Source organism: Entelurus aequoreus, linkage group LG14 (genome assembly GCF_033978785.1).
Source record: "Entelurus aequoreus isolate RoL-2023_Sb linkage group LG14, RoL_Eaeq_v1.1, whole genome shotgun sequence".
Lineage (NCBI taxonomy): Eukaryota > Metazoa > Chordata > Actinopteri > Syngnathiformes > Syngnathidae > Entelurus > Entelurus aequoreus.
In genome coordinates, this window is record NC_084744.1 from 17,690,370 (window position 1) to 17,808,907 (window position 118,538).

General features: G+C 38.2%; 3 protein-coding genes across 5 annotated transcripts; 2 read left to right on the forward strand and 1 right to left on the reverse strand.

The window, feature by feature from the left end:
• Positions 1–2,900: 2,900 nt before the first annotated feature.
• On the forward strand, positions 2,901–84,975 carry tbl1x (transducin beta like 1 X-linked). Its single transcript, XM_062069115.1, has 15 exons — positions 2,901–3,215; positions 64,940–65,044; positions 70,056–70,201; positions 70,483–70,702; positions 72,314–72,446; positions 72,567–72,708; positions 72,791–72,854; positions 72,932–73,029; positions 75,331–75,391; positions 75,482–75,603; positions 75,694–75,768; positions 77,449–77,576; positions 77,865–78,030; positions 78,118–78,219; positions 83,682–84,975. The coding sequence occupies exons 2-15, from the start codon at positions 64,987–64,989 to the stop codon at positions 83,706–83,708; spliced, it is 1,542 nt and encodes a 513-aa protein (XP_061925099.1). The 5' UTR covers positions 2,901–3,215; positions 64,940–64,986; the 3' UTR covers positions 83,709–84,975.
• A 1,748-nt stretch (positions 84,976–86,723) lies between these two features.
• gpr143 (G protein-coupled receptor 143) lies at positions 86,724–115,214 on the reverse strand. Of its 2 annotated transcripts, XM_062069116.1 has the most exons (11): positions 115,105–115,214; positions 111,449–111,578; positions 107,384–107,680; positions 104,118–104,227; positions 103,951–104,045; positions 99,106–99,198; positions 98,911–99,020; positions 98,739–98,847; positions 98,554–98,671; positions 91,903–92,152; positions 86,724–87,071 (listed from the first exon to the last, which is right to left on the reverse strand). In XM_062069116.1, exons 3-11 carry the CDS (start codon positions 107,637–107,639, stop codon positions 86,968–86,970), a joined length of 1,245 nt encoding a protein of 414 aa, XP_061925100.1. In that variant the 5' UTR covers positions 107,640–107,680; positions 111,449–111,578; positions 115,105–115,214; the 3' UTR covers positions 86,724–86,967. The 2 variants fall into 2 exon arrangements, with proteins under 2 accessions (XP_061925100.1, XP_061925101.1); XM_062069117.1 differs by lacking the exons at positions 111,449–111,578; positions 115,105–115,214 and having other exon boundaries at positions 107,384–107,961.
• On the forward strand, positions 111,512–117,377 carry LOC133664473 (ankyrin repeat and SOCS box protein 9-like). 2 transcript variants are annotated; one of them, XM_062069118.1, is made up of 7 exons: positions 111,512–111,780; positions 111,851–111,930; positions 113,188–113,295; positions 113,462–113,612; positions 113,714–113,848; positions 115,069–115,260; positions 115,340–117,377. In XM_062069118.1, exons 1-7 carry the CDS (start codon positions 111,702–111,704, stop codon positions 115,498–115,500), a joined length of 906 nt encoding a protein of 301 aa, XP_061925102.1. In that variant the 5' UTR covers positions 111,512–111,701; the 3' UTR covers positions 115,501–117,377. The 2 variants fall into 2 exon arrangements, with proteins under 2 accessions (XP_061925102.1, XP_061925103.1); XM_062069119.1 differs by having other exon boundaries at positions 115,360–117,377.
• The last annotated feature ends 1,161 nt before the right edge of the window (positions 117,378–118,538 follow it).

Below are 118,538 nucleotides of genomic sequence, written 5' to 3' on the forward strand. Positions count from 1 at the left end.
GTCTATTTATTTTACTTACCGTATTTTCTGGACTATAAGGCGCACTTAAATGTATTTATTTTTCTCAAAACTCGACAGTGCGCCTTTTAACCCGGTGCGCCTAATGTAAGGAATACGTTTGGTTGAGCTTACCCACCTCGAAACTATTTTATTTGGTACATGGTGTAATGATAAGTGTGACCAGTAGATGACAGTCAAGCATAAGTGATAAGTGTAGGCTGCACTATGATGGCAATATGTCTCAAGTAAACAATACCAACATTTGAAATGTTCCATTAAAAATATAGTACATTACACACAGCGCTCAAAAGTCTATCAAAATGTTTTAGTACGACTTTGGTAAGCTATGAAGCCGCACCGCTTGAAGGATTGTCTTTGCATTAAACATACGAGTATTATTATGGTGTGTGTGTGTATAAGGTAAGACATATTATCTGGCGTTTTGATTCGCAATATTATGCAAAAGCAACTTTTCTTACCTTCTGGTACCTGCAGATCTGTATTTTGGGATCTGCAGGGGATATTATACGGGGATATTAATGACAACCGGCATATGAAATGTTCATATCGTGACAATAACAAAAACACACAAAAATAAGCGAACATTTAGAGAAAGTTCTAAAGATATGTTTTAACATATTTACTTAGCTTTTCATGTCACAATTGTGCGCCATCATTTACACCCTGGACAAGTCAAACAATACTGGCCTTCTAGCTTAAAACATACTGAACTGACTTATTGTTTGATGAAGGGCAAATATTACAGCTGGGAAAGACTACACGATACGATATGCATCACGATACATGAGTCACGAAACGATACTGCCATATGAAGATATATTAAATGATAAATGATAAATGGGTTATACTTGTATAGCGCTTTTCTACCTTCAAGGTACTCAAAGCGCTTTGACAGTATTTCCACATTCACCCATTCACACACACATTCACACACTGATGGCGGGAGCTGCCATGCAAGGCGCTAACCAGCAGCCATCAGGGGCAAGGGTGAAGTGTCTTGCCCAAGGACACAACGGACGTGACTAGGAAGGTAGAAGGTGGGAATTGAACCCCAGTAACCAGCAACACTCCGATTGCTGGCACAGCCACTTTGCGATATTCAACATCGGGGTCCCCAAACCTTTTGACTCGGGGGGCCACATTGGGTTAAAACAATTTGGCCACTGGCCAGGCTGTGTGTATATATATATATATATATATATATATATATATATATATATATATATATATATATATATATATATATATATATATATATATATATATATATATATATATATATATACAGCCATCGCTGCTGCCCACTGCTCCCCTCACCTCCCAGGGGGTGATCAAGGGTGATGGGTCAAATGCAGAGAATAATTTCGCCACACCTAGTGTGTGTGGCAATCATTGGCACTTTAACATTAATATATATATATATATATATATATATATATATATATATATATATATATATATATAAAAATACATATACACATATATACATATACATATATATACACACATAAACATACATACATACATATATATATATATATATATATATATATATATATATATATATATATATATATATATATATATATATATATATATATATATATATATATATACATATATATATATATTCCTCACGCACTAATGGACTGAAAGAGCGCGCACTTTCCCGCACACTCGCCCGATGTCACGTTATCGATGGGAAAATGCATTTTTAGACAATAGGATTTGCCTGAGCAACTAGGAGACACCGAGAGTAACAAGCGGTAGAAAATGATTTTAAAAAAATAATAATAATTTTAAAAAAAAAATAATAATAATTAAAAAAAAAATATATATATATATATATATATATATATATATATATATATATATATATATATATATATATATATATATATATATATATATATATATATATATATATATATATACACATTTTTATTTTTTTTACCTGGGACTTCCTGTGGGCCATAGTTTGGGAACCCCTGTTCTACATGGTTGACTGATACATTTAAAATGCACCTTAACATCCAAGTTGTATATATGTACACAAGAGGACAGTAATAATGTATTTTGAATTGTATTGTATTATGAATTTTCTGAAATTCTTAGTTTTCCCTACTACCACAACACACATGTCCCATTATAATTCTTAGTCCGTCTGCATTTCTCAACCAAAACTCCTCATTGAAGAAATGTTGGCTAGTGACATTCCAACACACCCCATTGCAACTGCACCGGAATATGCTCGTACAAAAACACTGTACGAGAGGGGAAAAAAGGGCTAAATCCGTTGCGCATCTAGTGTGGTGTTTACGGTAGGCAAAGGAATGTGTCACACTAGTGTAGAGCCGTAATGATGTCAACTTGTTATTTACTTTCCAAATGTGAATGACTGGGCAAGGCGAAAGGAGAATTCATCAAGCAGCGGGGTTGACTCGGCAGGCGAAAAAGAGAGCCACGAGTTGGGGGAGGGGAAGCTGCCTTCATCAGGCCTTGCTAACATGGCTCGACTGTAATAGCCCTGTATCACAACAGACACAAAACACCGACATTTTTGAAGCACTGTATGTCACCAACCTTTACAATTTCTTTACGGCGTCGGTTTAGGGGTGCTTCAGAGCAAATTGTTTCTAAAGACAACCAACGAAGAGAGTCAAAACATGGCCGCCGAAGGTGGGCAAGGAGAGGTCCAAAATGGCAGGCGTCAATAATGACCTCGTGTTACTATATGTTACTTATTTATAAATATATAGATATGTATGTGTGTGTGTACAATATTCAGGTTTAAGGTCAGTCAGCAGCAGGATCTTCCCATCCCCCACCTTCTCTAGCGCGCTCTCTCTCTCTCCACGTTGTATTCGAAGGTCTCTCCACCACTGGCGTTCTACTGTCCTCAGTCAACGGTGAACTCCTCCATAGTAGCCTGCAGTCAGCGGCACACCAACTCGGCGCTTATTATTATTATTATTATTTCCCCATTCCCCCGCCCCCTTTCTCCTCTCTTCCAACTTTACACAGAGGGCCGGCGATTATACTCACAGCAAAGGTCGGAATTTTTTTGAAATATGACGCTGGGTAAAATGGGAGGAAAGTCGTCGCTAGCTTGCTGAAGTTGGAGGATCTCCTTGTGGAAGCGGCGGTGGCGGACACCACCAGTTCACTCTCATATTTTACCCCCCCCAAAAAAGGTAAAGTTCCCTCTTTTACTTAACATTTACCGTTATTTATTGCGAGGGACAAACGCTCATTATGCGGGTAAACGTGTGTGTTTGTGTAAGGGGGGCTACCGGCTCATAGCCCCATTGACTCCACACGTGTGTTCAAATTCCTGTCTGTCCCCTTTTAATTACCCATATATAAACCTTTATTAGTCATATTTACATCTCGGATTCTCACGGAGAAGTGTACACTCTTATTTATGATCACTTCTCTGGCACACAAACAAGTTTTAAGAGCTTGTTTTAAGTTTTTCCTACATAAACTTTTAAGCACATAAGCTTAAAAACAATACTATCCCAATCCACTGTGCTGAATCAGGGCTAGTTTTAGTACTTGTGATTATATTTGGAATATAATGAATGTTTATATTGCCATGCAGACTTTAGGAAGCAGTTGGATGGGGGAGGGGAAGTACATTCAACTGTACTATAGATAACTATTCATGTTATTGTATGTATATACTATATATATATATAATTAAATGAAATAGTATACCCTTAACTGTATGTAAATACCAAAATATGGGCTCCCATATAAATCTATTTTCCACCATGTACTTGTAAACTTCATTTCATACTACTGCATATATACAACTACAGTAATACCTTGTGTGGTGCTATGGCAGTACAGGACAATATACATATTCCACTATAAACCAATAGGACGTAAGTCCAATTTGACCTCATGGTTAATGTACTTTGTTTACCAATAACAGTCACTAATAACTGGAATATTTAAAACCGCCAAAAGTGGACCTTTTAACCACCGATCAGAAATCTATTGTCTTTTCCTGAATTGTATTCAATACATACAATGCAATCACACAATTAGAACCATTGTGTAATTTAGGAGCTTTTTATAAGGAGCTTTTTTGCCAAAAAAGTAACAGTATCTACACTAGCTTCCAAACAAAGCCCCCACCAAGCTTACTAGTGCTATTTTAGTAGTTTAATTACATTTGGAATGAGACAAATGTTTATATTGCCATGCAGACTTTAGGAAGCAATTGGATGGGGGAGGGGAAGTAAATTCAACTGTACTATACCAATAACAGTCACTAATAACTGTAATATTTAAAACCGCCAAAAGTGGACCTTCAATCACCGATCTGAAATCTACTGTTTTTTTCCCAAATTGTATTCAAAACATACAATGCAATCACACAATTATCACCATTGTGTGATTTAGGAGCTTTTTTTAAAAGTTTATTTTTGCCAAAAAAGTAACAGTATCTACACTAGCTTCCAAACAAGCCCCCACCAAGCTTGCGTAGTGCTATTTTAGTAGTTTAATTACATTTGGAATGAGACAAATGTTTATATTGCCATGCAGACTTTAGGAATTAGTACTTGTGATTATATTTGGAATATAATGAATGTTTATATTGCCATGCAAACTTGTAGGAAGCAGTTGGATGGGGGAGGGGAAGTACATTCAACTGAACTATAGATAACTATTGATGTCTGTATATGGGTGAGGGCCGACATCCGGGCAACTGAGCTACATACGGGTTCTTCGAGCCATAGCAACCAGACTGGCGTTGAAAACAAACCGTTGCCATTACTCTTTAACCTGTCGACCTACGCTGGTTAAACCCGTCATTCTGCCTCCAAAATGCCGAAAAACTGTGTTGTTTTTGTTTGTGCTAACCACAACTGGAAACAGGGAAAACAAAGGTTGTATTTTGTTCTGCCAAAGCGTGATAAAAGCCCACAGAGACGAGACAAATGGCTCGCAGCTTTACACTGGGAAAACGAGGACGGTTCTCACTGGAGTCCCCCAAAGTCCCGGGTCGTGTGTTCGGATCACTTCGTTTCTGGTAAATATAAGGAACAAAAATCCACCTTCTTAACCACAACTTGGCTATACGTCCGTGCTAATGTTGTACTTGTTGAATTTGTACCTTATAACGTTCGACAGCTGAAGTTGTTGTTGTACAAAAATAACATGCGGTATATACTATATAGTCTATAGCCTAGCTAGCTATTTTCGAAAACCGGACAACGAGAGGATACCAAAGGCAGCGTTAAGATGGACACCACCGGGAAAACGTAAGCCAGGGCGGCCAAAGAACAGTTGGCGAAGAACAGTTGAAGGGGAGCTGAAAGAGATGAAGCTTACATGGGGCGAGGCACAGAGACTAGCACAGCAGCGAGATGAATGGCGTCGAGTCGTCGAAGCCTTATTTCCCATCCGGGAAGAAGAGGATTAAGTTAAGTGAGTAAGTAAGTAATAATTTTCATGTTGCCATTCAATACATGTAGCCCTCAAATATCTCAATATTTTATACACTAACACTTGATCTTGTTGTTGATAACTTCCGCGTCTCTTTCTTAGTAGCGCGCAGGCTAAGCTAACTAGCAAGCTAAGCTAAGCCTGAGAAGCTTTAAAGTTCACTGAGACGAGTCTGACGCAAATAATACATTTTCGTTTTTTCACACGATATGCGAATAAGTAAAATGCGTAAATGAAGGGTTTAACGCCGACTTCCAAGCCACAACGCTCGTTAAATGCTTTTTCTGTCAATGCTGTGTTCGCTGTGAGCTGGTTTGTTTTCAACGAATTCCCGGTTGCTAGGGGATTGGTAGGCGGAAGTGACGTAGGTCCGCCCTCACCCATACTCTATATATAATTACATGAAATATTACACCCTTAACTGTATGTAAATACCAAAATATGGGCTCCCACATTAATGTATTTTCCACCAACACAGAGGAGTGGATCTACTTGTTAACTGCATTTCATATTTCTGCATATATACAACTACAGCAATACCTTCTGTGGTGCTATGGCAGTACAGTACAATACATATTCCACTATGAACCAATAGGACGTAAGTTCAATTTGACTTCATGGTTAATGTACTTTGTTTACCAATAACAGTCACTAATAACTAGAATATTTAAAACCGCCAAAAGTGGACCTTTTAACCACCAATCAGAAATCTACTGTCTTGTCCTAAATTGTATTCAAGACATACAATGCAATCACACAGAACCATTGTGTAATTTAGGAGCTTTTTATAAAAGGTTATTTTTGCCAAAAAAAGTAACAGTATCTACACTACCTTCCAAACACAGCCCCCACCAAGCTTACGTAGTGCTATTTTAGTAGTTTGATTACATTTGAAATGAGACAAATGTTTATATTGCCATGCAGACTTTAGGAAGCAGTTGAGTGGGGGAAGGGAAGCACAGTCAACTGTACTATAGGTGACAGTTGATGTTACTGTATAGATATCTAATGTTATACCCCTGAACTGACTGTATGTAAACACAACAGTTGAACCATTTCAACAAAATAAACACTAGTATGTCGTTTTCGGTTGGTATATCTCATTTACACTGACACGTAGGAACAGATCGTTATCTGTATTTCATATTTAAAAGATCTAATATGCTCAGATATGATTACTTTTGTGTCATTGCAAAGCAGAATGAGCGTCATTCCAATCTAACCAATAGTTTGGATTTATTTACCTCTCACTGAATAGTTAGTGTATTTTGTATACATGTAAAACGTTCACTGAAGGTTACTGAAGTTGCGTTCAGGCCTTACAGCACAATAATAATGAAAATTGCTTGACTCGGATAGAACCATGGAAATTACGTGATTCTGGTTAAGATCTTTTTTTAAATGTATATATCTAGGTTATTTTGACAACAAGCAACTAAGTGCTGCGCAATAAGATAAACTAGTGCTTTAGTAATTTAATTACATTTGTAGTATGGGAAGTGTTTGTATTGCAATGCAGACATTAAAAAGCAGTTAAGTGGGGGGAGGACGAGTCGCCAGTTGTCTGTTTTTACCAAACTGTTCATTTTACTGTATATACAGTATATCTAATGTCACACTGGTGTGACTATGTAATCACACCAGAGGTACCGGTTTCAAAAACATTAACACAATTATGTGGGCTTCTACATATGAACCAGTTTCTCTTGTTCAGCAACACGAAGGAGTAGTTATTTTTGTAATCTGTATTTAATAGCTACATTATCTAGTATGCATTGGACTAGGCTTGGGCCGATATTCCGTAAATCAATTAACAGAACGATAAATGAAGATGAAGTCAGTATCTATTCCAGCGTCGATAACCGCCATATAATATGCATGCGTTGTTATGGGTTACAAGTAGGGGTGTAACGGTACACAAAAATTTCGGTTCGGTACGTACCTCGGTTTAGAGGTCACGGTTCGGTTAATTTTCTGTACAGTAAGAAAACAACAAAATATACAATTTTTGGTTATTTATTTACCAAATTTGTAAACAATGGCTTTTTCCTTTTAACATTGGGAACACTATAATAATTCTGCCCACGTTAATCAACATTAAACTGCCTCAAGTTGTTGCTCAGATTAAATAAAATGACAAAACTTTTCTTCTACATATAAAAAGTGCAACAATAAACAGTTTCAAGTCAACTCATCATGCTTAATTTATTACAGCATTTGGGAAGCCTGTAGTTGATTTTTATTATGTAAATGTTATATTTTTATCAACATGTGATAGCAGGGACCCTGCCATTCAAAACTAGGCTGCTCCATTACTAATGATTAATGTAACTATAGCTGAACAAATAGTACACTAGCAATAGGAGAGACTATTCATCCCTGAACACCATGGAGTTCATGTAGGCTTTTTGATGCAGTTATATTATAGACAGAAAATCGTCATTTAACATAATGTCCTTTTTTGCTGCTTCAACACAGCTCAATCAACACAGAAAAAGGTCAAGTGAAATAACAGACAGACAGGGCTTTGCTGTCCGTAACACACACGCACACACACACACCGCAAAATGAGCTAACGTTGCGCTAAAAGCGACTTAGCCATCACCTCAAGCCAGGACTGCGAGCGAGCTGAAGCTGCCGTTTATGTTTCTTGAACGTCAACGGGCTCATAGTGATGTTACTAGTAGTTGACTGGGAGGTGTTTATTATAATTTGGGGAGAGTCCGCTGCCTGATGCTTACCTGCTAAACGCTAAGCACTGACTACATGCGCTCTGAATACGCACTGCTGATTGGCTTTTACCGCTCTGAATACGCACTGCTGATTGGCTGTTACTGCTCTGTTTGTGACCAATCAGATGGTTGTGTGGGTGGGACAATGCTGGGTGCTGTGTAGAGCACTGACAGAGACAGGCAGAAGGAAGCGGAGCAGCTTGTTAAGACTTTAGCTTAGGAGGCTACTTTATATGTTTGTGTGGAAACTCGTTCGGTACACCTCCGAACCGAACCCCCCGTACCGAAACGGTTCAATACAAATACACGTACCGTTACACCCCTAGTTACAAGATAAGTCAGTCTTTTGCATTTGTTTCATCAGCTGTGGGCTTGTGTACTGCATGCATTAACAGCAAAAATGATAACTGCTGTGCTGTAAAGTATTACAGTATTAAATTAAAATGATCAAAAAACCTTTATTGATAACCACACTTTGATAAAATTATGGACCGACTAGTGTTAGCTTGCTAGCTAGCTTAAATGCTAACATGAAAACAAGCGACATTAACGTATTCTCCCCTTAAAAAACATCATACCCCAATCTAAACTTATATAAACACACTGCTGTCTAAACAACTAAGATACAGTATTTACAATAAACAGAAAGGCTTTGTGCTGTCTTTGCACAAAGTGATCGATATATACGAGTGTCACGTTGAAACAGATGGGCACGGACATCTGTTCAACAGGAAGTGAACTCACGTGACATCATATAAACCGGAAGTGAAAATAACTGATCACCCTATTGGCATTTATTTAAAAAAAACATTCCAAAATATTTACAAATTAAAATGGAAGAAGATAAACATATTTAAACGCACAAATAAAAATATATGGTTAATATTTCCTCTGCCAAGAAAGTATATTGTGTGGCTATTTATTTTAGTATTTAAAATAAAACGCAACTTGGTTAAAATATTTTAGTGTGTATAAGTACTTTTTGAGCAAATTCAACAATACTCTGATATTAATCATGACCGTGGTTATTTTGGTGACAATAACTTTATTTAACCATTTTCTTGATTGTTTTGGTTGTGTATATTTGAGGGTCCCCCTCAACATCAACATAACCTATTTTATTGCTTTTGATTTGTATTTAAGTGCAAAGTTTTGCTGACAAGAGTATATTTTATTTTTTATAGTTTGTTTGATTTATTTAACATGGATATTTAAACATTTACATTCCAATTACAATGTTAAAATATATGAGAAATACAAGTTTATTGCATTTGAAAGGATATACTTTTCATTATTAATATGTATTATTTCATCAGTGGTTAATTTGGTCTCAAAATAATGTTGACAGTAATACCGTTTATCGGCAATAATTTGTAAAGTCAGTATATCGTACACCGAAGGTTTTTATCAGCCTAGGCCTACATGATAAACCAACGGCACTGAGATGTTACAGGACAACATATTCTAGTACACCAATAGTTTGGATTCACACAACCAAATACAATCATATTTGACTTTTTGATTTAATGGTTAATTTTTTGTTTGTTTACCAGTAACAGTCCTTAGCGGATAAGTAGTCCATCCAAAGCCCAGTGGTTCTGGTGACCGTTTAACTACTTATCCGAAACCTGCTGTCTAACTGTATTCAAGCCGTACAATGCATCAAAAGCATGGAAATTATGTGACTGTGGTTTCCTACCACTGGCCTACTTTCCTAACTTTTAGACTACTTTTGCCACCTAAGTTGAGCATTTGATGTGACCCTATAATTGCAGTAATTTTAAGAAACGGTTTTAGTGCCAGTCATTAAACTGAACAATAGTATTTTATGACCTCTTTCCAATTGCTTTAATGTCCCCATTCACTAAATATGTCAGTGTGTACACTGAAAGTCATTAATGCCTCTCTTTGAGATGGTCATTTCTTGACTGAAAAGGGTAGACTTGGAATTGTTTTGGTTGATGTTTTTCTTTGGATGAAGTTACATTAGTAAGTCCCAAACCTGGGTTTTAGATTATTGTTATTACCTGATTTCAATGACATGAAGAATTACATAAAATGATATGCTAAGTCCTTATTCATCCATTCGATGGACTGTAGCCTCTTCCCATTTAGCTAAGCCATTCAAACATAGCAAGATGGACTTTGAGCCAATGCACCTAAGAGACAGCAGCAAATCTATATTTCATTTTAAAAGACTGCATGTTCTAAACAGAAACATATCCTGTGCAAAAGTAGGCCAAGGAAGTCCCTGAGAAAGCCAGTTGACGACCCTCTGCTGCTGTAACGCCTGAATCAAGCTGTCCAAATATTTTTGTTGCAGTATTTACTCATGATAGGCCATAGGGGTGAGGGGAGGCGGCGTGTCCAGTCTCTCCCTCCAAAAGAGACATGCAATGCGCATGGGCCTCCAGCCAACTGGCAGAGCCTGCGGTTGCTCTGAAATAACGTCCATACAAGTACTGGCCAGTTTGAGACTATAATTATTATTTATTTACACTTATTTTGGATTTACTGTGCTTGTTGTTTATTGTTTTAGACTAGTCTGTTACCTGGGGTATGTTCTGTTTCAAATAAATGTAAATACAAATCACAGTAGGAAGCAGTTGAGGTTAGTGAGATGGAGAGATCCAGGCTTTGTGGTGACAACTTTAGAAGGTTGGAAACTGACTTTTGTTTTTGATCAACTGTTCCACCCTTGTTGCAACGTGTAGACAAAAGAATATACTGTGTTTCGCTTCCTCTATCAGACAGTATTGTTCATACACTAACCTTTGAGAATGCACTTTTATTAGGATGTAACGATAAACGTTCAGTGTGTCAAGTAAATGTAAGTTTTCAGCCTTGCTGGTAGGCATGAACAATTTCCCCAGCGTTTTTTTTTTAGCTATCTGATAAACAGCTCAAGCTACTGAGGAAATACAGTAGATAGTTTTTTTCTAGGACATACTCACAAGGGTTTCCCCCAGCTTGCCAATGTAGTTGTGCTGGTAGGTGTGACTAGGGGCGTGGTCAATATGACATCATTGTATAATTTTGCATAGTCAGTAGTGATGCATATATATATATATATGTATTTAAATCCCCAAAAATGTTCTGTGTACATTTAAAACAAATCTTTGTTATTATTAAGTAATACTACAATTTACAATTCGGGTAGGAGTGCCTTACTGTATGTGCGCGAGCCTCTGATACGCGTGAGTGGAACTGAAATGCTTGAATGTTCTGGATGAGTGGAGTGTGTGGATGTTGGAACGGTTCGAATCGGTTGAGAAATGTTTTGCGTTTGATATATCGGAAGAGTATTTGTGGGTGGATGGTTGAAAGGTTAGACTCGGGTTTAAAAAATGCGAACAATTTTGAGAATTTAGGGCATTGTATAACTATGAACACGTCCATTCATTTAAATTGGAATTTCCTAGAAATTTAGGAATTACAGGAAAAACAGGATTTTTTGAAAATATAGATAATACCACAATTGTCCTAGATGATATGAATGGGTTGGTGTTGGAATTTTTTAAAAAGGCTGAAAAATGTTGACGTAGTAACAATTTGAATTTTAATCTGTATTTTGGACTTCATTGAAATTCGGGAAAACCGCAAATTTTTACGGGAAAAAAAGATAACCTTTGCTGTCCTAATTAAGCAGAATGTTTTGAAGGTGGAATGGTCAAAAACGGTTGAAAAATGTAAACTGTGAAAACTTTCCAGGAAGAGGTAAAATAGGGTTTAAGTCCTATTTTTTGTCAAAGGTGAGATAAGTGTGTGGATGGTGGAATTGTTCTAATCAGTTGAGAAATGTGGGAATTGTGCAAGTTCAAAAAATGGCCCATTCATTTCAATGGGAAAAATGTCCTGTAAAACTGGGAATTCTGGGTAATGTTGGATATATTTTTTAAATGTTTTGGGAGCTCACGATTTGCGGTCGGGGTGAACGTTTTGATACTGGAACGGTTCCGATCGGATGAATACTTTGGGCTGTGGAGCGCGTAACATTTTTTGGGCGGAATAATAATAAATAGATTATTTTTTTGGTGTAAAATACTATGTGTGAATGCTTGTGCAGTCAATAACTTTTTTTTTCACAAAAAATGCGATTTACGATTTTTTTCAAATGTTCCCCCCTACTTTTTAAAGAAACATGACTACAAATGACAGAGATAATTCTAAATAATTTGTTAGTTTGTTTGATCAAAAACTAATAGATTGCGGCGTGCAGTCATTTCTTCCACGCCTATTGCCGTAAAACCAAAGTACTGACAACGCTTTTCTTTGGAACAAACGTCTCGCTCTCGTTAGCATTAGCCATATTTTGTTACAGTAGGTGTTCCGCTAAGGAAGTAAGGGGACGACGCAAGCTATGGAAGCTTCTAAGGGACAAAAAGTATGCAACCAACTCAAATATGTTAATACAATGGATATATCGCACATGCCGGTTGTCGTTAATTCATTGCTAAAGGAGCGATTGCATTAATAAGACCCTTACATACTCAGGCGGAATGTAGTCTGCAAAGGTTTGTTCGTACTCAAAGCGGACATTTGCCAGGCCTGTGTGTGCGAAGCTCAAATTCCACTCGTGTCACCCAAAACACTGCCTGGTGTATGTTTTTCACATTGACCCTTATTACATGTGACACCAATCTGAATTTTTTACCAAAGCATATTATGTTTTCAACAACTCACCTGTGAGACAAACTCGACACAGTTGATGTGCCTCGTCAAACTGGCTGCAACATTTTACCTGGAGTACTACTTGCTAATTGGCCTGGGACGATATTTGATAAGTCAATTAACCGAAAAATTTAAATTAAGTCGGTAAGTTTTCCAGCGTCGATAAATCGCCATGTGCGTGCTTCAAGAGCATTTACGCTTTTCGTCGCTTTCAGCAGCTACGCCCGTTTGTGCCATGGCGGAATGAAAGGAAGATTGTGAATTATCTTGTCCTCGTTAAGTGTTTTTGACTCTTTGTGTGGCGAAGCCGCTGGCCCGCTAGCAACACACAGTGCAACTAGTTAACATGTAGCAGTTAACATGGACAAAATTATCACAAAACCAAATGCCACCGCACCAGTGTGGGAATATTTCAATTTAAACCTTTGGAACAAGATGAGCCTATCAACACCAAGGAGTCAGTTTGCAGAATGTGCGTGAATACAACAAACTTGCACGCCAAATTGAAACAAAAGCTTCTGATAGTCCACACTCACTTCGCGTTTGGTGAACAAGCCAGGTCAGTGTAAACATAACAGCCCAAAATAGTTCGCGCTCATAGAAAGTGTGGTTAAAAATCAATCGCCAAAGACATGCTGCTATTTAATACTGTTGAAAGCTAGCATTTCTAAAAGTGGTGCAAACTTTTGACAGACATTTGTCATGTTGTCATGTCGGTGTGCCTCACTCGGAATCTGCCAGACTAAAGTTTTTTTTTTTTTTTTTTTTAATACTGTAGTGTTTATATTTTTACTCTGCACTTTTGTTTAAAAAGGTCGTAACTTGATTGTCAGTTAAGTAATGTAAGTAACTCTACCTCTGCCTACATGTTCAATATTGAAGTGCAACTTTGCCAATACTTTAGGTGGCCATTTTATTTATTGTTTTGGTTGTGTATATTTTCATTATTTTTCATTTTCCTTTATTTAACCAGGTTAAAAAACTAATTGAGATTACAATCTCTTTTGCAAAAGTGAAGTGGCCAAAAGGGCAGCAAAAACAGGTTTCACAAATAAATACATCTACAACAAAAACAGGAGCAGTCACACACTATTGTTAAAAGTAGGGATGTCCGATAATGGCTTTTTGCCGATATCCGATATGCCGATATTGTCCAACTCTTTAATTACCGATACCGATATCAACCGATACCGATATCAACCGATATATACAGTCGTGGAATTAACACATTATTATGCCTAATTTGGACAACCAGGTATGGTGAAGATAAGGTACTTTTTTAAAAAATTAATCAAATAAAATAAGATAAATAAATTAAAAACCTTTTCTTGAATAAAAAAGAAAGTAAAACAATATAAAAACAGTTACATAGAAACTAGTAATTAATGAAAATTTGTAAAATTAACTGTTAAAGGTTAGTATTATTAGTGGACCAGCAGCACACACAATCATGTGTGCTTACGGATTGTATCCCTTGCAGACTGTATTGATATATATTGATATATAATGTAGGAACCAGAATATTAATAACAGAAAGAAACAACCCTTTTGTGTGAATGAGTGTGAATGGGGGAGGGAGTTTTTTTGAGTTGGTGCACTAATTGTAAGTGTATCTTGTGTTTTTTATGTGGATTTAATAAAAAAAAATAAAAAAAACACAGATACTGATAATAAAAAAAACAATACCGATAATTTCCGATATTACATTTTAACGCATTTATCGGCCGATAATATCGGCAGACCGATATTATCGGACATCTCTAGTTAAAAGTACAAATAACTTGCAACATAAACATAAAAAACATGGCCTGAAATTCCCCCAACGTGATCAGTTCAGGTAGCCTTAGATACTTTTGTAATTCATTCCATGACCATGGAACAGCAAATCTGAAGGCTTTTCTTTTTTTACTGAGGATTTTGTTTGCTCTAAGAACCAACACGCCAAGGATGTCCTGTGACCTTAAACTGTAGCGACTCGATTCGTTACACATAAAACAACATAAATAGGGGGAACCAGACTAAGAAGTGATTTATATATAAAAACCGTCCATTAAGAAAAAATTTGCGGATTTATAAAGATGGACGCAGCATCTGACACATTATCACAGAGATTATTTACGTTGATGGAAAACATTACAGACCTAATATGGAACCCCTATTTGAGGAAACTATTCCACAGTCATCAGAGTCTGCTTCGCCCACAGTACGCTGAAGTGAGCGCCTTTTCAGTGTGCTATGGGTTTTAAAATTTGGATAATTTGGAGACTTTATATATGATGTGGATAATGAATTGTCGGTTATCATTAAAAACCTGTAGAAGCAATCCCATCATATCCCCCTATCCTAAAGTACCGTATTTTCGGACTATAAGTCGCAGTTTTTTTCATAGTTTGGCCGTGGGTGCGACGTATACGTGTGAAATTATTAACACATTATTGTAAAATATCAAATAATATTATTTATGTCATTCGCGTGAGCGACGAAGCAAATGGCAGCCATCGTCACACACACGTCAACAATCGTCACTCACACGCCAACCAATAAGAATTCGGCGGGGGCGGGTCATGGCAGAAGTGCATTGTGGGTTTTGGAATGCTAACTGCTATATGCTATACGCTACTGCCGGAGCTATTAAAATGGATTACATCAACGTTGGCGGTAACTTATAAACACTGAGAAGGACTGAACTAAAATGGCACCGAAAAGGAAACCATATACTGCAGATTACAAGCTGGACGTAGTGAAATATGCAGCAGAAAACGGCGATCGAGCAGCAGAAAGAATGGACGCTAGCGCCGCATACCAGGAGCGACACAGAGGAGGAAGATTTGATGTTATTTAGCGATCGGGAGTGACAGATTGTTTGGTAAACGTACAACATGTTCTATATGTTATAGTTATTTTAATGACTCTTACCATAATATGTTACGTTAACATACCAGGCACGTTCTCAGTTGGTTATTTGTGCGTCATATGGCGTACACTTATTCAGCCTGTTGTTCACATATACAAATATGCAAAAAAATAGAGAGATGTGCTGTGTATCATTCACAATGCAGACAAACAATTTGTTTGCGGCGGATTGATAACACACAGCTCAGTAGCCCTCTGCTACTTTACTGTGAGCTGGCTTCAATGTTCTGCTGCTACCGCATCATCGTGTCTCGGCTTGTCAAAGTTATTGTAGATTTTCATAATGCCTCTCATCTGGATAATAGGAGGATTTGGCCATAAATCTAGAAGTTGTTCATCTGTGACATTCAATTTATACACAACCGAAGACAGTGTCTGCAGGAATACTTTTCCTTGTCAACCCTTCGTGTGGCTCATGATTAATTATTCACCTAAGCGGGAAGATATGGTCATCGAAGTAAGAACAGACATTGTACAGTGAGCTATCGTTTTATTATGTTTGTAGTTTGTATTTCTTGTTTAGCACTTAGCAATATTCCTACATGTTTCCTAATGTTTCACTAAAGCAGGATCTGTTTAGCAGAACTTGTAAAACTTGTAGCTCATCCTCCTAATATTTAGGATCAACAATATAAGTTTCCGGATCATAATTTTTCCCAAAGTAATCATTGTTGGCTCTCACAAAGTCTGCATGATTTGCATTGTTGTTGGTGGGGAAGGGATCTACGGTTCCTACCTCTATGTCACGCAATGACGTGTCTGTCTAGCTCATTATCTCTCAAAATGGCTCTGGAATCTCTGTGAGATTGATACGATTTTGATCATATATATTTACTCGCAAACTTTGAGTCTTTCTGTGTAATACATCTGATATTAATATAGAAGGAACTTGTTTTTCCATTCTACTGGTACTTTAAAATGCCGCTACATTGCACATGTGTAGGATAAGCGTGCCACGCTTGGGAGCTGGTTAGTGCGCTTACACAAGGCAAGTGTCCATTAGTGAGTACGACTTTCGTGGCCTTGAGTAGGTACTTACGAATCTAGCACAATGCAGTTTCTCATCTTGTCGAACTAATAGTTGTATGGCCTTTGATGTGTATATGTGAATGTAAAAACAAACCGTACAGTGTTATCAGCTAATGCCCACACTGTTTACATAGAAATGGTAATAAAAGATCTACTTCGAGACCTGTTCCCAATGTTTACAGATACCAAAACATAATTGTCACGGCCAAATTTAAAAGTTGTTTTCAATCTCTTTTCTGCGGAATGCAGTCCCTGAATCTATCTGCAAGAAGTCTGTGAGGTGGTAATTAACATGAAACTAACCGTAAAGGTCAGATCATGTATTTGATTCCAAGTTTGTTTTCAAGTAAGAGCAGTTAAGTGATACAAGAGGAGATTTATAAGAGGCGGAAAGATTTGTGGACGAAGGAATGAGTTGAGTAAGCTGAAATGTAACTGTGGCAAAGAGATGGTGTGCTTTTGTACAACATGTAATCAACAGTATCGTGTAGTGTATTCTGCAGCATGTAGAATGCCACGAAGAGGTATTTCTGGAACCTGAATCGCTAGATTCAGGTCCAAGTAGAAGATGTATAAATCAGCAATTTGAGCTCAGTTGATGTTTGGATTAGATTTTACGGTAGCATTGTGGTAAATAGTCCTACACCATATATTTTCAGTGTTGGGAGTTATTTGAATTGGAACAAACAAGCAACTGCCTTGAACTTATTGTTGAAAATGGACATATGTTAAAAGAAAATAGTGTTTCTTCTCAAGCCAAGGCTTAATAAAGTTGCTGTGGCTTTGGCGCCACACCCCAGCTAAGACAATCACATTATGTCATCGGCGCAACGCCAAAACGTCAACGACCGAACAAACGTTGCAGAGAGAACCCAGCCCAAGGACAGGCCCATGAAGGACTCCAAAATGGAGCGCTGACTCATGATTACTGAAACAATCACTTAAATATGTATTAGTAAAGTAAGAATTGGACCATTTATGAGTTTAAAGCAGGGATGCCAAGACAGTTATGCGAGCTATTAAGTAAATTGGCACGGTTGATTGCTGGAGAGGCAGAAGTTACTGTAAATGGAGTGGTACAATACAAGGGAGTAGCTGCTAATGGAAAGAAGGCGTGGATGCAAATCAAGTAGTAGTAGTTTAGAATTTTGTGGGGACTGTACCAGGGAATTATGGTTGGGAATGTCCATGACCATGTGTATTGTAGTCCCTCTAGGATTTGCGCCATTTCACGCCAATTCAAACAATACCTCGCAAATGATGTGCGACCTCCAATGCCTGCAACATCCCCGCATCCCAATCAGCATAATTTTCTGCAAATGTGTTTCTGAGCGGCGCTCAAACGCACTCTTCAAATATCTAATCAAAACTTACCTTTGTTTCTTGTGTCGACGAAACAGGAACAGCAACCTGTTATGATACATGTAGAGCGGGAATTTTTTAAATCGTGAAAACATATAAATGTAATGTATTGTAGACCTCAAAAGAAGTTATACAAAGGCCGATGCTATTTCTAACTTTTATTGCCAATCTTATGATAACAAACAACACAATTCCAACCGTTTTTAACCCCCGTGCAAACACTGTCGTATCCGTGGTTCCCTAGATATGCAACATTTCGTCTTTTTCCGCCAACCCGTTTTCAGGCACGGATAGTATGCTTGTGATCATGGGAAAGATGAACATAAAATCAAAACCACACAAATATAAAACATTACCACTAGCAGGTTGTTACAATATGAATGGATATATAATTGCAAGAAAATGCATGTGAACCCTTTGGGATTACTTGGATTTCTGCATAAATTGGTGATAAATTGTCTTCTGCTCTTCATCAAAGTCACAACAATAGACAAACACAGTCTGCTTAAACTAATACCGCACAAAAAATATAGGTTTTCATCTTTTTATTGAACACAACATGTAAACATTCACAGTGCATTGTGGAAAAAGTATGTGAACCCTTGGAGTTAATAACTGGTTGACCTTCCTTTGGCAGCAATAACGTCAACCTAAGTTTCCTGTATTTGCGATCAGACCTGCACAACAGTCAGGAGGAATTTTGGACCATTCCTCTTCACAAAACTGTTTCAGTGCAGCAATATTCTTGGGATGTCTGGTGTGAATCGCTCTCTTGAGGTCATGCCACAGCATCTCAATCGGGTTGAGGTCAGGACTCTGACTGGGCCACTTCAGAAGGCGTATATTCTTCTGTTGAAGCCATTCTGTTGTTGATTTACTTCTATGCTTGGGGTCGTTGTCCTGTTTCATTACCCATCTTCTGTTAAACTTCAGTCGGCGGACAGATGGTCTTAAGTTTTCCTGCAAAATGTCTCGATAAACTTGGCAAAGCAGCCCCAAAACATGATGCCACCTCCACCATATTTCACTGTTGGAACTTGGGATGAGGTTTTGATGTTTCCTCCACACATAGCATTGTGTGTTCCTTCCAAACAACTCAAATTTGGCTTCATCTGTCCACAGAATATTTTGCTAGTAGTGCTGTGGAACATTCAGGTGCTCTTTTTCAAACTTCAAACGTGCAGCAATGTTTTCTTAAACAGCAGTGGCTTCTTCCGTGGTGTCCTCCCATGAACTCCATTCTTGTTCAATGTTTTACGTATTGTAGATTCAGCAACAATAATGTCAGCATGTTCCAGAGATTTCTGTAAGTCTTTAGCAGACAATCTAGGATTCTTCTTAGCCTCACTGAGCATTCTGCGCTGTGCTCTCACAGTCATCTTTACAGGTCGACCACGCCTTGTGAGAGTAGCAACAGTGCTGAACTTTCACCATTTGTAGACAGTCTGTCTTACCATGGACATCAAGGCTTTTAGAGATACTTTTGTAATCCTTTTCAGCTTTATGCAAGTTAACAATCCTTGATCATAGATCTTTTGTAAACTCTTTTGTGCAAGGCATGGTTCACATCAGGCAGTGCTTGTTGAGAACAATACACTTATCACAGGTGTTTGTTTTTTATGGGGACCGGGCAGCTTTAACCAACATATATGATCTGGTCACATTGATAAGACTCCATGTTGTCTAAGTCCTGGCTCCCATCAGCTCTTGGAGAAATCATTAGCCTAGGGGTTTACATACTTTTTCCACCCTGCACTGTGAATGTTTACATGTTGTGTTCAATAAAAAGATGAAAACCTATAATTTTTTGTGCGGTATTAGTTTAAAGGCCTACTGAAACCCACTAATACCGACCACGCAGTCTGATAGTTTATATATCAATGATGAAATCTTAACATTGCAACACATGCCAATACGGCAATACGGGTTAGATTAGTAAAGTGCAATTTTAAATTTCCCGCAAAATATTCTGCTGAAAATGTCTCTGTATGATGACGTTTGCGCGTGACGTCACGGATTGTGCGGACATATTGGGACACCATTGTGGCCAGCTATTAAGTCGTCTGTTTTCATCGCAAAATTCCACAGTATTCTGGACATCTGTGTTGGTGAATCTTTTGCAATTTGTTTAATGAACAATGGAGACAGCAAAGAAGAAAGCTGTAGGTGGGAAGCGGTGTATTAGTGGCCGGCTGGACTCTTACCAGGAGGACTTTGAGTTGGATAGCAGACGCGCTACCGTGAGTACGCACCTTTGGCTTCCAAACATTTGATCGCTTGACCGTACGTGCGTGCCGCTATGTGCATGTCACATACGTACTTTTGGGGAAATATATGTGCTGTATGAACTTTGCGGAGGTGAACGGTACTTTGGGCTGTTGGATTGAGTGTGTTGTGCGGGTGTTTGAGTTGTATTGGCGGGTTATATGGACGGGAGGGGGGAGGTGTTTGTTATGCGGATTAATTTGTGGCATATTAAATTTAAGCCTAGTTGTGTTGTGGCTAATAGAGTATATATATGTCTTGTGTTTATTTACTGTTTTAGTCATTCTCAGCTGAATATCAGGTCCCACCCGCCTCTCACAGCATCTTCCCTATCTGAATCGCTTCCACTGCCCTCTAATCCTTCACTCTCACTTTCCTCATCCACAAATCTTTCATCCTCGCTCAAATTAATGGGGAAATCGTCGCTTTCTCGGTCCGAATCGCTCTCGCTGCTGGTGGCCATGAGTGTAAACAATGTGCAGATGTGAGGAGCTCCACAACCTGTGACGTCATGCTACTTCCGGTACAGGCAAGGCTTTTTTATCAGCGACCAAAAGTTGCGAACTTTATCGTCGATGTTCTCTACTAAATCCTTTCAGCAAAAATATGGCAATATCGCGAAATGATCAAGTATGACACATAGAATGGACCTTCTATCCCCGTTTAAGAAAATGTCATTTCAGTAGGCCTTTAAACAGACTGTCTATTGTTGTGGCTTTGATGAAGACCAAAACACATGTTATGACCAATTTATGCAGAAATCCAAGTAACACACACACACACACACACACACACACACACACACACACACACACACACACACACACACACACACACACACACACACACACACACACACACACACACACACACACACACACACACACACACACACACACACACACACACACACACACACACACACTGTATCTTGCTTTGGTGCCCTAAAATTCGAGGCCTGTATATACAGTGGGGCAAAAAAGTATTTAGTCAGCCACCCATTGATTGTCAATGGGTGGCTGACTAAATACTTTTTTGCCCCACTGTATATATATGTATATATATATTTGTGTGTATATATGTATGTATATATGTATATATATATATTAGGAGTGTAACGGTACGTGTATTTGTATTGAACCGTTTCGATACGGGGGTTTCGGTTCGGTTCGGAGGTGTACCGAACGAGTACACATGCTAGCAGCGACCGGGCTAGGACAACATGTAAAAGCCAGAGCTGGAAGACCCTCCTGCCTCGTTAAGATCTCCCGTTTGGGAACACTTTGGCTGTGCGATAAAACAATGGAGGACGGAGGTTTGCCGACACTGTTCAGCAGCTGCTTCTGACAACACGTCAAACATGTGTTGCACCTTTCCTGCTTCCGGCTCCCAGACCGTAGTCGAGGAGCGCAGGGGAGACACTCCTCCAGGGCCGATGTATTCTCGGGGGCAACACCCTTCACTCTACCCGGCAGTGGGTCTCCACAGCTCCGGACTCCAGGGTAAATGACGAGTCCGGCGATTAGTTGCAAATCGTGGCTTTATTGAGGTCTTGCACACAGCCAATCCAACAAAACACTAGCCACTCCCTGCACTCAGGCTACCACTCCCTCACCTCGCTCGCCCACACACTCACCTCACATGCTCTCACATATTAAAGGGCCACACACACACATACGCTACTCTCATAACACATGCTAACCCATTTGAAGCGTCACCACCGTATTCAAGCAGCCTCTCGTCAGCGAGTCAGGCAGGGCTAAAGCAATAACAAATGTTTTTATAGCAGCAGATCCACTTCTATGGTGGAAGAACAATGAGCCCATATATCCTCTTACTGCCAAGTTAGCCAGGCTGGGGGGGTGGGGAAGAAAAGTTATTCTGAGGCTGAGTTGACTTGAAACTAGTAAAAATATAAAATTTACATAATAAAAATCAACTACAGGCTTCCCAAATGCTGTAATAAATTAAGCATGATGAGTTGACTTGAAACTGTTTAATGTTGCACTTTTTATATGTAGAAGAAAAGTTTTGTCATTTTATTTAATCTGAGCAACAACTTGAGGCAGTTTAATGTTGATTAACGTGGACCCCGACTTAAACAAGTTGAAAAACATATTGGGGTGTTACCATTTAGTGGTCAATTGTACGGAATATGTACTGTACTGTGCAATCTACTAATAAAAGTCTCAATCAATCAATCAATCAAAAAAAGCACTTTATATGTAGAAAAGTTTTGTTAAGAAACCATTCTGAGCCTTATCTTATTTAGTTTTTATTTTATATATGTTGACCACATTAACCCTGGCAATGGACCCTGTGTGTATATGTATGTTATGCCATTGTTTACAAATTTGGTAAATAAATAACCAAACAATTTATATTTTGTTGTTTTCATACTTACCGTTACACCCCTAGTATATATATATATATATATATATATATATATATATATATATATATATATATATATATATATATATATATATATATATATATATATATATATATATATATATATATATATATATATACACACACTACCGTTCAAAAGTTTGGGGTCACCCAAACAATTTTGGGGAATAGCCTTCTTTTCTAAGAACAAGAATAGACTGTTGATTTTCAGATGAGAGTTATCTTTTTCTGGCCATTTTGAGCATTTAATTGACCCCACAAATGTGATGCTCCAGAAACTCAATCTGCTCAAAGGAAGGTCAGTTTTGTAGCTTCTGTAACGAGCTAAACTGTTTTCAGATGTGTGAACATGATTGCAGAAGGGTTTTCTAATCATCAATTAGCCTTCTGAGCCAATGAGCAAACACATTGTACCATTAGAACACTGGAGTGATAGTTGCTGGAAATGGGCCTCTATACACCTATGTAGATATGGCACCAAAAACCAGACATTTGCAGCTAGAATAGTCATTTACCACATTAGCAATGTATAGAGTGTATTTCTTTAAAGTTAAGACTAGTTTAAAGTTATCTTCGTTGAAAAGTACAGTGCTTTTCCTTAAAAAATAAGGACATTTCAGTGTGACCCCAAACTTTTGAACGGTAGTATATATATTTATATATGTATATATATATATATATATATATATATATATATATATATATATATATATATATACAGTGGGGCAAAAAAGTATTTAGTCAGCCACCGATTGTGCAAGTTCTCCCACTTAAAATGATGACAGAGATCTGTAATTTTCATCATAGGTACACTTCAACTGTGAGAGTTAGAATGTAAAAAAAAATCTAGGAATTCACATTGTAGGAATTTTAAAGAATTTATTTGTAAGTTATGGTGGAAAATAAGTATTTGGTCACTTCAAACAAGGAAGATCTCTGGCTCTCACAGACCTGTAACTTCTTCTTTAAGAAGCTCTTCTGTCCTACACTTGTTACCTGTATTAATGGCACCTGTTTGAACTCGTTATCTGTATAAAAGACACCTGCCCACAGCCTCAAACAGTCAGACTACAAACTCCACTATAGCCAAGACCAAAGAGCTGTCGAGGGACACCAGGAAAACAATTGTAGACCTGCACCAGGCTGTGAAGAGTGAATCTACAATAGGCAAGCAGCTTGGTGTGAAAAAAATCAATCAATCAATCAATGTTTATTTATATAGCCCTAAATCACAAGTGTCTCAAAGGGCTGTAAAAAAGTATTTAGTCAGCCACCCATTGACAATCAATGGGTGGCTGACTAAATACTTTTTTGCCCCACTGTATATATATATATATATATATATATATATATATATATATATATATATATATATATATATATATATATATATATATATACATAGTTGTATCCATCTTTAATCAATCAATGTTTACTTATATAGCCCTAAATCACAAGTGTCTCAAAGGGCTGCACAAGCCACAACTATATTCTAAATGTGTGTTTTGACTCCTGTCTAGCACATTGTGAAACTTATTGTCTTTTAAACATACATTTAAAAACAAATCTGTTATTATTATTTAGAGATATATCTTTAAATCGTTTTGCTTTATTTGCAATTGTTGTTGCTTTTTGTACCTTGTCCTTTGAGAATTTTTCAAATGTCGTTCTAGAGACCTTTTAATAACTTTTTTTGGTTAAAAACTACTAGCAACAAATCTAATCCTCTTTGTGTTGTTTTTGTTTGTTTGTAGATAAAAAAATGTTTTTGTTCCTGGCTTAATAATTGAACTTGTTTTATGTGTTGGTACACATTATTTTACAGTACCTCAAATTCAAACTGCACTTTAATGTATTTTCTTTCAATATAAGATACAAAATTTGAGTTTTAAATAATCCACATTGTGGGTCACCGCTTGCGGTTTGCCAAAGCACTGGTGAGAAGCACTGATGAATGCAAGTAATTAAAGACTACTAATATTAATTTAACATTTGAAAGTGTTTAGTAAATGTCAACTACAAATAAACGTCTTATACTATTCACTAAGGCTGAAACGATGCGTCGACGTCATCGGTTACGTAAATACGTCGACGCCGCTTTTGTGCGTCGACGCGTCGCATATTTACGTCACACTACCGTCAGCAAAGCAGACGGTGCGAGCGAGGGGGAAAAAATCACGCCAAAAGTCGTCAAAAGTGTGGGAGTATTTCAATACACGGCCTAATAATGTTGTTGAATGCACACTGTGTCGAGCGGAAATGGCCTATCATAGCAGCACAACGGCTATGAATGAACATTTGAAAAGAAAACCATCAACCATCAACTAGTCAATCGTCCGCGTGAGCATACGTTGTCATCATTACACAAAAACATGAATGTGTCATTTGTATCTGCTAGGGGTGTAACGGTACGTGTTTTGTATTGAACCGTTTCGGTACAGGGCTTTCGGTTCGGTACGGGGGTGTACTGAACGAGTTTCTAAGCTAAAGCTAAAGTCTTAACAAGCTGCTTTGCTCCTTCTGCTTCTGTCTCAGCACGCAGCATTGTCCCACCCACACAACCATCTGATTGGTACACACGAAGCATTATCAGCCAATCAGCAGTGCGTATTCAGAGCGTTACCAGCCAATCAGCAGTGTGTATTCAGAGCGCATGTAGTCAGCGCTTCAGCGTCGAGCAGATAGGTGTTTAGCAGGTGAGCATCAGGCAGCGGACTCTCCCCAAATGATAATAAACACCTCCCAGTCAACTACTAGTAACATCACTATGAGCCCGTTGACCTTCTATAAACTTAAACGGCAGCTCAGCTCACTCACAGTCCTGGCTTGAGGGGAAGGCTAATTACCTCTCAGTTCCAGCCACATCGACCCCTTCTGAGCGCCTATTTTCAACTGCTGGGAATATTGTAAACAAGAAAAGAACCAGCCTCCCCCCTTTCTTCATTACAACTGTTAGTCACTCACTGGAATGAGTAGAATTGGTTATTGTGTACTGTGTTGGACTGGATGTTTATTTTGCACATTTTAAAAGCAATACTTAATGTTTAGTGCTCCAGAATATTTAGATTGGCACTTTTTTGTATTGGATGTCTATCTTTATTTTTGCACATTTTAGCAAATAAGCAATACTTTCACTTTTGTTGAAATGTTTACACTGTTGTTACAGAATATTTCGTTTTGCACTTTTTTGTATTGGATGTTTATCTTTATTTTTGCACATTTTAAAGCAAAATAAGCAATACTTTTACTTTTGAAATGCTTATACTATTGCAGAATATTAAGATTTGCACCGGATGTTTACTTTTATATTTGCACATTAAAAAGCAAATAAGATACTTTTAATTTTGTTAAATGTTAAAAGTTTTAAATGTTTACATTGTTACAGAATATTTTGTCATGTTGTTGTCAATGTTGACTGAGTGGCCATACTTCTTTTTTTTTTGTAAATAAAAGCCATGCCTTTTGAAAAAACTGGCCTACATTTATTTTTTCATCTTCATTTTAAATAAAAAAATAATCGGTAAAAGGAAAAATAATCTATAGATTAATCGGAAAAAAATTATCTATAGATTAACCGATTAATCGAAAAAAATAATCTATAGACTAATCGATAGAAAAATAATCGTTAGCTGCAGCCTTACTATTCACTACACTAATTATACTTTGTTTACTGCAGAATGTCTGTGATGACAAGCAAAAAAACAAATAACTTTGAGAGGGAAAAAAACAAAACGTGCCGAAAAATAAATTTACACAATATGTGTATGTTAATGTGTTATGATGGCAGTTTTCCCATTGTCTGTGAACACATCGTGTCGGCGGAGAATGAAGGAATGTTGTTGTGTGTTTCGAAGTGAAGCACGGAAGCAGACGTGTGTGCACGGAGGAAATACTTGTTGGAATTGGGCTCGTTATCATAAAGTTGGCAATAAAAGCTAAAAAGAAAGTCAGACTATATTTGTTTTCTCCTGGGCACATTATATTACTTAATTTTGTTAAGTGTGGCGGCTAATATGAAGCCGTACATTAAAGAGAAACCCTAAATGTAGTTAAACCGGATGTATAGCGTAGTGCTTTTATTTTGAAGCCGTAAAAGTGTGTGATTGTTTTGAGACAGTGTCTTGACATGTTTTTGAGGTCGGATCGACTGTTTGCAATAAAAAAAAAAGTCTCCTTTCGACATCCTGCCGACCGTCTTTCATTTCTGCTGAGCAAAATCAGTCACAGTAACAATTTAATTATGTTATCACTGCACCTTAATTGTCATCTGAACACAGATGTGAAGCAACACCCACCTCCTCCAATGCGCGCAGCAAGTGTTTGCTGCAGGGATGTTGCCTCTTCTCACAGCGAAAACTAGTCCTTTCTTGTCGGGAGAACTACTTGCCATGGCCTTGAACCTGATATTTCCATAAGGTAGACTTTCTTTTGCCCATTTCTGCTCGCTTGTGGCTTATCAGTAGCAAGTGAACTGCAGCCAAGTTCCCCCACTATGGCATGGGCCGAGTGTCAAAAAGGAAGTGTTAGCGTTTATCTCTCGATAAAACAATTACCGTATTTTTCGGAGTATAAGTCGCTCCGGATTATAAGTCGCACCGGTCTAAAATGCATACTAAAGAAAGGAAAAAACAAGTCGCACTGGAGTATAAGTCACATTTTTGGGAGAAATTTATTTGATAAAACCCAACACCAAGAATAGACATTTGAAAGGCAATTTAAGATAAATAAAGAATAGTGAACAACAGGCTGAATAAGTGTACGTTATATGACGCATAAATAACCAACTGAGAACGTGCCTGGTATGTTAACGTAACATATTATGGTAAGAGTCATTCAAATAACTATAACATATAGAACATGCTATACGTTTACCAAACAATCTGTCACTCCTAATTGCTAAATCCCATGAAATCTTATACGTCTAGTCCAGTGGTTCTTAACCTTGTTGGAGATACCGAACCCCACCAGTTTCATATGCGCATTCACCAAACCCTTCTTTAGTAAAAAAAAAAATATTTTTTTTCAAATTCTAGACAAAGTTATGTTTTTTACTGGTGCACAAAATGAACCGTGCATCAACATCCACTTGTTCAAAGAACAAAACCAACACAGTGCATGAACTCACAACATGCAAATGAGTCTGACTTCTGCTGTTGCCGTATCCATAAAGCCGATAGGGAGAAGTTTTTATTTACACGATGAGTCGGTTGTGTCTTGACTTCCGTGGCGGAGGCTCCGTCGAACCCCTGAGGCCGACTCACCGAACCGCTAGGGTTCGATCGAACCCAGGTTAAGAACCACTGGTCTAGTCTCTTACGTGAATGAGCTAAATAATATTATTTTATATTTTACAGTAATGTGTTAATAATTTTACACATAAGTCGCTCATGAGTGTAAGTCACACCCCCGGCCAAACTATGAAAAAAACTGTGACTTATGGTCCGAAAAATACAGTAGTGGCATTATTGAAGTGTATAGTTAACATGATATCGTGTTAACTATGACAGCCCTAGAAAAAAATAATCGTGAGCATTTTCTTTTGCCATATCGTCCATCCCTAAAACTTGATAAATGCTTAAAGTTGTTAAGTGTTTTACGGCTAGATAACCCATGTTGAGAGTACGATTATTTTTCTTGTAAGCCGTAACGCAAAGCAGTTTTCGTTCATTTACTTCATTAATGTTAGGTTCATACTACCTGACGCTTGTGCGTGGGCATAGATGGAGCTTTCTACTCGCTAACTGCAGTGAAAGCCACTGGCTGTTGAATTTAGAACTACTCTTCAGCCACCCAGCCGCTATACTACTGTAATTCAGTCCACACTTTCGACGCAGAGAGGAGCTATCACTAGCTACTACGCTAAGTCTCTATCAGAAGTTGACAACATACACAGATGAGATTAGTGATAAAGTTGCTACAAGGAGAGATATATGTTCTCAAGCAAATTGGTGTATGTGTAAATCAGGCTGTAGTCACTCAATAAAAGCCAAATGCAGTCGCTGACTACAGATGGGGGAAATAATAGATTTTTAGATGCATCGCAATTCGGACATGGAAGATTATCGAATCGATTAGTAAACGTCAATAATCGATTTATTTGTTGTAAATAAAGTAATGCAGACAGCTGTAAAATTTGGCTGACTGCAGCAAGCCATCTACCCGACCGATCTGACCAGCTCCTTTTATTATAAGGCACTTATAGTCCAGTTTTGCACACATTTTCATTAGTTTAATAAATGTGGTAATTCATTTAACTGTTTGTTATTCCAAATGAATTATTTTATAGTTGCAAGTGATAAACGCTTATTTGGTGAAACGAAAAGAAATGTAAAACTGCATCAATATACATAAATTAAAAATGCAGCAATATTACATTTGTAATCGAATTGTGTGGTGGCCGAAGATTCCCACCTCTATCGCTGACAAAGCATTGTATCACTCGGAAGTCGAGAAGTCTGCCCCGCGCGCCATATTTTTTTCCAGGTTTGATGCGCAACGCATCATAGTGTGGCAGAAAGGTCTCCATAAACACACAGAGAGTGGGGGTGAGCTTAAAAGGACACCCTGTGCTTCACCTGTCAGGCGCAGAGAAGAGCAAACGGTTGTAACAAGGGCCCATCAAAAGATACCGTATGGTGGTATTTTCTCAAATATATACACCTGTCTATAATATACCCGTAGTAACTATAACACCGGAATATCGCGCAGCCCAAATGTGTGTGTGTGTATATATACATATATATATATAAATAAAAGAGAGCCTATGTCACAGTTTAAACAGATGTATTAACAGGTCATATGCAAAACAAAATTAAGTTTGGCAGATTCTGAGTGAAGAACACTGGCACATGGCAACATGACAGCACTTTTTAAAAAAATGCTTGTTTTATAATAGTATTAAATGGCAGCCTGTCTTTGGCGATGTATTTTTAACCACACTTTCGGTGAGCTCACACAGGGGCGCCGCTAGGGATTTTGGGCCCCATGAAAAGAATCTTTACAGGGCCCCCTGTATTATAATTTCATCATCATTAGGGGCCTCTCTGGGCCCCCCTCCATCATGGGCCCCTAGAATCTGTCTCCTTTACCCCCCCTTTTCAGCGCCCCTTAGCTCACATAATTTTGCACTGTTTTGTTTCCAACACTGACCTGGCTTGTTCACCAAACGCAAAGTGAGTGGGGACTGTCGAGTTGTCGTGTTCCAAGTGGGTGTTGTTGTAGTCTCGCACATTCCGAAATCTGGCTTCTCAGTGTTGATGGGCTCATTTTGTTCCAAAGGTTTAACGTAAATATTCCCACATCGGTGTGGTGGCATTTTGGTTTTGTTATCATTTTGTCCATGTTAGCTGCTACATGCTAACAAGTTGCACTATGTGATGCTAGCCGGCCAGCACCCTGTGTCAGTGCATAGAGTCAAAGACACTTCATGAAGACAGGATAATTCACCCCCTTCTTTTCATTTTCCTATGGCACAAATGCGCATAGTCGCTAAAAGTGACAAAAAGCATGAATGCTTTTGAAGAATGCACATGGCGATTTATTGGCGCTGGAAAACTTTTCGACTTTAATTTTAATTTCTCGTCATTTAATTGACTTATCGAATATCGGCCCAGGCCTAGTTAAATGTGTTAAAAACATACCACTTATACACTTTTTTGCTACATTTCATTATTCGTTATACTTTTCTCATCACATTTATTATTAATTTTGTCCAGGATTAAGCTGTTGACTACGCCCAGTCAGAGCCATATTCCGTGTAACTGATGCATTCACTTTTCAATTCAATTGATTAATTCCAAGTCAATGAAACACTCATGAAATGCGACAAAAATCACAATTTCCCCTTCAAATATTTATGAAAATGATGTGACTGTATTGAATCGTGACATATTATGTGTCATGAGATTAGTTTATTTATTACGTTACAAGGAACACTTAAAACAATACAAATTCATAATATCATAAGTAATTCAATGTTATTGAAAGCCTTGAAATATTGCAACTTTTGCCTCAACTTTCTTTAAAAATCTTCTACAAATTCATACCGTTAGGGCCGAAATAATCAAAAAAGCCTGCAAAATCGTGAAGGGACTGATATTGAGATGCAATGGGGTTACTGTTGTGAAACCAATATCTTCATGGTAGTTTGTAACCTGTTGAAGTACACAGCAAGATGTGACAATGTTTTATGCACAAGAGCTTTATGTATGAGCATTTCGGTAAATCCATCAGCATGCACTCAATAAAATAATATCAAGCTTGTTGATGTATTAGCTGAATTGAACCCCCTCACAGAAAATGGTAGAGCGATGTGCACATTGACTGTGTGCAGCTTCCTGTGTATTTGAAGATCTTTTACCGGACCATGTTACTTGATTTTTGAAAGTTTTTATTGTTTTTTTGTGTTGTAATCTGACTCAGTTACTAGTCATTATTCATGTTGTGTTGTTGTGGCTGGCATGGGACCCTGCATCCAGCAGCCACTACAGCGGCGCCATCTTAGGGAAAACAAGGCTCCACTAGTATAGAAAAATGTATATATTGTTTGTGAGTTTACAGTTATGAGTAGAGGTGGGGGATTCAGAATTATCAACGTTCTAATTGTGATGCAGCGGATAAATGATATATTTTCCCACCTCTAATTATGAGTTTGAAAAAACACAGAATCTTGGTAATTTGTATGTGTTTGTTTCCCAAATGACTTGTAGTATTGCAAGCCATTTAGTGGCTGTGCACCTCATGACCGAGGCGAGAGCGTGAATAATTCTTAGCAGATGACTCTTAAAAACTGTGCTTTATGTTTGACACTTCTGATCTCAGATCATCATTTCCTGTGCAACATTTGACACTTGGTGCTCCGGAGGGATTGGAGGTCGTGTTGCGTTGGATATCGTGACAATGGAGGTTTAATGTTGGTGGTTTTTCGTATTTTTTTAACCAAGTCCTGAATTGCAGATTTGCTTTTAACATTTGCGTGTGTAGTTTTAATTGTCCCTTGGAACAAATTGCTTTGTTTTCATTAGCAGAGCTAGTCTCTGACTTAACAATGACCAGGAATGTTGCACCTCAGTTATGCCTCAGTGCTGACGCTGAAAGGTGTGACAGAATTTTATGCTGCCGTAACCATTGGTCACAGGGCTGGATCAATGTCTGCATGAAAGGGGACACCCAAAATAGAACAGGATTAGAGCAGTTCATTCTCAACACAGACAGAGTTGTCAAAGATCCTTTCTGGAATGTTAGAGTAATTAACGCACTGGGCGGCATTATGTAGGCAATAATAGTTTTTCTGTTAACAAGTGGGTGTCACAATGTTGGATAAGGCAGTATTACACAGGCTTCTTGTTCTCTTTTTAAAAGCCATTGAATATATTCACCACTCTTATTTTCCTTTTAATCCGTAATGACTGTTTACCGGCTACAGGCCATCCAGCTCCACATGCAGATGAAGGATGTACATTTCAAACAGCAAATAACATGGTCTGAGACAAACTTAAAGCACAACACCTGTAATATTTATGGTCTAGGGAAATCTGTGTTTTTTTTCTTAAAGTATTTTAAGTCCATTCATCCATCCATTTTCTACCGCTTATTCCCTTCGGGGTCGCGGGGGCGCTGGAGCCTATCTCAGCTACAATCGGGCGGAAGGCGGGGTACACCCTGGACAAGTCGCCACCTCATCGCAGGTATTTTAAGTCAAAGCACAATAATTTTATAATATACATTTTAGTAGTCTAACGATTTGTTTAACTTTGATTCGATATTTGTGATTGCCGATTGTTTTAGTAAGATACGATCCGAAACGATTCAGTGAGTTGGAATCGATTCAGTAACTTTTAGCAAAAACAAATCAACTTGTGTGACTGTGAAATAATTACTGGATACTGAACACTGCAGGTGAAGTTTCCTATATTCCTGTTATTTCTTTTAAGGGAATTAAGTATAAATTCAGTGTGTGAATGTGGAAATAGTATCAAAGCGCTTTGAGTACCTTGAAGGTAGAAAAGCGCTATACAAGTATTAAAGATTAAAGATTAAAGTACCAATGATTGTCACACACACTAGATGTGGTGAAATGTGTCCTCTGCATTTGTCCCATCCCCTTGGGGAGCTTTTATAACCCATAAACCATGTATGCCCCTTCATCTCTGTTGATGGTGTTGGCCCCTCGTTTCCTCATTTCCATAGCCTCCTTGATCCATCTCTTGTATTTCTTTGTTTCTGATTAAAGGATTTCATTTGGCTGCCAGTTGCAAGTTGTTGTGTTCCGAAAGTCGGTGTGTTGCAGTAACAACTTGCTCCGCTATCACTTCCGTAGTGTCGGTTGCGTTTTTTTGCGGCTTAAAGTTGTGTTGCGGCTTTATAATATTGTGTTGTGGCTTTTGCAATCATGCGGTTGCTGAAAGTTTTTGTGTTGTAATTTATGATATTGTCTTGTGGCGTTTGTATTTGTTAGGGTCTTTCTTGACCACCGTAGGTATCCGCCATTTTGGTTTTGATGATGTCACAGACGAACAAATAGACTTAACGCTCTTCTTATTAAAAGTGCTAAACTTCATATGAAGCCCGTCTTTCCTAAATCCAATGTTTTCCTTTTATCTAGTATCGATAAAATGGATCGATACCTATTTTACGGGAAGCAAGATTTATATACTTGAAATTTAGGAATATAAATCGATCTACGATATATTGATTAGTCGTTACACCCCTAATAAATTTACCAATGAGTGCTTTAAGTACAAAGTGCTTATGTAAGGTACTTTTTTGAAACCTATATTTTGTCAGCGCAGTCAGACATGATGTTACTGTTATTGTGAAGGCTGGAAGTGCTGTTCTTAAGGGTGCTTGACAGCTGCTATGTTTTTGAGTGTCAAAACGACTTGAGGCTGTTTTGAAATAAAGATTTTCTCTAAAGGTTCGGCTGCCGTCCTGTCTTGTACATTAAACTTGCACGGGTGGTCTCGTCCACAACAACACAAGCAGATGAGATGTGTTGCGGGAGCATTGCTTGTCCTGGCTAGCATTAGCTTCTTTTTCCTGCATCGATTCACATGGCATAATATTGATTATCACACTTCCCCACCCCTGGTAGGCGCAGCCGCAGTCACTCTGTCTACACTCTGTCACTCTGGCTAAAAATAAGCCATCCGGGGGTAAACAAAAGAAAGTGAGGGATTTATTACCATTATTTTATCACCGTATTCTTTACGATAATGCAATGCAACGTAAACATCTGACTGAAGAAAAATTCCCTATGCTTGCGTTGTTTTTGGCTTTATGAACCGTTTGAATTGTGAAATGGATAAATGTTTATTCAGAGTTCCTCGAGGGGTAATCAAGAATGGCGAAAGAGTGCAATATTTAATAAAAAAAAGACTACTAAAGTACCACAAACTCAAGGGAGCAGAGCTGAAGAATGCACGAGTGTGCAGGGACCACTCCGTTAAAGGTTTGTTTGATGTACTTTTAACATTTAGTGTTGCACATTTCAGTATTATCTTGATATTATTTGTATTTTTTAAGACACATTTTTGCTACGAGTGTTTTGTTAAGCACCAACTCGGCAAGTCTAAATAAAATAAATCAAATCTGAGCAAAACCTAAAAGAGTTAAGCTTTTACCAATCATAAATTAGGCTTTCAGCACATACACAATGTTGACATCTATAGTTATATATTTTGATGAAGATGGGGAAAAACATGCATACTCATAAACGGTGCGTGCAACAGCAAGGGCAGGCAACAGACATGGCAGTCGACACAAAGTTAAATCATGAATTGCAACCTTACCCGAGCTAAAATGATGCATGATTCATCTGGGAGAATCTTGATACCAATTTCCTTGACCCAGCCACACACAAAGATGTTGTAGATCTCCATGCTTTTCCAAGTTTCCATCCGTTTTGTCGTGTAGAAGGATGTCTGGAGCACAAGATAGTTCGATATGTTTGGGAACATATGAATAATCCATCACTCAACAAATCTTTTTTTTTTGATAAAGTATAGGGATCTATTCCATTGCATAGTTGGATTTTTTGCTCCGGTCTGGTTTTTGCAGGAATATATAGGCCTCTTTTGTTCTCAGAAAGTGTGCGCGCTGCTTGCTGAACAACAGCCATCTTAGCTTGAATGACCACCACTGGTTTCCAATTCCGGGAAAAAATCACTTGTTGGAACACAAGCCCTATTATGCAAAATAGAGGTGGGGGAAATAATTGAATTTTAGATGCATCGCAATTCGGACATGGACGATTATAAAATTGATTATTAAACGTTGATAATCGATTTATTTATTGTAAATAAAGTAATGCAGACAGTTCTAAGATTTGGCTGACTGCAACGAGCCACCTCACTGAGAGATCCAACCAGCCCTTTTATTGTAGGGCACTTATGTTCCAGTTTTGCACACATTTCCATTAATTTAGGAAATGTGGGAATTAATTTAACTGTTTCCTATTACAAATGCACGGTTATTTAAAAGTGGCAAGTGATGAACCCTTATTTAGTGAAATGAAAAGAAGTGTAAAACTTAGGGGTGTAACGGTACGTGTTTTGTATTGAACCGTTTCGGTAAGGGGGTTTCGGTTCGGTACGGGGGTGTACCGAACGAGTTTCTAAGCTAAAGTCTTAACAAGCTGCTTTGCTTCTTCTGCCTCTGTCTCAGCACCCAGCATTGTCCAACCCACACAACCATCTGATTGGTACACAAAAAGCGGTAACAGCCAATCAGCAGTGCGTATTCAGAGCCCATGTAGTCAGTGCTTCAGCGTGGAGCAGATAGGTGTTTAGCAGGTAAGCATCAGGCAGCGTACTCTCCCCAAATTAAAATAAACACCTCCCAGTCAACTACTAGTAACATCACTATGAGCCCGTTGACGTTCTAGAAACTTAAACTGCAGCTCAGCTCGCTCGCAGTCCTGGCTTGAGGTGAAGGCTAATTAGCTTTTAGCGTAACTTTAGCTCATTTTGCGGTGTGTGTGCGTGTGCGTGTGCGTGTGTGCGTGCATATAGTTACATTAACCATTAGGAATAGAGCAGCCTAATTTTGAATGCAGGGTCCCTGCTATCACATGTTGATAAAAATATAACATTTACATAATAAAAATCAACTACAGGCTTCCCAAATGCTGTAATAAATTAAGCATGATGAGTTGACTTGAAACTGTTTAATGTTGCACTTTTTATATGTAGAAGAAAAGTTTTGTCATTTTATTTAATCTGAGCAACAACTTGAGGCAGTTTAATGTTGATTAACGTGGGCAGAATTATTATAGTGTTCCCAATGTTAAAAGGATAAAGCCATTGTTTACACATTTGGTAAATAAATAGCCAAAAAATGTATGTTTTGTTGTTTTCTTACTGTACCGAAAATGAACCGAACCGTGACCTCTGAACCGAGGTACGTACCGAACCAAAATTTTTGTGTACCGTTACACCCCTAGTAAAACTACATCATTATACATAAATTAAAAATCGATTATTGATGCATGTTTAATCGAATCGTAGCTCCTGAATTGAATCGTAATAGAATCGTGAGGTGCTCAAAGATTCCCACCTCTAATGCAAAACCAACTGTTGTGTATTTGGGATTTGCATACGTCCCGAAAATTTAAAATCAAACCGCGGAGATATTTATAAAACAATCTCGCCTTATTAATCTTTTCTCTGAACAAGCCGTTTGGAATTTAATCTGTCCGGTGACGTTTTCTGACCTGTGACGTCAACGAATTATCCATGTAAATTATAAATTTATCCAAAGGCATTTGTGCACGTCCGCCATTGTAGTCTCGACGGTGTAGTTGATAAGCTCCTTCTTTTTTGCTGTCTTCTTGTTGTGGAGCAGACTGGCTAGTACATGGACATGCAATGTCTGCTGTTGCCATTTCTAATACAAAGTAGCGTATAGTTTAATCTGTCAGTAGACTCGTTATGGAAGTGCTAACAACTACAACAAAGATGGTGGGAAAAAAACACGGTTGAAGTGGAGCCATGTGAATAAGAGCCCACAAAATGGCGCATCCTAAAAAGACGGTTAGAAAGCGGCTTGAAAACGGTTTGTAAAACATAATCTCTGCAAAATTTGGAGCAAATAACCACAAGAAAGGGTTTTAAATGTAGAAAATAAATCATAATATGACCCTTTTAATTAAATTTGTAGTGATGTAATGTTGAAATACAAGTACATCTTCACTTGCAACTCCTTTCTTATTACAAAATTGCCCTTTTAAGACTTAGACAAGTTTAAACTGTCCAAAGTTATTGGTGAAAATATAAAACTAAGTATACATTTTGTAACCAATTTGAGGCATTTGTTTTTCTTTTCTTTTATCAAAGCACAAAGAATATAGACACCGCGAAGAATGGAGATGATCAGTATTACCAAGTAAAATCTACAATTGTATTTTATAATAGACGCAAGCATTATCTTCTCTGATATAAATACTTACTGTATATACTTAATACCTAAATGCAACGAGGGGCCAATCTTTACTGATGCGCGGTACAAATGCTAATTTAGTCATTGACAGGAAATACAACTGAAAAACAAGATTAAACAACGATGCCATAATGGAATCTGTTAAAAACGGCGAAGGCGTGGCGGGGATTGGGTGGGGTCTTACCCTAAAACATACCATGACATTTGTCAAACGTAGTATGTGCTGTGTTATGACATGCAATGTCCAGCTGTCAATGTGACGTTTGTCAATGATGTGACGGCAGATAGAAGTAGCAGAATGGAAGGGCTTTGCTCTTTGCTCTGGTTAATGCAAACGATGCACAACGTATGGGGCTTCACTGTACGGGTGAATAATGTCTCAAGCTAAGCACAAGCAGCCCGGGAGCCCCTCAAGATACATCAATGAAAAAATGTGGGATGACCTAGCCTCAACCAGTGGAGCATGCTTTGTATTTACTAAAGACACCAACTCACTTTCCATCCATCAGTCCAGTTTAGTACGGTCAAATGTTTTTCATTGTGATAGTTGCAACAGTTGTAAAGGATACCAAAATATAGCATATACAGTATGTTAGGGGTGTTATTGAGGATAAGTGGTATAGAGCATGGATACATGTTAGGTGTGTTTCGATCATCTATGAGTGAGATTGGCTAAAAACTAGAGGTGGGAATCTCACAATTAGATTACGATTCAGGAGCCACGATTCAATTAAAAATCGATTATTGATGCATCTTTAATTTATGTATATCGTTGCAGTTTTCTTTTTGTTTCACTAAATAGGCGTTTATCACTTGCAACTTAAAAAAAACCCATTCATTTGTAATGGGATATAATATTATGTTTCTTAATCCCCACATTTTGTGTTTGGGTCATGAGTGCAGATGTCATTAAAGACTGGGTGGTGGGCGTAAACGACTTGTTCCCCTCAGATCCATAATGATACTAATCCGTCCCCCCGTATTTTCCTACATAAGATGACAAACATCGCTGGTAAAATGTTATTTAGACTAATTTACATTGCAGTGCACGTATAGGCCGGTATTTTACATGCTATGCCATTGGTGCATTCAAAGTGTACCAGCACTAGCACGCGTGTGTGGCGGTACCAGCGAAGTGCCAAGATGACAGTTTGACAGCCAAACATTGTCTATATACGTACCTGTGTGCACTCTTCACGTCACAAAATGCACTTTTTTGAGGAAACTGATCGATTGGGTGTTGTTTTGTTCGATTTTGACTGCTATTTTGACTGTCCCTTGTTTACATAAAATTTTATGTTTTATGTTTAGTTTTTATCAGCACTTTGTTTGTCCTTGCTTTAAAATGGACAAAAGTTGAATAGGTATTTCTATTTTTGTAGCAGCCTAATAATGAATATTTATAAACATTAATAATTGGTTCGAGCCTCGAGAAAAGTCTCCATTAGTAATAAAACTGCACACTTTGACGACACTATAATGTATATATATGTGTGTACTGTGGTGTGTGTATATAAGTGTATATATTTATATAGATGTATGTATATGTATATGTGTTTGTATATATATATATATATATAAATAAATGATAAATGGGTTATACTTGTATAGCGCTTTTCTACCTTCAAAGTACTCAAAGCGCTTTGACAGTATTTCCACATTCACCCATTCACACACACATTCACACACTGATGGCGGGAGCTGCCATGCAAGGCGCTAACCAGCAGCCATCAGGAGCAAGGGTGAAGTGTCTTGCCCAAGGACACAACGGACGTGACTAGGATGGTAGAAGGTGGGGATTGAACCCCAGTAACCAGCAACCCTCCGATTGCTGGCACGGCCACTCTACCAACTTCGCTATGTGTATGTATTTACTGTATATATATATATATATATATATATATATATATATATATATATATATATATATATATATATATATATATATATATATATATATATGTATATATATATATATATATATATATATGGTAAATGACTATTCTAGCTGCAAATGTCTGGTTTTTGGTGCAATATCTACATAGGTGTATAGAGGCCCATTTCCAGCAACTATCACTCCAGTGTTCTAATGGTACAATGTGTTTGCTCATTGGCTCAGAAGGCTAATTGATGATTAGAAAACCCTTGTGCAATCATGTTCACACATCTGAAAACAGTTTAGCTCGTTACAGAAGCTACAAAACTGACCTTCCTTTGAGCAGATTGAGTTTCTGGAGCATCACATTTGTGGGGTCAATTAAACGCTCAAAATGGCCAGAAAAAGAGAACTTTCATCTGAAACTTGACAGTCTATTCTTGTTCTTAGAAATGAAGGCTATTCCACAAAATTGTTTGGGTGACCCCAAACTTTTGAACGGTAGTGTATGTGTGTATGTATATATATATATATATATATATATATATATATATATATATATATATGTGTGTGTGTGTATATATATATATATATATATATATATATATATATATATATATATATATATAAAAAGTGTGTATGTATTTGTATATATATGTGTGTGTGTGTGTGTGTGTGTGTGTGTGTGTGTGTGTGTTATAAATATGTGTATATGCATAAGCGGCGCAAGGTATGACAATTGTGGAAATAGTGCTGCTCGCCTCAAAGCTTTTCGAAATGGACGGGCTGGTGTGTATGGGATGTAAACAAGATACAACGTAGGGGGCTCCGCCTTTTCAAAATGGCCAAGCCCGCGATTACATGAAGTGATGTCATCAAAATGGCAACCCCTATAGGGCTTTCTGCGGCAGCTCTTTTCAGTCTTTCACTGGTTTGTGTTAACTCTGCTTAATAAATAGATTAAATGTGCTTCCATGGCTCTATGTTTCTGTCAACAAACGGGGTATTATTTGGATGGCAAGTTTGTCACTTCAATCATTGACTTGTTCAATATTCCCTCCGACCCTCGTAGTTACTAGCTTGTGTCAAGATTTAAGGTGGTGAAAAACTAACTCTGTTACTGACCTATTGCTCCAACTAAGATCTTGTTTCTTCCATGTTGAAAGACTGATGCAGCCCCGCTCCCCAAGGTCACACACTCACACACTTGTTCATATGGTTAGTTTATTTCCTACATGCTATACAGCTAGGCGAAAATTTTACGCAACATTAAACAAATTGGATAGATTTATTTTAGAAGCAAAATGCTAATTAAAGGGTTGAAATCTGTATTCGCACGTGTGCTACTTTTTTTTCAATACTTGCACAACCTATTTTTAGTTGCAAATGCAACTGAAATGCTCGCACTGTACAGGCCTTAGCTGTCCCTGTTTTTTGTATGCAGTATAAATGTTGCAGTACATGAAATTGTCATCTAAAAAGCGCAGCAATTTGTATGTAGTGATCGAGCCAGAGCTTGAGAAAAGTTAACTATTTTTAGGAGGAAGACATAGACGCTATATCCCTCTAGATCAGGGGTGTCAAACTCAAATACAGAGTGGGCCAAAATTTAAAACTGAACAAAGCGGCGAGCTAAGGTTGAACAAATTAACCTTTTAATAGGGACCCAAAAAAGTTTTGCATTGAAAATTGAACAAGCAAGGCTTATATAACTTTATAGTGACATGCAAAATCGAGTTTCAAATAATAATAATAATAATAATTAAAAAATATCAATCGCATATCAAATACAATTTAAATAAAAATTGAATGCCTCTTTTCTATTTGCAGCCTTCTGAGGTAAATATCAACATTAACTTTTTCCACAGGCTAATAAATTTGAAAATAAAATAACAATGAATAAACCAACCATTCAGGACTTTAAACTGCTCAGTTTGCAACACACTGATCTAATCTGATGTGCCCAAGCCAGATACCTGGCATCTTTTCTTGGATGCTAGTTCATTAATGTCGGGGCTCAGGCTTTGAGCTGAGGCAACCTTCATTATCGAACGAAGGTGTTCATCAGTCATTATATCTCGTAGTCCACCCGGACCACAGTCTTGGGGGCGTGCCTTAAAGGCACTGCCTTTAACGTCCTCTACGAGCTGTCCGTCACGTCCGCTTTTCATCCATTCTAACAACGTGCCGGCCCAGTCACAAGATATGTGCGGCTTCTGTACACACACACACACGTGAATGCAACGCATACTTGATCAACAGCGATACAGGTTACACTGAAGGTGACCGTATAAACAACGTTAACACTGTTAGAAATATACGCCACACTGTGAATCCACACCAAACAAGATGACAAACACATTTTGGAGAACATTCGCACCGTAACACAACTTAAACACAACTTAAACACAACAGATAAAATACCCAGAACCCTTTGCAGCACTAACTCTTCCGGGACGCTACAAAATACACCCCCCGCAAAAATAGAAAACAAATACCAGTTTAGATCCATGAAGGAAGAAAGAAGATAATGAATGTTTATAACTGAATACATTTACATATGCTTAAAAATGTGTTTTCTTTTGTCTTTTTTCAAATGTATTAAGTAACGTTCGTGACAACTTTTTTCCAAAACACAATATAGAATGTGAGATATAACAGAGAAATGCCTTCAATTAACATTTGTTAAATATCATCCCGGGGGCCAGAGATATATGGCCGCGGGCCTTGACTTTGACACATAGGTCATAGCGGGTGAAGGCACTTCTCTTGCGATGGGCTCATCAGGTGTAGTCGAGTAGGAGCAGAAATACATACAGGCGATAATCACTAAGATGATCATTAGTAGTGGAAACAGAAAATGCAGCTGCTATAGTCCGCTGAGTAGCATTGGTTGAATCTCTGTCTTTAGTCACATGTTTGTGTTCTCCCATTTCTACTCACTATCTCGATGGAAGCAGCATGTATGTGCAGACGCTGTTTGAGCATAACAAACCAGCCACCGACATTCAAAAGTAATTTTCATTACTGCCAAAAGAGTATGTTTTCTTTTTTTTTATTACAGCACACCCCCAGAACGTTAAAACAACTTTGGCACGAATGAGCACAGCATGATCAGTGATAATGTGGGTATATTTACTATGAAGTTTGTATCTTTCAAATTAAATCTGTGGTGATTGGCTAGTTTTGGTAGTGTCTACTCTAAACTAGCATGTCGTGACAGCAGCAAAACTGTATACAGGTGATCATGTCTGCGCTGAAAAGATGCCACAGGGGGTTGAACACCACTTGTCTAGTCTGCTGACAGTAAGGGTTTATTTTGCTCGTCACTGTGGATTTTAAAACACATGTTGTCCACAATGTATGAATTTTGTATTTAAAAATTAGGTGCGTTCCTGAGACACATATATATGAGTTTACTACAGCCTAGAAAATATATATAGTTCAGTTTCAGTTCATTTCGAACATGCATACGAACAATGTAATGCATCACACAATTCTAGTTGTTTCATTTCAGCACGTCCAAAAAGGAGTAGGAAGAAGCAGAGCTATTTAATCCTCCCCCTTTTCATACCATAGCAATTTTATCCAATTTCCTTGTTCTCTGTAACAGAACAGTGAACAAATAAATAATAAATAAAAAAGATACCATAGTAAGCATAGACATTTTAAATACATAAATAATATTTGTCTCAACAAAGAAAAAAAATGGTTCAAGATGTTCATCATAATTCTTGTTCTGTGTACTTTGTGAACATTTGTAGTTGGAACCGTCTCTTATACTGAATCACATTGGTGCTTTGTTTGATTATTTGGTTAATCCGTTCCATAATTTAATTCCACATACTGATATCCTAAAGGTATTAAGTGTTGTACGAGCATACAAATGTTTTAAATTAGATTTTCCTCTAAGGCACCAAATCGTTGAATTTCAATAATTGTGATTTAATAAATAAAGGGTTTGTATGTTCTCTATATCCAACATTATGTATTATTCTAATTGATCTTTTTTGTAACACAGTTAGTGAATGAAGTGCACTTTTGTAGTTATTTCCCCATATTTCTGCACAATAACTCAGATATGGTAACACTAGTGAGCAGTAGAGAATATATATATATATATATATATATATATATATATATATATTATATATATATATATATATATATATAATATATATATATATATATATATGTATATATATGTATATCTGTATGTATATATATGTATATATGTATGTATATATATGTATATATATATATATATGTATATATATATATATATATATATATATATATGTATATATATATATATATATATATATATATATATATATATATATATATATATATATGTATATATATATAGTCCTGGCTTGTTAACAATTATGTGATTGTTTGAATATGTTCATGTTCTCCTGTTTTAATTTGTAAAGGTTTCATGGTTTTTCTTAATGATAGAGGCAAAACAGGGTATGTGTGCTTCACTTCCAGTTTCTGTTGCGTCACATGGGTTCACTTCCTGTTCACTTCATGTTAGCGTGTGAAAGCGCACAGCGTTGCGGAAAAGTCTGACTTCACTGTGTTCTGTGTAAAAGGCATTAGCCAATAAATACCTGGTCTACTGTTGTTCTAACAGCGCTGGGCGATATGGCCGAAAACTAGATCATGATAAACATTTTTATATTGATTGATACAGATCATTTTTTGTAACTTTTTATGACTTGTTTAAGCCTGCCAATAAATACAGTAAAACAATTTCCAACTTACCCAAAGGGGCTATTTATCAGTGGAGAAGGTGTCTGGTAGCCAGGTAGGATGAGCACGGCTAAGGTAATGAAATAAATAAAGTAGATTTGAAGGTACTGTAGTTGCAGATTTGAGACACTAGATGGCAGTAGCTATTGAACACTGCACAGACTAGTTCGAGAAGCAACTCATTAAACGGACACATTGGAAGTGTCAGGATGTTACTGCACGACGCACGTCTGCAATAAAACTAACAAAACTAAAGACAAGTTTCTGTTATTGAGTTGATATATATTACAGTTTCTCTTCTCATTCCATTGCAGTGAATCCATAGAAAAACGGTGCAACCACACTGATGGTATGAGAGTAGCGTATGTGTGCGTGTGTTCCTTTAAGAATGACAGTGTGTACTGTTGGGTAATTGACTTCAGTTAGTGGGTGGAAGAGTAAAGAAAGCAAGCGGTAGCATGCACGCGCAGCAGTAGTGGCAACTGGTGAATGAGCAGCAGGAAAGGTGTAACACTCGGTAGTTGATACTGTTACATGATTGGCTGTTAGGGTGTTCCTCCTATTGCTTAGTGAATACTGTTAACTAATTGGTTGTTAGCATGTCCCTCCCATTGCTCAGTGACACTTCCTGCTTCCTGTTTGCTGTGGTCCCAAAGCGCGATTGACTTCATGAAATGAATCTTGCTTCATAATTTCTTCTGACTAAAAAAATATTAATATATATTGAATATTTATCAAACTGATTTTATATTGACATCCAGAATGTCTATCGCAATATGTATGGGGCGGCGTGGCGAAGTTGGTAGAGGTGGCCGTGCCAGCAATCGGAGGTTGCTGGTTACTGGGGTTCAATCCCCACCTCTACCATCCTAGTCACGTCCGTTGTGTCCTTGGGCAAGACACTTCACCCTTGCTCCTGATGGCTGCTGGTTAGCGCCTTGCATGGCAGCTCCCGCCATCAGTGTGTGAATGTGTGTGTGAATGGGTGAATGTGGAAATACTGTCAGAGCGCTTTGAGTACCTTGAAGGTAGAAAAGCGCTATACAAGTATAACCCATTTATCATTTATTTATTGATATCGTATTATCGGTCAAGCCCTATGTTCTATTGCACTCTGTGAAACAGATAATAGTTTTAGTCTGAACGTGATGAGAGTTTTCGTTTGTGGTGAAACGCTTCAAGTACTTCGAGTACATTGGTTACAGAAAAGATTTTTCTCTGCATCAAGGAATCATTAATTCATTGTTATAACTCAGGGGTCGGCAACCGCGGCTCCGGAGCCGCATGCGGCTCCTTGACCACTCTGATGCGGCTCAGCTACATGCATGCCGACCCCCTCGATTTTCCCAGGAGACTCATGGATGTCAGTGTCTCTCATAGACTACTCCCAGGGAAAAATAATCCTATTAACACTCTAATTACTATATAAAGGGGCGTGCCCTAATTGCACTGGCAGTAATTGTCCTCTATAGCATTTACTTACAGCGTGCCCAGTCCAGCCACATGTTGTATGTTGTTATTACTTGCTCACACAGGAGACAGCAAAGCATACTTACTCATCAGCCACACAGCTTACACTGACGGTAGCCGTATCAAACAACTTCAACATTGTTACGTTACAAATATGCGCCACACTGTGAACCCACACCAAAAAAGAATGAAAAACCATTTCTGGAGAACATCCCACTGTAACACAACATAAACACAACACAACCATTACCCAGAATCCCATGCAGTCCTAACTCTTCCGGTCTACATTATACACCCCGCTACCACCAAATCCCCCCACACATCAACCCCCCCCCCCCTCTTCGTGTTGGTTGAGCGGAAGAGTTAGGGCTGCATGGGATTCTGGGTATTGGTACCGTCAGTGTAAGATGTGTGGCTGCTGAGTAAAGCTGCATTCCACTTGTGGCCGAGCAGGCACCACTGATTGAGCAGACTGTAGAGGGCGCCAAATGCAGTGTCATCACACTCTGATATTCGGGAGTCTCCCGGAAAAAATGAGAGGGTTGGCAAGTGTGACGCAAGCGACATTCATCCAAAACTCGCGGGCTGCACTAACATCAAATTCCCACATTAAAGTGCGTGCCGGTGCGTGTGTCTGAGACCCCTGGTTAACATAGCACAAAGCATGTAAGCTTTGTATGCGGTGTTTTTCATTTTAAATTTTAAAAACATTTTTGTGGCTCCCATTACTTTCTTTAATGTGTGAAACTTGCCAAAATGGCTCTTTGAGTGGTAAAGGTTGCCGACCCCTGTTATAACTAAAAGCACAATATAACTGTTAGCAAGCGGCCAAAGATAAGTTAACCGCGCTAGCTAAAACTTTTAATAATATAGCCTGTAAAATGAGTAGACGAGACGTACTGTCCTACTGATGTTTGCTAATTTCTTAAAGTAATAGGCCAGGGATGTTAAATCTGAGTTTTAGAAACAAATGGTTAATAGTGCTAACAGCTAATTTGAGAACATACAATCTGCTACTTGCGGTTTAAGAGTCAAAACGTAATTTAAAACGGGCACTTTTTATTTTTATTTTGCCTAGACGACGGATGTATTTTTTAAATGCATTTGAACTCGTAAATAAACGTAAATAAAAGTCTTCTTACAATGGAGCCAATGGGAGGTCCTCAATTTCGCCCATAAAACCCAAAATATAACCATTCATAAACCACCAACAATACTCCATTTACATTTGAGACTTGAATAATAACCAAGTATTAGTGATATTTATTTTATAAGCGCTAATGCAGACAAACTATTTATAGCAGCACCATGATCACTCGCTTGTGTCGCTATGTTGAAATCACTGGCTTGTGAGCTGCTTTCTCGCGTTGGAGCTGGTGGTTTATTCTACATCATAAATAATGCCTCTGAACTTGATAGTAGGATGAGGATGTAATCCGACAAGTTAGTACAAGTTGACAGCCAATTTAACCCCCAGAAAAGCGATAAAGACACGAAAGGACGCTTGGTTCCAACCCCTTATTTCTTTGTGGGGATTATGAGTCATTCTTCAATTTAACAGGATTATAAACTGAACAAAAATATAAACACAACATATTTGTTTTTCCTCTCATTTCCATGAGTCCAACTCAAAGATCTAAAACTTTGACTATATACACAAAAGACTGATTCCTCTCAAATAGTCTTCACAAATCTGTCTAAATCTTTGTTGGTGTGCACTTCTTCTTTGCCAAGATAATCCATCCCACCTCACAGGTGTGGCATATCAAGATGCTGATTAAACAGCATGATTATTGCACAGGTGTGCTTTAGGCTGCCCACAATAAAAGGCCACTCTGAAATGGGCAGTTTTGCTTTATAGGGTGTCTGGGGGGGGGGGGGGGGGGGGGGGGGGGTCAGTGTCTGTTGTGACCACCATTTGCCTCACGCAGTGCAACACATCTCCATCGCATAGAGTTGATCAGGTTGTTGATTTTGGCCTGTGGAATGTTGGTCCACTCCTCTTCAATGGCTGTGTGACGTTGCTGGATATTGGCAGGAACTCAAACACGCTGTTGTATATGTCAGTCTACAGCATCCGAAGCATGCTCATGCACATGTCTGGTAAGTACGCTGGCCATGCAAGAACTGGGATGTTTTCATCTTCCAGGGATGGAATTGTGTACAAATCCTTGCAACATGGGGCCGTGCATTGTCATGCTGCAACATTAGGTGATGGTTTCGGGTGAATCGCACAATAATGGGCCTCAGGATCTCGTCACAGTATCTCTGTGCATTAAAAATGCCATCAATAAAATGCACTTGCGTTCGTTGTCCATAACATACGCCTGCCCATACCATAACCCCACCCCCACTATGGGCCGCTCAATTCACAACGTTGACATCAGTAAACCACTCGACCACACAACACCACATACGCTGTCTGCCATCTGCCCTGAACAGTAAAAACCTGGGATTCATCCGTGAAGAGAACACCTCTCCAACGCGCCAGACGCCATCGAATGTGAGCTTTTGCCCACTCAAGTCAGTTACGTTGACGAACTGCAGTCAGGTCGAAACCCCAATGATGATGACAGGCATGCAGATGAGCTTCCGTGAGGCGGTTTCTCACAGTTTATGCAGAGATTCTTGGGTTATGCAAACCAATTTTTGTAGCAGCTGTCCGGTTGGCTGGTCTCAGATGCTCATAGATGTGGACGTCCTGGGCTGGTGTGGTTACACGTGGTCTGTGGTTGTGAGGCCAGTTGGATGTACTGTTAAATTCTTTGAAACGCCTTTGGAGATGGCTTATGGTAGCTAAAGGAACATTCCATTAACGGGCAACAGCTCTGCCGGACATTCCTGCAGTCAGCACGCCAACTGCATGCTCCCTCAAAACTTGCGACATCTGTGACATTGTGCTGTGTGATAAAACTGCACATTTCAGAGTGGCCTTTTATCGCAGGCAACCTATGGCACACCTGTGCAATAATCATGCTGTTTAATCAGCATCTTGATATGCCACAGCTGTGAGGTGGGATGGATTATTTTATCAAAGAAGAAATGCTCACTAACAGATTTGTGAACAATATTTAAGAGGAATAGATCTTTTGTGTACGTAGTCAAAGTTTTAGATCTTTGAGTTCAACTCATGAAAAAGGGGAGCAAAAACAAAAGTGTTCTGTTGATATTTTTGTTTAGTGTAAAAAGAGTCTATCAGTTGGCATCCTAATGACAGTAGACGTTGTACAGTAAGTGATGTCTTATTTATGTTTAGTAAATAATCAGTGATGTTGTTGAAGGAAAAGCGAACATTGTGATGCATTTTTTTAAATTAATGCGCCGAGTATGCTTAAAATGAGCAAAATACATGTTATGAATGTTCTTGTTACTACATTATATACTTACAGCATGTATATAAAACCTTAATGGAGGTGTTTAGATGTACAGTATATCTTTATCGGCAAAACAGAGTAAGTAAGTGGACTTTTTACACACTATTTATTATTTTAAATGTATAAATAAAGAAAACTGTACATAAGGATTGAGAATGATTGTCAAAATATTTTTTTTTAAATGTGCAGTTTCCCTTTAACAGTAAAAGCAATACAGTGGTACCTCAACTTATGAGCTTAATTGGTTCCATGACCAAGCTCATAACACAAAACACTTGTAGCACAAATCAGCGGCGCCCATTGAAAATAATTTAAATCAAATTAATATGTGCTTGCCCACTGGCCTCAAAACACCAAAATTTCAACACGGCTTTAAAAAAGAAAAACAAATTTTCCTTTTTTTATTGCTTGAAAAACAATACAGCATGTACTACAAACAACTACAGTAGTTGTATCAAATAGTCTAATGTTGTGCAGCATTTTTTTTAACAGAGTTGACACGAGCCACTATAGATAAATAAAGTAAGGACCAGCGAAAAAGCATGCCCCAGTGTAATGATAATAGTTAACGGACTGTAAAAGAAAAGTGAATGGGATTTATGTTAAAATGTGTTACAATGTTTACATGTGATGCTATTTCTCAAGTGAAGGCAAAAGTCAGCTCACAGTGGAGCGTATGGGAGTCTGTCTTGTCTGCCTATAAAGCTGTTAAAAACACATCCATCCTCTATCAAAGTTTTATATACACACTGTAAGTATTATGTAATGTATTAACAGGCACAATTATAATAACTTGTAATATTTACGTATTTTGCTCATTTCAGGCATAAGGCGGTGCATTTATTTCACAAACTCATCACGACGTTGGCTTTTTTCTTCTACATTACTCACTACGTTTCCATGCACTAAATTAGTCTGAATTCTCAAATAGTTTTGTTTTGTATTTTCACATCCATGTGTTAAGTCCAAATGTCAAGGCACTCCCTCTAAAGCAAATATTGGTCATACGCCTATTTCCTTTTAGTGCGGTTAAATGAACTCCTTTTCCGGTTGACGTATGATCCTTACAACTTGTTTTAACTGATGTCCGCTGTAATATTAGCACAGATTACAAATATAACGTCTCTAATGGCTATGCTGATGTTAAATAGCAGACAGTATCAAGAAATGACCTTGGATTGCGCTAAGAAAATGATGCTAATACCAAGAATGTATCAGGGCGGATGTAGGTCGGTTGCAATGAAAGACCGGCTGAAAAAATTATTTCGAAGGAATTTTCGGACGAAAATCATGGAAACAAAACTTTGGAATGTCTTAAAGTTCATCCAAAAGGCTATGTAGATTCATGGAAGGAGTTTTAAATCCAAAGGAAAAGACCGTTTGTGCCCCGACTGATATCCAGAGGAAGGTTGTTATTGTTATGGACTATCTTGCCAGCTGTGTGGAAAGTGAATCAGTTGGCTTGCACAAATGCAGCATGAAGAGGTTTGTGTACGCTTTTATTATTCACCTTTAATATACCCGCTTCTTTCTATTTAATCTCATTAGTATTTTATTTGGGAGTCCGAATTTAGTGCATGGACACGTACTGACTAATTAGTACTCACTGCAGACATCATGAGTCAGAGAGCAAAAAAAACCTTTCTTTACAATGCTTGCTGTCCCTGGGATGCCGACTGGTAGGATTTTGATACATTCTTTAGATGAAGAAGGACTCATAATCCTTTCGATGAAAAAAAGAGGGGCAGAACCAAGCATATTATTTTCATGTCTTTCTTGCCATGAACGGGTCTAAATTGACTGTCAAAGTGTACCAACTTGTCAGATTATGTCCTGCACCTCCTACTATCAAGGTGACAGGCATGATTTATGATCTTGAATAAACTTTCACGAGCTCCAAGGCAAGAAAGCAGCTCACCAGGCAATGATGTCAATATAGCAGCACAAGCTAATTAGCGCTCTGCGATCACTGCGCTGCTATAAACAGTTTGTCTGCCTTAGAATTTATAATAATATTGCTAGTACCTGGTTAATATTCAGGTCACGAAATTAAAATGGATTATTGTAGGCGGCTTATGGACAGTTATTTAGAGAGCTTTATGGGCGGAATACAGGTCCTCCCATTAACTCCATTGTAAGCTGACTTTATTTACAAATTCGAATTAGGGCTGCAACGATCAGTCGACATTGTTGACAATAAAATGTGTTGCCGACAATTATATTTGTCGACATCACTCGTGTTTTTCCGGTAGAAGGCGGGTCCGCACCGCCACTCGCAAAAACAACGGCAGTGATAACATGGAAAGTGTGACAACATTTCCTCGTTTTCCTGTTAAAAAAATTTGAATACATTGCTCATTTTGTAAATCAAACCTTGTTTTTATGGCAGTACATCTGTGATACGCGAGCATTTAAAGCGGAGACATGATGTGAAATATTTGGAGGGAGGATGCATCTCTACCTCGGTATGCGTGTTAGCTTATGCCCTGCTAGCTAGCTAACAAGTGTGAGACAATGTTGTGTGAAAAATAACTATCATTTTAGCCAAAGTCAGCCAGCTAAACTTTGTCTACATCGATTCAAGTACTTTTCAAAGCAGCATCAATTTGCAATGCCGTAAAAAAAAGGTACTTTACAAAGCAGCATCAATTTGCAATGGCGTAAAAAAAGGCACAATAACAAACGCAAACCACACACACACACGCACACACACACACCAATGTGAAGGTATTATAAGATTAAACATATAATCTATTATATAGCCAACATTTTAAGAATCAATCAAAGATATACAGTAATTCTACACATTTAGACTGTTAGAGTGCTAAAGCTGCCAAGAGTTAATCAATATTCAATATACAAGTTTGCAGCTTTTTAATCATCACAAAATGCTTCTATTTTTTTTTGAGGAAGTTAGATTTTGTGTTTGTTTTCATTGCTGCGATTTAAACAGACTTTTTAGTACATAAACAAGGTTAAGTGTTTTTTTATTTTAGCAATTTGCCTTTCCTTTCTTTAAAATGCACAACATTTAAATTTTTGTAACAGCTGAACTAACAGCACAGTTATAGTATCAATTAATATTTATGAATGAATTGGTCATCTTTGTTGATTGTAAGCAAATGACTAAAATAACTTGAACTTCATTTAAAAGTCGATGGAAAATTAGGGCCATTAAATATGTGAATGCTTTATTACTCGACTAATCTTTAAGATAGTCGTTGACTAGTCGACTGTCAAAATAATCGTTAGTTGCAGCCCTAATTAGAATGCATTAAAATAAATACTTCTATCTTCGCGTCTCTCATAATGATTGTGAACAAGAGGCAAATCTCCCAAAAAAGTGCAGTTCCCCTTTACTCTAGGAGCCTCATTTACTAAAGTTGTGTGTGTACTAAAACTTGTGCAAACGTGATAGCAAACGCAAAGCTGATCTACTAAATGTGTGCAAAGTGGATTGTGTCTGTTAAGTGAGCAGAATAAGGAGTCTAATCCATTTTGCATCTCTGTCTTCATTAGTATGCAAAATATATGCTGATCAGAAAAATATCCACGATACTGGGAGGATAATATGCAAATGTAAATATTTAGCACACGCAATGTGATTTATCAACACTCATCACCGTTTTGCGAGCACTATTTAGCCTTTTATTTAGCACGTGTAAAAAGGACGTGCAAACGGACAGTTCCACACAGAACTGCTGGATCAGTGCTTGCGCTGCAAAGACAGACAATGTACAGACAATAATCCGCTGCGGAAGCTAGCTCTCCATTCAGCTAAACAGACTCAATAACTCCACGGTGACGTCATGGTGAATTTACTGAAGAATTTGTGAAACTGGAACAATACAAACAGAATGCTATTGTAAGTTATTAATAGTAACACAGACACTCATAAACATGACAGCATTTTAGCTAATGCTAACGACGCGAGCTTCATTACATTACGATAGCGTCTACAAATATGGATGAAAACACTCCTAAAGACATCACACATGGGACAGTTTAGTAAATAAGAATAGTTTTAGGTATTTTGTAAAACATACAGTACAAACATTGTTTGGAGTGATGAATGAGGAAGTCATATGAGTAGAACGCTGTGGACGATTAGAAGACACAATGGCACGTTTACTTCCTCTTCAAAGCTTTACACAGCAGGAAACACTCGTAGGCATTAACCCCGCTGCACCTGCAGTGAGCAAACTCGTCCAAAAGTGGTGCTGTAGCACTAACAATAACACAAAATAAAAATGTTTTTGGTTGTCAGCGACGACTATATCCATTAATTAACCGCACCATTTTATAATCTGCAGGGTGCAAAGCGTATGGAGAAAAAAAAACGGCGTATAGTCCGGAATTTACTGAAATCGAAGGAATTTTCAGTAGAATATCCTAGTTGTTTTCTTTGCAAAACGTTTCCACCACTAACAACCTGGCGTGTATGTTACAGCACTTACTTTGTCCCATGTGGGTCAAAAACGCAAAAAAACAGTAATTAGACTTCCTTGTGTAGATGTCCTCTCATTTAATAAATCCTGTCAACATGGTGTGGCTTATTATGCATATGTTTCCACTGAAATGTATGTTGCCGTGGTTTTTGTTGCAAGTGGGAATCGGAAAGTACTGCTGCATTTGTACAGTCACTAGCACTAAAAGGGAGATGTTGTGGGCGTTGTATTAGCATGGTACAGTACAAATACGACGCAAGGGCTGGCTAAGTGAAGATGAGTATTGCGGTTACCTCTGCCTTGCCTGTTTGACCCCGGAATTGGGTTGGAAGAAAAGCGCATGGAGTGTGGGGGCTGGTTTTCGGGTGGCATGAGCAGCTGTTGACAGAGAAGCGAGATCTTCCGGTTGCCATAGCAACATTTGTGTTGCCCACACTGCTGTGTGTGTGTGTGTGTGTGTTTGTTTGCGCGCGTGTGTGTGTCACCATGTTTACAGCTTATTTGTGCAGTCCTCGCGGTGCTGGAAAATAAAATAAGGGCTCGGTTGAAGCTTTAATGTTGACGACTACCACCTCAAGGACAGTATTTTGGTCTTTTTTGCTTTTCACCTGGGATATTATATATGTACTCACAAAAGACAAGGCTACAGTTTCATGTTTAGACTGTTTTGTAAGATAGATTTGCTTTTGAAAAGGTTTCACATCCTGTCAGTTGTGAGGATTGCATCATCACTGCCACTGTAGTCGCTCTTCTGTTTTACACATGTGGGCGTTGTTTCGCAGATGTACGATTGTTCTTTGTCACGTCACAGAGCATAAAGATCTTGTCTCACATTGTCTCTAAATGGCCTAGATTTAAAGCCGCCATAAATGTTTTCAATGTATCGTCCATATCATGCGCATGTTTACATGCGGCAATACAGGCGACCGTATTGGGATGCTGAATGATTGTCTGCTGTTTGCTCTGTATTGTGTAGAGCACTAGGATTTAAGATTATATACTGTAGTGTATGCATGCATGTGTGTGCTGCACTGAGGCACCCTGTCTTCCGCAATCTCCTCCACACACACATCCTATTCTTTGCCACCCACCCCCACAGAATTGCATGCAGGCCCGCCTGAGCTGCTTCCTTGTGCACTCCCAGCAGCATTCATATTGGGTTATGTAGATAGTTGGTAGGATAAGGTAGGGGGAGATGAAATACGTTCCTTACTGTAAATTGTTTACTGTCCTGATGGATACATATGATGCTTGAAGAAAAAATGAGGACAATTTTGAGTGAAAACAGTATATCTGGCGACCATCTCTATTAATTCTCCCCTTTTTGAGAAACTTGTCATAGGACAGGGTAGTGCTGCGTGATGTAACGATATATATCGCATTACGACATAGAAATGTCCATCGTACGATACAATTCTCGATAGTGTGTATTGTAATTTTAACATCTTTCCAGCAGCGTTTTATGTTACTTGTAAGTCTTTACTGGGAGAGCCGGCACAGCATGGTTGTCAACAATGTAGCAGTCTGCTACGAGCACAGACGCCGAGCAAAAAGACGCTAAACCAACTAAACCCGAGGATGAATTGGTGCCTAAAAGAGGGACTCCTTTGTTTGGATTAGAAAAAAATCACACCAACCGAAGAAAGGTGATTTGCAAAACATAGCGCCAACAAGGTATTGCTAGCAATTTGAACATATCTACTCTTTTCTGTCACTTAAAGACATGGCATGGACAGTACAGACAGTTTTAAAATGCGACAAGGTACTAATGGTACCTCAAAACTAAAAAGGGATGGAGAGAAAAACACACCAAATTAGCCAGTGTAAACTATTTGTTGTCCAGAGACACCAACTTATGACAAGCAGTCCCACAGACACCAAAAAATGAGATGCCCTGTATACATTGTCAAAACTAAAATTACTTACTTTTTAATTGTCTCGTGCTTCATATGTGTTTTTGAATAAAAAAGCAACATTTGCTCATCATTTTAATTAATAAATATATGTAAATCTGTGTGTATATATATATATATATATATATATATATATATATATATATATATATATATATATATATATATATATATATATATATATATATATATATATATATATATATATATATACTGTGGTGGTCAAAAGTTTACATACACTTAAAGTCATGGCTGTTTTGAGTTTCCAATAATTCCTACAACTCTTATTTTTTTGTGATTAGAGCACATACTTGTTGGTCACAAAAAACATTCATAAAGTTTGGTTCTTTAATGTATTTATTATGGGTCTACTGAAAATGTGACCAAATCTGCTGGGTCAAAAGTATACATACAGCAATGTTAATATTTGGTTACATGTCCCTTGGCAAGTTTCACTGCAATAAGGCGCTTTTGGTAGCCATCCACAAGCTTCTGGCAAGATTCTGGTTGAATTTTTGACCACTTCTCTTGACACAATTGGTGCAGTTCAGCTAGATGTGTTGGTTTTCTGACATGGACTTGTTTCTTCAGCATTGTCCACACGTTTAAGTCAGGACTTTGGGAAAGCCATTCTAAATCCTTAATTGTAGCCTGATTTAGCCATTCCTTTACCACTTTTGACATGTGTTTGGGGTCATTGTCCTGTTGGAACACCCCACTGCGTCCAAGACCCAACCTCCGGTCTGATGATTTTAGGTTGTCCTGAAGAATTTGGAGGTAATCCTCTTTTTCATTGTCCCATTTACTCTCTGTAAAGCACCATTTCCATTGGCAGCAAAACGGGCCCACAGCATAATACTACCACCACCATGCTTGACGGTAGGAATGGTGTTACTGGGATTAAAGGCCTCGCCTTTTCTCCTCCAAACATATTGCTGGGTATTGTGGCCAAACAGCTCAATTTTTGTTTCATCTGACCACAGAACTTTCCTCCAGAGGGTCTTATCTTCTTATTTTCAAGGTGTGGAGGTAATAGAAATGTAGTGGCGGCATGCCACATTCAATTACATTGAGGGGAAACCCTGTAGTGGTATATATTGTTATTGGGATATAAAATTACCTTTACCTATATATTTTTTCCCACATCGAAAAGCCCTTTAACAGGGTATCCCAAAATACATCCCTGTCAATTTTTAGTTGGTCCATATTGTCAGTGAACTGCTGTAATCTATATTATGATCATCAGCTAGGCACACAATTACTTGGCATAGGGCTTTTTGATTCATGTTTGTTCATGTAAATTTGTGTCTTTGGTGCTCTTACATCAGATGTGTCAATTCTATGGCAACACATGATGTGTTTGTTGAATCGCAAGTAGGAACCAATTGTTTTTTGTCATTTGGGTGTTGATCTGAAATAGTTTGGGTAATCATGTTTATAGGACATATGGAAATAATCCGCTATAAAATATATTTATCTGTAATACGCTACAGAAGTTTGGCTCTTAGTGGTCACAGGTTTGTTATGCAGAGTTTTATCGAAGAAGATTAAAAAATGTACTGCTGCAGTGGTATGGTACTCTGTTCTGTTGCTTAGGCCAGTGTTAAAGTTAAAGTCCCAACGATAGTTACACACACTTTTGACCCATCCCCATGTTTTACAATCAGAATTAGAATCCTCTTTATTGGCCTAATATGTTCAAACCACATAATATGATGTGCCTCGCGGTGGCAGCTCTGACTTTTTTTTTTTAAACTATACTATATTCATTCATTTTTCATTCATCAGAAGAAGCTGTTTCATGTTTGAATCTTCCCTATTATCACTCTTCAGCCGATTATTATTTTCTAACCCGTCCTGTCTGCGAATCACATGATCTTCTGTGGCTCTAATTGGTAGGTGACATTTAGTTAGTTTTTAAAGCAATCATTACAGTCGCTCAGAACACAGACTCCCAATGTGCATTTCAAAGCGTAATCCATGTACATACAAGGCATTAGTTACGTTTGGTATGATGTACTGTTTGCTTTTCCATTGTCAAGAGTAGATGCATGATGACATTGGACAAATCGTAAGCAATAATTGCTTCCAACATAACAGGACAGGAGAAGTTAATGTGGGGTTTTAAACTTTACTTCCCAACAGTTGACCACTATTGCCTTACACACAGGTCTCTGTCCTGCCTCATTATGTACCTCCTAAGCAAAAAACGTAGTGTGTGGAAATAAAACCCCAGTTGTATATTTGAACAGTATTTGGGCTGTTGTTTTCTATCGTTTTTGTAGCTTATCAAGCGACTCCAGTAGAGGCAAAGCGGGAGTTTGCTAAGATGCTCCCATGCGGCTTGAGGCTTCCGTGATGAATCCTTTCAGCGATCCTTGTTGTTTGTCACCATCCCCCATTTATTGAGCAGAGAGAACACATACGCCCATACGCAATAGTGGCATATGTGGTCATTTATTAAAAAAGAAAGCACTTATTCAAGCCCCATTTTTACTGCAGGTCTGATCTATCAACCAACAGGCTCTCAGATCACTGTAATTTGTGTGACGGACAGATTGTTGGGCCTTCTTGCGGCATCAGTGTTACTCTGAGCCATTTTTTTTTTTTTGCCACTAGCCATTGTGAGAGATCTGTAGTCTGTCGCTTTACAACTGATCATCAGCAGGTAATTTCATTATCCATCATGACTTAAAAGAATGTTAACCGGTGGGTAAATTGCTGACCTACATTTGTTGCTGGCGCTTGGTGACTCAAAGCGAGAGAGACAGGCATACGTGGGATCAGGAAACACAGTAATGCCAGTGGTTGGTTTTGTTTTTCGAATTGGTATCCCCAATATAGTACACTGTTTTCCTCCGGTGCGGTGTTTTTTGGATGCAAAATAGTTCCAGCGTTATCTGTTCCCCTGTGCTTTCCTGCTGTGCATCAGAGAAAAAGAAACATGGTATGAAGTGCACATGTTGTCGCTGTGATTACCTGTTTTTAGGATGATTATTGATCACTCTCCCCCCCATTCCACCATTCTTGCCCATCTCTCTCTCTCTTTCTATTTTCTCTCTCTCTCTTCTGCTTTCCCCTCCCCCCACACCCTGGCGCTTCCCCTCCCCCACTTAAGACTGCAGCCCAACCAGAAGCTTCAAAGGCGGGTTTTTACTCAGCAGAGCAGTTCAAGAGAAAATGGCTGCTGTTTCCAGGTCTTGTTTGCACATCTGTCAGGAGGTGACTGTTCATGAGAAAATGGGGACCCTGGTATGCTGATTTCAACAGCATTCATTTCTCAGACTGCATGTGCTGCTTATGTACTTATGATTTGTCTTTGGCATTTGTTTTTACGTTTTAAAGGCACGTACATTTATTATATTCCAGTGATTTTATGTGAGCTATATCGTTTTGAACAGTAGCAGCTTATTGTTGTCCTGATCACAAATCTCCGTTTAGTTGTGACGAGAATGTTCACAAAGCGCTAAAGCCACATTTGGGTTTGACATTGTGTATTTTGATGCACATCTTCTAAATACAGTATTGTCAAAGCTCGGTGCAAAACGTGCCTTTACATACAACTGAACTTCCCTGCACATTTAAAACATGATCTATAGAACATTGCCAATATTTTTAATGGCTCATTCTATTTAAACTTCTTCTTGCACCATCTTTATGCCTTGCTTTTCCGTACAACATTCACAAAAGGAGTGGGGGTTGGGAAATCTACAATTGTGCTTAAAATGCACTTGGCCTCATTCATGGAACACCACATATTTTTGTCTGCACCAGCTTTGTTTTTGTGGCGTGCAGCTGCATGCCATTTGTTTATTTTAAGCAGCGTACACAGGATGTCCTGCTCTTAACATGATCAGTTTGTCACAGACATAATTAGTTTCTCTGCATGCCCACTTATTATTTTAACTAGTTAATCATAAATACTAGGGATGGGCATTTGACATACTAATTTTAACTCTTTTTTTAAAGGGATGTCCAATATTGGGTTTATTACATATATTGCCCAACATTTTATTTACGATATATGCAGCAGTTCTTCCCTCAAACTGTCAGGGACATTATGCGTAAAATTACCACATTTGCTGTGATACCACTGGACACATTTCGCAAATAAACACCGTTTGTGGAAAATAAGACAAATATTGCAATGGAAGAAAAACTATATTTAGCGTTTTGTCTAAAACAAAAAGACCAATAGTCAAGTAAAATAACATGATCTACTATCAGCAAATAATTCACGAATAAGAATCTAAATAATAACTCTACACTTGCATGTGGCACAAACATTTGTGTAAGTACAAAGTATGAAACTATGTACTACTATTGCAGATTTAGGTTTTTCAACACCTTCCTATTGTTTGTTCACACAGGAAGTGAACTACATTTGAACATGTACTAGTTATGGTGTGAATTAATTATCAGTATTAGACATTAACTATAAGCTTTACCTTTTCCTACTCAATTTTGGACACGTTGAATTGTGCAAAATAACTACTGTTCGTGATGTAACTTGTTAGGCATGTGTAAACAAATCATACCATTATAAACTGGTGTTAGAAATCCCCCAGTTATTTGATCCTTAACTCATAGTGTTTTCTGTGTCTCATGTTTTGTGTTTAATAGTGTTGTGATTTTGTTCTGCATCGACACACAATAGATGTACTGTGATGTGACGCAGGAGAAAAACTTTCTCTGATGCTGTGTCACAGATGGACCAATTTTTTCGATTCTTCTTTCCCCTCACCGTTGCTGTCTTTTCTCTCCATTTTAACTGGGTATAGCTAAGTACTTTTTTCAGTATCGCCAGTTGCTTCATTCTATTTGTTGCATAGTTGCTGCTTGCGGTGCCCAGGGCAATTAGAAAGCCTCATATAACCAGCACTTTACAATCAAATTGCAAATTCTATTTTTCTAATCCAAAAGACAAACCTGGAAACAATTTCACATCGCAGAAGCGCAAATAGACAAGCAGCAAGCTTGTTGAAGTACAGACCAGATTGATACGGCATGCTGATTTAATTGTCGGCAGAAAAGTCTATACAGTTATGGTCCGATACATCACATTTTTAGGCCAATATAATATCGGGCGACCAATAAAGTTGGACATCTCTATTTTTTTTTTTTTTAATTTAGCATAATTTTCAATGGGAGAGGTATTGAAATCGTTTGAACTCCTGTTTCATCACCAGTAGGCCATTGATCATCGATGTAGCTTACTTTACCATAGCTAATATACTGTCAAAGAAGTCGAGATTAAATCACAGCACCCCCTGCTGGTTGAACCCTAGTAGTGCACTCACTTCTTTCTCAATTGTTTCAATATATGATTAGTCCCAAACCTATGCCGGGTGTTCTAAACCTTTTTGACTTTGGGGCACAACTTTTCCACTACTGAGGGGCCCGAGACCCACTCAAATATTAGCACTGAATTATAGGGCTGCAGGATGATGAGAAATACACGTAATTGCTTAAAAATTGCGATTGCAATTCGATTTGCAATTTTTATATTTGATACATAAAATTACATAAAACTTTGAAAATAACGAGTGAAGGAGGACATGTTACTCTTTTTGAAGTGAGAGACGAAGAAACGTGAGGCTCAACGATTCTGATTGGCAAACATGGCTGTCACTCTAATCGCGGAGAAAAAAAACTAAACGTCAGCCTCTTGCGGTTATTTATCGCACTGATTAAAACCTTGATGTCGATTCAATGTCGATTAATCATACAGTTCTACTGAATTAGTAATCTTACTCTTGATTTTAATTGTATATAATGATTATAATGATATGAAACCATAAAATCCCAAAAATTATTGTCAAGCCTTAGGTCAGGCTGATTACAAAAATAAATAGTAATCAAATATACACTGCATAAGAAGGGACTCATAACTCACGTATGCTTTGTGTGTCTCTGACTTAGCTATTCTTAGCCCTCCAGTGATAATTATGTTTATATGACGTTTTGTTTATTTGCCACCATGGAGGCAAGGATTGGACACAGTAGCATAAGAGAAAAATGCTTAAGAGTCTGTGTTGTTGTTGAAAAAGTCTCTGACCAGTTTTTTTAAGAAAAATAAAACTAGGGCAGCAAGACGCACCCCACAGTACCTGAATGTGGAAAAATATTTTAATGGTAGTATGATAAGTGTAGCTAATAGCTGTGTGGTTTTTCAAAGTTTTGCACAGTGAGTCTCCCCAGAGTTTAAAAAGGCTTGGGCTTCTCCTATGCCTTGGAAAAAAAAACGCGGAGCCTATTTTGGTTTTCTGTTCACCCCAACCCGTTTTCACTCACCGTGGAAACAACAATTTAATTTTGTATTTAATTTAACTTAACTGAAGTAAGCTCAGCAGGCCTTTCTTTTCTTTTTCTCAAACTGCCGTGTCTCCCCTGAAGTCTTCAGGCCACCACTGCTGTAGTAAAACATGTCATTGCTGTGTTAAATGTGCTGATGATGCTACTCCAGCAAAAGTGTACGTATACAGCTCTGCTACTGTGTCCAATGTTGCTCACCAAAGTTGTAAGTCACCACGGCATCTACTAGCCTGGCATTCATATTACAGTATTTTATGTCATTTTTGCAGGATAGTATAATGGGAATCAGTTTGACGTCTGTCACTTGCACGTTAAAAACATTCTAAACGCGCAAGGTGTTGTCAACAGTCCCTAGTGCCACGCTGATGCTGTCCTTTCGAGTGCTGTGTGGTTTGTGCTTACGCCTAGACACGACAGACTATAGCGTTCCCATGACAACCGGGTTACCCATTAAGGCCCCGTTTACACTAAGCCGGATAAGGTTATCCAGGGTAAATCACACCTAACCTTATCCGTGTCCACACACAACAATGGCACCGTTTAAGACCCCCGCTTCCCTCTGTCCGCCGGCGCAACGCAACCTAGTACGCATGTGCGGAAAATGCGCACTAGCCTCCAGTGTTGCTTTGTGTATAAGTTCTTAAATTTAACTTCTCTGAACAATATCCAGTGTTCTGGTATTTCAATTAACTGGAATCCAGTGTGCTGTGGGATCCTATTGTAGTGAATCACACCTGAGACATCATAAATTAATCAAATCTTTATTAGACACGTAAACAATGTGATAAAGAACATTTAACATCAATCAATCTAGGGATCTAGATATCTGGTCAGGACACTCCTCACTCTTTTTCCTTCACCTTCATTGTCCATTCCTTTTTGGTGACTTTATACACTCTGGACCTAGACGTTGAGTCCGCGACATAGATGGCGGACAAAAACTGATACACTCTGCTTTGCCAGTCCAAATGCATTCACCGTTTTCCTCGATGGCCAGGTAATACAAAACACACGCTATCTTTTTTATCACATCCACGGGAGCTCGCATTCTCCTTGTCTCTCCTTCTACAAATGGACAAAGTTTTTCGCTAAGTAGCATCACAGCTGACCCGGCCGGACATTGGAAAGTTCTCTTGCCGTCTGAGAAGTGTTGTATCCCAAATAGCTGCAATCGCTTTCTCTTAAGGTATTCATGTGTGATTTCCACAAGCGTCTGAACATGTAGAAGAAGGAGAAACACGGGCATGTCTGGATGACTCCCCTTCATATTTCCAGTGGTTAGCTCCGAGCTACGAAACCGCTTTATTATGAAGCTGGCTGTGGCGTGTTCTTTCTGGCGTCACTTCCTGTGTGGGCGAGGTCTTTCTAGCATCACTTCCTCTCCGAACTCACTTTGTAAACGATCAACGAGCTAAGTGCCGGAGATTCAAGAATTACACGACTGACTTACCCATGTAAAAATTTGTCCGAGGAGGGGGACCTTAAACGCTGGCTTAGTGTGGCTGAAACGGGGCTTAGGCTAAATAATTATTCGTTTAAGGGGTTAAGCGACTTAGTGTAGACATGGCTTTAAAGGTGGTGCATCTGTTTGTGGATTCACTTGTATTAATTTAACATTTGTAACTGTTGGGTTGAGTCCCAGCAGTTTAATAAGCAGCGGGGAATATACGCCGTGCATTTGCTTTCACAAATAAGGTGGTGATGGATCAAAGGAAGTAACAATATTTTAACTAATATGTTTTGAATAGTTATAAGACTTTCACATCCATGCAAGGGATGTAAAAGTTATTGATGATAGTTTTGTAAACTGCTAAAAATAACCTGATATAAATAGTCTGCTCTGTATCTTTTTTTTTTTTTTTTAGTTTGAATGTTATTAGAAGTAACAAGCTAAGCAAGAGTGCCATTTCATAGTACACTTAAGTGTGGAAAAACCTTAGAGCATTTTGTCAAATATGGAGGCCTACGTACTTGTGTAGTTACACATCACCACCCATCTTTGATGCTGATGCCCCTTTTTGCCCCCCAAGTGGGACCAGGGCATTAAGTGTGCAGTTGTTTGGTTTATTGTTGTTGTTGTTGTGGCCTGGCTCCACAAGGCTAAACCCCTCAAGTGTAAGCTAATGGGCTGTGTGGTCAAATCAGGACACGGTGGCCGAGTCTCACAAGCTCGAGTGTTTTGTTTCCATGCAGAAGGGAGCAGAGAGATTTTTGCCTTTTGAATAAATTTGTTGACGTAAATGACGTGAATCTTGGTGGCGGTGGGGGAGACGAAAGCAGTATGTGTGGTAATAACATCTTACTAATGCTGCTAGATTCTGTTCTGCATTTGGTCAGACTTTTGTAATCAGGCACTGCCTTTCTCGTAGCTCAATTTTTCCCATGGCGAGATAATGGTTCGTTTAATTACAGAACCTCAAATGTCTTCTGTGGTGCATAAAGGTAAACTCCCATAACAAAGATTATACTGTACCAAGTTGAAAGTGAATAATTCCTTTTGAGCAACATGCCACCCCCCAGCCCCCACCCCACGACTGTGCACCCTTTGGTAATTGGGACAAGACGGTTTTCTGTATTTTTCTCCATCGCTCTTGTTGCTAAGTTACCAAAGGGGAGTTAAGAGTGGCCAGGGGCTGTTTTGCAGTGCACGTTGGACAGCCATTAATGCTTCATACCTGATGCAACATTTATTCCTGTTTGAATCCTCATTAGGGCCTTTTTATGTCAGTATTTTGAAATGAATAGAATAAAGCAAGAGGTTATGACTCATTTGGAGTGTGTGGTTATCTTTTTTCCCACCTGTCACATTTGTATACCTGCTTGTGTGCTAAAACTGCATAACATTCCAGAGCCACTTGCCAAACAAGAATATCTGAAATATTGAAAAATTAAGAACTCTGCAAACATTATGCGGGCTGTTCTTTCTTGTGTAAGAAGTGTCCTAGCTTCCGTGCCTTTTATCAGGGTTCTTTCGCCTTTTCTATGGTTTACTGAAGTGTTGGTGGTGCCTGCTTGCATCTGTGTGGAAAAACTAAACATGTTTCAGCCCTGAATAAAAAGCGGGAAATCTCAGGAATTAATGTCAAATCAGTTCAGTTTGTCTAGTCTTGTTAGCACAGCTTGACTGGTTTGTTTTGAGGGGTTGTAATGTTTCAAGGTGCTTAAAAAGCATAATAATCAATTCAATTATTAATTCAATTAATGTTCTGTTGATGCTGATACTAACAGTACCTTGAACCCTATTGGCCCAATACACTTTGCTATGTTCACACTATGGCTGGAGATCCTGATGTTATCACAAGGAATGACTGGAGTAATTAATGTTACAATGAACTACATGCACATGACTGGTCATCCGGCAGTATGTTGCCATTCTTGCTCTTTCTGCAAAAAGAGAAAAATGCGTATTGTTGCACTGATGTGAGAGCAGAGGCCTAAATATTAATTATGTTTCTATTTTTGTATGTGTCTGTTTTTCCAGGAGTGAGCCGAGCCTTCCAGCAGATCCTCTTGTTTCTTTGGGCTAAAATGAGTATTACCAGTGACGAAGTGAACTTCTTGGTCTACAGATACCTCCAAGAATCAGGTCAGTCCCATCAAATTTGGACACCTTATTGAGAATGCATTTAATTTTAATGTTGCCTATTTGTTTACTTGACCTTGGTATTGCTCAAAATACTTTGGAAAACATGCTAGCATAATTGTATTATAAATATCCTCCAAGCTTTATAATCATTAGACAACTTAGTCAAGGATTTATGGCCAATTAGTTTCCATAGTCCCACCAACATGTTTTTTTTTATTACGGCCATTTTTTTTCAACCAATCTTGCTCAAATTTTACAGACATCTGCTTTCCTGGTGTTTTAGCCGAAACACCCTTAGGTTTTGCAACTTGCTCAAAAAAAAATAACACCACTGGCTAGGTTGTTACCAACAGAATAGGGATGTAACTATATGAAAATGTATTATCACTGGTAATTGTGACCAAAATGATCCCATTATCATTATTATCGCGGCATTGTTTAATGTGCTCAAAAAGTACTTGTACAATAATTGAAATCTTTAGAGTTTTTTTTATATAAGGAAAATAAATAGACCCACTGTTAGAAAGCCCGCTATTTTGCATGTGGGGTTTTTTATGCTTCACTGACAAGTGTTTTGGCGGGCATTGTGGCGTCTTACTCAGTTGTGCAATTGAATGCACTATAAAAACACCTCTGTGTCACAATTCTACGAGTATATATCGATCACTCTGTCCGAAGACAGCACAGCTTGTAGGTTCAATGTACACAATTGAATAGCTTAGTTGCTCAGACAGCAATGTTTTTATATAAGTTTTGATTGGGATATGTTGTTTCTTAATGGGAAAAGACATCAATGTTGATTTTATGTTAGTATTTAAACTTGTGAGCTAGCGTCAGTTCGTCCGTAAGTTTATCACAGTACGGTTACAAATCCTTTTTAAAAAAAAACAAAAACATTTTAATGTCAAATGGTATTACTAATTGTCAAACTTTTTACTGTGGTTATCATTAATACCGTTTGTCGTTATATACCTGCAACAAAACATATATCTTTTTAATGATTGTTATCTACACGTCTATGAAGGTTGTCATTCTACCGGGTTTCCCCTACATGTAAAACGATCGTGGCGCACCGCCACTGCTAGATAAATGCCACCACACCTTTAAAATAAGTTTGTTTTTATACGTGAAAAAAAATGTAAGTAACATATTGTATGAAAATATATACTGTTAGTAGTCTATGTACTATTGTCCATAATAACATTGAAAAACATCTCAAATATCATAAATGTGCATCTAAATCGCCTGTCAGTACGATACAGTTGGTCGTGCATCTGATCGTAGTTGACATCCAGCAAAAGTAAGGAGAGAATGTTGACGGAATGAATGCATTTCTTGTTCAAACCTGTGTAAACTCCCGTAATTCCTTTGACATTACTACCGACATTAACGTCTAACTTAACGCCTTGTGCGTCTTCGAACCTCCGTTTGGACGTGTTTGTGTGGGATAATCCCTGTGTGTGTGTGTGTGTGTGTGTGTGTGTGTGTGTGTGTGTGTGTGTGTGTGTACACGTGTGGGATTTTTTGGGGTAAACCAGCTTCTTCCCACATTCCAAAAATATGCATGTTAGGTTTATTGGAGACTGTAAATTGATCATAGATATGAATGTTTCTGTGAATTATTTTTTGTCTATATATGTGCCCTATCCATGCTAATTTTGGTTAGCCTGTCTATGAGCTAACCCATTGTACGTTAGCATCAAGCTAGCGGCATCAGAGCTCAACCCTCATCCTGCATAATTTTGCTTTTTTCAGTTTATTCCAAACCAAATTATAAATTTTACGTGATTCTTACATGTATATGCACTTCATGTTTGTATATAATGTACTTTCCTTAGTGTGGTTAGTTTTACACTGACTTCATTGTGGAGAATATCAAGAGAACACCCCAAGATATTTTTTTCATCTCTAATTCAAAGGACTGTTTACATATTTGGCAAAGTAACTTGCAACATTCATGGAGGGCAGAATGTTGTGTAGTTTTTGTTACCTTTTGCAATAAGCAGCAACAATTGAAATGGCATTGAACAAAGAGAGCACAGTCTACCAAGTCAAATTCCGATTCTGATAATATAAGAAAAAATATTATTATTACCTAAAAAATATATTTGGTTTTACATATACCGTATTTTCCGCACTATAAGGCGCACCGGATTATAAGGCGCACCTTCAATGAATGGCCTATTTTAAAACTCTGTTCATATATAAGGCGCACCGCATTATAAGGCGCATAGAATAGACGCTACAGTAGAGGCTGGGGTTACGTTATGCATCCATTAGATGGAGCTGCGCCAAAGGGAATGTCAACAAAACAGTCAGATAGGTCAGTCAAACTTTATTAATAGATTACAAACCAGCGTTCTGACAACTCCGTTCACTCCCAAAATGAATAAACATCTGTTTTATTATTTTCCCCGAGGTAAAGTCAGTGACGTGGTATTTCATTTATCTTTTAACAACAGCAAGGTATAACATGTAGTGCAACATTTATACCACATAGTGGAGGGGAACTTTTCCTCGATTCAATAAACAAGTAAAAAACAGTCTGATACTGTTACGGTGAATCAAACGTTAGTGCAATCACAATATAGTAACACTCGAAATAGTGCAAAGCAATAACAATATATCAATAACTCAACGTTGCTCAAACGTTAATGTCACACAACACAACACACAAAATAAACATGTAAAGCGCACTTTATTAAGTTATTCCTCATCCACGAATCCCTCAAATTCTTCTTCTTCAGTGTCCGAATTAAACAGTTGGGCGAATACGGCATCCAACATGCCCGCTGCTGTTCGATTCCCGTGTTCTACTGCGTGACTGATCGCCTTGAGTTTAAACTCTGCGTTGTAAGCATGTCTCTTAATAGGAGCCATTTTGGGGTCTTTACATAAACACACAAATGGAAATGAAACGGCACGCCTCGCGCAGTCATATATCCCAGCATGCACCGCACGCTTCTTCTACGGTAAGCAGCCGCCGACTTCATTTTCCCCCGTAGAAGAAGCGCTTCTTCTTCTACGGTAAGCAGCCGCCGACTTCATTTTCCCCCGTAGAAGAAGAAGCGCTTAGTAGAAGAAGGTCTCGTAGTTGCGAGACCTGTTGTGGCTCAATATTGGTCCATATATAAGGCGCACCGGATTATAAGGCGCACTGTTAGCTTTTGAGAAAATTTGAGGTTTTTAGGTGCGCCTTATAGTGCGGAAAATACGGTACATACATTTGTTTAGCCTTTTTAAAGAAAGTATATGCGTCATTGCATATCAAAATGATCACAATGTCATATTGACCACACCCCTTGCCACGCCCCCACCACCACATATTTAGTGGCAATCTGAGGGAAACCCTGTATCTATACTTTAAAAAAAATCCTTGTCGGCCTGAGGATTTAGTCACACACAAAAGCGCTCCCAAATAAGCAAATAACATTTTGCAGTCATGTTGTTTTGATAGGTTACAAGTAATCAATGATAGCTAACGTTAGTACCTAAACTTTGCCAAATCGGTGTCATTAGCTGACAACAAACAAAGCTAATGCATGTGGGCGTGTGGTATGTGGTGCGTAGTTTATGTGCTCAAAGGAGGAAGTAATGCTTACAACACTTTTTGTTGTAAGCATAAGGGAATTGTCATCTAATTGCCTGGCTTGCGTAATACAGTGTGTTAGTTGTTTTTGCAGGTTTGAGAACTGTATGTATGTCAAAACAATTTTTTAAAACGCAATACTGTCATGTAAACCTACCCTAACTGCTAAAATAACCACTTGGCCAATACAACAAACATTCTGAGCCAATAACTCATGATTACATTAGGGTTAGTAAATTAGAAATGGACATTATTGTGACGCACCAGGTAAATCGATCACTGTGTAACTCCTGCTGCTTGTCTAAATAGCCCAATGGATAAATGTTTTAAGTCTATCTACAAAGACCAAATATGACGACCGTTACAGTGTATCAATAATCATCGGCTAGTAGTAAAATATATTATTATCATTATGGTAAAGTTGAACCAAATAAGTACTCTTTAATGTTTTTAAAACAAATCGTATTCATTTGGACTGCTCTAGTTTTGTTACTGTTAATTTTTTTGTAAGCTTTAGGATTTGTTACTTGAAAATTAGTATTACAAATATAAAAGATTCCGATAGCATCTAGTACAAATGGCAAAATTTAAGAACCTTTTTTTTTTTTTTAATTCGGCATGACAATTATGACATAGTTCCTGGGAAATGTCCGCGGTTCCAAGAACATAGAGAACCCCTGCCCTATAGTACATTAATGTAGTGTATATCTTAATGTCACGTGTGTTAGTGCACATAATATTGCAGGCCATTTTATTTAATATTTCAATCAACCACATTTTATTTATAGGGCCTTTAATAACAAGTGTTTTAAAGGGCGCAGAGTTTAGACTGGCGAAGATGTGTCACAGCGACGTTGTCTGCTTGAAAGTGTGTCCTTAACTGTTGACTAGTTTTGGAGTGGAAATCTCAATGGGCAGCTGCGACGGTGTAGAATGTAATTACCTATAAACTCTTCACAAAAAAAGCTCCTCAAATCAGTCTGTTATATAAAAAGTAGAATCATATTTTCAGGAGTTATAAGAATGAAAATGGTCAGATAAAGTACACAGTAAACCTCTTCTCTCAGATTTAGTAGGAGCTGTGTTTAGTCCTCACAGGTTGACCACTTTTAGCAGGTAATCACTGCAGTGCACTTTGGCAACACTCCAAATAGAATCTATTTCTAGTGTGGCTTGATAAAGAAGGCATCTTTTAAAACTATTAGTCCAAACACAAACTGCCCTGATTTGGTGCAGCCAAACACAAAGGTGGGGGCGGAAACATTTTTTGTCCTAATATGACCAAAGCCAAATAAAATCCATTAGATATGCTAAAGGGTCTATAGACATTCACAACCTAAATGACTCTGAAATATCATGCGTGTTATGCAATTTGGGCCTAGCGCCTCAAGGAATGTGACTGATACATTTTTGGGTTTTCAGGTTTCTCTCACTCAGCATTCACCTTTGGCATTGAAAGCCACATCAGCCAATCCAACATTAATGGAACACTAGTGCCCCCTGCAGCCCTCATCTCCATCCTGCAGAAAGGGCTCCAGTATGTGGAGGCAGAAATTAGCATCAATGAGGTGACAGCTCTCACACAAGCCGCAGATGTCTTCATTATGTAACCTATCACATTCATTTTATATTTGCACACTATACAAAAACATAACACTTTGTACATAAAAGTTTTACCACACAATTTTTGAAGTTAAGTTCATGAAAAATTTTACCAAATAGTGTTGCATTCATATTTTTGTTCAGTGTGTTTGCAAGGTTTTTAGTCATAGCACAGCAAAATCCTAATAGCATATTAATAGTAGACTCCCCATAGTTTTGCTTATGTATTGGACATTTCCACCAACAGGACGGAACGGTCTTCGACGGCCGGCCGATCGAGTCACTATCGCTCATCGACGCCGTGATGCCAGATGTGGTGCAGACGCGGCAGCAGGCCTTCCGCGACAAGTTGGCCCAGCAGCAGGCTGCGTGCACAATGGCGGCTTCCACCTCTGGCAACCAGTCCAACCCGCCAAAGAATGGTGACGCCACTGTCAACGGGGAGGAGAACGGTACCCACAACATGAGTAAGTCATGTTTCTATCATTTTGTCCTGTTCTATACTTTACTTATTTCATATTTTAAGAGTCCTACGATATCCAAACCTATAGTTTGCAGTATCGGCCTATTTTCATGAAAAAGTATGTGATCGCCATTGCCGAATAGTGCCTTTCAATGCCCCCTCGCTAATATTGTATTTATTTTTAGTCCCTTCCGTCCCACAGTGTGGAGCTGCTTTAAATAATCACCTTCATTACGGCAAATAAACAGGACTTTTTAATATTTTTAGTATCATTATCAAGTATTATGACGAGGTTAATCTTCTTACACACCCAGAGCAAGCCAGGAGGAGGCATTCTAATAGGTAAGCTTGCCGCTGAGCTAGCTTGAAACAAAAGAAGTAATAAGTGCTTTGTAAATTTGAAGGAGTGTAGATTGAACCACGTTACAGCAGAAAGTATGCAGTCATTACCAGGAAATGAACAAGTAAATTTTTAAGAGTCTAGAGAAAGGATAATATAACAACTCTTGTGTGTCAGCATTGTCACAGTCAGTACACAGCAAGTAAGAGAACGATCCATTAATTGGTGGCGTCGACACCAAGGATAGTATCAGTATACGATGGGTACTAGTGATTAGGTTGATATTTTTATTTTCTTAAAATCATTTTGTTGTTGTTTTGGTTAATGTTTACAAATTCAAAAACTAATTACCTGGACACAGGAGGACTTTGAGAGAATACATTATTTCAATGAGTAGTTCAATAACATATAGTAGTTTTCACTTTTGTTTAGTTATTGTGGACTAATGTCTTTGTTTTTTTAATACACATACTTCATATAGGTTTCACATTGTGCTTTAAACCAAATGTGGTATATACAATGACAAGGGAATCTATCCATCTGTTTTGCTGAAACTATTGTGATAAGAGATTAAGGAAGTAGTTTAAATATTGTGCTGTTATTGTTAAACTGTCAATAGCACTCACCATAAATAATTTATACCATTTTAACTTAATACATGTGATTGGTTGCGGTATTGGTATCAGCAGATTTCATTAATGGGTGATCGTAACCGGCAGCATAAATCTCTGATCGGAACATCCCTAATTCAAACATACCTATTAATCAAACGTCACTTTTGTGTTACAGATAAAAGCGCCATGGCTTCATCAGCCTGTTTGCAACATTTTCTTCCTTATTTGAATGCAAAACATAGCTTTGATTTAATACTGAAGCAAGCTACATTCTCCCTTGTCTGTCTTTTGAAAGGATACTGGGTTACATCTCCAGACAAATCCCTCTACTTCAAATGAAAAAGAGCGCTGAAGACTGCACTCCTCACATAACGTGCTATACTTGGCGCTTCACGGCTTGATGTGTTGGTGAAACTTGAGAGGTGTGGATCAGGTGTATCGCACAGGGAAAAAAGTCAGAGGGAGAGGATGTTTTTGTCAACATGGCTTAGGGGGGGATTGTATTTTCAAGGTGTCGACAGCAACAGGAAGTTTAGATGGGAGAGGCTTTACTGTCTTGAAATAAATTAAGGTCAAAGCCTTCTCGGGGCTCTGTTTTCTTGTTAAAAAAACATATAATTTTCCTTTTGCTGTGTGTGACGATGCATGTGTGTGCTGCCAGATAACCATTGTGAGTCGATGGAGGTGGATGTCGATGTGGAGATACCCGCCAGCAAAGCCACAGTGCTGCGAGGTCACGAGTCGGAAGTGTTCATCTGTGCATGGAACCCTGTCAGTGATCTACTTGCCTCAGGGTAAGGCGTTAAGGCCTGTGTGTGACTGCGTAGCTCAACTTGCTCTGAATACTAAGCGGATAAAGCTGCTAAGACTGTTTACATCATCAATCTTCTCATGTACTTTGATATTCTGCTCAGTTCGGGGGACTCCACGGCCAGGATCTGGAACCTCAACGAGAACAGCAACTCCAACTCCACCCAGCTGGTGCTGCGTCACTGTATCCGAGAAGGTGGACAGGACGTCCCCAGCAACAAAGACGTCACCTCACTAGACTGGAATGTAGGTTGCATCTTCTCCATACACATCTGTTCACTGCATCCTCCCTTTCTTGCATGTGTCTAAACATTTTTCCATTCGACAGAGCGACGGCACGCTTCTGGCGACAGGATCGTACGACGGCTTCGCCAGGATATGGACAAAAGACGGTATGTCCACATTAGCTCTGGTAGTAATTTTTGAGAAATGCTGTTTGGAATGACGTGATACGTCTCTCCACCATAAGGAAATCTGGCGAGTACCTTGGGACAGCACAAGGGGCCCATATTTGCACTTAAGTGGAACAAGAAGGGGAACTCCATTCTCAGTGCTGGCGTAGATAAGGTATTTAAAGATGTTTGTCTTGCAATAGGTCTGAAATAGTTACCAACCCTTTTCTTGTGTCCATAAAACTACAATGTAAACAAGGGGCATACCATAAAAAAGAAACTTGGATATAATTTAGAGTAGTCAGTATAAAGCAGTATAGATGTGCGATCGACTAAAAAAGGGTCAACATGAAAACACATCATCATTATTATTGTCAAAACAACTGGCAACATCACTGAATAGTGATTACATATGTCCCGCCTACAGTAAATTGTCTCCACGTGGCGGCCCGCCATAAATAGATTAATGATAACTCGCTCATAAACACATTTATAACAAGACTGTCTGAATTCAGCTTGTTGTCATTACGTACAGTAGGTGCTTGTATGGATCGTAACTTCATAACTTCTAAGCCGCTGTTTGAGTCCGTCTGAAAGTTGTCCACTTTGGAGGCATTCTTAGATTGCATATGAAACCACGCCCCATCCTCTCAAAAAGCATCATTTATCAGAAATGTACAGTTTAGAAATATATCTTGAAGTTATCACTGACATTTATTCTCGAGACATTGGCGAAAATGAACTTCATAAACATTATACGATTTCTACATTATGTAAACTTGCACACTCTCAGATTGATTCAGAGTGCATAAAAACAGCTGATTTTAGCAGCTTTAAGTTACTGCATGTTGCACGTTGGTGTTATTATGCGCATGCCAAGATTAGAGGAAAATGATACTTTACCTTACCTTTTGTGTTTCTTCATAGCCTTTTTTTCAGGCTATGAAGCTTGACTTTCTGTCAGAGTGTGTTGGTGACGAACCCCAAGATGCAGAGATGACGATAGGCATTGAGCGGGAAAACATTATTTAATGTCCAAAAATATAAAGAAAAAACACAAACCAGGAACTAGGAACAGGAAACAGGATGCCAGGGAAACAGGAACTGGAAGACGAGGAACAAAAAGACAGCAAGCTACAAACAGCTACAGAATATAGCTTACCGCTACCGCATCCAGCTACACTGACATCGACAAGTAGAAATGACAATAATCCAGTGCTGACTGGAGGGGAAGGCAGGTTTAAATAGCAGCTGGCTGATTGACACCAGGTGTGGCCAGGTGCCAATCAGCCGCAGCTGAGGGGAAGCAGCACTCAGGGAGACAATCAGGAAATAACCAAAATAAGAGCGCTGACAGGAAATGACAGAGGAAAAACAAAACATAACTAAACTGTCAGGGACAAGCCTGACACTTTATATCAAAAAGTACATCAATCTCGCGGTGTTGCTAACCGACAAATTTTGTTTCTGGTCTAAGTCAAACATTGGCTTGCTTAAGGAGGTGTACACATTTTTAATTGCGCTGCACAAACGAACAGGGAGTCGCTAACCCAAACACCCTTCTCCATCGTGGTACAAACAACAATAACAATGTTAACACATATGGAAGCGTATCTACTGCACAACACGGACATCAAGATAAACACCTACGCATGAACATGCATGCAAAACAACACCTTTATCTACACACCGCAAATCATGCTGGGTAACCTGCTGTGCTCCTTCCCAACACACTACTGAAGAATAACTATCAGTTTCTTTTCTAACTTGATTGCATAATTACATACAAAACATCAGTACCTTTTTTTAATAGGGGCTTTTATGTAAACAATTGTACTCTATTGGCTATTGTGTAATCTATGTAAGCATAACTATTATATGTAATAAATGTGTAGATGTTGTCTTATTTCGACTGTAGTTTTCTTGTCATGTATGAATATGTGTAATGTACTAAAGAATCTTAATAAACAAACAAATTATTAATTTTATTTGCAGGTCAAATGTAATGACTTTTTGATTCTATCAGATTGCGGATTACCAATATAAAACACTAACACAATATCGGTGCAGTGTCTATACAGATAGTTAATGTGCCATACACTCCCCAAGGCCTTGTTTACCAATCACTGCTGAGAAAACAGTGCCTCCTGCTGTTGGCCGCTCCTCCACCTTAAAGCATCTGAAATATCATTTTTGACATTAAAAAATTACGACGTATCGACAGGTCAAAGTTTATTTGCCTTCCTAAACATTTGTTTTGCTTTTCATGTTTTTGTGTAACTTTTATTTCCATGCAAATTAGATGATGACATATAGCCCCCTGCTTAAAAGTATATCCAAGTTTCGTTATCATAATATTGTCCGTTGACAAAATTTACACTGTAGTAAAAAGTGATGTGGTCATACTGCATATTTACTTACATACTTATGGGGTACAACAATTTTACATCCCAATGTCTTGACGTGATTTTTCCAGACGACAATCATTTGGGATGCACACACAGGAGAAGCCAAGCAGCAGTTCCCCTTCCACTCAGGTAAAATGTGTATATGGTATTTACAGGACATAAAAAAATGACACGATGAGCACTGTTATTGAGCGTAGTGTCTTTTCCAACGACCTGCAGCTCCAGCTCTGGATGTCGACTGGCAGAACAACACCACCTTTGCCTCCTGCAGCACAGACATGTGCATCCACGTATGTCGCCTCGGAAGCGACCGGCCACTCAAGACTTTCCAGGGTCACACGGTAAGAGGCTTCAATCTACAGCACACCTCTCATATCATCTTTTGGGAGCAATGCTAAATAATCTCCTGTTTTTTTTGTTGTTTTTTTCAGAACGAAGTTAATGCTATTAAGTGGGATCCGTCGGGAATGCTACTGGCCTCCTGCTCAGACGACATGACCTTAAAGGTGAGAGCGCTGCTCAGCCTTGGGATTTAAAGACAAACCAGATGGTAGGGTTGTCCCAATACCAATATTTTGGGGCCTGTACCCAAAATAAATGGGACCACAAAAAATGTCCTTATTGGCTTCAGTTTAACTGAAAATCTTAAGATACAATAAATAAAACAATTTTAAAAGATTAAAATAAAAATGAAAAGGTATTAAACAGACTGGGCTTTTCTTATTGCACTCATTACATAGCCTACAATAATCTAGTATTAGGTTAGAATAGAAAATCAATCATCAATTAAATATTTATGTAGAAAGCTTTACTGATGTTGTATTAAAGCTTCATGAATTATGGTTGCCGCTCTTGGTCTGTGCTTTAAGACAAATACAATAATTAGTCAATGTTAAAACTACACAGATAAGACATAGAGCAGGAAAAACACACATTGTTAAAGAAAAAACACATTCAATTGTGGGAATTTGTTACAAAATTCAGTCATTTCCATTTTCACTTGCATTATTTTAAGCTACGTGAGTGCTTTTGACTTGCGCTAATAATTGGCAACAAGGCAACCAGCTCTGTGCGTGTCTATGTATTTTATGTGCACAACAGGGGAGCTAGGTAACTACATTACCTGTCGCTCTTTAAACTCCTTGTGCCGATATGGATGCCTGTTGATTAAATAATTGCCCAAGTTTGAGTGCAATACAGAATTGCCACCTTTGGTGAGGGATGTTTTAAAGCGTGCGCTTGAAGCGTGGCACTTCTGTGTTTAAAGCTTCACCTTTATTGTTAGTTTTGAAGCCAGAATACCTCCATATCGCACCCTCTTCATCCCTTGTCATTCTCCCTGTATGCGCTGTGTGTGTGCGCTGACTCACTCAACATGATTATGGTGTAAGTTTATTTCAAACATGCATACAATTACAACATGATACATCACACTTTCTAGTTTCTCTTTTTAACACGTTCGAAAAGGAGGAGGAAGAAGCAGAGCTTATTTAATCCTACCCCTTTTCCATTTTATAGCAATTTCTAACACCTTTGTCCACTTCTTGTTCTCAATTTGTACACAATTTACTCCATGAATAATGCAATCCTAAAAAAAAATAATTGTGAAATAAGTTGTATTTCATATAGTGAGATCAATATGATTATCAATATTGTTCTTTGTACTTTAACACTTTGAGTTTGAACAGTTTCTCAAAGTGGATCATATCAGTACTTTGTTTGACATCTTTACCAAATCCATTCCATAATTTAATTACACATACTGATATACTAAAGGTTTTAAGTGTTGTACGTGCATACAAATGTTTTAAGTTACATTTTTGTCTGAGGTTGTATTTCTCCTCTTTTGTTAAGAATTGTTGTACATCCTTTGGTAGCAGGATATAGTTTGCTTTGTGCATAATTTTAGCTGTTTGCAAATTCACTATATTGTTAAAATTTTTGTATTTTTGATTCAATAATAAAGGGTTTGAATGTTCTTGATATCCAACATTACGTAATATTCTAGCTGAGCGACGTCCCTGCTGCACGGCAACATGCGGATGAAAAAAACAGTATTGGTATTTTTCTAAGACAGTGTAGTACATTTTTCAATTCATTAGTACCGCAGTACTTAGTTAGTACCGGTATACTGTACAACCCCACCAGATGGAGGGCGTTTTTTATTCAGTTCTGCTGTTTTCCAGATCTGGAGTATGAAGCAGGAATCGTGCGTCCATGACCTCCAGGCTCACAGTAAAGAGATCTACACTATCAAGTGGAGCCCGACTGGGCCAGGCACAAGCAATCCTAACTCCAACATCATGCTCGCCAGGTGGGTTAGCGCTCATACGCATAAGTATAAAATTACTAATTGTAGTAATTGTCAGCGACCCACGACGCTGCACTCTGACCCACGTGCGTTGCTCTTCCTCTTCAACACCGCAGAATGTCCTGATATGCCTTCATATGTGTGTGCTGGTAATTCACACAGGAAATTAAACTGTCCTTGTCAGCGCCGCTCCGATAGAACTTCCTTTCCTTTCTCACTTTGCACTCTAAAGGATGGAGGCAATTCTGTGTTTAATTAAGTCTGATTATTTCCTCGCGCTTCCTCCTCCAGCGCGTCGTTTGACTCGACCGTGCGGCTGTGGGACGTAGAGCGAGGAGTGTGCATCCACACACTGACCAAGCACCAAGAGCCCGTCTACAGTGTGGCCTTCAGCCCGGACGGCAAGCACCTCGCCAGCGGTTCCTTTGACAAGTGTGTTCACATTTGGAACACCACGGTGAGTCTCTGGCTTCACGATTAATCACAGAGGAGACCAGAGAGAACAATTTTATTAAGGTTTTTAAGTGTGTGTATTTTCTCTCAGACCGGGGCCTTGGTGCACAGCTACAGGGGAACGGGTGGAATATTTGAAGTGTGCTGGAATAGCACAGGTGATAAAGTCGGGGCCAGTGCATCAGACGGCTCGGTAAGCTTGTGTATATTCTTAAATTATACTGCAGTACACTGCATTTCGCCTTCATTAAGCAAGAATACAAGAACACATGATGTATGTTGTGAGGTTAGAGGTCACTGCAAACTCAAATAAGAAAATATTTGGGAATAAGCGGTAGAAAATGGATGTATGGATGGATGTAAACGTTTTAAAACTTGCCTTTTTTCTCTCCAAACTGTTCCTGCAACTTTGTAAGCATACAATTGTCCAAAATATTTTTGTAGAATGATTAAGATTAGGGGTCTAACCCATCCCCTGATTGAAAGGAAACAATCAGGTACCAGGTCAAACTCCCCCCCTCATAAAACTTAAATAACTTCTATAAATACATTTTCAACATTGTTAAATAGTAGGCAGGTTTAGAACATCTTTTAGTGAGAACAGGTGATGCAATCACTGATTACATGTATCAACTGTTTCAATGTATTTATAGTGAGTGTGATTGACAGTTTAACAACATCAACACAATGTTTAAAGTAGTTCCTTATTCTTTTTTATTACATACAATTGGTTGATCGAAACAAAGTTCTCCTGTGTCCAGGGAATTATTATATATATATATATATACATATGTATATATATATATACATATGTATATATATATATATGTATATATATATATATATATATGTATATATATATATATATATATATATATATATATATATATATATATATATATATATATATATATATATATATATACATATATATATATATATATATACATATATATATATATATATATACATATATATATATATATATATATATATATATATATATATATATATATATATATATATATATATATATATATATATATATATATATATACTGTATATATGTATACCGTTCAAAAGTTTGGGGTCCCCCAAACAATTTTGTGGAATAGCCTTCATTTCTAAGAACAAGAATAGACTGTCGAGTTTCAGATGAAAGTTTTCTTTTTCTGGCCATTTTGAGCGTTTAATTGACCCCACAAATGTGATGCTCCAGAAACTCAATCTGCTCAAAGGAAGGTCCGTTTTGTAGCTTCTGTAACAAGCTAAACTGTTTTCAGATGTGTGAACATGATTGCACAAGGGTTTTCTAATCATCAATTAGCCTTCTGAGCCAATGAGCAAACACATTGTACCATTAGAACACTGGAGTGATAGTTGCTGGAAATGGGCCTATATACACCTATGTAGATATTGCACCAAAAACCAGACATTTGCAGCTAGAATAGTCATTTACCACATTAGCAATGTATAGAGTGTATTTCTTTAAAGTTAAGACTAGTTTAAAGTTATCTTCATTGAAAAGTACAATGCTTTTCCTTCAAAAATAAGGACATTTCAATGTGACCCCAAACTTTTGAACGGTAGTGTATATATCAACCTAATCTAAATTGGCCCTAGTGTGTGAATGTGAGTGTGAATGTTGTCTGTCTATCTGTGTTGGCCCTGCGATGAGGTGGCGACTTGTCCAGGGTGTACCCCGCCTTCCGCCCGATTGTAGCTGAGATAGGCTCCAGCGCCCCCCGCGACCCCGAAGGGAATAAGCCGTAGAAAATGGATGGATGGATGGCACTCTAGTAGCGATCATAAACTGATACTACCCTTGGTATCAACACCACCAATTTATGGATTTATCCGCCCTCTCCTTACATGTCGTGTACTTCTGGCTGCAACAATGCTGACACACCAACAGTAGTTGTTATATTGTCCTCTCTCTAGTCCAGACTCTTATTAATCTAATTAAAAAATTGTTAATATATTAATAGACTTCTTAAACTTTACTAAGCACTTATTTACTGTGTTGTTTAAAGCGAGCTTAGTGGTTAGCTCCGGGCCTGCTTTTCGTGTGTAAAATGTTTAGCCTCGTCCTCCAATGACGATACTTGATATTGATAATAAAGAAATGCAGTTTATTTGCCGCAGCGCAGGTGATTATTAGGGGATATGTACAATTTAACAAAATGATAAATGGGTTATACTTGTATAGCGCTTTTCTACCTTCAAGGTACTCAAAGCGCTTTGACAGTATTTTAAAACATGTGGAAATTACGCAAGAATGTAACATTTACTAACATTGTCAAAACTTTTAAGAATCTTTTGTCATCTTCCTAGAACATATACTGGTGAAACTCAAAATATTAGAAGGGTTTGATTAAACGTACAAGGTGAAACTATTGTATACATAACACGCAACTCAATATATTCCAAGCCTTTTTTATACATCATTTTGATTATTATGGCTTACAGTTTATGAAAACCTTGAATACAAATAAATGGGGTCTTCAATAACTGTAAGGCTATGATCATCAGAATAATAATTAAACAAACGCTGGACATACACTATATTGCCAAAAGTATTTGGCCACCTGCCTTGACTCACATATGAACATGAAGTGCCATCCCATCCCTAACCCATGGGACCCATGTCGGTCCACCTTTTGCAGCTATTAGAGCAGGGGTGGGCAATTAATTTTTACCGGGGGCCGAATGAGCAACCCGAGCACTGCTGGAGGGCCACATCGACAATATTTCAATTAAATTTTGCTCAATATTATTTTTGATATATACCGTAAGATAAATAATAATAATAATAATGAATAATAATAGTAATACTTCAACATAGTGTGTGTAACAGCATTCCATGACTAATATAAATAAATTAACATTAATAATAAATGACAGTAAAATAAGCACACGTATGACTGAGGAGTCATAGTGTAATTTTGTGTGGTGTTTGAGTTGTCCGACTTTTTGTGTGGCCATAAACGCAGCAGTGGTTTAGTGCTATGCGTGTTGGTGACAGATGACAAGTTGGTTTTGGCCTGGTTTGTACGGCAGAAAATGACTAGTTTTTCAAGATAGAATTGTTTTACTAATTTTTTTGGTGTGGTTATGTCCGAATATAAACAGTTTTTCTCGATAAAGTGATCGATATAATTCCTGTCCTCGAAGCATCTCGATAGACGTTACAATAATTGAACGGTGTTCAATTGAACGGTGTTGACGAACACCGTTAGGGCCGCTTGTTGTCACTGTCACTCAAAGTTGCATTGCAAAATTCCATAGAATAAATATGTTTATTTTGTTTAGAATTCAGATGGGATTTGATTTGGTGCGCGGCATATATTTGCTGCGCGCAGCGGACGCTTGAGCAGTGCGCAATTGCGCAGGCACGCACCTTAGAGGGAACGTTGCTTGGCAGTCCATGTCTTGTTGGAAACACGCCATTCTTCATCAACTTTTCTCTTTTTAGCGTCTCGGGTGTAAACCGTGCATCACTTGTCGCTGCGTGTGCACCTTCACTCGCAGGTTACACAAGGACACACGCCCATAAATAATACTTTTCAAAATAAAAGCAGCACAGTTGTATTGCGTGCACGACATAGATGTTTTTTCAACTTTATTTTGTAATTTGTGATTGCAGCTGTTCACATTCACTCACAGTCACGCACACGCATACGTCCACACGGAAGTAATACAAATAACGATTTTCAAAACAAAAGCAGCACCGTTGTATTGCACACTCGACATAGATACTTTTTAAAATGTATTTTGTAATTTATAATTGGCCTCACGCGGGCCGGACAGGGACGCACAAAGGGCCGGATGCGGCCCGCGGGCCGCAGAATGCCCAGGTCTGTATTAGAGCTTCAACTCTTCTGGGAAGGCTGTCCACAAGGTTGCGGAGTGTGTTTATAGGAATTTTCCATCATTCTTCCAAAAGTGCATTGGTGAGGTCACACACTGATGTTGGTCGAGAAGACCTGGATCTCAGTCTCTGTTCTAATTCATCCCAAAGGTGTTCTATCGGGTTCAGGTCAGGACTCTGTGCAGGCCAGTCAAGTTCATCCACACCAGACTCTGTCATCCATGTCTTTGTGGACCTTGCTTGCTTGTCATGTTGGAAGAGGAAGGGGCCCAATCCAAACTGTTCCCACAAAGTTGGGAGCATGGAATTGTCCAAAATGTTTTGGTATCCTGGAGCATTCAAAGTTCCTTTCACTGGAACTAAGGGGCCAAGCCCAACTCCTGGAAAAACAGCCCCACACCATAATTCCTCCTCCACCAAATTTCACACTCTGCACGATACAGTCCCAAATGTATCGTTCTCCTGGCAACCTCCAAACCCAGAATCGTCCATCAGGTTGCCAGATGGAAAAGTGTGATTCATCACTCCAGAGAAGGCGTCTCCTTTGCTCTAGAGTCCAGTGGTGACGTGCTTTACACCACTGCATCCCACACTTTACATTGGACTTGGTGATGTATGGCTTAGATGCAGCTGCTCGGCCATGGAAACCCATTCCACGAAGCGCTCTGCGTACTGTACGTGGGCTAATAGGAAGGTCACATGAAGTTTGGAGCTCTGTAGCAACTGATTGTGCAGAATATCGGTGACCTCTTTGCACTATGCGCTTCAGCATCTGCTGACCCCTCTCTGTCAGTTTACGTGGCCTACCACTTGGTGGCTGAGTTGCTGTTGTTCCCAAACTCTTCCATTTTCTTATAATAAAGCCGACAGTCGACTATGGAATATTAAAAAGCGAGGACATTTCACGACTGGATGACAGTTCCACGCTGGAAATCACTGAGCTCCTGAGAGCGGCCCATTCTTTCACAAATGTTTGTAGAAACAGTCTCCATGCCTAAGTGCTTGATTTTATACACAGTGATTAGTACACCTGATTCTGATCATTTGGATGGGTGGCAAAATAGTGTACCTGACTTTGCATGTAAAGATTTAATATCACACATTAGTTGAATTGCTGACATGAATGGACTTTAACACCATATTGTAATTGTATGAGTTTTACCCGTATATAGGAAATGACTGAGTGAAAATGTAATTAGTAGCTCTCGTATTTACGGCAGATGACGTGCTAGCCTCACTGCTCCTTGGTGGATGAGATAGGCGCCGTTCAAAAACGCGACTTTCATTTCTAGTTATTGCTTGTACCTTCTTGATGAAACACTGATCTTACAATTATTACAAGTAGCGCTGTTGCAATCCATCCATCCAGAGGTTGGGTTGCGGGGGCAGCAGCCTAAGCAGGGAAGCCCAGACTTCCCTCTCCACAGCCACTTCGTCCAGCTCCTCCCGGGGGATCCCGAGGCGTTCCCAGGCCAGCCGGGAGACATAGTCTTCCCAACGTGTCCTGGGTCTTCCTCGTGGCCTCCTACCGGTCGGACGTGCCCTAGACAGGCATTTGGGTGGCATCCGGACCAGATGCCCGTTGCTATCTTTTCTTGTAAAACGTAGTCAACTTTAGAGCGTTTGTTCCGCCATTTTGCCGTGGCGTAATGACATCATTTCCACAGAACGGCATCGTTAAGGGAATCGTTTGAAAAGTTAGCACGCGATTAGAACCGGTTTTCGAAGGTGAGGTAAACATTGTGTCGTTTTTATGAACCTGATCCAATCCTTTTCTTTTCCAGGTGTGTGTTCTCGACCTCCGAAAATAGCGGACGTTGGACGTCGAATCCTGGAATGTGCAGCAAACTGCCTTGTTTAGACATCAGCAAACACTCTCCGCGCTCCCAGGAGGGGGCGTGGCAGGTAGGAGGGGGCGTGGCAGGCAGGACGGAGTCCAACACCGAAAAGAAACCTGTACCACCATGAGATGAGGGGGGGAGGTGGCGCGCCTTGCAGCGGACAGACTTAAGGCATCCACAAAACTGGACTCTCCCAACTTTTAGAGTTTTTTACGAGCTTTCAAGTAAGGAAGCGCCGCGTTGTCCCCCCCTGCCCCCGCGGCCTTCCGCGGTCCATTCGCTCGGGAGCACGGATGAGTGAGCGGGAGCCAAAAGGCAGCAAATGTGAGGACTTGTTTAGACACCGCCCACCTCCCCGCTACTCCATGGAAGGTGGCGGTACTTTTTAACACGAGAGTCCACCAAAAAAAACTTTCAATCCGGCCCAGTTCTCTCCCCAATTGGAAAAAGTGTGGTTTACAGAGATTTTTTTTTTTGCCCTTTTTTTTTTTTTGGATGTAAATGTAAAGAATGTAAAGATATGTAAATTAGATTAATACACAGACTTATATACTGTGTATATATGTTTATATGCAGTACACATTATTGACGTCACATTAGGGGCTCACTAATGGCGTCTTTGCTGACGAAGCCTCCTTTTTAAAAAATAAATAAATAAATAAATACCAAAAAAAATACAAGTTTTTTCCAGCCAAGACACAAACGTATCAGTCGCACACCCGCTTTTTTTTTCTTTTGAAATTCCTGTTGTCCGAGTGGAACGGGATCAACACAAACGACTATGGCGGTCTAGCATTCTTTCCCCTCGCTGGTCATTCTGTTCAACAATGCAGATGGCGTCTGACGCTGCCATCTTTGTTGTCAAACACTTTTTATTTCCAGTCAACATGAAGCGCTCGCTTTTTTTCCCCCCTCGTCATAGCGGCTTCAGCAGAAAACTCACATTTTGCTGGAAGTTAAGGGCCAACATTTTTATGACTTTTTTTTTTTTTTTTAACATACACGTCACAGTTGGATGTCAATGGGTGCTTCATCGTTCTTCTGACTTTTTCAGAGCCATTATTGTCTGTGTCAGACTGAGAATTGGGCTGTGGGTTTGGTGGCCATTGTGGATGAAACGCTGTGACAGCTACTTATTACTATCTCTCACACACCCTGGTCTAGGGTGTGGTCACCTGTTTCAACATAAAACAAGTCATTCAGTGTCGCAAATAAATAAATCACTCTATTTTGATATCAGAACACATTTGATTTCACTTGTCTGATTGGGGGTTTTTCTAGTATTAATTTGTTTCCACTTATGGGACAAAAAAGCATTCTATATTCTATATTTTTTTTCTTATATTACAATTTTATTCTCATAGGAATAACCGCAAAAATAAGCATGCTAAACAGCTATTTTTGCATTATTATGATAAACTTCTTCAAATGTTTGTTTTATTTTAGAATAGTACAATTATATTTTTATATCACTATTTTATTTCTGCAGTTTTCTCGTTATTTTACAACTCAATATACTTTTTTTTCCGTCACGTAATATGACAAACGTCTTATACGATAGCACCTCAACTTACAAGCTTACAACTTACTTACTGTGACTGAGCTCTTAACTCAAAAGACTTTTATCTCACATTGTCTACCATTTAAATGTACTTAATTAGTACTTGGCCCCCAAAACCGCACAATTTTAACATATAACATGCCTTTTAAAAATGAAAAACTAACTTTTACATAATACTGTATACAACTAATACAATGTAATGTACTACTAACTACAGTAATTTTATGAAGTAATGTCATAATAATGTAATGTAATGACTTTTACAGTATCGCCTAGCTGCTTGTCTGTCAAACACACCATCAGCAGCTTTCCCATATTTTTATGGATACATGTCACTGTTTGGATATTGTTTTAATATTCATTCTGTTTCAGTATGGTGCCAACTACATGCATGTGATATGTCCGCGTTTTTTATATTTATTTTTGGCGTGAAAATATCAATTCAGCGTCTTTTTAATGAAATATCAAAAAATAGGATCCAAACAAAATTTGTTCAACGCTTTGAGTTGCAGGACACCGAGACGACCGGGGCGCCGAAACAAGCCTGCTAGTTAGCATCATCTAGCTAGCTTACTTGTTGTCGCCTGCGTTCGCTCTGTCTACTTTGCAGCTGCCGTATTTCCTTGAATAGCCGCCGGGGCGCTAATTAATTTAAAACCTCTTCTCACTCCTGCGCTTACCAAAGGCATGCGGGATAGGCAAGCATGCGCTAATTATTTTAAAACCTCTTCTCACTCCGGCGCTTACCTTATCATAAAAAGCACATTTAATAAAAAAAACGTTATTATGGTCTTACCTTTACTTATAAATGAGTCCATGTAATCCTCCATGTTAAAAGTGCAAGCAAACGATCGCTTCCTTGTTGCTGCTTGTTGTCTTCTTCTGCAGCACCGGTCTTCTGCAGTACCGGTAGTAGTCACAAGAAGGATCACTAGCGACCTCTACCACCAGGAGGCGGGAGTCATTTAATGACTCATATTTGACACACGCAGCTACGGTATATTAATAAAACATAGCTGCTTACTGTTCTTTTTAGCATTTTCAATAGCTTGGACCTTAAATCCTACTAAATAGCTCTGTATCTTCTTCCCTTTATGCGATTTTAAATGATTGAAATTGGCCTCCTCCAATTTGGAAAATGATGCCTTGAAAGGTGAAGTGTCACTCGTGACGTGACGAGTTTGACCCGGCGGTGAAACGAGGCATACCGGTTTTTCAAAATAAAGCGCTTTGAAAGACGCAACTCCAACAACAAAATGTCAGCTCTCCACCACTACAAACTAACAATATTAATAATAAGAATTGCAATTAAAATAAAATATGTCATTTCTTTAAATCACAAATTTTTAAGTTTTAATTATAAAAATAACATTTTAATGAATGTAAAAATTATTTTAAAATCTTGTCATATTTCTACTTTTTTTTGTTAGTCCATGACTTTATAGAACAAGTTATTTTCAGTGCTTTAAAGTACAACACACTTGTCCCCATGTAAGAAACAGGTCTGCTATTTAATGTGTAAAATGTGTGCAAAAATGACAAAATAAAATACAGACATGAGCTTAAAAACTAACTAGAAAAGAGCCTAATATTACACAAGATAATAAAAGTATTACAACATCTAAAAGTTACCAGCCCAAGTAGTGTTTGATGACGCTGGCATGTTGGCTAATGTCTCCCTGACGTCCCCGAGGATTCTTCATCAGCGTCTATATCGCCATAGTCTGGGAGCTCGCTGGAAATGTGGATTTCAACTGTGCTAGATTCTGAACCTAACAAGACAAACACGGGAGGATTAATGGGTGAGGTCACGGCGTTTGGAAAAAAATAAATACATAATTCATTCCTCCATAATAAACATGAATATATTGTGGGGAACATTATGTCCATTTTAATGCATTCAGTCATTTTTGAAAAAAAAAAAAGGTAATTCATGGAGGCAATGCAACACGAGGGAACAGATGGTGTTTGCATGCAGATATTATTAGTATTATTATTATTGTCAATGCTGTACTCGCAGGTGGAAAAAGCCACAAAACACAAACTTTGGCGACACAGACAGTTTGCGAACCCTTGATGTTGAAGACACAAGTCTTTATTCATTGTATATTTCACACAACAAACGTCATAAAATGACAGCACAGCACTTTTGGAGACAGTTGCTTAAAAGAAGATGTGAAAAATCAACAAACGAGGGCAACAACTAGAAAAGTTGACAGTTTGAGAAGAAAAAGTCATGAGGTACTATGCAGTGCTCGTAAGTAACGTAACGTGGGGAAATTAGTCAAGTTAAAAAAAAAAGCAAAAGAGCAAATACGTGTGAATACAGTTGTGAAGAAATTAGTAAAATTATTTATTTAATAGACTTTTTGCAATTTAAATTTTGGACCAAAATAAAAAAAACAGGAAGTTAGTGTGCTAACAAACTAAATGAGCCAAATGTGCATATTTAGGCTAAGATACAAAAATAGCACTGGCTCTTAAACAATAACTTTGATATTACCAGGATTAAATTTTCTATCATGCACTTTGACCTTGGTACAGATTATTTTTTCTCATTTCCTAGCCATAGCTGGTGCACGCGCTCCCTCTAGTGCAGGGATGTCAAACTAATTTTTAGCTCAGGGGCCACATGGAGGAAAATGTATGCCGGAATGGTAAAATCATGGCATGATCACTTAAAAATAAAGACAACTTCAGGTTGTTTTCTTTCTTTTACTTTGGCCAAAAATAGAACAAGCACATTCTGAAAAAACGTACAAATCACAAATAATCCTCTGGACAGAACACTTCAAGTTTGTTCAAAAGTCTGAGGGAATTGGTGCGGTTTCAAACACAAAATGTCACAGTGTATCTACAAAGCCAGGATTAAACTTTTAAGTCACAGTCTTTCTGGAATTGAACAAAAAACACAACATGTAAACTCTTCTCGGTATCAAATACCCACTTCGTCATGTCCAGAAACAGAGGTAAAAAGTACTCAGAAGGGTTAAGTTTTCTCGTTTTTGACATTATGGTGGACTAAGGGTGCCAAATAACGATGTGTTCGAAACAGAAGACATAAAACGGCAGGTTTTAAGTTCCATTTGAGTCGAGGGAGAGGAGCCGCAGCCACGCTTTACTTTGTACCTCTTGCTAGTCCTAACAGAATTGCTATTGTGACATCCAGTGGACACATTTAGAACAGCAGTTTCTTTCATTCAAAAAAATGCAGCTAATTTTAACACTTGGCAAACTCATCACTCACCTGTTCGCGGGCCGTACGTCTGACACCCCTGCTTTAGTGGTACTCAAGAACGGCAGATTATTCTTTTTAAATACCATCTACACGTGAAATAAACATGTAATGATGGGACTTGGTATACAAATATCCTTTTTAGTTATATTAGGCTTGTTTAACCCTTGTGTAATGTTCATATTGTTGTTACTCAGCCAGTGTTTGTGGGTCTGATGGACCCGTTGCATTTTGTGGCTTTTAATGCCTCACAATCAAACACTTTTATGTTAAAATACTGAACAGATGTTTATTGGGATAAGGTAAACATCTGTTCAGTATTTTAACATAAAAGTGTTTGATTATCCCACACAAGGTTGCAACATTGTTTGTCAACACTGTCTGCTCTCATTTTCTCGCACATTTGACCCTCTGATGTTCTGTGTACCTACACTCTGTCCTCCTCCTGTCTAGGCCTGCTGTGTGTGTGTGTGTGTTTATGTTAAAATACTGAACAGATGTTTATTGGGATAAGGTAAACATCTGTTCAGTATATTAACATAAAAGTGTTTGATTGTGAGGCATTAAAAGCCACAAAATGCCACGGGTCCATCAGACCCACAAACGCTGGCTGAGTAACAACAATATGAACACGTTGCACGGAAAATTTCTCTGCCAGTTTCTGCATTCCACAGGGATTCTTCTTTTTGTGTTTCTGCACCTGTGGTTCCCACACAAGGTTGCAACATTGTTTGTCAACACTGTCTGCTCTCATTTTCTCGCACATTTGACCCTCTGATGTTCTGTGTACCTACACTCTGTCCTCCTCCTGTCTAGGCCTGCTGTGTGTGTGTGTGTGTGTGTGGTAGGTACACAGAACATCAATTTCAACACTTCTATTAGTGGACGCGGACATCTTACATGTAATAGAAATGTGTAGGGGGGGTGTATGTTCATTAAATATGTATTCTGATATATGTTCTTCACAGAAAATGAGCCAAAGTCAGTGAGTCTCAGTTTGAAAAATTAATTAATTGTATATATTTTTCTTTTAATAAAAAATGAAAACTGGTCCCATAGACCCGAACACCACACAAGGGTATATATAATATGTTAAAAAAAAAAATGTCACAATAGGGAAGAAAGGGTAAGTGTTGGGTTACATATAAAGTTTTCTACTTTGAAGTATTTGCATGTGGTTGGAAAACTTGTGATGTTTGACTGGAACGCGTCGGATCATCTGATTGATGTTAATGACAATAACTTTGCTCACTGGGATGAACGTCACATGTCTGCACGTGTTGCAAACAGGCAATGAGAAGCTTGGGACAAAAAACCAGAGCGCCGGAGAAAACACAAACTATCTCCACCTTTTTTTGGGGGCGATTTTGCCATTTTAGGTCACACTTTCAAATGAAAAGCATGCTTAACAGAAGAACAGGCGTTCTGAATTTTGAAACTTTTGTTCGAGCGACACTTTTTGTTCTTGTTTACAACAATCCCACCACCCTGGACTTCAACAATGTTACAATTTTACTGGTTTTATTCATATTCCATGCTTGCTAATTAACAAAACAAATATGATTACATGCTTTACAACCGTGGTTCTTAAACTGGTTTAACTCCACGTACCACCATATTGACCAGTATTAAATTGCAGAAGCGTAGTAGGCCCAAGTATTCATTAAAAACAAGACAGGTTCTATTTAGCAAGTATACTTATTGTTGGCCAATGTAACATTACGCACAGTTTGAACAGTAACAATGTGTTTGACTATTTCATTAAGTGATTCCACAAAAAATGGAGCCCTCGTACCGCAGTTTGAGAATAGCTTTTCTTTTTCTTTGCCATTTGAGTGACAATGTCTTTCAACCGTGGTAGAGTCCAGTCATAATGCTTCATTCTTAATGACTCATTGGCACAAACATGCTCATTTTGTGTGAACTGTTGTTATTTGAACTATTACTTCCCCTGCCCCAGAATTACACATGATTCTGGGTGTCGTCTTTTCACACTTTTTAAAATGTATTATCATTTTGTATTGACTTTTGGCAAATTAAGTCGAGGACCAAAATTGAAAAAAACCTTTTACACCATTCCTTATGAACCAGCAAGTAGTGTAACAATAAAACAAAAACAATTCAATTAGATATATATTTTTAAATTACCGTATTTTTCGGACTATAAGTCGTAGTTTTCTTCATAGTTTGGCCGGGGGTGCGACTTATACTCAGGAGCGACTTATGTGTGAAATTATTAACACATTACCGTAAAATATCAAATCATATTTAGTTCATTCACGTAAGAGACTAGACGTATAAGATTTCATTGGATTGAGCTATTAGGATTGACATATTGTTTAGTAAACGTATAGCATGTTCTATATGTTATAGTTATTTGAATGACTCTTACCATAATATGTTATGTTAACATACCAGGCACGTTCTCAGTTGGTTATTTATGCCTCATATAACGTACACTTATTCAGCCTGTTGTTCACTATTCTTTATTTATTTTAAATTGCCTTTCAAATGTCTATTCTTGGTGTTGGGTTTTATCAAATACATTTCCCCAAAAAATGCGATTTATACTCCAGTGCAACTTATATATGTTTTTTTCCTTCTTTACTATGCATTTTTGGCCGGAGCAATTTATACTCCGAAAAATACGGTAACTAAATGTCTCTATTTTGCCGTTTGTCACAATTAAAAGTCCCCCCCCCCAGAAATAAAAATGCTACGACACAAATCAGGAAGTGAACTGCTGAATAACAAACAAACACAAATTCCACTTCTGTTAGTAGTTCAACTTTGGCTCAGGTCGGACTTAACGAGGACGTCCTCATAACACACAATTGCACAGCTTAGGCTTTTTATTCTCATTATGTCCAGCAGGGGGCAACATCAGCACTGGTGAAAAACAATAAATAAATATGTAGACAGTAGATACCCATTATTCATGGGAGTAAAACATTTTTGGACCCATTAAACGCCGAATACTCATAACTCTGTAATATATCACCCTTTTAACAACATTTTGCAGGTGTTGAGTACACAACATCACGTCTTGTGCTGGAAAATGTTCAGTGCATTGACTTAAGAGACAGCGCCCTCTGTTGGACTCATCAAAGCACTTCTGCTTAAGTCAACAGAATTTTTTTTTGCAATATAAGGCAGAGAAAAAAAATCTGTAAAATTTTGAGGGAAGCGAATGGCGAACCAGAAATAAATAGGGATCTACTGCATATTGTTCCAAATGGATGCCGAGTGCTGCATTAAGGCAAATAAGAAGGATGAGGAGCAGTGTGAGGTATTTGTGAGAACTCAACTGAAGCGTCACCAGCCCTGATACATGGGCGAGCTATTGGGGGCGTCGTGAGGCCAATTACCTTCTGAGAGGACGCTGATGGCGTCCGACTGCGGCTGCCCGTTGCCGTTCATGCTTTTCTTGGCCTCCTGGACGTGACTCTGGTAGAGCAGGGCCGTGCCCACCATGGCGTTGTGGCCGCCGCCGTTGGCCACCGAGGTGGAGGGCGACTCCCAGGCCAGCTCCCTCCTGCGGCTCAGGTCCACGTCCAGACCGGTCCAGCCGTGGAAGGCCAGCGTGTTGAGGAAGGCCTGCATGGGGTTCAGGATCCCCTGCATGGCAAGAAACAAGCAAATTAGGGATGATGTAATATCTTAAATAGTGACGCCCTGCCTCAAATAATCCTGAATAGTCCACTTGACTGCACAATCCTAATATTACAGATCAATTAATGCCCCTCACCTACAATCCATCTTTCTTGTTCATTTAATAACTTTAAAACACAAATAAACTGTAATTATCTCTAATATGACACAAAGGTGCCTTGTCCCAATTTGCATCATCCAGCTAAGTAAATAAATGCAACACCTCAAATAAGCACTTTCTTGGGAGGAAAAAACAAAACATTTAATGCCACTAGGGAGCTGTAATTACCTTTACTATGACACAAAAGTGCTTTGTCCCCCCCAAAAAATCCCAATTTGCATCATCCAGCTAAGTAAATCAATGCCACACCTCAAATAAGGCCATTCTTGGGAGGAAAAAACAAAACAAGTAATGCCACTAGGGGGCGGGCAGTAACAACCTTTACATATAAGCGCCTTCTTGAAAGGGGGGAAAAGTGGTGCCATTAGGGTTCTGTAATTACCTTTACTATGACACAAAGATGCCTTGACCCCCCAAAAAAAATCCCAATTTGGGTCGTCCAACTAAGTAAATAAATGCCACACTTCAAATAACCAACTTCTTGGGAGGAAAAAACCAAAGTGGTGCCAATAGAGGGCAGGAACAACCTTTAATATGACAAATAAGTGCACTGTTCCAAAATGAGGGCAATCTCTTGTAAGGTGTGTCTGTGTCACACACCTAAATAAATGAATGCCGCACCTCAAATAAGCACCTTCTTGGGAGGGGAAAAAAAGTGTTGCCACTAGGGTTCCGTAATTACCTTTACTATGACACAAAAGTGCCTTGTCCCCCCAAAAAAATCCCAATTTGTGTCATCCAGCCAAGTAAATAAATGCCACACTTCAAATAAGCGCCTTCTTGGGAGGAAAAACAACAAGTAGTGCCACTAGGTGGCAGTAACAACCTTTGCTATGACAAATAAGTGCCCCGTTCCAAAACGACGGCAATCTCTTATAAGGTGTGTCTGTGTCACACACCTAAATAAATCAATGCAGCACCTCCGATAAGCGCCTTCTTGAGAGGGGGAAAAAGTTGTGCCATAAAGGTTCTATAACTACCTTTACTATGACACAAAGATGCCTTGACCCAAAAAAAATCCCAATTTGGGTCGTCCAACTAAGTAAATAAATGCCACACTTCAAATAACCAACTTCTTGGGAGGAAAAAACCAAAGTGGTGCCAATAGAGGGCAGGAACAACCTTTAATATGACAAATAAGTGCCCTGTTCCAAAATGAGGGCAATCTCTTGTAAGGTGTGTCTGTGTCACACACCTAAATAAATGAATGCCGCACCTCAAATAAGCACCTTCTTGGGAGGGGAAAAAAAGTGTTGCCACTAGGGTTCCGTAATTACCTTTACTATGACACAAAAGTGCCTTGTCCCCCCAAAAAATCCCAATTTGTGTCATCCAGCCAAGTAAATAAATGCCACACTTCAAATAAGCGCCTTCATGGGAGGAAAAACAACAAGTAGTGCCACTAGGTGGCAGTAACAACCTTTGCTATGACAAATAAGTGCCCCGTTCCAAAACGACGGCAATGTCTTATAAGGTGTGTCTGTGTCACACACCTAAATGAATCAATGCAGCACCTCCGATAAGCGCCTTCTTGAGAGGGGGAAAAAGTTGTGCCATAAAGGTTCTATAACTACCTTTACTATGACACAAAGATGCCTTGACCCAAAAAAAATTCCCAATTTGCGTCGTACAACTAAGTAAATAAATGCCACACCTCAAATAAGCTCATTCTTCGGAGGTAAAAAAAACAACAAGTATTGCCACTAGGGGGCAGTAACAACCTTTACTATGACAAATAAGTGCCCTGTTCCAAAATGAGGGCAATCTCTTGTAAGTTGTGTCTGTGTCACACACCTAAATAAATGAATGCCGCACCTCAAATAAGCACCTTCTTGGGAGGGGAAAAAAAGTGTTGCCACTAGGGTTCCGTATTTACCTTTACTATGACACAAAAGTGCCTTGTCCCCCAAAAAAATCCCAATTTGTGTCATCCAGCCAAGTAAATAAATGCCACACTTCAAATAAGCACCTTCTTGGGAGGAAAAACAACAAGTAGTGCCACTAGGTGGCAGTAACAACCTTTGCTATGACAAATAAGTGCCCCGTTCCAAAACGACGGCAATGTCTTATAAGGTGTGTCTGTGTCACACACCTAAATAAATCAATGCAGCACCTCCGATAAGCGCCTTCTTGAGAGGGGGAAAAAGTTGTGCCATAAAGGTTCTATAACTACCTTTACTATGACACAAAGATGCCTTGACCCCAAAAAAAAATCCCAATTTGGGTCGTCCAACTAAGTAAATAAATGCCACACTTCAAATAACCAACTTCTTGGGAGGAAAAAACCAAAGTGGTGCCAATAGAGGGCAGGAACAACCTTTAATATGACAAATAAGTGCCCTGTTCCAAAATGAGGGCAATCTCTTGTAAGGTGTGTCTGTGTCACACACCTAAATAAATGAATTCCGCACCTCAAATAAGCACCTTCTTGGGAGGGGAAAAAAAGTGTTGCCACTAGGGTTCCGTAATTACCTTTACTATGACACAAAATTGCCTAGTCCCCCAAAAAAATCCCAATTTGTGCCATCCAGCCAAGTAAATAAATGCCACACTTCAAATAAGCGCCTTCTTGGGAGGAAAAACAACAAGTAGTGCCACTAGGTGGCAGTAACAACCTTTGCTATGACAAATAAGTGCCCCGTTCCAAAACGACGGCAATCTCTTATAAGGTGTGTCTGTGTCACACACCTAAATAAATCAATGCAGCACCTCCGATAAGCGCCTTCTTGAGAGGGGGAAAAAGTTGTGCCATAAAGGTTCTATAACTACCTTTACTATGACACAAAGATGCCTTGACCCAAAAAAAAATCCCAATTTGGGTCGTCCAACTAAGTAAATAAATGCCACACTTCAAATAACCAACTTCTTGGGAGGAAAAAAACAAAGTGGTGCCAATAGAGGGCAGGAACAACCTTTAATATGACAAATAAGAGCCCTGTTCCAAAATGAGGGCAATCTCTTGTAAGGTGTGTCTGTGTCATACACCTAAATAAATGAATGCCGCACCTCAAATAAGCACCTTCTTGGGAGGGGAAAAAAAGTGTTGCCACTAGGGTTCCGTAATTACCTTTACTATGACACAAAAGTGCCTTGTCCCCCCAAAAAATCCCAATTTGTGTCATCCAGCCAAGTAAATAAATGCCACACTTCAAATAAGCACCATCTTGGGAGGAAAAACAACAAGTAGTGCCACTAGGTGGCAGTAACAACCTTTGCTATGACAAATAAGTGCCCCGTTCCAAAACGACGGCAATCTCTTATAAGGTGTGTCTGTGTCACACACCTAAATGAATCAATGCAGCACCTCCGATAAGCGCCTTCTTGAGAGGGGGAAAAAGTTGTGCCATAAAGGTTCTATAACTACCTTTACTATGACACAAAGATGCCTTGACCCCCCAAAAAAATCCCAATTTGCGTCGTACAACTAAGTAAATAAATGCCACACCTCAAATAAGCTCATTCTTCGGAGGTAAAAAAACAACAAGTATTGCCACTAGGGGGCAGTAACAACCTTTACTATGACAAATAAGTGCCCCATTCCAAAACGACGGCAATCTCTTGTAAGGTGTGTCTGTGTCACACACCTAAATAAATAAATGCCGCACTTCCGATAAGCGCCTTCTTGAGAGGGGGAATAAGTGGTGCCATTAGGGTTCTGTAATTACCTTTACTATGACACAAAGGTGCCTTGTCCCTCCCAAAAAAAACCCTGAATAAATTATTGCCACACCTCAAATAAACACCTTTTTTGGGGGGGGAATACCAAGTGGAGCCAATAAAGTGCAGTAATTACCTTTATAATGACTAAAAAGTGCCAATTCGTGTGGCCCACCTGAAAAAATTAATGCCACACTTTGGGGTGGGCAAAACAAATGGTCCCACAAGGGGGCAGTAAATACCTTTTAGTATGACAAATAATATATATATATACATACATGTATACATGTATATATATATATATATATATATATATATATATATATATATATATATATATATATATATATATATATATATATATTTATATATTTTATATGTTAGTGTAATTAGTGCACCGACCCAAAAACCCTCCCTCCCCCATCCCTCCAATGTTAAAAAAAAGTCAGATTAGTGCCTTACGTTGATGGAGGTACATAGAGTTTTAGGATTAGGGTTGGGGTTAGGGTTGGATCTCCACCGGGGTAAGGAATTCAAAATTAGTCCCTCTACTTGCTGGGAGTCACTAAAAAGCTGTAAATTTGTCTAAGTGTCTAAGGTGCGTGTTCCTTTAAGAAGGCCGACCTGCCGGGAGTAATCTTGACTGTCTAATAATTTAAGGTTGGTGGGATTTGTTCTAAGTGACACCATTTTAGGGTACCAGCACTCAAAAAGTCTGGATTTTTTTAAGTGTCAAAAAGTCTGGAATTTTTCTAAGTGTCATAATTTTAGGGTACCAGCACTCTGTGGAGAAAATGCGGCGGTGTGCTTGCTCTCACGCCAGAGACGCGAGAACAAGCATTGAATTCCTGCAAACGAAACCTAAAAAAACGGACCAAGTGATGTCATTCGGGGCCCTATTTTCAGACAGTTTGGCATATTTTGGTGAGGCTGAGGGTTCCAGAAGGTGTTCCCGGGGAATGGGAGGCCTTTTGGGGCCTCATTCTCATTCATTCACACAAAAGGGTTGTTTCCTTCTGTTGTTAATATTCTGGTTCCTACAATATATATCCATTCAGTCTGCAAGGGATACAGTCTGTGAAGCACACATGATTGTGATTGTGTGTGCTGCTGGTCCACTAATAGTACTAACCTTTAACAGTTAATTTGACTCATTTTCATTAACTACAAGTTTGTATGCAACAGTTTTTATTTTATTTTTTGTTCAAGAAATTATACAGTATATTTTATTTTAATTTTTTTAAATAAAAGCCATTATCTTCACCAGACCAAGTTGTCAATAAAATTAGATTGTTTAAAGCATGGGTGTCAAACTCTGGCCCGTAATTTCACTTGGCCCTTGAGGCGATATCAAATTAACACTAGAGCTGGCCCGCCGATTATATACAGCGGCGGTGCCGTGGTAACACCGCATTCACCGTTAATACTCATACTTGCCAACCCTCCCGGGAGACACACAAATTTCAGTGCCCCTCCCAAAAATCGTCACGTCCGCTTTTCATCCAGTCCAACAAGTGCTGGCCCAGTCACATAATGTGTGCGGCTTTTACACGCACACACAAGTGAATGCAACGCATACTTGATCAACAGCGATACAGGTTACACTGAGGGTAGCCGTATAAACAACTTTAACACTGTTAGAAATATACGCCACACTGTGAATCCACACCAAACAAGAATGACAAACACATTTCGGGAGAACATCCGCACCGTAACACAACATAAACACAACAGAACAAATACCCAAAACCCTTTGCAGCACTAACTCTTCCGGGACGCTACAAAGTGTGTGTGTGTGTGTGGGGGGGGGGGGGTTTGGTGGTAGCGGGGGTGTATTTTGTAGCATCCTGGAAGAGTTAGTGCTGCAAAGGGTTCTGGGTATTTGTTCTGTTGTTACGTTGTTAGAATGGATGAAAAGCGGACGTGACGACAGCTCGTAGAGGACGTTAAAGGCAGTGCCTTTAAGGCACGCCCCCAAGACTGTGGTCCGGGTGGACTACGAGATATAATGACTGATGAACACCTTTGTTCGATAATGAAGGTTGCCTCAGCTCAAAGCCTGAGCCCCGACATTAATGAACTAGCATCCAAGAAAAGATGCCGGGTATCTGGCTCGGGCACATCAGATTAGATCAGTGTGTTGCAAACTGAGCAGTTTAAAGTCCTGAATGGTTGGTTTATTCATTGTTATTTTATTTTCAAATTTATTAGCCTGTGGAAAAAGTTAATGTTGATATTTACCTCAGAAGGCTGCAAATAGAAAAGAGGCATTACATTTTTATTTAAATTGTATTTGATATGCCATTGATATTTTTAAATTATTATTATTATTTGAAACTCGATTTTGCATGTCACTATAAAGTTATATAAGCCTTGCTTGTTCAATATTCAATGCAAAACTTGTTTGGGTCCCTATTAAAAGGTTAATTGGTTCAACCTTGGCCCGCGGCTTTGTTCAGTTTTAAATTTTGTCCCACTCTGTATTTGAGTTTGACACCCCTGGTTTAAAGGGTTGTGTAGCTTTTAGTCAAGTAGCATTATTTGTGACAACATGAAGGCAGTAGAGTAAACAGAATAGGATATTTTGTACCATGATGAACCAGGTGATGAGCGCAGCGTTGCGGATATTCCTGAGAGTGCTGTCCCCGACGTCGGCCTGCATCTCCAGGTAGAAGAGGAGGCTCTCGTTGATGATGTTGGGAAGCCAGCTGGACATCAAAACAACAATATTGCGTCATCCTGACCAAGGGCACATGTTAAAACCAACCTACCTACCAGATGGAAAAGACCAGCATTATTTTAAAGAAGCGGATCTTTATGGTGCTGGCCAGCCGCCTCTCGTTTTCCGTGTAGATCCCTTGGCGTCCTTTCAGCAGCGATGTCACTGAAAGGAACAAAAGATGGCTCATTTGGGACCCTCTGAGAAGACGTTACCGTGGCAACGCACCTGCTGACGTGGTCCTGTTGAAGAAGATGGGGTTGGCCACCAGGACCAGCAGCATGGGCGCGTACGTGGTGACGTAGTGAGGGATGGCGTGCTGCAGACCTTGTTCGCAGCTGCGTACACACACACGCAAAATACTCATGTGGGCGATTGTGCCGCCGCACGGACAGGAAGTGGCGTGGAAGGTCGGAGTCTTACTTGGAGATGGAGGGGTAGTAGAGCATGGCCAGGCCCTCCACACACAGCAGCAGAGCCAGACCCCATGTGATCATGTGGTAAAGGATAATGGTGCTGAAGGAGAACACAGCCAGTCATGAGACCTCAACACACGTATTTGTCCTCTGCACACGTTTGACATCACACTACCGGTTCACTACCGCGCTGGAATTATTGGGGTTGCATTTAGGTCATCATTTTCTTTCCACTCATGTGTTACAGTCCACTATGGATGGACGGGCACCAGATTCGGTACTTTTATAGGCAGCTGTATCAAACGGTCAAATCATTGGGTGCCATATTTCCATATTATCCAGTTGTAAACACTTGGCGGGCAAACATGCAGCACTCGGAACAGAGTTTAAAGGCCTACTGAAAGCCACTACTAGCGACCACGCAGTCTGATAGTTTATATATCAATGATGAAATCTTAACATTGCAACACATGCCAATACGGCCGGGTTAACTTATAAAGTGACATTTTAAAATTCCCGGGAAATATCCGGATGACGTATGCGCGTGACGAAGTCCGAGTAACGGAAGTTATGGTACCCCGTAGAATCCTATACAAAAAGCTCTGTTTTCATTTCATAATTCCACAGTATTCTGGACATCTTTTGCAATTTTTTTAATGAACAATGAAGGCTGCAAAGAAGACAGTTGTAGGTGGGATCAGTGTATTAGCAGCGGACTACAGCAACACAACCAGGAGGACTTTGTTGGAGCGCTAGCCGCGCTAGCCACCGACCTCACCTTGACTTCCTACGTCTCCGGGCCGCCAAACGCATCAGGTGAAGTCCTTCGTCCTTCTACCGATCGCTGGAACGCAGGTGAGCACGGGTGTTGATGAGCAAATGAGGGCTGGCTGGCGTAGGTGGAGAGCTAATGTTTTTAGCATAGCTCTGTGCAGTCCGGTTGCTAAGTTAGCTTCAATGGCGTCGTTAGCACAGCATTGTTAACCTTCGCCAGCCTGGAAAGCATTAACCGTGTATTTACATGTCCACGGTTTAACAGTATTGTTGATTTTCTATCTATACTTCCAGTCAGGGGTTTATTTCTTTTGTTTCTATATGCAGTTAAAGCAAGATGCTATCACGTTAGCTCGTAGCTAAAGCATTTCGCCGATGTATTGTCGTGGAGATAAAAGGCACTGAATGTCCATTTCGCGTTCTCGACTCTCATTTTCAAGAGGATATAGTATCCGAGGTGGTTTAAAATACAAATCTGTGATCTACAATAGAAAAAGGAGAGTGTGGAATCCAATGAGCCAGCTTGTACCTAAGTTACGGTCAGAGCGAAAAAAGATACGTCCATCGCTGCCTCTCAAGTCATTCACTGTAACGTTCCTCATCTACGAATCTTTCATCCTCGCTCAAATTAATGGGGTAATCATCACTTTCTCGGTCCGAATCTCTCTCGCTCCATTGTAAACAACGGGGAATTGTGAGGAATACTAGCTCCTGTGATGTCACGCTACTTCCGGTACAGGCAAGGCTTTTTTTTATCAGCGAGCAAAAGTTGCGAACTTTATCGTCGATTTTCTCTACTAAATCCTTTCAGCAAAAATATGGCAATATCGCGAAATGATCAAGTATGACACATAGAATGGATCTGCTATTCCCGTTTAAATAAAAAAAAATCATTTCAGTAGGCCTTTAATTAGTCGTGGATGTGTCCGCAGGGTGTCCCCAACCTCATTTGAAATATCTGACAGTATAAATGTTGCAGTCATCTTGTGGACAACGTGAGCAATTCAGGTTAATGACCATGAACTGCATTTTGGAGTAGTCACAGCACAGCATTTTTATATATGACCCAATACAATCAACCTTTCCCACTCATGGTACAAATAAACACAAAAGGTCAACACACATGGTAAATGGTAATGGTAAGTATTCCCAAAGTACCTTACATTATATGTCACATTCACACACTAATGGCGGAAGATGCAATGCAATGCGAAAGCGCTAACCACAGAGGTGTCTTGCCCTAGGACTTGGATGGCGGAACCCTCAAGTTAGTGGCATTGCTGCTCTACCATCTATGCACCCAAACATAACACAACCTGCTGACTGAACTTTGTGGAGAATACAAAAAACGTCCAACATATAATTCAAAATGACACCCATTTAAATCCCCTGCAATGCATGATGGGAAACAATGCAAAACATTCTCTCCACACTTATTTATGTTTGGCATTTTAGCTGCTTGATATTTCTGATTGATTACAAAACTTTTGGGGGTCGTCAGGGAAGTAAACAAGGTAGGAGTCAAACCTTCACATACACCTAAAATTCAATTATATAACCATTAAATATATATGTATATATTTATTATGATTGTCACACACACAAGGTGTGGTGAGATTATCCTCTGCATTTGACCCATCACCCTACATATATAATTGGAAAACAGTGTATGGAAATGTGTATACATGCGTGTACACATATATATGTGTGTTTTTAACAAATGTGTATATACATACCTGTAAATGTGTATATACATGTATATATACTTATGTATACATATATTTATATATATATATATATATTTACTGCATATGTATACATATATATGTTTATATATGTATACATATATACAAATGTGTATACATATACACATGTGTATATGTGTATATAAATATATGTATATGTGTATACATGTGTATATTCATATACAGTATATGTATATACATGTGTACACATGTGTGTACACCTAATGTATATACACATGTATACACACATGTGTATATACATACCTGTATATTATGTGTATACACATGTATACTTATACATATATACAGTATATATACACACATGTATACGCATATATATGTATACACATATAAGTATACGTATATATGTATACATACTGCATATATGTGTATACATATATGTATATGTATATATATATATATATATATATATATATATATATATATATATATATATATATATATATATATATGCGTGTATACATATGTATATATAAATATATATATGTACACAAATGTATATATACATATGTATACAGGTATATGAATATACAAATGTATATTTAAATTTATATGTGTATACATATGCATATATAATTATATATGTGTATTCAAATGAATATGCAAATATATATATATGTGTATACATATGTATATATACATGCATGTATATATATGTATTTACAATAGCGTTTGCCATTTTACATGGCAATTTCACCACCAACTAAAAATGCATGTTAAAATCAAACCGCTGGTGTGTAATACGTACAATTCTTACAGTATAAACACGTTTTAGGGCACAATAAAAAAACTATATTCCACTTAATGGCAAAGAGTACTCCCTGACAAGCAACACACCATTGTCTATACACTACTGCCACCTAATGTCTTGGAATTGCAATTACATGCAAAATCTATGATACTTGCAAATAAGACTCAGAAGTGTAAGAAAACAAGATACAACAACTGAACAGCAAAGTTATTATTATCAGCATATTGTTAAATGGTAAATAAAAAAAATATTTTGTTATTAAACAAATTAACATTAATGTACACATAAACACAGAAGTACCATAAATTGATACTATTGAGTATTGATTTCCAGGTACGGGGAATTGGTACTCTATTGACTTAAATGTGTTACCATGCCTACAGTCCACTGGCATTGGAACCAAATTACAATTGGGCAAAATTTAAAAAAAAAACTTGCAGGGCACACTTTTAAGAAGTACCACCAACTTCAGTACAGAAGGCTCAGCACCGATCTACTTCCTGTGACATACTTCCTCCTTTATTAACCGATTGGAACCATTTAAACCAGGGGTGTCAAACTCATTTTAGATCGGGGGCCACATGAAGAAAAATCTACTCCCTAGTGGGCACGATAACTTAAAAATAAATAAATCAATCAATGTTTATTTATATAGCCCTAAATCACAAGTGTCTCAAAGGGCTGCACAAGCCACAACGTCATCCTCGGTTCAGATCCCACATCAAAAATAAAGACAATTTCAGATTGTTTTCTTTGTTTAAAAATAGAACAAGCACATTCTGAAAATGTACAAATCATAATGTTTTTTTTACACTTACATGTTGCGGTTAATAGTATTCTACCTTTATTTGTCATTATTTATACTTTCTGAATAAATTATGTGATAATATTCATCAGTCAACTCATTGGTGTTAATTTGCAAGTTATCAAGATAAAAAAAATTAGATCAAAATCAAATTACAGGATGTTATTTATGTAGTTTGATAATTTTCCTCGACTGGTGCACAAACAAAATCTCGTTGGTACGACTTAAGTGTTATTATGACAATGACAAAGGAATTGATTGATTGATTGACTAACATGTTTTGTTTTGTTTTTTTTACATATGTAGCATCATCTACAAAAATACAAAGAATTGCTATTGCGACATCTAGTGGACACATTTAGAACAGCAGTTTCTTTCATTAAAAAATTTCGGCTCATTTTTATACTTAGCAAACTCATCCCACGGGCCGGATAAAACTCGTTTGACACCCCTGAATTAAACCTAACAAAAGTTCCACTCGCTCAGGACATGTTCTGCATTATTTCTTCAGTTCAGAATTTTCTTCACAAGAACATCAAAGGAAAGAACCGAGTGAAGCCTTAAAGCACTTTGACGTTTCTCAACAATTCTAGTCATCTGCTGGTTTAGAATTGTCTCCATTGAAACGTGGAACACATCCCAGTCTGGGTCACAACAGTGGCCTGGGGTCTTATCACACACTCATGTGTGTACAGTATTCCCACTCAGCCTCGTCAGCTACTGTAAATGTTCTAATCACAAGAGGCCATGTTTCACCTGATTCCTGCGGACGTCTTCACCACCAGGAAGACGTCTACGGCGTAGCAGAAGGTCCACCAGAAAGAAGCGCTGTAGAACAACTGGATCCACATCTGCCGACATGTGCAAACATCATCGTCAAGGCAACGAGGCGTCGGAAAGACGAGACGTGACCAGACACGTACCGCGCTGCCCAGGCAGAGGACGTCCGGCCAAACGTCGGTGCTGTTGGCCTCGGAGATCTGCTCCACGGTGCCGGGCAGACCGATCCACAGAGACGACCTGAGAATGATGCCTGGTGGAGGAAAACATGGGAAACGACTTCTTTACCAACCAGACGACATTAGGAAGAATGAAATCCGAAACTTAATAAGCCAAACTAATTGAAGGATAAATGCCTTCAGTTGTGTAATGCAATTCTAACAGACCGCCAGCATAATTAGAAGAGTTCCTCAAAAATACACCATGCCCCCAATTAATCCTGCTCCCCCCCCAATAAGTCTCTTCCTATTTCTTGTCATGGGAAAAAAAAAATTGCCCACTGGTACTCGCAGAGACATGGCATCTGTAAAGCCGAAGTTCACTGTGCAGTTTAAAGAGAAATGGCTTTTGTATGTTAAAGTCCATACAGAGTAGTGTTCAACAAAATATTAATGTTTAGCACTAACATTTATTTATTTATATTTTCAAGACTTAAGACTTAGACTTCCTTTTATTGTCATTCAAATTTGAACTTTACAGTACAGATAAGAACGAAATTTCATTGCATTAGCTCGTTGTAGTGCAGGATAAAAGAGCAATAAGGTGTAGAAATAAATAAATAGATTACTGTACAGATAAATATATTGCACTTTTTCATATGCATTCACGTTTATGGATTATTATTATTATTATTATTATACATATTATTATTAATATGTATTTATGTATATTTGTATGCATTTATTTATATTTCATATGTATTTATTTTTATATTTATAATACATATATAATTTTAAAATAATTATTTGTAAAAAAACAAAAACAAAACTTAACAGTCAAAGGGGCGCTAACTCCCCAATGTGTTGTAATCATTATCGTCTGCCCTCTTACAGCTTTTAGTACTTAATGACGTAACTACACTCCAACACAACTCCATGCACATTAGCCTTGTGGGTTAGCCAATGCGAGCCTCCTAAAAAAACACTTAAAAAATATATATGTTCTGTTCAACCACTAATGGTAATATAATCTAGCCCGTGGTGTTCTTGTTTTATTTGTTGGTTTAAATTTTTTTAACTTTGAGCAAGTTGCAAACAGATCCTTTAATGTTCATTACTGGAAAAATAATATATGATAAATTCCCACTATGAAACACAACAAGAGGTGCCACTAGGGGGGCTACAATTACATTTATTGTGACAATGTGCCTCATCCAATTGTGAGGTCTGGCACCCTCTTAAATAAATAAACACCGCAACTTTATTAAATTTCTACTCAAAAGAAAAGAAAAAAAACAGGCGGTACCACCAGGGGGATGTCATATTGGGACACCACCATTTGAGGCTCCTTTACCTCAACATAATTACTGCAGAGCAGACGTGGTATCTGTAAAGCTGGCGTAATTTAAAGAGAACGTGCAGCTGGTTGAATTCTTCTATGTGGGTCAAACACAACTAATTAGTGTCCAAAAACTGCTAAAACAGGAGCGGTAATAGGATTTGTAGTAATATATACTGTATATTAAATATCTGAAACATTCTAATCAGGCATGGCATCTGTAAAGCTGAATGTTACAGTGGAGTTTAAAGGGGAATTGCACTTTTTGATCATTATGAGACAAGAACGCACATGTCCTTTTTTAGGATTTTAAAGATGAAAAAATGTAGTATGTTCAATATTTACCGTAATTTCGTCATTTTAAGCAATACCGGAACTTATTTCCTAAGCACATTTATTTCCGTTTCCATAGCAGCGCTCTTCCGACTTCTGGCAACAAATGTGTGTTCCTACTTCCGCAAACAAACACGAGTGTGTTGTAATCATGGCAGAAAAGGTAACAGACAACAAAGACAACTATTTTTGGACAATTGAGGATTCACAACCTTATCTTTTTGAAGCTGAATGTACAGAGGATGAACTGCTGGTTATAGAAGCGAGCGCGAAGAGAAGGTGAAACGTTTTAGCAGACGAAAGCGGAGAGAGTGAGGTTGGCATGACTCGACGTTGTAAATGTGGAACTTGGCGCCAAGTTATGCCAACATAAATGGAGTGCTTACCCAAAATAAACCTGAAAAAAGGTTCCCCGCCAGTTGGACCAAACACACAATTGTCCATCGAGTGACTCACGATAATATTGATCCCGATACACGCAGCACGTCATGCTTATTGATTAAAAAAACTACAGTACATACGCTGTGTATAAACAAAACATGAAATAATACTTTACAGATACTGTAATATGATTGTTCATGTTTTTTAGTCAGTCCAGATTGGTGTCTTACCCCATTGTGTTGTGCATTACAAACTCAAACGCGTTTTGTGTTAATGTAGAAGCTAGCTTACCTCTTGCCGTAGTTAGCTTTTAGGGCTAATACAGTAGCATGCTGATGTGTTACTACGCTAGAAAAAGAGTTCTGCAGTGTCCGCGCTTACAATAACAATATCGCTACAGTTTGGTTATTATACTATATATATTATTATACTATTATATTATATTATATGATTTTTGAATGCATTTTTAAAGTGATTTAAAATTGATTGCTCCCATTAGCTGCATTGCTAGCCGATTTTTACATGTGAGGCTACAAAGAAAACAAAAAACCCTTTTGTCTTCTTGTCTCTCATAATGATTGTGAACGATAGGCAAAATTCCTTTAAAATACCACAAGAGGCTGTATTATGACACGTGTGATGGTATCATTTATAATATTGCAATCAATTTTTGATTGTGGATTATAGACGCCTAGTACTTTTAAAAGCCGCTACATGAAAAATACATCAGATTCAATGTTATGGAAGACATTTAAATTCAAATTAGATATTTGTCATGTCATCAGCGACCCCCCGCGACCCCAAAAGGGACAAGCGGTAGAAAATGGATGGCCTTTGCCCAAAATATTGTACTGTTTTGTAAAAAAATAACATGCATAATAATGACATTATTACAATAAATAAATGTGTTACAAGTAAGAAATATCATATATTGTCACTGGTATTGCAGTGTTTGTAATGTCGATGAGTCAAACTATTAAGAACCTCTTCCAGCATGATCAGGCAGTACAGTTTATCCATATTCTTAAAATAATACCTCTAAAATGAAGCAAAGAAGCCTTTGTATTAGATTTTGCAGGTGTACCTAATGTAGTGTCCGGTTAATACCATTCTCCAAAAGTAGTAAAAAAAAAAAAAAAAAAAGTCAAACTGGAAGAGTTAAAAATTAAATTGCATCGTAAAAGCACGTAAGCCCTACCTGTGCATCCCATAATATCACACAGGCTGATGATGAAGAGTATCCGTGACGAGGATGCCGGTCTGGGCAGAGGGTACTGTCCCAGTCTCCTGTAGCCTTTCTTCTTGGGCAGGATCTGGAGGACGGTGAAGACCAGGCTCAGGACCGCGCTGCCCACCGTCAGCGCTCCGAACAGAACCGGCTGGAAAGTCACAACCAGCTCGGTCGCCGGATCCCGGTTCGAGCAGCAGAACGTCTCCAGCCGAGGGGACGCCATGACGGTCTGTACACGCCACACACGCAGCCAGGCCGCTCGCTCTGAACACAAGGAAGAAAAGAGGGGGAAGAAAAGGGAGGAGGAAATAAGTGAGCGTGCTTAGCCAAATTCTCAGAGAAATCACATGGTGCCATCATGTGCTTCTATTTAATCTGCTGCTGCACGACAATAGCACTGTGCTGGACCTGTGGCGTATTGTATCCACTTGACCTTCATCTACTGTATGTGGCCCATGCACTGGACACAATATTAGCTACACCACAATCTAATACAAAGGCAGGATCAAAAATATTTATTTACGAAGATCATGATGGCAAGACTTAGATACATATTTATTTAAAAAAAAGAAAAAAAAAGGTCATAATTGCTATTATTTATTCAAATGAATGTTTTATTTAATTTAATTGTATTAACATATTTTCAAAATGCAAATTTATCATTTAAACAATTATTAAAATAAAACTCTAAAAATCCAAACATAATAATCCACTTATATAGGACATTAACATGTCAAATAATGTATTAAATTAATTACATTCTTTATATTGATATAAAAATCATAATATAATTAGAAATATCTAAATTAATTTGGTTCTTCATGACCAATATCTAATTTCATTTTTATTCACATTTTTTGAACCAGACTAATTGAAGGTTAGGTGCCGTCAGTCACAATTTTAACAGACTGTATAATGAGATTTCCTTAAGTGGACACCATGCCCACAATTAATCTTGCATTTGAATAAACAAACACAGCACCAGCACCATCAAAAATCTCTTCTTCTTTCCTGTCATAGAAAAAAACTATTTCTTCCACTAGTACACGCACAGACATGGCATCTGTAAAGCGAAAGTTTACTGTGGAGTTTAAAGAGAAAGTGCTGTTTTATGATTAAGTCCATACATAGTAGTGTTCAGCAAAATAATATTAACGCATAATTAATTAATACTAGCATGTATTTATCTGTATTTACGTTTTTTTGTAAAATATTTTTTAATAGATTTTTATATATTACATACAGTACAGGCCAAACGTTTGGACACACCTTCTCATTCATGTGTTCATTTTCTTTATTTTTATGACTATTTACATTGTAGATTGTCACTGAAGGCATCAAAATTATGAATGAATACATGTGGAGTTATGTACTTAACAAAAAAAAGGTGAAATAACTGAACACATGTTTTATATTCTAGTTTCTTCAAAATAGCCACCCTTTGCTCCGATTACTGCTTTGTACACTCTTGGCATTCTCTCAATGAGCTTCAAGCACACCTGTGAAGTGAAAACCATTTCAGGTGACTACCTCTTGAAGCTCATCGAGCACATCAAAAATTACAACAATGTAATTTAATTAAATTTGAATTAACTGTTGAACCGTCTGTTTGCAACCGGAGGTTGCTATGTTTTTAGCATTATATTTCATTATACATGATACATATTACATTACTATTATATTACAATACAAAATAGTATATCAAACTTTGCATTTTTTATATTAATTAAAAAATTATACATTTGAAATATCTAAACTATTTTTGTTCTTTCATGAACATTTAATTAACATTTTGACATAAAATTATTATTGTTAATTTTATTATCATGAGTTGTAGTCATTATAGTACTCTAATAAAGTATTTGTAAAATAATAAAAATATAAAAACTGACATTTTTTATTTTATTTTGTGACATGATTATTTATCTTTTGACATATTTGACATTTAGTTCATTTTGTTTGTGAAATAATATTTAATTTTTTTTTTTTAAATAAAATTAAAATGCTAAAAACCATATATATGATATTGTGCATAATATGTTGAAATTGTGAAATTATTATTATAGTATTGTGAACCTAATACTTAAATATCCCACAATTAATTTCTATATTAATGACCTTTACAATTTATTGAATGGACTTTTATTATTACTATTATTTCTATTATCAAACCAATATTTAAAAAGTTCAACAAACAAAAGGTAACAGTGTATGGAAAATGTAAATTTACATTAAATAATTAAAATAATAAACAATATCAAATTGTGTATTCATTATTTAAGTTTCAAATAACAATTAGAAATAACTATACAGAACTTAGTGACTAACCATTTATTTAGTCTGTGCTGTCTTTATATATATTTTTACAATTGTGTGCAATTAATTTGTTACAGTTACAGAATGACAGCACTTAAAAAATACTGTAAACAATACTTGTACTGTATTTTCATTGATCTGTTTTGTTTTTTTTTTGCTCCATGATCCACCTACAGTTACAGAACTGATTCCATAAGATATAAAAAATGTAAATATAATTTATCATTATAATAAACCAACATGGACTCAGTCCTGACCTGAGGATGTAATTGAATGCATTTTTGGGTTTAAATACAAGTAGATTGTCTATAATTGAGAACGGTATAAATACGTTGACATTTGTGGACAATGGGTCATGTGTGCAGCCCGTGAGTCTCACTATTCATGTGACCAGCCCTTGATACGAGCAATAGTGAACTCCAGTCTGTGTTTATATTAGTTAAGCTCTGTTGATTTTATGCTTGGATTGTTTGGAACACTTTGCCCCCTGTCTCGCTTTCCTCACTTATTATGATAAAGAGCTCCATCTACTTGAAATACGACAGAATACAGCAAGCTGACGACGGAGGCATCATCACAGGTGACTTAAACAAATATATATATATTTTTTTGCATTTGTATTGCATATTATGGAGTTGCAAAGACCTGGAACCTAAAGGCAGCTGACATTTTATTTTATTAAATGTTCCCCAAGTCTCCATACCAGAACCCCTGTTGTTTTATTGTCTTTACAGACAAATGTCCATTAGTGGTCATGAAATTCACCTTTATTTCAGAATTACCTTCAATTATTTCAATATTCTTGGACCTCAAATGTATTTTTGTAATATTTAAACTTATCGCTTGCATAATTTTTAGTTTATTCTTGTAATTTTTCATTAATTCCAATAAAGTTACAAATGTATTTTTGCAAAATTATCAATGTATTTTTGAAATATTTTACCTTAATTCCAACAAAAAATACAAATGTATTCTTGTTATGTTTCAATTTGATTCCAATAGTCTCACAAAATATTTCAACTTAATTCTCATAAAATTACAAATATATTTGTGGAACATTTCAACAGAATTACAATGAAATTAATACTGTGATGTTTTTTTTTCAAGTTTGAGTTTTTGTGTTTTTATTCTTTTTTTTTTTTATCAAGTATGGATGAATTTATTTCAGCCATCCATTCATTCATTCTCAAAATAATCTTACTCATCTCATCATATGAAATATAACTTACTTCAACAATTATTATTATTATTTTTTTTTTGTGATTACCTAAGGAGTATATTGTGAATAAATTGAGAACAGGAAGTGAACAAATGTTTTAGCAACTGTTATGTAAAAGAAAAGGGGTAGGATTAAATAAGCTCTGCTTCTTCCTACTCCTTTTCGAACATGTTGAAAAGAGAAACTGGAAATTGTGATGTATCATGTTGTATGCTTGCATGTTCGAAATAAACTCAAACTCAACTCAATAGTCCTTTGTAAAAACTACATAACCCAGTCACTGTAAAATGGTAAAACACAAATAAATTAGTACAGAAATTAACGTTAAAATTGTTGCTTTATTTAAACTATACACCATAAGTTTATTTAAAGATGAGTGAGAGTGTAAACGGTAGTGTTTACTCTGCTGTTATGACTCTTTGAGCTGTTAAAAAAAAGACCCTTAGAGCCTTACAGACACATCTCGGTGTCAAATGTCAAAGTAAAAAGAATTGGACCTGGTCAGCAGGCCTCCGTTGTTTGTGGCACCTCCATTGGCTGAGACACACCCACAGCTTTGAGGCCGCCTGTTTCCTGGAGGGCAAATAGCTGCTCTGAGGAGGATATGACATCACAGCGCTGAGCAAGCTGCCACAAACACACAAAGAGAGAACAAAATGAAGACCAGATGTATTTCAGGCATGTTATCTCTTTGACACTGCAGAATCCAGGAGAGACGTAAAACGAGCAGAAAAACAAGTTTAGCGAAGTATGTCGGGAGGACGTGAAGAAACACAGAGGGGCAGTCAAAGTAGAGCGGCTGTTTTCTTCTCCAATCCTCTGATGAGTGGTGAGTGACACACACACGCTATATATTTTCCGACAAAAATTATTTGAATGGTTGTGTATTGTTCACACAGACGTTGAAGCAGACTGGTCTCCAATTCATGATGCTGCATTTAATGGACGCGTCCTTAACCTGCAGAGGCTCATTGCTCAGGTAACTAACACTTTGTGTAAACGTCGTCACATGACCAACAATCCCATGCACGCATTCCGCACTATAGACAACTTAGACGTCCCTGAAGATATTAAAGGTCAGCAACTAATCTACACTACAGCTGTAGGTTGCATAAAAGCAGAAACCAATAACAGAATAACTCTAAACAAATATACTGACTTAGTTCTGTAACGGTGTATGAATAAAAACAAAGCATATTTTAAGAACAAATTTGGAATATTGCACTTAAAAGTTTTTGTCTTATTACGTAAAAAAAAGTGCATGTATACAGTCTAAATTTGTGAACTGAAAAAGGTTGAAATATTCAAACAATAATTTATAATTGTATGTAAAAAAAATAAATGCTTAGGCAAGAATCAAATCATTAAATTATAAGAATTTAAAAAATGCAGCCAAAAAAAAAAATCACAAGTTTAAACACATTATTGCAAAAAAAAAAAAAGTTATATGTTTTAAAACTATTTTAACCGTAACAAAAAGCCATAGTTGTATGGGTGTAAAAAGACAAATTAAATGTGTGAATGTGACTACATTATGTCATGAAAAGAAACAATTTGTTGACTTCAAACAACAAAAGTACGAGGTCAAAAAGAAAAAAGTTGTAATTTCATGTAAAACAAGTTTCCATTTTATGAGGGTAAAATTATAATATGATAAAAAGCTACATTACTGCATGAAAAAAGTTGGAATTTGAAAGAATAAAACATTTAACAAGAAAGTCTATATTAGTGTATAATATTTTTGTAAAACCAGATCATAGAATTAGTCTAATATTTTACACGAATATTTGATTGAAATAAAAGTTATATATTTTGTATTTTAATTGTATTACAATTGTATTTTACTATAATAAAGTCATAATAATGCAATAGGACTTATAATGAGACAAAGTACTAATTTCACTCTATATAAAGCTGTAATATTACGTGGAAGTTGTAATATTGCAAGAAAATATTAAGTAAAAAGTTGTTTTTTTAAGATGACCGTTGTAGTTTACAAGCTAAAACTAATATTACAAGAATAACATTATATATATGTAAGGGGGGAAATTGCAATGTTAATTTACTGTAATTTTATCGAAATATTACCAGAATAAAATCATAATATTGCCAGACATAAGTAAAATATTGCAGCTTGCTGAGTGCATGCATGATTATTGTCAATACAAAGTAATATTAGCTGTGCATTTTGGGTGTTCGCTTCTTATGTATGCTTCATGTTGTGTGTCGTTGACAGGGTGCATGTGTGAACCTGAGCACGCTGGACCACGTCTCCGCCCTCCACGGAGCGTGTATGCAGGGCCATGCAGCCTGCGCTAAGCTTCTGCTGCAAAATGGTGCTGATGTCAGTGAGATATTGTCATTCATTACGGTGTGATGTTGTGTTGTGTTAGTAAGCAATTAACCCCACATATGGAACACGCACACATCCTTGGCTAATCCATCACTCATTAACCCACCCACACACACCATGAGTGACTGTATTGTAAATATAATAACAAACTTGGCAGGTCAACAACGTGACGTTAAACGGACAAACGGCGCTGTCAGAAGCATGCACCCGAGGTCATGTGACTTGCGTATCGCTGCTCCTTCAACATGAAGCGAGCACATTGGGGAGCAACCCAGCCAGCTCCCCAATGCACATGGCTGCAGCCAAAGGTCAGAGGTCACATTCCTGCACATGGCTAATCTTTAAACTTTTTTAACATAAAGAGGGCGCCATAATATTAAGTACCGGTACTTTGTTGTGCTGATTTTAGGTTACCCGGAATGTATCGAGTCCCTTGCAGAGCATGGCGCTGACCTGGATCATACCATCGACCAATCAGGCGCTCCTCTCCATGTAGCTTGCTCCAATCAGCAGCTGACTACTATTAAGAAACTGCTTCAACTTGGTAAGAACCCTTCTTTTACTAATAAATCTTCACAAAAAGCATAGGCGTCCAAAAACTGCACATGGGCCTCTGGCATGTATTGTAATGTCTCTGACATATTCTAAAAATAAAATAATTAGATACACTTATAATTTGACTATGAAAAAATAGACATTTAATATTGTAAAATAAAAAGTTACAATTATAAATATTATTTATTATGTATGTATTGTATATAATATTCATAATTATTATATAAAATAATACAGAGGCAATAGGGTTCCAATATTGCAGGAAAATAAGTCCTCCCTTTGTGAGAAAGTTGTAATTCTAAGAAAAAAATTGTAATGTTATGTGGGAAAAATTTATTTGACTAATTTTACTAAATCTACTTGAATGTTACTTAAAATAAAGCCACCATATTGTGAAAATCGAGTTGTAATATTGCAAAAAATAGTCAAATTACCGCAAGAAAAACTAAATTCCCTAAATGTTTTTTGTTTCTCTTTTTATTTTTATTTATGTACTGCTTTTTTAAAAAATAAGACAGAAACAAAAAGGGACTCGGGATGGTACCTTGGGGAACGCCAAAGCAAAAACCTTTACTAAAGAACAGCGAAACAAGACAATAACATTATTTCACAAAACTACTGTAGATTTTTGTAGTACATTCTATAGTACTGTTTTTCAAACAATATTTATTATATCAAAGTATTTTTTTCTTTTTTGAAAGGCATGTTAGATAATAAAATGGTGGTGCTTACCGCCAATTAAATCGATTTAAATTATTTTTAACAATGCTGATTCAAGACAAGTGATTTAAGAGGTCATGGAACCAATTGTAAGTTGAGGTACTACTGTATTAACTTTAGACATGTTTATTGAAAAAATATACACATTATGTAAAACAATTTAAAACTGGATGAATTAAAGGACATAAATAAATGAAAAAAACTTTACAAATAAGTAACAACTATATAGTAACATAAGAAAATTAACACCATCTTCTTTGGCACATACCTCACCTATCCTGCATCATTAGCTCAGCTAACATACCAAAATATTAGTCACAGCTGTCAGGGTGATGCAGTGCAATTTGTAACGACTTATAAAAACCACAATAATCAACATTTTGTTAAAATAATGCCTCAATAAAAGTGAGCATTATCATCTTTGTACAGCTCTGGCAGTGGATGACATTGTACAGGTGTACCTAATATTGTGGTCTGGCTTAATTCCAGGTGCTAGTGCAAACAGTCATGATTTAGGTGACTCACCCCTACATATCGCGGCTCGTCTGTCCAGTCCAGAGATGGTGTCGGTCCTGCTCAACCACGGGGCGGACGCCTCCCTACGGAACCTGGAGGGCAAACAGCCTCTGGACCTGGCACCCCCAAACAGTGTGGTAGAGAGGCTGCTCAGACAAAGTGGAGGTACTCTTTATAAAGTCACCCCATGAAGTCTCATGCTGGCTCGTAACCTTATCTTTGTCATGGATCCGCCCACCCTTAGGGGTGCCCCCGCTGATGCAGCTGTGCCGCCTGCACATCAGGAGGACTTTAGGCAAGCAGAGGCTGGTTAGGATTTATGACCTTCACCTCCCCACAGAACTCAAACACTACCTTCTCCACCTGTCACGCCACAGTTGGCCAACAGAGGGAGTGCTTACATAATAAATGATGCTGATTGAACCGAGAGGACCCTCTGTGGACCAACTTGATTCTCAAGAGCAGAACTGGGGATGAGAAGTGTGTTTTAGAGTCAAAGTCAAAGCAGGGAAGTTTGATGAAAGTCAACGTCGGTCCCAAAAGACAAAAATGTTGTATTCATGAGCTGTCAATACCCTCATGAGTTGTCAATACCCTCAATAGCGTGGACGTCCCTGAAATATCTAAACATATTCAGTCAGAATCACTTTTTATTTAACAGACTAACTTAACATCCAGAGATAAAAGTCATGTACGTCAACATCTGACCTCATAGAGCTTAATTAGGAAGGTGACCAACGCACCTCAAATTGTAATCAAGTAACATTTTAATGAGTATCTCAAAGCTGTATTTTCTGATAAAAATATATGTGTTTAAATATATTCTAATAGTTTGTCTTCCATGATTACACACAATGGCCGCACAATTAGCGACAGTTGTTTTTTTTATCACGTATCGCCAAACTATTAGAAACAGCTCCCTTGAGCCACTTTTACACTGATGTTTAATAGCTGTAATTTTTCCATGTTTCTGTTCTTTAGAAATGTCAGAGACACAGACTATTGTGTCTTGTCGCTGTGTCACAGTGTGGAAAAAGCACAAAGCTAACATATTCCACTGTACTGGGTTCCACAGAAACAATGTCAGCTTTACCAGTGGTCCCCAACCACCGGTCCGGGGACCGGTACCGGTCCGTGACGCAATTGCCGCAGAGAAACATTAAATAATTTATAAACGACTGCATTTTCTCTGACTTAATTTTCGCCTGTCCCACTAGACACACCAATAAGCTTGTTTATAGATGTACCGGTATAATAAAACTCCTCATAGGAAGTTGCCATTTGTTATATTTGTTATAACTTTGTGACACGATACAATGCACATTAATGAACATATAAAATATAAATGTGACAGATTGTAGCTAAAGGCTGATTTCCATCTGCAGTCTGCATCTCATTGCAAAGAAACAAGCCCAGGGCTCCTACTAATTCAGCGTTATAGTGAGTTGTATTGTTCATGCACTTATTTTTGCTGTATTTATCAGGCACGATTGGAGAGCTGGTCCTTGAAAATAATGCCTACATTAAACCGGTCCGTGGTTCAAAAAAGGTTGGGGACCCCTGAGCTATACCATTACGGCTTTGAGTGACACCACTAATGAAAAAAATAGTAACAGCAAAACAGTAGGAGACTAGGTAGAGCGCCGTGTGGAACCCCAAGGCTAATACCATGGCATTTCACATTGCCTGTAAAAGCCATATTTTTTTCTGTGTTTTTCAGGTCGCTATTCTGTATAAGCAGCAAAAGCGGATAAATACCAGTTCTACTATTATGGATCTTGAGTTTTTTTAGTGACCCTTGTCCTGTACTGAAATAACAGCACGGGACAAGGGTATTGTGCTTTGGGGAACACAAAAGCTAACTTTTTCACTTGTCACGCTACCTTTTTTGGGTCAAAAGAAGTGAATGATTCTTACTAAATTGGAATATATTTTTCCAGAAAGTTTTTCTACCTTCAAAAGCATTTCATTTGCTCCACCGCACCCTTCTATAATGCAGAGCTCATTCATTTTACATTGATCCACTCCCTCCCAATTTGGCCTAAATGAGTATGTTTTCACAGACTGCATGAGGGCTGGAGGTTAACCTAATGTTGAAGCATGTTTTGATGTGATGTAAAATCAATGCAATTGAGAAGCTTGTGACTCCTAAAGCTGCCAGGAGAATGACACAATGTGGAATTAGCGTTGTTGGAACAATTAGGCGGTGATAAATGCGTCTGGGGAATAATAGCACCGATGTCGGTTTTGTTCATACAGTATATACTTGTTCCCGTCCGTGTAAAGACCAATATATGTACAGTGCATCTGGAAAGTATTTACAGCGCTTCACTTTTTCCACATTTTGTTATGGTACAGCCTTATTTTAAAATGGAATAAATGAATGTTTGTCCTCAAAATTCTACAGACCCTCTAATACCTCATAATGACAATATATATATATTTTTTATCTTGCAAATGTAATAAAACCAGAAAAACTACAAACAATTCACATATACCTAAGTAATCACAGCGTTTGCTCTTTTATTGATACACCTTTGGCATCAATTAAAGCCTCAAGTCTTTATAGGATACCACAAGCTTGGCACACCTATCTTTGAGCAGTTTCACCCATTCCTCTTTGCAGCACCTCTCAAGCTCCATCAGATTGCATGGCAAGCATTGCTTTTCATCCAGGATGTCTCTCTACATTGCCGCATTCATCTTAGTCTAGTCAGGGAGGTGACCAAGAACTCTTTGGGTCACTCTGTCAGAGCTACAGCAGAACCTTGCAGCAGGACAACCATCTCTGCAGCAATCCACCAATCAGGCATGTATGGTGTCGTGGCCAGACGGAAGACATTTCTTAGTAAAATGTTTGCCAAAATGCACCTGCATGACTCTCGCACAATGAGACACAAAATGTTCTGGTCTGATGAGACAAAGACTGAACTCTGTGGCGTGAATGCCAGGCATCATGTTTGGAGGAAAGCAGGCACCGCTCACCACCAAGCCAATACCATCCCTACAGTGAAGCATGGTGGGGAAATGTTTTTTTAGCAGCAGGAACAGGGAGATTAGTCAGGATAGAGGGAAAGATGAATGCAGCAATGTAGAGAGACATTCTGGATGAAAACCAACGCTTCCCATCCAACCTGATGGAGCTTGAGAGGTGCCAAAGATAGGTGTGCCAAGCTTATGGCATCATATTCAAAAACACTTGAGGCTGTAATTGCTGCCAAAGATGCATCAACAAAGTATTGAGCAAAGGCTGTGAATATTTATGTACATGTGATAATTTTTTAATACATTTTCTAATTAAAAAACAAAAAACCCTTTCACATAGACATTATGGGGGTTTGTAGAATTTTAAAGACAAAAATGTAGTTATTGCATTTTGGAATAAGGCTTTAACAAAACGAAATGTGGAAGATGTGAAGCGCTGTGAATACTTTCCGGATGCA

Excerpts from the sequence above, each read along its gene's own strand:
- tbl1x (XM_062069115.1), top strand. The coding sequence starts at position 64,987 with ATGAGTATTACCAGTGACGAAGTGAACTTCTTGGTCTACAGATACCTC. Across the intron at positions 70,703-72,313 it reads GAACGGTACCCACAACATGA|ATAACCATTGTGAGTCGATG; the intron begins GTAAGTCATGTT and ends GTGTGCTGCCAG. Across the intron at positions 73,030-75,330 it reads TCAGTGCTGGCGTAGATAAG|ACGACAATCATTTGGGATGC; the intron begins GTATTTAAAGAT and ends TGATTTTTCCAG.
- LOC133664473 (XM_062069118.1), top strand. The coding sequence starts at position 111,702 with ATGTCGGGAGGACGTGAAGAAACACAGAGGGGCAGTCAAAGTAGAGCG. Across the intron at positions 113,849-115,068 it reads TAAGAAACTGCTTCAACTTG|GTGCTAGTGCAAACAGTCAT; the intron begins GTAAGAACCCTT and ends GCTTAATTCCAG. Across the intron at positions 115,261-115,339 it reads GCTGCTCAGACAAAGTGGAG|GGGTGCCCCCGCTGATGCAG; the intron begins GTACTCTTTATA and ends GCCCACCCTTAG.
- gpr143 (XM_062069116.1), bottom strand. The coding sequence starts at position 107,639 with ATGGCGTCCCCTCGGCTGGAGACGTTCTGCTGCTCGAACCGGGATCCG. Across the intron at positions 99,199-103,950 it reads AAGACGTCCGCAGGAATCAG|CACCATTATCCTTTACCACA; the intron begins GTGAAACATGGC and ends GTTCTCCTTCAG. Across the intron at positions 98,848-98,910 it reads CAACAGGACCACGTCAGCAG|TGACATCGCTGCTGAAAGGA; the intron begins GTGCGTTGCCAC and ends TGTTCCTTTCAG.